Raw genomic sequence first — 144,179 nt, 5'->3', positions numbered from 1 at the left:
GTATGTTGTTGTCTGCTTGGTCAAAAATCAGTTGGTCATAACTACATGGTTTTATTTCTGGGTTTTCTATTCTGTTCCATTGGTCTGTGTTTCTGCTTGTACACCAGTATCATGCTGTTTAAGTTACTATAGCCTTGTACTATAATTTGAAGTCAGGTAACATGATGCCTCCTTATTTGTTCTTTTTGCCCAAGATTGCTTTGGCTATTTGGGCTCTTTTTTTGTTTCCACATGAAGCTTAGGATTATTTTTTTCTGGCTCTGTGAAATATGATCTAGGTATTCTGGTGGGAATTGCACTGAATCTGTAAATCACTTTGGGCAGCATGGACATTTTAATGATGTTGATTTTTCTAATCCATGAGCATGAAATATTTTTCCATTTGTTTGTGTCATCTCTGATTTCTTTCATCATTGTTTTGTAGTTCTCCTTGCAGAGATTTTTCACCTCCTTGGTTGAGTATATTCCTAGGTATTTTATTTATTTATTTATTTATTTTGAAGCTGTTATAAATGATATTGAGCTCTTGATTTGACTCTCACCTTGACTAATATATTTGTTAGTATGTAGAAGTGCTATTGATTTATGTACATTGATTTTGTAACCTGAGACTTTGATGAATATATTTATCAATTCTAGGAGTCTTTTGGTGGGTTCTTTAGGGTTTTCTAAATATAAGATTATATCATCGGCAAACAGGGATAGTTTGACCTCCTCTTTCCTGATTTGGATGCTCTTTATTTTTTTCTCTTGCCTTATTGCTCTGGCTAGGACTTCTGGTACTATTAATATATTAAGTAGAAGTGGTGACAGTGGGCACCCTTGTCTTGTTCGGATTCTTAGGGGGATGCTTTTAATTTTTCCCTATTCAGTATGGTGTTGGCTGTGTGTTTGTCATATACAGCACTTATAATTATGATGTATGTTCCTTTTATGCCCAGTTTTTTGAGAATTTTTATCATGAAAATGTGCTGGATTTTATTGAATGTTTTTTCTGCATCTATTGAGATGATCATATCATCTTTGTTTTTAACTTCTGTTTATATGGTGAACCACATTTTTGCTTGTCTGAAAAAGACTTTATTTCTCTTTCATATACAAAGGATAACTTTGCTGAGTATAACATTCTTGGCTGATAGTGTTTTTTTTTTTTTTTCCTTTTAGCACTTGAATTATATCATCCAATTCTCTCCTGGCCTGTAAAGTTTCTGCTGAGAAATTCACTGTTAGTCTGATGGGGATTCCCTCATACGTGACTAGATCCTTTCTTTCACTGTTTTTAGAATTCTCTCTGTCTTTTGACAGTTTGACTATAATGTGCCATGAATAAGACCTTTCTGGGTTGTATCTATTTGGGAATCTGTGAACTTCCTATATCTGGATGTCTAAATCTCTTGCTAAACTTGGAAAGTTTTCAGCCATTATTTTATTAAACAGGTTTTCTATGCCTTTGTGCTTCTCTTCACCTTCCAGAACACCCAAAATTAGAACATTTGGTCTCTTTATAATGTCCATGTGTCACATAGGCCTTCTTCCTTCTTTTTTATTCTTTTTTCTTTTTCTTTTTTTCTACTGGATTATTTCAAAAGTCCTCTCTTTAAGCTCTAAAATTCTTTCTTTTGTTTGATGTAGTCTATTATTGAAGCTCTTGATTGTATTTTTATTCATCCATTCTATTCTTCAGTTTCAGGATTTCTGTTTGGTTCTTTTATAATGTCTATCTCTTTGGTGAATTTCTCATTTATATTCTGAATTGTTTTTCTGATTTCTTTGTATTGTTTGCCTATATTATCTTCCATCTCATGGAGCGTCTTTAATATTATTTTGAATTCTTTTTCAGGAATTTTATAAATTTCTTTTTAATAGGAATTGGCTGCTGGAGAATTATTGTGTTCCTTAAGAAGTGTTATATTTCCTTGCTTTTTCATGTTTCTTATGTCCTTATGTTGATATTTGTGCATTTGGTGTAATGGTTGCTTCCTTCAGTTTTTTGGATTGGCTTTCATAGGGGAAGTCTTTTTCCTGACTATGTATCTATGGTGTTGGTTGAGTATGGCACTTTGGGTTTGATTCTGGGTGTGTGCAGTAGTGTAGTCTTTGTATTATTTGTTTGGGTATAAATTGTGTCAGTGGTATCTGTGATTTCTTCAGTGGCTTAGGCTGTGGTTGTTAGTGGAAGATTTGGTAAGGCTTTTCTGGAGACACAGATGCTAGGTGAGCCAGTCCTTGAGTCCCAGTGGTGGCAGTGGAAGGATGAGTGTGCCTGTCCTGGGCTCCTGGGTAGCATTTGTAGGCACCAGTTTCAGTGGATTCAGTGGGCTATTTTTGGGCCTCCAGGTGGCTTGCTTGGGTGCCAGCAGTGGTAGTGGTGGGCTTGACAATTGGGCTGGTACTTGGGCTCCTGGGCAATATGCATGGTGTGGGTAATGGCATTAGTGGTGGCTTTCACAGCTTCAGCCTTGGCCCAGAGCCCACTCTCTTAGTCTCCCTTATTCCAACTGTCTTCCTCATGCCCTTCCAATCTCTATATTTTAGTTTGAGCCTTTAATCCATTTATATTTAATGTAATAACTAGTACAGTAGAACTTATATCTGCCACTTTGCTATATGTTTTTAATATGTCTTATACCTTTTTGTTCCTTTTTCCCTCCATTCCTGCTTTCTTTTGTGTCAACTATTTTCTAGTGTACCATTTTAATTTCATTGTCACTTCTTTGTGTGTATAAATATATATATAGTTTCCCATTATATTCTTAGTAGTTTCCTGAGAATTACTATTAACATGTTAAATTTTGACAATCTAGTTCAGATTAATACCAATTTAATTTCAATAGCATACAAAAACTTTATAACTCTGTTTTCCCTTCTTTGTGCTATTTTCATCCACAATGCATCTTTATACATGGTGTGCCTATCAATATAGATTTAAAATTATTGTTTTATGAAGTTCTCTTTTAAATCAGATAGGAGAAAAAAAGCAAATCACAACTAAAAATTTATTCATTTTTTAATTCTTACCTATGTAGTTGCCTTGACTAGTGCTCATTTTTTCTTCCTGTGTATTTTTACCATCTCGTGTTCTTTAATTTCACCCTGAAAGATTCCCTGTAGTATTTCTTGTAGCACAGGTTTCAAGTTCATATATTCTTTTCCATTTATTTCCTTCAGAAATAAGGAGACCATGTAACCACATAAGTAGTTATGAAAATTATTAGGAATGACTGATAAAATGATAAAACAATAATTATTCTTATTACAAATATATTTCACATTCTTTGGAAATACTGTAGTTCTTTTATTTTGAACCAGCTTTAAATGTTCTCTCGTTTTTAAATCTTCTAAAAATTATTTTTCTGGGCTGGGCATGGTGGCTCACATCTATAATCCTAGCACTCTGGGAGGCCGACGCAGGGGGATCACTTGAGCTCAGGAGTTTGAGACCAGCCTGAGCAAGACCAATAGTCTGTCTCTACTAAAAATAGAACAATTAGCCAGGTGCAGTGGTGGGCACCTTATAGTCCCAGCTACTCAGGAGGCTGAGGCAGGAGGATAACTTGAACCCAGGAATTTGAGATTGCAGTGAGCTATGATGATTCCACTGCACTCTAGCCCAGGCAACAAGAGCAAGACTCTGTCTCAAAAAACAAAACAAAACAAAAAACCCTTTTTTTCTGTAACAGTGATGGAAAAACTCTTCCTGAATGTAGCAATACAAATTAAATTATGTAGAACACTTTGGTCTTAAATTATGAAATAAATTCTTTGTGAAATCAAATCCGGATCTGTAAACAATGTTGTTTGTTTAAAAAAACTGAACAAATAATGGAAAGTTTGGATAAAAGCACAGAGCATAATTCTTGAATATTGAGTGTAAGATTGTCTTTCATAACTCCTTTAAAGTGTTTTATACATATTCATTTAAACCTCACATGTGTTCATCTACAGATCATTTATCCACAAATGTCTGCCTTTAGATCATTTGCCCCAGAGATAGGAGATTCAGTGGAAAATATAACTAGTGGAATCTTGAATCATAGTTTTCTAACAGAAACAAATGTTAGAATAGCCTTTGAAAAATCTTGGAATAGCCTTGGATTTTAGAAGGAACTGACAGGCATTTGTCCAGTACCATATGCAGTTACCCATGGACAAAGAATAATCTAAAATAGCTTTTGGCACATGGTAAGTGTGTTTAGTGGCCTTGTGTCATAGAAACATGTCCCTTCACAGTGTGCAGTAATCCCACATTATTTCTAACCTCGTCCATCACAGGCACTCATGATTCTTTAGCCAGGTAGGCAGGGAGGCTAGTCCGCTCCTTAGGTCACTGAAGAATTGACTGCCGTCATAACACATCTGTTGGTATCATTGGGACCAAGCATATGTTGCTGATCTTACTCATGAACAGAACATTGCACAAAGCCATTCTTGGGAGTTTCTTCTCAGTACGACTCATCAGGATATTTTGGCAGAAATTTAGTGGCTATCTGTGAGGTCTGGCCACTAATGCTCCATCTTCTTGCTCAGGCACAATATTTTCTCTTAGCCAAATAAAGAAATTTCTTCTATAAAGAGTCCTTCAGCTGAGCCTTTGGAAAATTAAGTGCCTAGGTAAGTGCCCTCCACAGGGGGAAGCTGGTGTGGATCTGGTTAATTTCTTAACTCTGAGGAATCCATTTAGAAAACTGTCAGCCAACTCAAATTGTAGAAACAATTACGCTAAGCTATTGTGGTTTCTACCCATAGTTCTCGGAGCTTGAACTCAAGTCTTTTCTGTCTCGAATGTGATGCATTTGAACAAGGAAGAGAAAAATGCCCCTTTTCGATTAATCCTGACACTTTATGAAAGTCGTTCTAAAATATGATTTTTCGGGGAAACTGTGTTGATACAGGAGTTGCTTTTCTCAGGGTCTCTCCATCTGACAGGTTATCTGAGGGCTAGTTTATTTATTTCTTCCACTAGGTGGCAGGACTTTTAAGCAATATTGCAAATGTGTCCCAGAAAGTCCTCTTGGAACAAAGAAGTTAGAATTGTCAACATTTGATACAGGTCAAGGAGTTTAGCTTTCTTATGCTTCTGCATTTCTATGAATACCTTGCGCCACATTCCTCCCCATATTGCAGTTTATTTTTCCAGGCAAACAATGCATTAAGAATGTGCTTTAGCTTTTGGCATCATGTATCAATTACAGAAGTGATTTTAATAACAGATCTTTGACCGAAACATCTGGAGTTTCTTGTTTTCAGGAGGAAAGAGGGGTGTACTCTAGACTTTGAAATGACAAAGGGTAGACTCTTCCGTTTCCGTCTAAAATGGTCAGGGAGGAAGATGGATTGTTGGTGTAGGTGAGAGGAGGTTAGAGTGTTTGGCACCAAATAGAATGAAAATACATAAAAAGAAATAAAAGGATTGATATTAAGAGGTGGCAAATTACAAGTGTAGGAGAAAGTCAATCGCTTCTATGAATTAGGATCTTGTGGCTATTCGGGTCTGAATTATGTTTTGCTAAGTTTTCATTACTGAGTAATGGCCTTTTTGGCTCATGATTCAATGTGAGTGGCATTTGGGGTGATCCTGGATAATTGAGAAATTAGTCAAGATGCTTTTGAAATCATGTCATCAAATACAAGTGGAAAATATTTCCCCAGCTATCTGAAAATAAACTGGTGAAAAACGAAAAGGTCAAATTGCCATAAACCCTTTTGGGTTTTGTTATGGGCAGTTGTGAATAGCATCACTCACTCTCAGATAACTGGAGCTTGAGTTACATGAAATAAGCCTTTGGAATTAAGTTAATGGGTGGTCTTTACTTTAGTTTGTTACTCTGGCACTTGGGTACCAATACTTAATATTCATGATTAAATCCAAGGAGAAAAATGTTTGAAATTACAACCTCCTCTTGTGTTTGGAGAAGAATCTCATTTCAGCCAAACTTTTTATTTAACCAACATGTTTTACCTTCCTTAATGGAGAAGGGGTAGAGTTCCAAGTACTATTAAATGTTTACCTTTGGTTCACTTGCTGTAGAATGTGACAGGTTTGCAGATATGTTTCCAACACAAAGACAAGGAACCTGTGTCTCTCTCGCTCTTTCTCGCTTGCTCTCTCTCTCAACACAAAATCTCACAAGAGCCTATAGTGCAGATACAGCTGCTGTTGGAAAAGTTCAGGCACAGAAATTCCCCAGACATGTAATCTATTGTCTCCTTGGCCACTCCTGTGAATGTCTGGCTTTCACAGACAGGTGCTCTTATTTATAAACACCTCCTATGAAGACAGCCAAAAGTGCAAGGTGTTCCTGTCAGGGTGAGTGATGGGTGCAGCGTGAAGGAGTAAATGGGTGGGATGGTGGTGAGTTGAAACCCGAGCTGTTCTAATCCCTTAGAGCAGGACACCTGGAAGCTCCGCCTGCTCCTCCTGCTCCTCCTGCCTCTTCCCCCTCACAGCCCCTGGTGTTCCCAGATACGGGGGGGGGGGGGGGGGGGGGGGGGGGTAGAGAGAAGTAAACAAATAGTGTGTTTATTGAATGGGGGATGGGTTGAAGGGATGTTTGGGGGGTTTAATCCCAGCCAGGGAACTTCAAAAAGCCTCTCCTGACTGAAAACAAAGCTACCAGGGGTGGTTCTTTGATTTCAACTTTGGTGGCCTTTGCACTCTAGGAGTGCTTTTGACCCACTGCCCTGCTGGCCATGCTCCTCCTTCCTGTCTCTTTTGCTCCTTGAAACTCTCTGGGTTGAGGCCAGGGTGTGGAAGGGAAATATTATTTGAAAAGAATGACCAGTGTGAGGACTTCTCAGCCTGGTGTGTAATCCCTTCCGTGACTTTTGAAACATTGGTTGTATCTTTCACATGGACGATCATACCCTACTCAATTGTAAAATAAGAATATTCTTTTCTCTCTTATTTTGAATTTATGTTAGAACTCGTCAAATCCAATAGTTTGTGCTTGACTGTTTAAATAAAGTGTGGTGCTTACATGACTCTGTATGCACTCTGTCTTGAGTAAGGAAACTCAACTTAGATACCACTAATAAGCTAAATCTTTTCTAAGAGGCAAAGCACTGTATAAATACACTCCCATGTTGTAAAGGAAAGCCTTTGAAATTAGACACATTGGTTTAAATTTCTGTTCCAATATTTATTATATATGTGACGTTAGACAAGTCATTAAACTTCTTTGTGCCTAGTTTTCTACCTCTGTAAAAAGGGGATATTAATATCTTTTCTTTAGCACTGTGATGATTAGATAAGTCAATAGATGTTAAACATGGAGTATTCAATCTGATGCAGAGTGTGGACTCAATGTATGCTAGCTACTTCTTTCTACAATCCACGGTGGAATTTGTTTCAAAATAAGGATTGGCCATGAAGTGATGCTTCCAAAACATTATCTTCTTGGTTAATTTTTAATCACTGTGGAAAAAGTTTCTCAGGATGCATTTGAGTTTTCTGCTGATGGCACTCTCTCCTGGAAGAAACCCTGGGTAGAGAAAATAGCAGTTAAAGACAAGGTTTGGTGAATGGGAAAAAATAAAAACCTGAATGATGTTCTAATCAAGAAGATTTTTTTCCCCCAGTAATAGAACTTTTTTTTCCTCATTAATACTCATCTCTAGAGAAAAAAAATATGCCTTTCTCCACACATAACAGCCACTTTTGAAGATATTGATGCACTTCTGCCTGTTTTATATAAATCTAATTTCAGGGATAATAAAATCAAAATATGAGAGCTGGAAGAGACTATTCTTATTTTGTTTTATTTTTAAAATTGGTATATAATAGATGTACATATTTGGGGGATACATGTGATAATTTAATACATTTGTGTAATTTGTAAAGACCAAATCAGTATAATTGGGGTATCTGTTACCTTGAATATTTATCTTTCCTTTATGCTAGAAACATTCAAATTATTCACTTCCAGCTATTTTGAAATATACAATAGATTATTGTAAACTATAGTCACCCTACTTATCTATCAAACACTAGGTCTTATTGCTTCCATCAAACTGTGTATTTGAACCATTAATCGACTTCTCTTCATTCCTCCTCCCCCCTACACTTCCCAGCCTCTGGTAACCATCTATCTACTTTCTATCTTCATGGGATCTACATTTTTAGCTCCCATATATGAATGAGGATGTGTGAAATTTGTCTTTCCATGCCTGGCTTATTTCACTTAGTATAATGTTCTCCAATTCCATCCATGTTGCTGCAAATGAGAGGATTTCATCATTTTTATGGCTGAATAATATTCCATTGTGTATATGTACCGTATTTTCTTTATTCACTCTCCCATAGATGGACACATGTTGATTCCATATATTGGCCATGGTGAATAGTGCTGCGATAAACATGGGAGTGCAGCTGTCGCTTTGATACTGATTTCTTTTCTTTTGGATATATATTCAGCAACGGAATTTTTGGATAATATGGTGTTTTTATTTTTAGTTTTTTGAGGAACCTCCATACCGTTTTCCATAGTGGTCGTACTAACTTACATTCCCACAGTCTATGAGGGACCTTTCTCCACATTCTTGTCAGGCTCTGTTATTCCCTGGACTATCATTATTATTAAAAAAGTATGTTGAAGGACCCAGAAAAAGTTTAAGATGACAAAGATGACACACAATGAGCTCATGGCAGAGCAGTGATTAAATACGAAGTGTCTTTATGGGATCAACCTAAGTGTTCATCCACAGATGAATGAATAAAGAAAATGTGGTATAGATACATGATGGAATACCATTCAACCTTTAAAAAGAAAGAAATTTTGCCATTTGTGACAACATAAATGGAATTGGAGAGCATTATGCTAAGTGAAATAAACCAGGCACAGAAAGACAAATACTGCATGTTCTCCCGTAAATATGGAATCTAAACAATGGAACTCATAGCAGCAGAGAGTAGAATGGTGGTTACAGAGGCTGGGAGGTGGGAAGAATGGGGAGATGATGGTCAAAGGGTACAAAGCCTCTTAAACAGGAAAAGTTTTTTTTTTTTCTTTAAGATCTATTGCACGGCATGGTGATTATAAAAATGCATCGTACATTTTGAAATCACTAAAGGAGTAAATTTCAAAAGCTCTCATCACAAATAACTATTTTAGGTAATAGATGTATTAATTAGTTGATTTAATTATTCCACACTGCATTTGTGGATTATAGCATCACTTTGTACCTCATAATAATATATAACTGTAATTCGTCCATTTACAATTAAAAAATAATAAAAATAAATCACACTGTACACCTTAGAAAAATTCAAGTGTCTTGACTTTTAATCCAAAGCTCCATATTTCAGAAAGCGTGTTTCATTGAAAGTTATTCTTTCTTTATTTTTTTCCTCTCAGTGAGTAGACAGTTGGGAGCCAACATTAGGAAGGTGGGCTCTTTTCCTTGTTCTCAAGTAATCCTCTACTGATTTGGAAGAGAGGAAGCAGGTGGATTCAAGTTGGAACGAAGGAAAGATTAAAGAACATCCTTGCCAGGCTGCGATTCCCACAGCCGTTTCTTCTTGGGGGAGATACCAGAATACTGAATCTTGAGTCTTGTCATTTTTTCCCACCAATTAAAGACAGGCACAGACTGACGGATTTGGAGAGTAATTAATTAAAATAATTTGTGGGACATCAGAAGATATATTTCTTAAATTTGCACAGGTATAAGGAAACATGTCTTATGTGGATTTGTTTTAATTATTGCATGAAACTAAATCATAGTGAGATTTCTCAGGCTCTATAAGTATGGATTAAAAGTTAACAAACCATCTCTGGGCCAGATCTCTCTAACCTGTGTTCTGCATCTTGTTCCAAGAGCAGTGTTTGCTGCCAACCATACCGGATGGGACATCTGTAGCAAGGACTGGAACTGAGAATTTTGCCCTGAGTTTGAAGGTGTTATTTTTCCCAAGGTTTGATTTGCCTGGCATTCTTTGCTTGGCATTTTTTCCTCTTCCTTTGCAAGGAAAGGGAGAAACGAGGAGCGTTAGTTGCTGACGAAGTCAAGAGGGCACTGAGGCTCGCTGGGTTTATTACTTTTGGCATATGAACGGTGTGATGTGGTTTTACTTCCTATTTGCAGAGCCTTTCTAGAAACCTGGGCTCTGTTCTTCAGTGAGTCCTCCTTGTCTGCTTATATAGTTTAAAAAAGAGAAAGTCCAAAAGAAGGAGAGGAATTTTAAGAAGCAGATTCTTGAAGACAACAGGGGCCCTCAAGAGAGAGCAGCGGAATCAGAGGGCATAGGGCAGAAGACAATCATTAACGTGTAAAAATTGCCTTTCTGTCCAGTGTAGACTTTGTAGAATTTGCATGTGTCTCTCCTACAGCCCAATGTAGACAATAATGGCAGTAATAACAACAGCAGCAATTACAAACGGCATGTGTGTGGTACTTCCAGTTGCTTGCACACATTATTATGTTTAAATAAAGAAGGTATGGAACACAAAACAAACTTTTTGAGTATTCACATTAGTTTTAACGTGGTTTTTCCCCAGAGCGTTGGCCCCAGGATGATGGCCCAGTTTGGCACAAGGAGGAGACAGTGGGCCTGGCATTAGTATCTGGTTTTGAGCTTAGCTCAGTCATGAAAGACTTGAATGAGGCACGAGCTCCCAGGCCTCAGTTCTTCTCATCTTTAATAAGATGAAATTATATTAGATGATCTCTAAGAATCCTCCTAGCTCTAATATTCTAATTCTATGATCCATTTCCCTGGATGGGGATAAATTTTCATTTTAAACAAAGCACCCTTTGAATGTTGAAAGGCTCACTCCACTCTTTGAGAAAGTCCCTTATTGCAGCCAGTAGTTTGTTCAGAGGTGTACACCTAGTTTACAAAACCATTATCTTTTCAAGCATGCAGCTAGCTAAGAAAATACTGCTTTCATCACCACCATTTCTATTTGAAATGGAAAATTCTCCCTGGGAAGATTTAAATGGCTGTGCGTATTGCATGCATTGTGTAACTACCTCACAGTGTAACAAGTCTAACCAAAACAAGAATCATTTAGGAGATGCTGTAAGCCAAGTCTTCCTAAATGTAATTGTAAGATAGGAATATCTTTAATCTGCACACATAAATACTTGTTATGTTATTTCAAAAGAAGTTTCTACATGGCAAACACAGGAAAATGAAGAGCGAGTGTGCAGACAGAGAAGGACGGGCTAGCTGTGTTTCAGCCATGATCCCATGTGACTGTGTGTGTGTGTGTGTGTGTGTGTGCGCGTGCGTGCATGTGTGTGAGAATTAGGGAAGGTGACAATGATCGAAAGAACAAGTGTATTCAGAAGGTTATAAAATGAAATGATAGGAATCTCGCTTCTTTAACTTGTGACTGATTCTTCTACACACTTGTTTCTTTTACACACACCTTAAAAGGAGATCTTAAAACCAACAAGGCAAACTTCAAGTGGCATGGGAGAGAGAGGAAAAAAATCCAATGAGAATATTGTCTTTAGTAGAATATCAGTTTCTGGCCTTTGGTTTTCTAGATGTATTTTTCCTTAGTTTCAAGAAAGATTTTTAGCTTGTCATCAGGAGTTATATTCTCTTCCCATGCCCACTATCTGCTTTTGTTTGAGTTTGGTAGTTTTTTATTATTCATTCTAAGGATGCTGTTTCATAAACAAAACTTTTTAAAATAAGCTTTTTATTTTGGAGTAGTTTTAGAATTATAGAAAAGTTTTGTGGATATTATAGAGAGTTCCTAAATCACCCTCACCCTGTTTTCTCAGTGTTAACATCTGCACTACCACGGTACATTGGTCAAAAATAAGAAACCAATATTGATATATCACTATTAACTAAACTCCAGACTTTGTACAGGTTTTACCTGTTTTTCCATTCATATCCTTTTTCTGTTCCAGGATCCAATCCAATCGCACATTGCATTTGCCCACTATTTTATGCAGGCAAACAGAAAGGTCTGAGAAAAGACACACGAATGCCTTTAAGAGGCATCGCCTCTGGATGTTCCTCGCTGTCGCAGAGGTAGTGCTGTGCAGTGGTTAGCTGGACCTGCTTTGCTGGCCGTGCATTGACTGCCCCCACGCAGCTTTGGCTGCTTCTCCCAGATAATGCTGTTTGCAAGCCTCTACCCGTGCACTCCTCAGGCCGTTCTGTAATCTCACTCTCAGATGCTGGAACTCATTTAGCATCAAACCTACATCCAGGGTGGAGAAGAAATGCCTCAGATCCACGCAATGTCATTTGCATCACATAGGTTTGGTGGTGTTGGATAAAACAGTCTTGTTGGCCTTTGTTTGCAGCTAGACAAGCTATAAGCCCCATGGGGTGAGGGGCTGTTTTGGTCACTCCCATCTTTCCAGGCACCCCTGGAGCCTGACCGGTGGTAGGCTCTCAGTAAATATTTGCTGCATGAATGAATGTGTGAAACAGTGAGAAGCTGCAGAGCTGCAGGAACACCAGCAGAGACAGGGAACACCATGGTTGGCAGAGGAAAGGCCTTTGGCCCTCTCGGTCCCCACCCAGGTGGCCTTGGCAGAGACGGGAAGGAATCCTCTCCCGACGGGGCAGCTCAGGGTTCTTCAGCTGTTCTTAGTTGGAAGCCTCACTTCACTACATCACACCTGGCTCTATTTCAGAGATTAATGAACAGCATCTTGTCAGGTTTAATATATTGCTCTTGGGGAGTTTACTTTGACGATGTAATCATAAATCCCCTGAGCTGCGAATTACACCTTAAGGACTTAAATGAAGTTCTAGTGAGAACTAAAGAAACAGGAATCACCGTAAAATGTAAAAAGTGCCAGTTTTGAGAGAAAACTGTAAATTTTCTAGGACATTAGGTTTCAAAAGAAGGATTACACACAGACTAAACAAAGTAGAAGTCATAAAAATTTAAAGACACCACAAAACATAACAAAAATAAGATCCTTTTTAGTTATGACAGAATTCTAAAAGGAAACTTACACCAAATTATGCCACCCAAGCAGAGCCATTAATTAACCTAATGAGAAAATATGTTCCATTTCCATGGCCAAAGCATGTCAGGAAGCCTTTGACATTTTAAAATTGGAAAGAAAGAAAGAAGGAAGGAAAAGAAAGAAAAAAAGAAAAGAAAGAAAGGCAATTGCATCATTCTCAAAAGTTTTAAATGTTAACTTATCAGTTCAGGAACTCTGAGGTACTTTTGATAATATCCTCAATGACTCCCTGGGGAAAATTTTGTAATTGTTGCATGAATAAAAATGTGGATTAAAACAGTATTGGGAAAATAAGTCGGAGTTAAGGGAACCATCAGGAAACTAAGGATGAGAATCTTAATATAAGCTTCGCTATTGACCTTGGGCAGAATTTCACAAGATGAACTTGAGCAATGAGGAGAAATCAAGCAGGGACCTCCCTTCACATTCCCCTAAAGCTACATTGTCCCAAATAAAGACTAAAGCAAAACATGGAGATATAAAATTTGTATTCTGAAACAAAACTGTAACAATTTTTTTTTTTTTTTTTTTTACTCAACCCTAGGCATGGCATTTAAAAGTCAATCCTCTTTCTGTTTCCTAGTAATTCTATTGATTCCATGACTAATGCTTACATTGCAACCAAAGTCGTTTCCTCTCTGGGTTGTCATCCTCCTGCCTCCCTTCTCCCTGAGCCCCCCTCAACACCCCAAATCTCCCTGCCGGCTCTTAGTGAGCCCTGAACTTAGTTATGAGATCAGAGTGACACCTGGGCAATTCACACACGCTTTCTTTTTTCCTCCTGAGAAGTGGAGATAATAATATTTCCCATATATTTCACAGAAGTTGTTTCAAGGATTAGTGAGGTCATAGGGGCAGAGTGCTTTGAGGCCGTCAGATGAAAAGGGTTATAGTAGTCTAACATGTTATTAGTCAGCGTTATTCAAATTGCTGCACGGTCTTGTACTAGCATAGTTATGGTCGAGAAGGTATTAGTCAGGGGGTTATGTATTTCTCCCCAAGATTACTCTTAAAACTGAAATTGCAAAGTGGTCCCAGTTGTGAAAGTTGAAACCAGAGTAGGTATGAAGGCTCTAGGCCTGGTTCACTGGCGTCCCAGGTGGTGGTATGTGGCCTGGACAGGCTCCAGGTCCCACCTTCTCTGGTGACCTGGGGGGTAACCTGCCGTTTTGCACTTTCAGAGGTGATAGACAGTTAACAGGGGCCTGGCAGTCCCAGAAATTTTGCCTCAAGGTCTGAGGTCAGAGATGTTTTTCTAGCTTGCACTGGGAAGGTATTCTAGTTCTTACTCGCCTTATTGATCCTGCCAATCATTTCAGGACGTTATCCATTTGACTTACACCATTTGAGTAGAAGAAATGGGCGCTTGAGTCCACCATTTTCTAGTCAGAGACAATACGGAGCTTCCTGTTACGTCCCTGCAAGGATACAGCCACAAGGCCACTGAAAATGCTCAAAGGTGTGCTTAGACTTCAAGAGCTCCAGTTCCTCTTGGACTGGGATCTATACCTGTACATTAAGAGACCAGCTTTCAGGATTTTAGACTTGCCCAAAGATCATATTATTGGACTAGATCTTTAAAAGAGGATTGAAGGGATGAATCTTTTTAAGTGTGAAAAGATGTTGAGGATTTTTATATAGAAATTATATCTTAATGATGAAGATTAAACATTTTGAAATGGATTTAAACTCTAAACTTTTCTTTCTTTCTTTCTTTCTTTCTTTCTTTCTTTCTTTCTTTCTTTCTTTCTTTCTTTCTTTCTTTCTTTCTTTCTTTCTTTTCTTATTTTTTTGAGATATAGTCTTGTTCTATTGCCTGGGTAGCATGCAGTGGCATCATCATAGCTCACTGCAACCTCAAATGTCTGGGCTCAAGTGATCCTCCTGCCTCAGCCTCCTGAGTAGCTGGGACTATAGGTGTGCACCTCCACGCCTGGCTAATTTTTTCTATTTTTAGTTGCCAGGCTAATTTTTTCTATTTTTAATAGGGATGGGGTCTTACTCTTGCTCAGGCTGGTCTTGAACTCCTGACCTCAAGTGATCCTCCTGCCTTGGCCTCCCAGAGAGCTAGGATTACAGGCGTGAGCCACTGCGCCTGGACAGTTTTTTGATTTTTTTAAGAGACGAGGTCTCTCTGTCACCCAGGTTAGAGTGCAGTGGTACAATCATAGCTTACTATAGGCTCAAACTCCTAGGCTCAAGCAATCCTCCTGCTTCAGCCTCCTAAGTAGTTAAGACTACAGATGTGTGCCACCACACCCAATGAATTTTTAATTTTTTTGTAGAGATGGAGTCTCTGTGTTTCCCAGGCTAGTCTTGAACTTCTGGCCTCAAGGGATCCTACTGCCTCGTCTTCCCAAAGCATTGGGATTACAGGTGTGAGCCGCTGTACCTGGCCACTCTAAACTTTAGAGTTATGTTAGGTACATCAAACTTCCTGATTCTACAGCTGTTAGTTACTAGATCAAAGTCTGGAGACAGTGGCTGAACTTCTTTAGTTCACTTGGGTGAGTAAATCTTGATAGTGACTTGGTTCTCAAACTTCAGCATCCAGCAGTGAGAATCTCCTGGAGGGCCCGCTAAAACACAGATGGCTGGGCTTCACCTTTAGAATTTCCAAACCAGCAGGTCTGGAGTGGGGCCTGAGAATTTGCATTTATTAACAAGTTCCCAGGTAGGGCTAAGGCTGCTGGTCCAGGGACCATAATTTGAGAACCGCTATGCTAGGAGCATGGGCTGTAGAATCTCAAGTCAAGACTAGACTTTTATTACACAAAGTATGATCTTGGACTGGGGTGTTGACATCCACTGGAAGCTTGTTAGCAATGCAGTCTTGGGCCCCATTCCAGACCTCCTGTATCTGAGTCTGCATTTACCGAGACTACCCAGGTGATTGGCATGCACAGGACCATTCTAGAGGTCCCTGTGTGTTTGTTCTTAGCCAGCAACCTGTGAATTTTCTGGATTCTCACAGGATGGGGAGCTCCCCGAGCCACATAGTTTTCTATTTGAACATAGCTCTAATTGAACGTGGCCAAGGAGCCCCCTGAGAATCAGCTTAGCACAAGGTAGTGTAGGGTTTTACTCATCTCTCACTCATTGCTCATCAAAGAGTAAACTGAGACCTATACAAATGGCCAATGAACAAAATCAAATGGCTTAAGAACAATGGCAAGCCTGCTTTTACCACAGGAACGAAAGGCACAGGAGAGACTCCGGTGCTTCTGTAATCGTGGACAGTGTGACTCCTTTTGAGCCAGAATCCCATGAACCAGATGGAGCCCATGGGTGTCCACATTGTGGTCCTATTGTGCAATTCTATACAGCAGAGATGTCAGTGCTGCTCTCAGCAGGGCTGGCTGCAGCTCTGTGTTTGTGGAGCCAGGTGTTCAACATCAAATAACACTGCCCTGGACCCAGCAATCCAGAGAAAAATGTAAATGAAACTTAAACAGTTATGATAAGAACCAGTCGGCCACCCGTCCACCCTCTCCCAAGTCATCCCCCATCTCTCCCTCCCTTCTTTGCTCACAGTGCTGAAATTCCTGGGAGCGTCTTTAGAATTGCAAATGCTGTTTTTTGTTGTTTTTTGTTTTTTTTTTTAAATAGACTACACAAATCTCAGAAACCAGGGCAGATTTATTGAAGGCTCTGGACACAAGACTGCACCTAGAAGGACCCATCAAGATACACAGTTAAGGACAGAGTTTGAAGATTATGGTTTACTAAATGTGCAGATTTTTCTATTACATCAGACATTTGGTGTGTCTCTCATTGTTTTGCATTCTTCTAGCAAGTCATTAATTTGACAAGTATATGCTCAGTATAAGGTTCTGTGTGCAAGTATAAAAATGAAGCTTCTTGGAGGAAAAATAGGTGTGAACTTAAAAAAACAAAACAAGGATGCAAGGTTGGGAGAGTTCAGGACCAGATGTCTTGGTGGCCAGGAAATAGGACGCCAGTCTCTGAGGTGTAGGATGCATGGGAACAGTGTGTGAATGGGAAGTGGTGACTGGGGTTGTGGCTGTACTTTCTCTTGATGTCACTCCTTTCCAGCTTCCAATGGACACTGAAGCCCCTTGTTTGGACTAGTGATCATACACCAAGAGAATTGTGGACTGGATGAGGAACCTTCAAACCAAAGCAGCCAGAGTAATGGGTATGGACTGGTGTTACTGGCTTTAAACCACCCAAGGACTTTCCAGTGTGCTTAAAATGAAACCCAAACTCCTTTTCATTCCTACAAGACCATGCATAATTGTCTCCTGCCTATATCTCCCACTTCGTTCTTTCCTTTGCTCCCAATACTTGAGCCACTGTGGCATCCACAACCAGTCATCTTTTATCTCCAGGTCTTGGTTCTGCTTCTGCCTGGGTGTCCTTTCCCAAACTCCTACGCCCTTCTCCTGCAGTGGGATTTCTGTGGTCTCCCTGTTTCAAGTAGCTCTCACTCCCAGTTGCTGTCTCTGTCATCATCCTGCTCATTTCCTCCTTAACTGTCCTATTTATCAATAACTCTAGAACTTAGTGAGTTAAAGCAAAAGCAATCATTTTATTATATCTTGCAGTTTCTCTGGGATAGGAATTGAGGAAAAGTTTGACCGGGTGGCCACTGCTCAGGGTCTGTCATGCCGTCACAGTTAGGACGTGACTGGAGCTGAAACAACACAAGGCTGTGGTCAGGGCAGGCTAGACATGACTGTCCCTGCATGTGGTCTCATGGTCTCTCCACTGGGGCTAGCTTTAGCTTTTTCACAGCATAAAGGCCTCAGGGTAATTCAGCTGCTTAGTTGGTGGCTGAAGTCTTCATCAGCCAAGTGTTTCTGTGAGCGAGGTGGAAGTTGCATCATCTTTTATGACTTAGCCTTGAAAGTCACTCAGCATCATTTCTACTTTTTATTGGCCTATATTCAAGGGTGGAGGAATAAGACTGCATGTCCTGATGGGGGATGACTCTAGGAAACACATGGGATGGGAGATCCTGTTGCTCCCAACCTTAAAAAATATTATCTGCCACAATGTCACTTATTGCAACATGTAAGTATAGTGTTTATTGTTAATTGCTCTAATATGTCTCTCTCCTTAGAACATATGTTCTCTGAGGGCTAGAGCGTTGTATGTCTTCATTGGTCCTATACCACAAGCCCAAACTGAGGGTGCAATCGTTGTTTAGCTGAACGTTGAATGAATGCTCAAAGGCCAGGATACATTCATGAATCAACTCAACTCTTTTATGGAGCTCCAACACATCATTTTGAAATAGTCTTTCCTCCTTGATGCACCCATTTTCCAAAGCATGTAACAATAACTACACAGAAGCACTAAGAAGTCTTCCCTGCCCCTTCTTCCTTTTAAGCTGACATTTCTCCAATGTTGTTCAGTTTTTATTTGAAAGACACAGACATTCTGAAACTCTTCCTCTGCTCCTTAGCCTTTTTGCCCTGGAAGCCCACGAGCCAGATCCACTTCTTAGAGACGAAACCTCTGCTAATAAGCACCTGCCTTTCCTCCACTCTTCTGCCCAATGTAGTTTTTCCAGCAAGCACTCCAAGTTCTCCAATACACAACAGTGAATATGTCGAGGAATGCCCTGCTACAGACACCTAATTCATGGCATATATTGGATCACATTTTACCTTGTCAGATAGAGTCATAGTGAAGCATTTGGCCACTGATTAGGTTGCATATAAATTTTCAGGTCTGGGTAAGGAAGTATTTTCTGAGAATTTGGGGGCTTCCTTTAAGTTTTTTCCTCAATGAACTCAGCTCTCTATTACATATGTCTAAAGTGTTTTGTTAAGTTGCTTAGAAAGGCATTTGGGGATGGTGGAATTGAGGTTGAATAGGTCTAGACAAAGTTCTCCAGGTGGACTTTTAAAAAATTCTACTTGGGGATCTCATGAACCTCTCTTAAGGATGCTGTGAAAAAGACATTTTGATAAAAGAATGGTAATGACATGTCTTGACATAATGGCTTTTAGATGAGGATTTCTTACAAATGTTAGCATTGCTATTTTTTTTTTCCGTAAAGAACATAGAAACAAATTGAATCACAAAGTAAGTCTGGCAGTACAAGGTAATGATTTTGAGAAGCTACATATTTCTGTTTTGTTTCTACGTCAATATTCACATGTACCTTTTTATTAGGGAATTTAACTTTATAGAAAATTAACTGAATACGTTTTGTTTGGAGCAGTATGGCAATGCCATACTGTTATTGGCCCAGGCTACCTGCCTGCAAATAAACCTTTCTGAACCTGGGTACAGGCATACCTTGTTTTGCTGTGCTTTGCTGTATTGAGCTTCACAGATATTTTTTTACAAAATTGAAGGTTTGTGGCAACCCAGTGTCAAACAAGTCCATCAGCACCCTTTTCCAATAGCATGTCTCACTTTGTGTCTCTGTGTCACATTTTGGTAATTCGTGCAATATTTCATATTTTTCATTATTATTGTATCTTTTATGGTGATTTGTGATCAGTGATCTTTGATGACTCCTATAATTATTTTGAGGCAAGATCCTCTACCAGCAAAAAGATTATGTCTCACTGAAGGCTCAGATGATCATTAGCATTTTTTTAGCAATAAAATGCTTTTAATTGAGGTACGTACTTTTTTAGACATAATACTATTGCATACTTAGTAGACTACATAGTATAAACATAACTTTTATATGAACTTGGAAGCCAAAGAATTTGCATGATTTGTTTTATTGTGATTTTGCTTTATTGCTGTGGTCTGGAGCCAAACCTGCAATATCTTTGAGGTATGGCTGCATATATTTTGGTTGCGCTGCTTCTGCTTCTAGGGAAGTAGCTCATAAACACCATAGCCAAAGGAATAGCAGAAATATTAAATTGGAGCTAAATAGACAGGTTGAATTAGGAGCTTATGATACCAGTAGAGATGGTGGGAAGATACTGCTTGTCTACCCCAGGAGTCCAGCAGACCTGAGTACGGTGTATGGAATCTTAACAACCTCCAGGGTGACAAGTGATGATGGGTTCATTGAATGGACTAAATGAAAATCTCACCTGGAATCTTAATTATGAACCAAGTGAGATTTTACCTTTCTCTCTTGACCCAGGCCCCAAACCTATTAGCCTTAGATAAATAACCAAAGTGGACTGAATTTAAAGCAAAAATTTTTCTTTGCCTGGTAAGTACTTTTAGACACTAATAGTGTTATCTTTCCATGTCTAGATTGTTTCTCTTCCCAGAGTCTAAGCATTTTGAGAATGAAGAAGCTACCGTCTACGACTTTGTTTTCCCAATAGGGCCTAGACTACTCTCAAACAACAATCCACCAATGAATTGATGTTAATATATAGTTATGGAAGACTAGTCTAGGCCCCATTGGGTTTTACTGTGTAAATTGAAACAGAGAAAGTATAAGAAGGAAACCTCTAATTTTCTTCCTCTCCCCCTCCCTCCTCTCCTGCCTCCCTTTCTCTCTCTCTTCCTTCATTCCCTTTCTTTGCTTTTCCTCCTTCTTCTTTCCCTTTCTCCTTTCTTCTTTTATTTTCTTTCATTGTAGAAATATAGGGTTGTGTTTATTTGGCTCTGGTTTCTCCCCAAAAAACTTTGGTAATCAAACTTCATTTTTTCTCTTTACATTTGTAGTAACCATAGCACATGGATAAGAGTGGTTTGTTTGTTTGTTTGTTTTTAAATCTAATATTGTAGAGGGGATAGTCATTTAGAGCAAGCACATCAATATGAGATCCTAAGCCAAACCAAGTAGAAGTGAAATACTTTCAAGCAAGCTTCTAAGAAGCCAACAGAAACAAATCAAGCAATTTCTTACCATGAAACAAGGAAATACGGAGGCCAGTCTTCACATATATCCATGACGGGTGAGGGAATGTTGAAAGTAGGTGAAAAATGTGAGTTCCTGTCCAGAATGTTATTGCAATGCTTTGTGAGATGAGTGCAATAGACCCGCCACAGGACTTCTGCACTTTGCGTTCAGCATGCCTTTGAAAAGCTCTGAGGATTTTGTTTTTACCAAAGTTGGTAACACAGTGAGTCTGGCTAGATAATGAGCAAGTTTACCAACAAAAGCATGACTGCATTGTCTTGTACTAAACTCGTCACCAGAAAGAAATGTTTGAAAACAAGATAAGAATAAATATTATCATTAACTTGGTGGTAAATACAACTCATTGTGAGAGGCAACAATACCTAGAAATTTAGAGTAATTACATAATTGTGATCTTAATTAGTTTTCTTTTTAATGGAGGAACAAATTTAAATAAACTTCAAATCTCCCTTCCCCTTTTCTCCTTACCAGAAACAATCAATATTGTCTATTATACCAAGAGGATAGGAAGCCATTTTGGTCTGTCGGACTTATAATGAATTGTATTTGTATCCATGGAATGCATTTTTAAAACAATTTCACTGTATTATCTCATTTGATGTTTGCAAAAATATGGCAGCTATCTTTATATCCATTTTTTCAAATAGGAAATAAATCACAGATTCATTTCTTCCATTCATTTCTTCCAAATGTTGATCCTCCAATCTCTCTTAAATGTGAGATATTAGAATGCCAGTAATTAGTGACTACCGAGACTCTGACTCAGTTTCCACTACTGGTCCAGGACCTTGTACCATGGCATCTCTAGTTCAAATTACCTTGGGCCTCAAACTATAAACACAGATTAATTTATAAAGTCAAAATTAATTCATAGTCCAGCACATGATCTTGAATTACATTCTGAGGTCAAAGGAATGTAAAATTGCCATGTTGGCCCATCCACCCCAGTATTCTCTTACTGAGTCACTTTCTCTGGAAATATGCTCTCTTTGAAGCCACCCTTAAAATTCAGGTGTACTTCAGCTTCACTATAGGTTTAGGGTTTTTCCTCTCGCATGTGTCTACAGGAGAAAGAAGATGATATTTTGCTTATTCCTGTAATTCCTTATTCTGACAGTTTGGTGATCACTTTTGAAAAAGTTTGCATGATAAATAGCATTGCCTAAAATTTTGCTTCTCAGAGAGAGATCTGTGGAGCAGCTGCATTGGAATCACCTGATCACTTATTAGAAATGCAGGTTCTCGAGCTCCACTCCATACTTAGTGAATCATAAACTGCATTTTTACAAGATCCCTAGATAACTGATAAGAAAGGACATTAAAGTTTGAGAAGCACTGGGCTAAAAAAACCAGAGCACTAGTTAATGGAGCTAGGGATTGGGGATGTGGGTCCCACATGGCACCCGAGGTTAAGGAAACAGACACATGCTTTCAGAGAATCCCTGTTCTGGTGTTTTGGTTGGTGATGCCTGGTAGTCAAGGTTTTTGGCACTAGAGGGTGTAACACTGGGCTGCATAGCTAAGTGAGTGAGCCCTCCCACCAGGAAACAAGTGGGCATCTTGAAATGGTCTGCTTGTTAAATGTTCGTTTGGTCTTTCGTGTTAAATTCACTCTAGTTACCAAATAATGATTGGCATTTATTTGGCATGAACTATATGCCAAACACTGTGCCACATTCTTTACATAATCACCTTATTTTATCCTCAGAGGTGCTATTGTCCTACTCTAAAGATGAAGATACCAATAAGTACTACTCAGCCATAAAAAGGAATGAAATAATGCCTTTTGCAGCAACTTGGATAGAAGTGGAGAAGGTTACCCTGAGCAAAGTATCCCAGGAATGGATGGAAAAACAAACACCACATGGTCTCACTAATAACTGGGTGCTAAACGATGGGTATGCATAGTCATATGGTGGCGTAAAGGACATTGGAAACTAAGAAGGGGAGAGGTGGGGGATGAGGGATTAAAAACATACTGATCGGGGACAATGTACACTACTCTGGTGAAGGGCACACTGAAAGTCCTGACTTCAGCATTATTCAATTTATGTATGTAACAAATACACTGTACCTCCTTAATATCTTGAAATTAAAAAAATAAAAAAGAGGAAAAAATCTGGGCTTAGGGAGGTGAGGATATATGTTTCTGGTAACACAGGAGGGAAGGGACAGGAAGTGGCAGAGTGTGGATCCGACCAGGTCTGGTGCACTGTGACCCAGTGCTCTGATCCTCCATTCTGTGCTGCCTTCCCTTCACTCCTCTCAGCAGCCCCCCAGTGCAGGCTGATGGAGGTAAACACTGTGACTCCATTAAACAAAGTAGAAGAACAAAGAAGTTAAAATTTTGTACTTTTTGATGCACTTTCTTTGTAAGGCAGGCGAGCATAGTGATTAAGTGCACAGGCTCTAGAGCTAGTCTGTCCAATCCAGGAGCCAAGCCACTAGCCACGTGTGGCTACTGAGCACTTGGAATGTGGCCACTGGGACGGAAAAACTGAATGTTTAAGCATTCTAATTTTAATTAGTTTAACTTTAAAAAGTGATGCTAAATTCAGTCATTAGAAAGCTTTTAAGTATGTTTGCAACAACTTGGGTATGTGAATCTGCTTTCTTAACTGCGAATTTTATGCAAACTAAATATAGATCAAATATTTTACATGAAAAATTTGCATCTGAATTGAGATATGCTATAAATGTAGAATATATACTGGTTTTCAAAGACTTAATATAAAAATGTAAAATATTTTATTAATAGTTTTTATGTTGATTATATGTTGAAATGATAATATTCTTGGTACATTGAGTTACATAAAATGTATCATTAGAATTAGTTTTGCTTGTTTCTCTTTACTTTTTTAATGTGGCTATAGTGGCTACTAGAAAGTTTAAAATGATGTATGTGGCTCACATAATATTTCTGTTGGACAATTCTGCTCCTGAGCCAGATTACCTGGGTTCAAATCCTCACTCTACCACTTACTAGCTGTGGGACTCTGTGTCCCATTTCTTCATCCATAAAATGGCATAAGAGTACCTACCTCATGTAGTTGTTGAGAAGGTTAAATGACTTAATATATATAAGAATAACTCATTGGGAGATAATTCTTCATGGGCCTTTGTGCTTCTGCATATCTTGTAAACAGAAGCACGGACTGTCTTTGTTCTGATCTAGCTTTTCAAGTGTGCTTGGATAGCAAACGGCCTTGGGAGGGAGAGAGAGCTTTTCCCTCTGATGCAAAAATCAGGTAGGTTTGCCTATTGTCGATTATAAAAGATTTGGAATTCCTAACTGAACATACTGCCTGTGCACAAATCACCTGGCCCTTTCTGTCACCATGTGAAAATTGGGGCTCAGGGAACTAGTTATTGGTTATGGCTATTGCTGTGAGAAATAAACTGTCCTTGGTTTCTGACCTAGGAGTTTCAGGTCTTCTGCCAGCATCCATGAAATTATGGCAGGCTGACTTGTTAGCTTCTAAGTAGAGTGAAATCTCAGACCCTTCACAATTCTTGACAGTTCTTAGAATAGATGCCTGGCACACAGCACCGTGTGTTAGCTATTACCACTGTTATACATGCTACCTATTTCTGTACAGTTTAGCTGAATCACTACTGTCATCTATCTGTTATGTGCACTTCCACTGAGGGAGACATCTTTTCTTCACTTTTTCTTTGGACCTGGACGTTCCCCTTGGCTCTTTATTGGTTATGCCTTCTGGCTATTTCAGGTTGCAGGTGGTGAAACTGTTAGGGACAAATCTTATAGATCAAGGTAATGAATTTGATTATCTTTCTCTCAATAGTGTTTCTTACTCCTCCAAAATTCTTCTGTTCTGGGAGAATTTTATAGAACTAATCTAAAGGCATGGGGTAGCAGTCTCACGCCCCTGGTTCCTCTGTCTGTACTTCCTCTAATTGAGGAGAGGGTGGCACAAGAAAAGCATCAGCTCCCCTTTCTTCTGCCCACCAGCAAGTCTACTGTGTACACAGTGTTATTTCTTCACTTGCATGTACTCAGAGATGTGCACACACGATCACAGTGCAGTTTCCACACATGCATAATGGACTTTGACTACACTATGAAACTATACCTGGAGTTAAGAATTTTACCTGGTTTGGCCAAAGACCAATGTAAAATTTTCAGAGCAAAGAGTATGTACATACTATCTGCAATAAACTACAGGATCAAAAGAGAACAAATTTAAAAGGAATATGAAACATTTCAGTATGAAATGTTTGAATTGAACTGAACTGTCTGAATTGCTTTTAGCTCTAATTTTTGAAGTAGCCAATATTAATAAGAAACTTTTATTTTTATATTGGAAACATATTTAAATTTAATTAAAATTACATAAAATTAAGCATTCAGTCCCTTAGTTGCACCAGCCGCATTTCAAGGGTTCAATAGCCACATGTAGCTAGCTAGTGGCTACTATATTGGACAGAGCGGATATAGAACATTTTCATCATCACAGATGGTTCTACAGGGCAGTCCTGTTCTAAAAAGTACATGAAAGTTCAGATCAGGTAGTATGTATTGTTCTTTAACAAACAACACTCAATCTGTTTCCATAGAATTTTGACATAATTCCAGATACGCTTACAACTATAAATAACATGATTATACCTTGTTTTCAGGTATAATTTTATAATAAAATTATAAAACCTTATTTCTGAAAATTCAATGCACACTGACAACACCAAATGCTGGTGAGAATGTGGAGCTCTCAGTCCTTGCTGGTGGGAATGCAAAATGGTACAGCCACTTTGGAAGACAGTCTGGCAGGTTTTTACAAGACTTAAACATACCCTTACTATACAATCCAGCAATTGAGCTCCTTGGTATTTACCCAAAGGAGTTAAAAACTTATATCCACACAAAAATATGCACATGGTTGGTTAGAGCAGCTTTATTCATAATTGCCAAAACTTGGAAGCAACCAAGATGTCTTTCAGTAGGTGAATGAATAAACTGTGCTACATCCAGACAATTATTATTTGGTGCTAAAAAGAAATGAACTATCAAAAGACCTGGGGGAAACTTAAATGGCTATTACTAAGTAAAAGAAGCCAGTCTGAAAAGGCTATAACTCTGTATGATTCCAACTATATGACATTTTAGAAAAGACAGAACTATGGAGACAGTTAAAGATCAGTGGTTGCCAGGGCTTGGGTGGAGGGAGGGATGACTTGGCAGAGCACAGATTTTTAGGGCAGTGAAACTATTCTGTATAATACTGTAATAGTGGGTACATGTCATTATAGATTTATCACCACCCATAGGATATACAGCACTAAGAGTGAACCCTAAGGTAAACTATGGACTTTGGGTGATTACTATGTGCTAATGCAGGTTCCTCACCTGTAACAAATGTACCACCTGATGTGGGATGGTAATGATGGGAGAGGCTACTCATATGTGGGGGCAGAGGATATATATGATATCTCTGTACTTTCTGCTCAATTTTGCTGTGAACCTAAAATTGCTCTAAAAAGTAAAGTCTATTTATAAAAAATAATTAGTGGGAAAAAAATTCAATATTAACACAGAAGTTCATTTTCCAGTTTTTCAGGGTCTATACCTTCACTGAAATATATTTATTCATAGTGATCATTTCCTTTTAAAATTTCTTTGTCTTAGGAATCTTTCACAGTTTTCTGTTATTACTATGTATTATATTGGCACAATTTACACAGCTTAAAACTTATATATGTTATATTTATAGTGCATATTGCTTTAGCAACCTAGTTTTAGTTTGAACAGATAGATGGATTCCAACATACATGGAAATATTGTACTTGTTTGTGTGATTATAATGCTGTCACGGAAAATATTAACAAGAACAGCAGCTGTAGTAACAACAAAAAGCAGCCCAGCATCATGAAGATGACTGACTGCCATACACAAATATCTCATTGCTGTCGTGTGTATTCTACTCCACTAAGCTCACGCCTGGAATGAAGATTTAGGCCATATCATTGTTTCCTTTTTGAAGGAAGAAGGCCATGCTTCCATGAAGTGTTTTCCAGTATTACTATTCTGTCCTTGAAGTCGAAACAGCCCATAAACCATGGATTAGATCCTGCTCCTCGAAGTGTGGCCCATGTACCAGCAGTGCGAGCACAACCTCAGGGTTTGTTAGGGATCATCTGAGCTCCACTCCAGACCTCCTGGATCAGAATCTGTATTTTAGCAAAGTCCCCAAGTGACTGGAGGCACACTGAAGTTTGACAAGCACTGCATCAATGAAAACGAGAACTTGGTAAGTCTGATGACATTTCTGAGGCATGGTGACATGGTTGAATTGTGTCCCTTCCCCCTTTCCCTGCCTCCAGTTCCTATGTTGAAGTGCAAACCCCTAGTACTTCAGAATGGGACCTTATTTGAAGAGAGGGCCTTTTTACAGAGAGAATCTGGTTAAAACCGGGTCATTATGGTGGGCCTTCATCCAATATGACTGGTGTCCTCATAAGAAGGGGAAATTTGGACCTAGACACATGTAGAGGGAAGGTGATGTGAAGAGACACCAGGAGGAGATGCCTGGTGCATGTCCTTCCCTCACAGCCCTCAGAGGGAGCTGGCCCTGCCAATACCTAGCCTCCAGGCCTGTGAGGCAATACAATTCTGTTGCTTAAGACACCCAGTGTGTGGTGCTTTGCTGTGTCTCACATTTTAAGCACAAGGAAGCTGAGTCCCAGTGCAGTGGGAGATGTACCCGCAGCACCTGGCTAATTAGTTGGAGACAAAGGCCCAGGATGCACACACCTCACAGCCCCAGCCCGGCGTCCTGTCCAGTACACCTGGCATGCGTGGCTTTGGGTAGCTGTAGATCACAGAACAGAGTGTCTATGATAAGCAAAATTGCTTTACATGAAGCACATGGATTTTGCATCAAGGAGTTTTAATTATAAGGCTATAAATATGTCAAAGGGATCTGACAACATCTTATTAAATTACAAGAGTGAGCTCAAGTAGTTTCTGATGCTGGCATAGTCCCAAGAAGAATGAGTTTTATAGTCGGGAGCTCCCCAGCCTTCTCCCTCTTCACCCTGCCTACTCCTTTCCCCATTTAAATTGTTTGTTTATTTTCGTCATAGAAGATATTGTGTAAAAATCAAATATAAGTCAAATTACAAAAATGCAGATGAAATATTTCATCCAAATTGTTTTTCTTCCTTTTATCCTCTCATTTCTTTGAATGATGGTAGTAATTAATCCCCAGAGACTTCTTTGGAACTCCAAATAGAAAAAAAACTATTTTTTTTTCTGATGAGGTATTAAGTATGGCTGGTATTTTAAATTGCACTTCCATTGGAAATAGTATATTAGTCTCAATTTTTTTAAAAAAAGTAAGTATAAAGGAACAATTTCATAGACATAACCGTCACATTAACTGTCAGACTCCCAGGGACACTGGCAGTTGAGAGTTGTGATAGCACAAATGTGAGCTATGAGGATTCTCAGTGACAACTTTCCATTGGTAGCTGCCTTAGAAATTTAAAGGTTGCATATCAGGTTTTGAAGTGGGATCCTTCTAACTTCTCACTTCATTGTGATCACAATCACATGGGATCCAAGATAATAGTTTCTTAATGTGCCCTCCTAAAGATCTCATCTTGTCCCTTTGTAGTTTGACTGTATCACCTCTCTTCTCACCTGTGTCTAAGTCACTGTTATTAATATACCTATCAACCAGGATCTGAAGGTGGGAATTTAAAGCAGGGGACTGATTACACTGGGGATGATAGTGAAGGAATCCAGAGGGCTGAGAAGCAGCAACCAAGCACTTCCATCGCTAGACTGTATGTGTGCGATACTATTTTCTTCAAGTACATGGGAACTCTTCTAGATCTGTCATGGACTCAAAAAGTAGAAGACACACCCACAGGAAACAAAGAGGGTGACCACAGGCTGAGCCACGGGGATGGCTAAGTGCTGGGAGGGCAGAGCACGAATGAGAACTCTGGTGCTTCTAGGGCCACTGTGGGAATCAGTGGCCCTTCATGGTGGACCCTTCATGGGTCCACTGGCCCTAGAGGACCCTTCATGGTGTCACTTTGCCTGACTTAAAACTTCTAGGAAGCAATCTCAGCTCAGGGACACATTGTGAATAAGCACCTGGTAACACATTTTATTCTTTTAGAAACGCTAACCTCTTGCAGAGGAGAGAGAGAGCTTTTCCTTTCAATGAGTCAGAGATGTATTTATCCAGGAAGAAAGGGGCCTTAGATGAAAGCATTTTGCTCTTCTAAAGAATATTGGTAGGTTTTATATTCATATTCAAAACAGCAGATCAGATCTTATACAAATACCCTTGGTAGGGTTTACTGGAAGTAAAATGGCAAGGTCAGCAAAGTCTGGGGTACCTGCAGTCACCTTTTTTCCTGTTCCCCTTCTTACATGGGCACTAAATCTTCCTAACTGCTCTTCTTCCTTCTTCACTTATTCTTACTTGAAAGGATCAGAGTTAAGTCATTTACAACTTAGAACAAATTTAAATCAATGTAACCTCTTAACTGCTGTCTAGTCTATCTACATAAGGAAAATGGTCCTTAACATTAGCATATATTTTGGAAGAAAATTTTAAAATTAGAACTCCAATAATGACAATAGACAAGAATTACATTGAAGTTGTTTGGGCATGGAATATTTAGAAATTAGTGTTTATATAATCAGTCTGAATATTTTGAAATTTTTTTAAAATTCTGAAATAAAAAAGAATTGTAAAATAGCACATGTACATCAAGTCATAAGATAAAGTTTAATACATTTGATCACGTTAAAAGACAACAAAACACAGCCAATCTAACCAAATTTCAGGCATGCATTTACATAAATATATTAAATTAAGAAAAGAAATTATACACTTAAACATCCTTTTCACCTAAATTCATTAAATCCACAGATCAACAATAAAACCAATTCTCTGCATTTACCACTTCAAGATACAATTGTTCTATTTTAAAGATAACACAAATACACTTGTTAGAATTTATATGCATTATACATATATTATATATTACATAGATAGTGTGTATACATATGTAGTGTTTGTACAGATAGATAAATATATATACATGGGTGTGTGCACACGTACAGATACACACAGATGTACTTTAGGCCATCTGTACCATTACTGCTGAATTCTAATGTTGAGCTGAATCGGAGCTGTTGGATGTGACTATTGTCTTTTGCTTCAAACATGTTCATCATACCCATTGGACTCAATGCCTCCTAGTAAATGCCCTTATCTTTTCTACAGCATGTAATCATGGTAGGCACTTCAATAAATATTTGTTGAATTAATAAATGAATAGATGGCTGAATACTAGAAGATTGACCACGGAGAACTGCATATTATAATAATTTGGCTAAATAAATCAGATTAGTTCAAATTCAGAGGGATTATCTGAGCCAATGACTTTGTGTGTTACTTTTTGGAAGGACATTTATAGCAATATCAACTAGTGCAGATATTAACCTTGCTCCCTTTCACTTGTACCTGCTTTTACTACTAGTTCCTGTAGCCTTCTGCCTCTTATTAACAGAAACCCAAGCATGGATTAGTTCTGCTAGGTTCTGTGAGTAAGGCTCTGGACAAACTGTCCTAATTTTCAACCACCTAAGGAAAATGAACAACTTAAGGAACCAAAACATGTTTAGAAGAATGATAAAGTTAATCACTCTTTAAAACTGGACAAAATCACAGAAAGACACAGAGTTTTCATTTCAGTATTATTCTATGCTTATTAATTATAACGATTCGATGATTTTTTTCATTGTAATTCGATGGGTTTCCTTAAAATAAATAGTCTACTGTTACATGTCCTGGGAAATAAAATTCCAAAAATCTCATAGTACCTCAGTTATCATTTATCTTGTTACTATACGGTTCTTGGTGAAATGTATGTCCAAACATACCCCGTGAATGTAATGAGATATGGGAAATCTCTGATTTCTCATAAGGTTGTCAATTTGGTTTCTCAATATTAGTATCATGAAAGGGGCTTCTATTTTATATGAAATCTTAATTTATTCTAAAAAAGTTATATCTCAGATTTTAAGAATAAGAGGTAAGGAAACGTGTAACATACATTTTGGGCATAGACCGTACCAAACCTGATCACACCTTGTTCCTATGAATGGAGACTATCAACTCATTATTTTTTAGTGGAAAAACAAGTGTACAAGAATTAGTTCCTAACTGTGAAGACAAAGCTTATTATATATTTAGCCATTATGAATTTCCCATCACTGTTAATGTTCAGTTCTTTCTATACTATGTGCTAAAATATGTTTATTTTAACTTATAGTCAATTGAGAAACTCACCATACATTTATATTAACTTGCCTGAATATGCATAAATGTACTTTGGATTTAAGTAATTTAAGTAATACATAATTTACATATGAAAAAAATGCCCAAGAAACCCTGAATGAAAGATGATGTCTGTCTTTGTGATGGGCGAGAGATAACGTTAGAATTAATGTTGAGTTGATACCATTTTCTTTTTCTTTTTTCTTTTTTTTTGGTTACTATATAGTCTGGCTAAGAAAATAATAACAGGTTTTAAACATAAGACTTTATATTGAGGGAAGGGACCCATTATTTATTTTTTATTTTGTCAATTGACATATATGCCCTACACAAATGATATGGGAAAGCAAAGTAAATGATGGGTGTACCTTGTACCTCATATTCAATGAGGAATTTAAGAAAAGTGCTCATCTCCTAAATGAACAAACCTCTCCATAGCAGCTGGCAAAATAATCCCTGTGACTGAGAAGAAAACAGCTCTACAACACTCCCTTATAATCCCACGAATTCATCTTACTCTACTAAAATGTTATTTTAAGGCAATTTCCAAAAGTTATTCAAAGAAGATAGGTAAGAGAAAGAAGGGTTGAAGTTGGCTACAATTAGTGTTTGGCAGCTTCCATGATCATGTTTTTAATATCGAAATGCTTCTATTCATAGGTTTCCTACCCTCCTTGACATCATATTAATTATTGGAAGTGTGAACAATTTGTGTTGGTGTGACAAAGAAAAAGAAGGTAAGATAGTAAATGTATATTTATTTTTAGGTATTCTAAAGAGGAACTTTCTGATGGCTTTGCCAGCATTCTGAGAGTAATAAGAAAAATGTACATTTTCTGGCCATGGGACTTTGCTCTGAGTTCTCTGCAAGTTCAAATCTCATCCTGGGAGTGGGGAAAAGAAGAGTCTGAAGTCTCTAATGAGGAACTACTTCTTATTTTTCCTCATAGATTTGAAATAACCTTCTTCAAAACAGACTTCAAAGAGATGGCTGTTGCTTAGGTAGGCAATAGCTACAAACTTTCCCTACTGTTAGTGCAAGCTCTTGACGGGTTATTCGCCATGTCTTTCCAGTATCTATGCTGGAACAGCTGAATTGGAGCATCTGGACTGGTGGTCATTTATGCTTTTTGTTATTTCTTTCAACCATTATAATAGATCAGTTTAGTATGCTATTTGTCTCCTGTTCTTGAGGATATAGAATTTGAGCAAATGTGACACCAGGAGGGGGTATTTTTCAGAAAAATAAAGAAAAAGATTGTAATTAGAAAAATCAATAGCAACCTACCCCAGGACACCATGATGGGTATACTGAAGACGTGTCTGTTTAGTCAAAACCAATAGAAAACAGAGGAGAAGGAAGAGGGAGGGGCTAAAAGGAAATAGAAAATATATTAAAGAAAGAGAAATATAAAGGGAGGAGGGGAGAGGGTAGGACATAGACATCATAGTTGACATTTTATAGAGATGCTCAAGCTAATTTGTTAATCAGTCAACTACAACTGCCCATGGTATACCTTATTTTGCCTCTTAAAAAACCTGGGCTTGGCTTCTCTTTTATGTTTCAAAACTAAGAGACTTAACAGAATCTTAGACTAATAAAAGTTTCATGTGTACTTTGAAAGACCCCAGATATAGCATCTCACCTCATATTTTACACTTAGTAGGCTTGTATATTTTATGATTCTGAGATAAAAACGAGATCAAAAGCAAATGGATTAAAAATTGTTAGTACATTATTATGTAATTATTTTCAAAGAAATAAATAGGGAATAAATAACTGCTCTGAGGCATGTAAATGACAGAATAATCTTCTGTTGAGGTTGTATGTATGGTATCTGTTGTACGTGTAGGTTTCTTGGCTGTTTATGAGCTAGCTCATCAATTTGGGAAAACTTCTGAGTATTCTTGGTGATAAAATAAAAGATATGTTTTTACAATAGTTACATGGAAATAAAATTCCAAGAAGAAATGGCATAGATGGAAGCATAGATTTTTGCCATCACTCGAGTTTCTGAAATCTTTCCTCTCTTTCACTTTAATGCTCTGCCAATTCAGTTTTCTTCTCATTATCTTAAATGAGAAAACAAGGTTCTATGAACTAGGACAGGAGTGTGACAGAAACAGTGGCAGAAAGATTTTTCTAACTATTTAAAACTACCATTGCATCATTTCACATTCAACTGATGCCCAAAGCTTAAGCTTGAGAATGAACAAGGGAATAAAAATATACCTTTTTCTAGTTCTTTATTTCATCTTTCTCTTACCCATCAGTGTTCTTACCAAGGACATTTTTCTTCCATTTTAGATTGTGTGCTTTATGAACTGAGTAGATGTTGCCTTTCATGTGATGGAACAATAACTTTTGCCGAGCTAATACTTCTTAACCAACTCCTACCTGCCTCTCGTCATGAATCACTGAAGATAATTCCACAGTCACGCATTTAAAACATCTATTTGAAAGAAAAGGTCAAAGAGATTTTTTTGCATTGACCACTTAGTTTAAAATATGTAGCCATCAATTAGCCAGTGCTATCTACTTTTCTCTTAAGAACAGAAAGAAAGGACTCCAATGACTTTATTTTCTTTGCTTGGGTTTAATATCCATGGATCTTGCTATCTTCTTTTGAGAAGAACTTGGTCTTTTATTCTAACGACTCACAATAGAAAAGGCAATGACACCTGGGGCACATATGTTTTTCTAAGTCACTTGAGACTCTTTCACTTGGGAAAAAAGCTGCATAAAAAATCTGAGTCTGGTCAATTTAATATAGCTATTTTTAAATAATAGAACTAATGGCAATAGAACACCTTTTTTTCTTTTGGAGAAGAGTTGGAGAGATTAAACATATAAGAAGAAACTCCTGATATTTAAGATTTTGCTGAATATATAGCAGCATCCTTATTGTTTTCAGTGAAACTAGGAACGGGAGAATGTGTAATAAAACTGCACGATTTGACAGATTTAGACAGCTGGCTCCCTCACAAGAAGTTCACATTTTGTTAATGTCACCCACGTTGAATAAGGGACTATTAGATGGTAAGGTCCATTTACAAAAATGGTTGTCAGGACATTTTTTTTTTTAATTGTAAAACTTTCTGTGATGGAATTCAGTAAAAGGGCTATGAAGAGAAAGCAATGGAGACAAAAGATTGCTATTAACCTACAGATGCAGGCTACTGCATGGTTCATTGCAAGATTTGTCACACTGTTGGGCCAATGAAGTGTTAGTGTGACTAGAAGGGACCACCCCTTTTCTGGGGTAAGAGGGCAATTTGGTCTCCATGCTCATTTAATCCTGAGACTTCTTTGAATAGACTGTCAATTGAATCTAAATTGTGCAAAATTATGCATGCACTTTTTAATGCAGGCTATTGTTCACTAAGCACTGAACCAAGATTTCTCAACCCATTTCCATTTGGCATGAGGTCACTTGAAACTTAAGTAATCATATATGGAAGACAAGAGCAGTGTACTTAACCAATCTTTCTACATTGTGGTTTCTATATAAATGCTCACTGGACTTTAATTGCAAATCTCTCACTTTAAAACAATAGAGAAATACTAGCTACAAGACTTTTTTTTTTTTTTTTTAATTGGGGCTCATATTCCTAAAGGTAAGGAGCAGGTTGGGAAAGTCAGCTGGTGCTGCATAATCTATACTGCTCTACAATTTAGATTTCAGAGGATTGGATGTTTACAGAAGGAGGACAGCTATAGTGGGTATGCACTTGTCATGAGTAGATGTGTTTTTTTTCAGTAGTGCAAAGAGGCCTTATAATTTTGTTAAAATCCAAACATGGAGAGCTGGCCTCAAAAACCTTTAAGAAAAATGTCTACTAAACTTTTTGCAGTTTTAAGTTAGAATATGTCATTTCTTTAAAAACCTGAACAGAACATTTACAGAAAATTTATTGATACATTAACCAAAGAGTAATTTCATTGAGTTCGGAAGGAACATATACATTAAAAGTCATATTTGGCAAGAATTATTATATTAAAAATTTGTACAAGTGACAGTTTACATAGCCAAGATTTATTAAAAACGAGTGAGCTCTTCTCCAATGAGGTTCGATTCAGTGGAAATCTGCAACATTCTAATCACATGTACTCTGACAGTCTTGCTATGGTGAAAAGCACTTTTACAAATGTTTAATGCTGGAATTTTATAAGGATTGGCTGTTTTCTTGCTTTTTCATCCGTCGTTAATGATTACATGTTGGCACAAGGATACATTGCTAGATTAGATCCACAGCACATTAAAGACTGTTTGCTTTCTCACTCCCCTTCTTTCCAATTAAGATGGTGAAAAATGTAACTTTAGTATTTTACAGGACAGGGTAAAGGTGTTTCATCTAGGTGATGTCTATATTATAAAAATAAAATAAAAAATATAAATATGTAACACAAACCCAGTGCCTATTGTTAAATAAAATATACAATAAAAGCAGACCTTTTAGGAAGATTGACTTTTAAAATATGCTGTTATGATTTAATTATAAAACATTTGAAAACAATCTTGAGATTAAGCTGAAGTAACCAGATTTCTCTGCCAATAAAAAGGTAAGTGCGTAACATTCTGTAATCGGATACACTGATAAAAATGAAGATTACAATTTTATATCAAGTTGCTCACTTCGAAATTCATCAGGGAGTTCTGAAACATTCTCTCATAGTATAGTCCTTTAATATAAAAATATTGCCTTTTTTATTAGATCCATCAGATTGCACAGTAATGTGTCAAAACTCCATTAAAGTTGACTTTCATGATTACAGATAGAAAATTCCTGGGAAGCCCAATAATCTCTTCTGGTGACATAAAAATTCCGTTATCAATTTACAATGGAATTTCTGTGTAAATTACTCTGTACAAGGAAGCATATATATTTAAAACCCATCTGTTATGCAACCACGCGTATAGGGGTTATGAGTGTGTGTACGTGCATATGTGAACAAACGTGCCAACATACACACACAGGATTTCCACATTTCTGGAAATTATTTTTAAATTAATGAAAGAAAATGAAATCACAGGAGTGTGTAGCAGGATAACAGTCTTTCTTTTTAATGACAGGATAAAAAATAAATGCCCATTGGAAAGGAATATTCAAACAGTCCCAGAAACTATACAATGTAACTTGTTAGATCCAGCAAATAAGATGTCATGTCAATGATCTGATCAAGAATACCTGCCCTGGTCACTCTGCGGATGTTTCTGTCCACTTGTTCACACTGAGGACCAAGATATCCTTTTTTACAGAGGCACTTGTTTGGTCTAACACAGACACCTCCATGACGACATGCTGGCTCACATTTTGCTGGATGGAAAAAAAAAAGGGCAATAACATCACACTCTCGTTCTGCATGTTTCTGTACGTCAGAAACAACACCAAGTATGGGACCCACAAGTATTTGCTGAATAAGGGAAGGGAGGGAAAGAAGGAGGAAGATGGCCACAAAATGGCCTGAAAGATAAATATATCAGTAGGAAAACAGGCTTTCACACCCACCGTTATTTGAGAGCCAGAACGCAGCAGAGAATGAGAGACATTTCTAGAGAAGCAGAGATCGTGGGAAACAACTGTGATCCTTTGCAGGATCAACTCTATTCAAAATAAAGATTCTAGACCTTGCAATGTCGGCCCCCCCAGGGGCATTTCCACAGGGGGCCTTCCAAGGCCTAAGTTCCCAATCCTTCAAGGTAGGACCTCAGCACAGGAGGGGCCCGGCCAGGGAGGGTGGGACAGTGGCTTAAGAATCGCCAGTGCAACATAAAGGAATGGTCAGTTTGGGATTTTGGTTAGGTGGAATATCCACTGTATAAACTCCCTTGGATTCCTCTTCCCCTTGTTTCCAGGGGGCACACAGCACATGCTTTGCTCTCTGATTACACTTTGAGGTCTGTTTTTGGAGTCAGTGCAATTGGCCACTGAAGGGTATTCCGAGCAGTCCTTTTCAGGGTTGCTCTACAGCGCAGAATTTCTTTGTTAAACAATGTCTACCACTACGATATACATAGGGAATGTAAAGACTTGCTGATAAAATGAGATGGAGACATAAACTTCGGTGTGTAAATTAATCATCATTTACTGATAAGATAAATCTGAGAAGTGCAGCCACTGTAGTTGGAATCAAATTCCTTGAATGCATTTCCTTATGCTTTGAGGGGACAGGGTCATTTTAATCTTTTCAAAGACATTAATCAAAACCTAGGGGTCTGTGGCTAACACATGGGAAAGAATAAGAAGAAAATAAACAGACTGTTTTCTCTTTTAAATTTGTGGGAGATGAGTATACTATGTAGGTATATCAATAAAGTTCTCGCTTGTACCAAAAATATACTGAATAGCTGGGCATGGTGGCATGAGTCTGTGGTCCCAGCTGCTTGAGAGGCTGAGACGACAGGATGGCTTGAGCCCAGGAGTTCAGGTCTAGCTTGGGAAACATAGCGAGATCTTGTCTCTTAAAAAAGACTAAATTAAAATTGTTAAAATCCCAAATAGATTGCTTTTATAAAATGGTTTGGCTTATCTTATATATTCAAACTATTTAAAATTTATTCAGTAGAAAGATTAAAGTATTTTACTAAAATAAAACTTCACATTAACTCAAAGAATATCTATTTTCATTTATATTATTCACATATTTTTATTAATATTATTACTATTAAGCTATGTATAATGCCACTTGTGCTCCAAATACTTTGCCCTCAGTTTAGACATATAGTCACTAGAAGGCACTCAATCAATATTGGTTAACTGATGACTTGAGGTGACGTAAGCAGTTAGGAAAAGTACAAAGTAGGGAATACAACAGAATGGACACTATATAAAAGAAACTGCAGTCATCAAAAGACGCAGAGGGATGACATGTTATTAGGAATTTGAATTTATACATTTGAACACATTCTTATTTTTTTGATCAGCTAAACAAAAAAGGGAGACAGAGTGGGGTCAACAAAATGTAAGCATTTGTTTTAAATGGTGTAATTACTTAATTTCTGTGGAGCTTTAATTTTGATAGCTCTTTCTTAGATAGGCAACCTTAGTATTAATCAATCCACAATGTTATGAATGCTGAGGCAATTTAAGCTTAAAATGTATACTGTATATGTGACTTTAAATGTTGGTTATTTTTGTTGGCCAATATATAAAGTAGACAAGGTCTGCTTATGATTTTTTGAAACAAGTAAATCTTTAGAATAAACAAAAAAGATAGCATTCATGAATGAAGAATAATATTACATATTAACTTGAGACTAATTTTCAGTGGCAAGAGGTATTTTAATGTTTGAAATAGCAGAGATCAAAATTTTTTCTAGGTGTTCTGTACATGCTGGTTGTTAAATATGCATTTTCAACATGTACACCTTAAACTCTAGGTTTCTAAATTTATCTGATTTTCTTACTTCACACCAAGTAGAACTTAAACATCACTGTGCATAATCGATGAAATCTCAAGTTAAAGGATAGAATAACCCTGGAATAAATCTCTGCTCTCTCGGAGCAGCTGCACATCTAGCTGATGGTTCACAAGGGAGTGGCAAAAAGAATTAAAAAATCTCATAATATGCTTCTAGATAATTGCGTTTCCCCTTTTACTTAATAACACCCACTGAAAAGCCCTGTTTTTAGTGTGCTGTAGCAAGAAAGCAAGTAGTAAAGCTAGAGATGGCATTTACAGGGTGCCTGGAAAATGCTAGCACGTGGAGAGGAGCCTTGCAAACACCAAGTCATTGGCGAGTGTGAAATCTCAGAACCCGACACCGATACTGAGAGCTCCACAGAGATGATCTGGTTGTGCTGTCTCATCTTTTACTTTGTGAAAGGATTCAATCATTTAGATGTTTTTTAATGTTTATGACTAACTCACATCATTTACATCAAGAAAATGAGAAAGATTTCATTTACAAGTTCAGAAACAGATGAGCATTAATATTACTGTAAATGGCTAAACACTCCTGAACACTAGCTAATTCTAGAAGAAACAGCTAATGTGGAGTTCTTGAGTACCTGAGGACGGCCCCAACGCCAGTCTTTGCTAGTGAAAAGGGAAACACTAACCGATTCTGCAGAAGTCCCCCTCCCAGCCGGGACTGCAGCAGCACTGTCCCGTGGGGGTGCAGTAGCCGTTCCGACACAGCCTGGAGCACTCCGACGTCAGCGTCTGCGCAGGGTGCACAGCGGCTCTGCACTCCTCAGGCATTAAAGGTCTGCGTCAAAATACAATAGTTGACAGTGTATTTTGGTTCAAAATCAATATTGGAATGACATCTAGCAATTTGGTAGCTTACAAAGCGTGTCTCTTTCTTTCTAAAGAGACCTTTCTTTTAAATGATTCAGATTTATAGCTTTCTCACTCTTGCCCAGGCTAGAGTGCCGTGGCGTCAGCCTAGCTCACAGCAACCTCCAACTCCTGGTCTCAAGCGATCCTCCTGCCTCAGCCTCCGGAGTAGCTGGGACTACAGGCATGCCCCACCATGCCCGGCTATTTTTTCTATATATTTTTAGTTGTCCGGCTAATTTCTTTCTATTTTTAATAGAGATGGGCCCTCGCTCTTGCTCAGGCTGATCTGGAACTCCTGAGCTCAAACGATCCACCCGCCTTGGCCTCCCAGAGTGCTAGGATTACAGGCGTGAGCCACGGAGCCCAGCCTATAGCTTTCTAAGAATAGAAAATACATACAAGTGAGGAACCAAACTAACCAGTTTTGAACCAAAGTGAACATAGTAGACATTCTAAGAAACTTTGTCATGATCAAAACTCATTGATGAAAAATGAAAGTTTAATTATATTGACATTTTATATTTAATAGCTAAGAATTTCTGGCAATTGCAATGTTTAAAATAAAGATGCATAGATGTTTTAAAACTTTTTCCCACAGATCTACAACAGTTTTTAGGAATGGTATCTGAAATAGTTTGACTTGTTAGTGACACGGTTGGCAACATCACCGGGCTAAAGGTATTCCTTAAAGTGAACACTTGCAGCCTAAAAATTGGGAATCAATTTTTCTTTCAATTTTACATTTCTTTTGTGATAATATTTTCAGACTGATTTTTCTTGAAAGGTCATCATAACATGTGGATATATGTAGACTAGTCAAAGTTTAAACTCTTTATGCAAAGAAAGATCCATATATATGTAACGGAGATTTTATGTATCTACTTTTAATTTGATTTTGTCTTGCTAGGAAGAAAAAGAACTCTAGTAGTAGCAAACAGAAATATCTCATTTGCAACAGAAAAAGTCACAGATTTTGTTTTAATTGTTCTACAACTGCCATGATTTATAGAGGAAACCAAGATGCCTTCAGAAGATTTTTTTAATGGTTATTACTGTTTCTGAAGTAAGATGTCATTCAAACTGGATCAGGCTATGAATCGTAGTCACAACTACAATTGCCTAATCTTTCGAAAAAATTGTGCAGTGGCACTTTCCTATCAGTCACTGTTACCTATGCCACAGTATGGTGAGAAGGCTCTTTTCAGTTAAGGAATGCAAACAAATGTTTTCATCAGCAGTCAAATCACCAGTGTTAGGATGGCCAAAGCAATTGGACTCCTTAAGTACCATAACAAAGAAGGTGATCATTATAGGTCAAAACCAACACAAGAGATAACCACCTCATGGAGCTTTCTGAGACAAGCAAATAAATATGCCCTGTAGACTCAGTTTTCTTGAGATAGGTTACCTTGTGATGTCCCTATGGCAATATGAACAGTGATAATAGTTTGGGGCCTGATCTCAGGCTGTTTCTGCAATGACTCTTAAAAATGGGTAGTGACATCTCTTCCCAATGAAAATCCCACTCTACATGTTAGTTCTGCAATTAACATGACAATTTAGAAACTCCCTTAACTATATGCAACCTCTTATTCAAATCTATTAGAGAAATGGTCAATTTAGGTGAAAGGTCCTTAAAGCATTCCATGGACTGAGCATATATGCATTCAGAAAACATTAACAAATATTTCCCATGTGTTCCCCAAGGCAGTCTTTCTGGGAGTCAGGATGAGGTGGGTAAGGCAGAGAAAATGTTAAATGATTATGCCAAGAAAAGTAAGGGCATTATCTTCATCATCATCTTTTTGTTGAATACCTCAGGTCTGCTCTATGTCTTTCACATTTAAAATCCTTATTTTGTTTGTTAGACAATGGTGGCATTTTTGACCACCAGAAGAGCAGTGGCCATGAAGTTCTTCTGATTTTTTTGAGACAGAGTCTCGCTTTGTTGCCCAGGCTAGAGTGAGTACCGTGATGTCAGCCTAGCTCACAGCAACCTCAAACTCCTGGGCTCAAGAGATCCTCCTGCCTCAGCCTCCCGAGTACCTGGGACTACAGGCATGTGCCACCATGCCCGGCTAATTTTTTGTTTCTATTTTTAGTTGACTGGCTAATTCTTTTCCTATTTTTAGTAGAGATGGGCCCTCGCTCTTGCTCAGGCTGGTCTCAAACTCCTGACCTCAAGCGATCCTCCTGCCTTGGCCTCCCGGAATTCTAGGATTACAGGCGTGAGCCACCGTGCCTGGCCAAGAATATGGAATTTTAAAAGGGCATTTGTTTCCTGTCTATGCTATTGGATAAGATATTAGGAAAATATGGCCTATTAGGGGGAAGGATATCACTAAAATCTAATTGCTATACTTTCATAGCGTAAACATAACACTAAAAACACACTCACTGTGTTTCTCTCTATTGCCTAAATTAACTTGTCTTATAAAATTCTTCTATGATGTAGTTAAATTTATTTTAAAAGATGCATTTTTATACTAACTATAATATGATAGTAAATAAACAAAAGGTGAAGAAGTCAAGGTAAGCATGAGATAAAGAGATAGGATTGTTCTCTCCTCCAGTTGGGCATTAAGTCAACACATTAAAATTTATTTTTCTAGTAATACATCTGGTAAAATCTGACAAGGATTTTTGGTGACCCCAACCATATCCCTCCAATCACACTTTGCTATGGTGACATTTGCCCTTCTATGGAAAAGAACAGGGTCCCTTTACATGGAGTAAAGAGAAAAGAAAAGGGAATAAAACAGTACATTTGAACTTTATTATTACTGTAATGTTGAAATAGACCATCTTACGTATACATAAATATTACATATATACACCTAGATGGGATCTAAAAAATTTAGAGTATATATTTGTGATAAATTCATTTTTATTCTTATTTTTATTGGACTGGAAAATTGAGTGTTTTAATGTATGGTCTAATAAGGATCATTTAAATAGTCTTGTTCTTCTTTTAAACAATTACTTGTTAAACTTTTGGACCCTTAGTTCTACTGAATGAAGTCAGAAGTAGCTTTCAAAACAGAAAACGTACCCAAGAGGGTGTTTAGGTTTGTAATAAAATGTATATCGAGCCCATTTGTTGACAGCTATCCCCAATAGCTCTCGAAGTTAATTTAAATCAGAAAAACATTATTTCCTAATCCCTTCACACATGAGAAATAATGAAACACTAAGGGGCTAGTGTAGAAAACTGCCCAACATTCTTTAATATATAAAGCGTTGTTTTCAGAAATGTAAGACATTTTCTTAGAAACCTACTTTGGCTGGCTTTGTGTAATTGTATCAAGAGTCAGATACTTTTTTGAAAAAAGGGAAAAGCTGAGAAGCATTAAGTAATTTATAACACACATATGTGATGACTTTTTGTGAATAGCTAAGGCCAATAGCGAATGTCTCTGGGTAGTGAGATTATGGATGGTTTTAATTTAATGATATTTAATTTAATAAATGAACACATAAATCAATAAATGGGAAGTCCTCTGTGACTTTGTAGGGAGGTACAGGGATATATCCTATCCGAGCAGGCCTGCCCTTCAGAGTGAGCACAGCAGAAATCTATTCTGTCTTTTAAAAAAGTAAAGGGGCTCATTCTGAAATTTTTGTTAGGCGTCCAGATTTTAAACTCAATTCATTATAACACAAGATCACTCACAGATCATCAGTAATACTCTTATATAAAATCCTGACCCGTTGGAGCTTTTAAAAGATGTAGTAATTTTGTAACCTCTCTTGGACAGCAATCTGCTTGCTGGGGTATGGTGATATACAAACTGTCTTACCCCCTTACGCATAGTCACGTTGGAATACATGGAAAAGTGTTCCCTGGCGACCATAACATTTAAAAAACTACTTTTCCTCCATGCTTTTCCCCATTCTCACGAATTAGGAAAAACTGATATGTCTAAATCCTCATTCCTCATAGTGTAATCCCAGAAGAGCAACACCTGGATTACGTGGGAGTTTATTAGAAATGTGGAAGCTCAGGTCCTACCTACTGACTTGGAATCTGCACTTTAACAAGTCTGCCAGGTGATTCACATGCATATGCAAGTTTGAGAGGCAGGGTTCTCAATTAGGACCATTTCCCAGCCAGGAGCAATTAATGTGGCCAGTAATTAGCGAGTTCGGGAGCTTCCGAGTACAGAATGCTCTGAAATCTTAAGATTGGGTGGAGTCTTCGTATGCCACAGCAGATTCTACGGTTTAATGAATTCCCTCACTCTGTAAGTAGTTTGACACACGGCGATCATCCTTAACCACTCATTATTTGTAATGCCAACACTCAGCACTTTTACCTAAAAAGGGGTAAGGAAGGGGAAATTTTCTCAGGATGGGATATAGATTTTACTGTTTCCCATTTATACAGCTTGGTGCATAAACACTAGTATAGTAGTTGCTGCATCATCTTTTTTATTACTTATTTCAGTGCTTTTCCCCAACATCAATACACAAATTAATGTTTTTCCCCCTCCGAATTGGCAGTTCACTGAAGTTTTCCTAGTCATGTTAGTACTTCTCTCTTCAGTGTCAGTTTCCTCATGAGTAGTAGAGTTCTGGATTCCAACAGATTTATAGCACATTTGACGACTATACACAGCCATTCTGCGTTAGCTTTAAAAATGATAATACAGTATACAAATTCAATTTGGCTGTGAGGAATCTTATACCTTTATAATACAATCATATACCAGGTAGAAGAACAGAGCAAATGGAATCTATTCCTGTGTAACCGAGCAATATTGATCTTGTTGGGACTTCATGGCAGTATTGATGGCAATACACATGTCCTAACAGTATTTTTCAAGTACTGTTTGAGGTATACCAAGAAACTGAATGTTTTAAGAGTAATTGCTTTTATTTCATTCTTATGGAATGCCTTGCTTGACATTGTATCATACGTAGGCTGCAGAAATATACTTTTATATATTCCTGCGTAACCCTGATATTGTAATAAAGAGAAAGAAAACTTTAAATTCAAGAATAACTCTGAATTTATGTACATTGTGTATCATATTAGCATTTTTCTATTTATAGTGTCTGTTTCTAAAATTCTAATTTAGGATGAGTAAAGCCAATGTTCTATCTTATTTCTGTCTGGAAATTTTTGTTCTGAAACATGCTGAAAAAATGGGGCTGGGCCTCAGCATTCTTTTTTGTGACTCATGTTGTCTTCCTTTTGAGGTCTTTTGAGATTTAAAAGTCTCATTCCTCACCTGTCCCTCACACGCTCACTAAGAAGTAGTGTTGACCGGCTTTCACAAAGTTAGGGATCAAGTTGGCTCTAAACTCAAAGGAGACAGAAGCAGTACTAACTTGGTGAATTGAGCTACAGGTTTGACTGTTGCCTGCTAATAACATTATCAGAAATTTCAAAAATACTTGTTTAATTTTGTTCTATGGTTAAAGATGAAACCATAATAAAAGCTAATAATGAAGCCACTTACATTTTTCAGTAACTTTCATATTTTAACATTTTCCTCATGACAGAGGGCTGGCTTTGTTATTCTTAAATTTAAAAGATCAGAAAATGTATCAAGCAATTAAATGGCTTTCACACAGCTAGTTACAGAGAGTTCTGGAACTCTTTCCTAGCCCAGTATTCTTTCCACTCAACTGGTCCTCTTACTTTAGGAAAAAGGTAGCAAGGTACCCACATCTCAGGTCCTATTAATCTCACTATCCAAACATCAACAGCAGTTTAACTCAATGTATATATTTCCATAGGAAAATCAAGATGTGAAAAGCTATATAATTTCTTAAAGGGAAAACCAAGGAGAAATGATTAATGAAACTAAATGATAATGTTACCCACATTTAGATAAAAAGACAAGGTCCAGTTTTATCAATTTGCCTTAGGTATTTTTTGTATTATATTTGCAATGTCTTAATTTCAGAAAGTGGTCCACTATAATTACTACCGGTGAATATAGAAACATAGGGGTTTCTACTGTAATTCAATGTACATGTTCCTGAAAAATCTTGTATTCCACAAAACTGCATGCTAAAATAATGGAGCTGATATGGACTGAATGTTTGTGTCCTCTCCAAATTCATATGTTGAGGCCCTAACCCCCCATGTGATAGTATTATGAGGTGGGGCCTTTGGGAGGTAATCAGATTTAGATAAAGTCAGGAGGGTAGAACTTCCATGATGGGTAGAGCTTTCATACCCATATAAGAAGAGTGCCCAGAGAGCTTGCTCTTCCTCTCTTTCCATCATGTAAAGATACCGTGAGAAGGTGGACATCTGCAAGCCAGGAAGTGAGCCTTCCCCAAGAATCTACCATGCTGGTGCCCTGATCTTGGATTTCCTCCAAAACTGTAGAAATAAATGTCTATTATTTAAGCCACCTGGGTATTTTGTTATAGCAACCTAAGCTAAGACAAAAATTTACGGAAAAAATTGGGTTGGGCAGATCCTTCAAGATCTGTGCAACTTTGTAACTAAAGGACTAATGAAAACAAAAGTTGGTACATTGGGAGATAGTTTGGGCAACCCAGTGAGCAGCCCAGCAGTAGACAGAAGCTGCCTTAGGGGAGATTAGAAACACGCAAAAACAAAATGGTGATGGAAGTGGAGCTCTGAAAGGAGGAAGTTCAACCTGCAGAGAGCCATGGCAAGGCTGGGGCGTGCCTCTTGGAGGAGGGAAACCTGGTGTAGGCACTTATTTTTCATTAGACCACTCAGCTCAGAAGGCTTTTTGCCAGAGTAACAGGCTAAAGGCATGTTCCTTTCCTTATAATTCTAGCTACACTTGCCTGAAAAGCTACGTAACTTTCATGTTATGCAGATATCATTCTCTTTTATATATGAGCTCATTAGTGTTAAAGAAAATCATACTGTAGCAGAACAGACTTGCATGGGAAGCCGAATTATGGTGAGTTTTACCTAACTCAGTACTTTCTGGACCATTAATCTGTCAATTTATAATGTACAATGCTCTGGCATAGTTTTTTTTTCCTAAAGTATTATTTATCTCAGATGGTATTTCTTACATTTTTGATAATGTGTGCAATCTTCTGATTTAAAGCAAAAATAAGCTCCTTAGGGGACAGGACAAAGTTCTCATTCATTTTCTCCCTCCATAGTATGTAACACAATATCTCGAACACAGGAGACATGCAAAAAATACTTGTAGAATGATCAAATCAGGAATCTTGGATTATATCTGCACTTATTCTGATAGGATACACACATAAAAATTGAAAAATTAGGGCACAGTCAGAAAGCCAATGCCATTGCTTCCTAATGTAAAGAAGGAAATATATTCTTTTCAGAGTTTTATGTCTAAAATCAATTTTTAAACTTAAAAACTTAATTCATAAACCATACCTGATAAAATGTTAGATATTAAATATTGCTATGTAACTTAATACAACTAGTGATTTTTTTCCTGAATTTATACATTTTTATAGAGAAAAAATTAACTCAGGATAGTGACAACCAATATTAACAAATAGAATAAATAAATAACACTTTGATAACAACATAATCCAAAAGACTTAAAGAATGTAGTATTAGGACAGGCGTGGTGGCTCACGCCTATAATCCTAGCACTCTGGGAGGCCGAGGCGGGTGGATCGCTCGAGGTCAGGAGTTCGAGACCAGCCTGAGCAAGAGTGAGACCCCGTCTCTACTAAAAATAGAAAGAAATTATCTGGACAACTAAAATAGAAAAAATTAGCCGGGCATGGTGGCGCATGCCTGTGGTCCCAGCTACTCGGGAGGCTGAGGCAGGAAGATTGCTTGAGCCCAGGAGTTTGAGGTTGCTGTGAGCTAGGCTGATGCCACTGCACTCTAGCCAGGGCAACAGAGTGAGACTCTGTCTCAAAAAAAAAAAAAAAAAAAAGAATGCAGTATTATTCTTTTAGAAGTCACCTAAAAATAAATTCTTATCCCCTTCTTTCCACTTATAAAACCATAGATCTACCAGTGTTTTAACTTCATATCATATGAAGGTAGAAATTTTAAATATCACTAAATGCTTTAAAGGAGAAGAAAATTTGAAATAAGTTTCTGTCCCATAAAAGAGCACGAAAATGTCAGTTTAAATTCTTGAAGACGATTAGGGTGACATATTTCCAAATTTGGATGTTCATACATCATTCATTTGCCAATGTTGACAAAAATTAGTCATTTAAGTAACATTTTTTTTAATTCAACTAAAATCAATTAGTAACAAAATGATGCTAAGATGCAGTTTTTTCTTTATAAGCTACACCTTCCTCTAGAAAACATCTTTTCAGAAAAATTGCACGACTGTTTTAGACATATCTAATGCAACAGTAAATCTGCCTTTATCCCAGATATGCAATTATCTGATGATATATTGCTTTACAATTAAAGTACAAGATATTCCAAAGGTCTAATAAGATCAGACTTCTAGCATTGTCCCAGAAGGTGGTGGTGGTGGTGGTGGACATGAAGATTAAAAAGAAAATGCTTTTAAGAGTTTTTGACTCAATAAATATCTCATTTTTAAGAATATATTCTTTATTATTCATATTCTCCATTTTATATCTTTTTTAATGAATGCCAATGCGAAATGGTAATTCAATCAAGTTTTCGCAGCAATCGGTACAATTACTAGAGGAGCTGATATCCCAATATTCAAAATTGATAGGTTGACTATACTTAGTACAAAGCAGAAAATTCCTTTGAATGATGTAATCATATGTCACATCACCAGGAAGTAGGATATACATATAAGAAGACTTGTATATGTCCTCACCATAAAAAAATGATAAGTATGTGAGGTGATGGATATGTTTATTAGCTTGATTTAATCATTTCACGACACAAACTTATCAAAACATCTCGTTGCACACTATAAATATATGTAATTCTTATTTGTCAATTATACCTTAATAAAGCTGGAGAAAAAAATAAAGAGTTTAGATTCATTTTAATGGCTGTGGGAAATTACTAATAGTGAAGGATTTAAAGGGGAGAAATAGAATTAGTTTTGTGTTTTACAAATCTGTCAGCATTTTGAATCAAGGCATATGATTATTTTCAAAAATGAGACATAAACATTTTAAAATAACATGGCCACATAAAGTTTTTTTCACAACTTATTATGTAATATTTATATTTATTCTGAAACAGGTGATGGCTCTATGTAACATTGCATGTTACCCGAGTATGTTTAAGTGTGCTTGTATATACACACACATATGCAAATCTTGCTAAAGTATGAATAAAATTCTAGTTATACTCAGGACATTACCATATATTATTTATGCATGCTCATCCGTTCACTAGAAATTTTGACTTTGATCTTGCCCAATTCTTTTGTAATATATCTTTACAATTTCAGATGCTATATGACAGCTTAGGAAGGATTTGTTGGTTGAAAAGGCATTGTGCACCACAACATGAAATATAGTATACTAAGATTAAAATGTGAGCAGGCAGATAAATGTGTATCTATTTTTGGTTATTAGATACGTAGCATAATAAGAACATCAAAAATGTGGGAAATGCTTCCTTGTCTCTTAGACTTCAAATCCACCATGCTGAATGGATTTTTATAGGGCATATACTTGTTCATGACCTCTAGTGTTAAGAAATTCTGTCATGTTTGAAAACTGGTCCCTCGTGGAGCCTGTATCCCTGTTAATAGCTGAAAGGTCAATGGAGCTGCTAAACAGTTTGTATTACTGTCAGGGTGGCCATGAAAACACCACCTGCTGCAAGAGGACTTGGCAGCTGGGTCAACAGGCACTGTGGGAATTTATCAACTTAGGGGGGCCACTTGCATAAAACTTTGACTGATGAATTGGGGCTAGACTGGCTTATTGGGCTAAAGCTGCTCTATTATGTATGACTTTCTTTAGGATGGCAGAGCTGCCTGCTGGCTCCCTGAGACATATGCGAAGGATAAACAGAACCGATTTCCCCTTATGAAGTGATTTTTTTTGAAAAAAAAAGCACTCTTTGGCCTCCAGTGTAATAAGGAGTGGGATGAAGATAGCAAGGAAAAAATAAACAAAGAGCAGTAAGTGGGGCCGTGGGGGGGAGGACCACAAAGGGCAGTTTTTGATATTGGTCACAGAGGAGTTTGGGGATACAAATTTCTGTAAAATGACCTCTCAAGCCTGGAATTTGCATTGTTAATTTATAGACCTCCTCAGGGAATGGTCTGTGTGACTTGGTTGGGTAACAGATAAGCGATATGTTAAAATATAGTAAGACTGGGCACATGGTAATTAAATCAACATGATTAAGAATAGTTTTGTTTTACAAATTTCTAGAGCAATAAACCCTGGAACCACCTCAAAATCAAAAAAAGGTCATTTGGTTTAAGTTCATCTGAAATAAAATTAAAGAATTTTGTCCATAGTGTGTAAAAACTTGTGCTCCATGAAAATGAAACTTGGAAGTTACATAACTGTGTCAGAATTTTTTAATTTCCACCCCCAGGAGCATTGGCTTAATTCTAGAAAGATTTAGTAAACAGCAAGTGTCCAGTGCCCAAGGCATTACTTGGACATTTGAAAACTAGGTACTAGGAGTTCTCTGAAGCTCCATGGACATCTTTATGCCAATTTTGGAACTAAGAGAACCTTAAAAGTTGAGAGCTCAACTGAAAATCATCCTGAATTGTGTACAATGAATACCAACAATACTAAAGAATTTAGTATGTTTAAAATATATTATTTAATTACCTGTGCAGCCCCCTGTGGCAATGAGGCAGGGGCAGAATGATCATCTGTATTTTTTTGATGGGCAAAGGGGTACAGCAGGGTGAAGTAGCCTACACAGGGCCTCACATGAAGAAAGATTCAGAGACCAGACCGATTGACTTCCTGTTGGACCATCTGAAACTTAGTCTTGACTAGTTGCAGATGGCACTGCTAAGTGAAACTAAAATTATTGCTCGGATATTGTGCTCAGTATATCTCAATCTGTTTTCCAGAACTGCTAGCTGAAGGAACCTTCCCTGCAGCCCCACCCCCTGCTAGCCAGGGCATGCTGAACTCAGCACCAGAGAATTTTGGGGACGCTGCGAGTTGGCTGAGCCATCGGGGTGACTGCTGTTGACTTGATCCTAAAGCCACTCTGCCGAGAGATGCGACTGCTCCATCCCTGAAGATATTCCTGAAGTAAGTTCAATATTCTAACATGGAGGCAAAATTCACTCCTTTTCTGCTGCCCTAGGGAAGTTTTTTTTTTTTTTCCTAAATAACTCCTGAGTTCTAGGTATTTTCTTTCTTTTTTCATGATAAATAATGGTATTTTATATTTATAACAGGTTATCTCACCATCCTTTTCTGAGAAGGCTGCTCACTGTAAATGATTTGAGACTTACATAAATGATTATGTAACTGCCAGCCTTAGATCAAATGGTCCTTACAGACTGAGGTGGTAATGCTGGGACCTCATCTGCTTTTGCCAAAATGACTTAAGAGACATTGCGTATGGTTTCCAAACTCCCTCACCTTGTGTGTGTGTGTGTGTGTGTGTGTAGGGAAAACATAAAAAAAAACCCATAAATCTTATGGTAAGAATGTAACTTTTATGACACATAATATAGAATATTAAAAGTTTGTGTTTTTATAATCTGGTGTTTTTCCCTTCTAGGGCCATAAATCAATTGATATTTGAAAGTTATTCTGAAAACATTATTTTAGCAAGTCTGGGGGCTTCTCCACAAGAATACAATTAAACTCAGAGTCTGTGTTAGATTTTTGATATAACAAAAAGTCTACATATTGTTTTTTTAGTTGATAAGGTTCTTTCTTCAAATTCTGCCTCAAAAGTTTTGCTGTGATGCAGAGATCCTGAACACTACTATGCTAGTAATTAGCTCGTGTTTCCAAAATAATCCCGTTCACGTACTTAAGTGTCTGCTTATATAGAACTTCAACTCATCAAGGAAGAAATACTATAATAATAAACGTTGACATTCAAATCAAAACAGCATGAGGCTCCCAACAAATGTTTATGAAAACATTTGCTTTCTTATAGTCAGTTTAATTTTGAAATTTATGCCTATGCCTGTGTATAAGGACAGTGTTTTTGGGACTCTGTTACTTCCCCCACCTTCTGAAAAACAAACACACATCCTAACCCAGGCCCCCCACACGACATGACTCACCAGAAACAGGCACCATAATGAGAAGTCAGGCCTTCAGGTATATCACTCTGAGACCACCCTACATGAGGAGCCCTAAGATCACAAAGCCAAGGTCCCTTATGGCAACCCTGGTAATTAGACACTAATAATAGACTGGAGGTGTAAAATTCACCTCAACTCACCCACAGACTAAACAATCTGGAGGAAGAGAGAAAGATTTTTTGAGAAGAGAGAATTCATTACAATACTACTAAGGAAGCTTGCGAAAGTATATCCACTTTGACAACATAATGGAGTAACAATGACTACTTTTGAAACTAATTGCATTAGATCTGAGTGAAATCCCTACACTTCATTAGGAATCATTAGAACGCTGCTGTTTTATGAATTAACATTAGTTTGATTTTTATTCTTAATGTTGCCAACTTCAACAATCACCTAAGTGTCTGATATTTTATGTTTTCATTTGTTTCTTTGCTTTTCTCAAAGAGGACATTGATTTCACACTCAAGGAGGAAGAAAAATTACTACAGTGTATAGATGGCTGTTGCTCCTATTGTGAAAGAAAATGTATACCAGTTAAACAGAAAAAGAATGCAATCAGCATGCGATGTATGTGATGTGATACTGTCCAGAGATCATTTAGAATTGATTATTCTTCTTTTTGTTGTGCAGGGGCCAACGTCAACCTATATTTCTCTTAGGAAAGAATGTTTTGTGGTATAGAAAAGGCACAAGAATCTCCATTTTGTTAGTGGCTTTCTCAGGAAAATATACACAATTTACAACTTACAAATAGTATTTTTCAAAGGGGACTAAATCAATGCCTTTAGTAAACTTTTTAGATTGTTAGAATTCATTCTTTTGAAAGAGGCTTGAAATTTAGGAATTTAAATTTGCAAATTGGCTCATGAAAATAGTTAATGTAGTAGGAATTTAAAATTTGCAGCATGGTATAGCTAAAGAATAACTACTACTAGTGTTCAATAATAGTCCTATCTGTGAGGATACTTAGGTTTTACTAGTTAGTTGTTTCTAAACTGATGACTAATGTCTGCTTGACAGCATTTAATTTCAGCAGCTTCTGATAGCTCAGGTTTTATCCATGAAATTAACAACTGACTAATGATAATTCAAGATGATTGGAAAGTGTGTGTGTGTAGACATTGTGAGGGGTGGGTGGATGGGAGCAGGGGGTGAGATAAACATATTCTTTCAAGGATTAAAACATAGAAATCTTCCTTTCTCAGAGGCAAATAACAAAACACTTCTTTAGTTTTCGTTTGTTTAGTCACAGCAGTCTTCATGAGAGCTGTGAGCTTTCAGATAGATTTGAAATGAGGCTCAGATGTTGAACTGCCAAAATATCTTATCCTGATTACCCAACACAAATCATACCAAGCAGCTCTAAGGTCTGCAAGGATGTTTCTCGTTTTCTCAACAATAAGGAGGGTTTATTGCTTCCAACACCAGAGCCTGTGCCTCTGCCTCCCATGTCAGGGTCCTTCTCTGGCTTTGAACTGAGGACCCTGATTCCATACGTATAATGCTGCTCTGTGATGACAAGAGGAACGACACGAATGAGCTTTTAAAGTTCGGCAGAGTCAAGTCTAGTCCTTGTAGATTGGTGTAAAGGGTCCTCAGGACAGCCCACAGCCTATGAAAGGGCGGACATGTTCGTCTGGGCTGATGGCAAATTGTAACTTCTCTATCGCTAATTTGAATGAACTCGAATAAGAACATTACTTGACTTAAAGAAATTGAAAGAATTCTCACCTTTTGGGATCTATGATTTTGTAGAGTTTTCCATTGTGACTCTGAGTCATACTTTTACTGCTTGATAAAATGTAAACTTCACCTGTTGAAGAGAGAAATAACAAGTAAATTCACAGCATTATGAGACCTTACTTCCTATTGCCCATCAGATATTCCATTAATATGTCGGTATCTCTCTCCATCCATCTGCAGGAAAATCACTTGCCCGAAGATTATGGGCAAGTCCCACACGTCTGCGTTCACAGCACGTGCAGAATGTAGCCAGATCCCCATCACTTCCTTCCACGTCCCGCTGCTGTCCCAGTGCAGGCAGCTACTGTCTCTCACCTGGCCTCTGGCCACAGCCTTTTCTACCTGAGCTCCCTGTTTCTACTCTTGTTCTTCTATGTTTATTCTTAACGTACCAGCCACGATTCTTTTCAGGGGAGTTAGATCATGTACGTTGGCTCACTCTCACCTGGCCTCTGGCCACAGCCTTTTCTACCTGAGCTCCCTGTTTCAACTCTTGTTCTTCTATGTTTATTCTTTAATGTACCAGCCACGATTCTTTTCAGGGGAGTTAGATCATGTAGGTTGGCTCACACTCCTTTGTTTCAACACTCCCCAATAGCTTCTCATCTCTCTCAGAGCACATGCAAGTCCCGACAGTTGCCAGGAGGCCCCCCTTACTGCTCTAGCAGACCTCATTGGCAACATTCTGCCTCCTTGCTCCCTTCTCTCTGGCCTCACTGGCCCCTTGACTTGACACACGTGAGGCAGCTTCCTGTCCCAGGCTCCTGTCTCAGGTTCTTGCTGTCTCGGGCTCTGCCCAAGTCCTGTCTCAGGCTTCTGTCCTCTGTAGGTCTCCACTAGGTTCCCTTTTCCTCTCCTTCCAGTCTGTGCTTAGCTATCACCTTTCCTGCCTGGACTATTTAAAACTGCACCCTCCCCAATGCCCAACAATCCCTCTTCACTACTGGATTCTTCTTCAAAGAACTTATTGCCCATTTACATACAATATTTTCTTAAAAAAACATTGTCTCCCTCCATTACAATATACATTTCATGACATTAGTTTAGACTTTTTGTCTCTTTATCTGCTGCTGTATCCCCAACTGTTAGAACAGAGCTTTGCACAGAGTAGGCGCTCAATAAATATTTGTAGAATGAGTGTCGAATGGACAAGTTTTAACTTGATTGATTTTTGTGCCAGAATGAAAGTCTTTGGTTACCAAGTGGTTACTGTTAATTGATAACATTACAGAGGATGTAAGTGAGAAAAGGTATCCTTCTGGTTCCTTTGAGTAGGATAGGAGAATACCAAGGAAAAAATTAATGTTATAATGCTTTCAATTCTGAAACAAGAAAAGAACAGACTGGACTTCTGTTCTTTAAATTGTTACAGTCCTGTGGCTCTGAAATGTTTTACATGTTTCAGGAGTCTTGTCTTGAGTCTCATTAATCTAAGTGAATGGCATGGAACTATTTCTGGTGAATTCTCCATTTGATGTATGAAAACCAAATCTGGACTTTTAGAGAAAATATTCTGAATTAGATGGGAAACATATACTCTCTATTTATGCCTAGAAATTCATCTCTGAAGCTAAAAGGAGCATAGTAGACTTGGTTTGTTTGAATATTATTCTTTAAATGGAGTCATTATGAAAGCTACATTTATCCCCATAATTTAAAATTAGTAGAGAGTAAAATTTTAACTTGCTGATTGATCACATTCCAATTTCAACTTCTTTTTGCTTGTCAAGCAGCATACATTTTGATAAACATATCAAGAAATACATGTTATCCCATAGATTTTCAGTGAGATGATAATTTCTGTTCTGTTAGAAAGATCTACAACTCTATCTTGCACAAATTTCATCCCCCAATGGGCAAAAAAGTAAAAAAATTAGAAAATAGAAGATAAGGTGAGTTTCAAATTCCAAGATTTTTTAAATTTATTCCAAGAGACATGGATAAATGTAAAGGATTTTAGATAAAGAATATAAACAAATTATTCAGATGTATAACAAAAAATATCAGTAAACATTGAAAAAATTCTCTTTGGGGGACTGAAAAATTCTCTTTTTCCTGCCTCCCATTTTTCTGCTTTATTATTCTAATATTTCTACTGTGGGACTAAGATATAAACAGCCCCAGGGAAAGGTTACTGGAAAAGAATATGTAATTGGACCCTCTTTAATCTCTCCAGTAGATCATCTTTGCTATAGGTTACGTTTCCAACAAATGGAGGATGAGATTGTTACATTCACTCTTCAGGGCAGAACAAAGTCTCTTGAGCAAGGAAGTGAGAATGGAACTCAACAGAAATAGTTCATACGATACCTAATTCATCTTCTCCAAATCCCAAGATGTGGCCGGAAAAGTAGCCTCTACAGGAACCACTAGTGCCGAGACACAGTGGTTTTTCTTGCCATTGCTTGGTCACAGGACTTTGCTGGAGAGTTAAGAAATTCCTACAACAAAAACATACCATAAACCTACAGTGAAAACATGCTTTCACTTAAAGACAACAGTAAAATGTTTAAAATAAAATTCACAGTAAATGACTGGTGTGCAATAGACCTTGATTCTAAAGGGAAAAATAATATAGCCCATAATGTGTGTGAGTACTGTGAAATTCTCATATGCAGAGAAAGTGCTTAAAGATAATACTTTGTTTTGAGGAGGCACTAAAAGTACCTGAGTATGAGAAAAGCCCTCCCCTTCATCCAGGGAATAATACTTCCTGTCCAGGACTAGACTCCATGTTGTGCTATTAATCAGAGAGAGGGATAGGGGAAGAGAAGGGGTCAGTAAACTTTTCTAGTTCCTTGGAGTGATCAATCATATCAGCTCTGCCATATGCCTGAATGCCAGCAACTTGGGAAACAAGATTCTTAATTTGGATTCCATCACAGAATTTCCCATAATTATCCACAATGTGGCCTTGGAAATTTAGGCTAAAATTTAATTTTGTAGCATTCCTACCTATAGAGACAAATTATGTTCTGTTGCTCACAGTACTGTAAATTTGGCAAAAAAAATAAAAAATCTTTAGCCTTCGAAGATAATTTTGTTTGAAAGTTCATACAACTCAGGTAAAACAGTTTTCAAATTATTCATTGTCTTGGTAAATTTATGTTGGGGATGAAGGAAAGAGCCTAACTAATATGAAAAGTCCATCCATCAGAAGACTTCTCTGCCTACCCTTACAAATTATTTTTATGAACTTGAGCAAGCCTGTTAAAAAAAAGGATCTTTTTAAAAGTTATTCAATTAAGCCACTATATGTAGTGGAACTAAAAGTAAATAATAATATTAATGTGTGTCCCAGATCTGAAGCCCGAAGGGAGACAATTATTTGACTATTTTGTAGCTGTCTGCCAACGGATCAATGGATATGTCATTTGGTATATGAAATTGTGCTATCACAAAACCTACCCATTACGATCTCCGAATACATAGCTTCCATAGAGTCTTTCAGACTGGCAGCCTCGGTAAACAAATCCACCAACCAAAGGACCATTACTGAATGGCTTGAATTCTAAAAGTGATGGCTCACTTTCTGGAAAGAAATATAGCATTAGATCAAATGAAACATATTTTCATAAAGTAAAAGTTATATAGGCCAAGCAACAATTATTACAGTAATTTAACTCTGAAATGTGCTCATGATGGACAAGGTGGGTTTTTGCTATACATATTTAGTGAAAATAATGAATCTTTGCTTAAATAGTATCAAAATTTAAAGGACTTCCATGGACAGCTTAATGAAATCAGAATGCTCTGCCAATGCTTGCTGTTGTTATAATTGCCAAGACATACCAAGTTTTTAATAAAATTAGAATTTGGGTATTTTGGAAATCATGGTTATTTATTTTAGAACCAAAATACTTTAAAAAAAACACCTAACTTTTTAAGTATTAAATTTTTTGTAGAAATGCTTCTGCATATATTTAGTAAATTGGGACAGACCTCTGTCAAAATATATAAAATGTTTAAAAGTCCACACTAATGAAAACAAAAGCATAGTACATAAAAGGTCTTTAAAACCACATTCATTATATATTTAAAAACACTGTAACTAAGTCAAATAGTCAAATAATATCTTCTTTAAAATATTTTAATAGTCTTGTTTATAGAGTTGTGTGGTATATTCCAATAATTCCTTTTAAATTATGAGTTACGAGTTAAATTAGAGTTATGTCTCTCTATCTTTCTATGCATGCCATTGCATGCATATGGATGTATATGTATGTTCATTGCAATGGAAAGTCTCCATAGCCAGTTATAAATTAATCTGAAAATAACCTTTTATATATTTAGCGTCCAATAAGTCACTGTCAACAGGCAGTATTTGTTGCAAAAGCTTCTGTGGAAAGACAGTAATTTTAAAGCCCTCTTCCATTTCCATGTGATTATGGTGAATATGAAATTATAAAAATGTGGAAAAAATAAGAGAAGTTTTAAATAAGCAGCACACTGAGAGGCAGGATAATTGCATGATTAAGGTCACAAACTCTGGCATCAGGTTGCTAGGGTTCAAATCCAGGCTCTGCAACTTATGTTTTGTGATACTCAACCTTTCTGTGCCTCAGTTTTCTCCTCTGTGCAATGTGGCCAACGATAGTGCCTATCACATAGAACTGTTCCTCGAATGAAATAAGTAAAGTTTATAATGTGCTTACTATGGGGCCTGGCATGTATTAAGCACTGTAGATATGTTTTTAAATATGCAAATGTAGGGCTATTAATATTGTAATCAGTTTTAGCTGAACCTTAATTAATGTGATTGTAGAATTTGATCTACAGATACAGCCCAAATTCCATCCAGCTAGTGGACTCATTAGATTTTTTTTCAAAGCACATTACTTTTTGGTTTGGCTCTTATAAAATGCACACACACACAAATACCTCAAAAAAAAAGTAAAATAACTGAATACCACATGAACTAACACAGCTGTTTCATTCCTAGTGTTAAATAAATATCTGCATTGAATGAGTAAATAGAAGAAGGAATCAATTTAATAATCTTAATCTACTATGTTTCCTGAATCATAATAATATTTGATATATTGCTTCTCTCAAAAGGAATAAATACTAAAATATTGAAAAATACTAAATGTTTTAAATTTCATTATTATTTCTATAGTCTCTCTAAATACCCTAGTAATCATGTTATTAAAAATACTGTTTAAACCTCCCATTCCCATGACTTGTTTTTACAAGTTGATTACTTTGTTTTCTCCAAAATCAACACTTCTTTAAAAATTACATTCTTATTTGAAACACTTATAATTTTCCTAATTGCTGAGACTAGTAGGTTGGGTATTGAGAGATGTCTTACCTTTAACATTTGTTTTTTTCTCTGTATATAAGGTGTTAGGAAAAGTTTTTCCTTATTGTGTTAAAAATAGAAGTTATTCATCTTGATTCTCTAATGAGCAAAGTATAAGCTGAGGTTAACTTTTGAAGGTCCATTAAATTTTTTGGACCTACCTGAGAACTGTTCTACCCATGGTAATCAGATAGAATCCTCAGGGCTTGTAAGAGTTAGTGGACCTTTAAAAAGTGAGCAATTTATTCCCTCATCACTGGTAGGCCAGTGTTTTTATGCTTTCCCAAATGCTCATTTTTTTCAGAAATCCTTTTCTCTTCAATCACTAAACATACTAACAGAAAACCCAAACTAAAGCAAAATCAGCAAATTATGTCCTACATACCATAATCTTTTCCCTTTATTATCTGTAGGATTCTGGCTGACGATCTGTTTTTTCCATTAGAGTCTGAACAAAGTATCGTTAAATTGATGTTTATATCCGTGGGATGTCGATCCACAGCACATCTGCATAACAGAAGGGGGACACACATTAATTCCTACGGGGTATCTTCCAGGCTCAGACTGGAGTTTCCTGACATGGGGAGAAACCCTTTGTGGGCTGGCGAGGATCCTATGGGCAATTTACTTTGGGTTTTCTAGAAACCGCTGAATGAAACAGTCCCACGTGTTTCTTTACTTTGTCGAAGCTTAAGGATCTCTGGAGTGTATTTCTTAATTTCTCTTGTTATCTCTTTTTATTACGAATGTGAACACTGTCTTAAAACATTTGTTAGTCTGTTGTTAAGAATATTAAATGCATAATCATTGGTAAGGCATTATGAGTAAGAATCAGGGCCATCATCAATTCATTTGCGCCACATGATATAATATTAGCTATAGTATTAGTTTGTGTTTCTTACATGAAATCGCTACATTCTAAAGCTTAGGCTGCTTTAACAAAGCGAAATATGTGTTCCAATTCAGAGGATTTAGTAAAGCTGGTCCCCACAAACATCGGGGTCTTGTACGTTGACTTTGTCTTTATGTTCTCTACCCCTAATCTGGAGGCTATAGTATCTCTGTGACTTAAGCCACTGACTGTAAACTCCATTAGGGCAGGTACTACTTCCAACTTCATCACCATCTTTCTGACATCTGGCTCAAAGCCAGGAATATAAGAAAGGCTCGAGTCCCCACCCGTTGGCTCACGCCTGAAATCCTACCACTCTGGGAGGCTGAGGCGGGAGGATTGCTTGAGCTCAGGAGTTCAAGACCAGCCTGAGCGAGAGCAAGACCGGTCTCTATTAAAAATATAAAGAAATTAGCTGGACAACTAAAAATATATAGAAAAAATTAGCTGGGCATGGAGGCGCATGCCTGTAGTCCCAGCTACTCAGGAGGCTGAGGCAGGAGGATCGCTTGAGCCCAGGAGTTTGAGGTTGCAGTGAGCTAGGCTGACACCACCGCACTCTAGCCCAGGCAACAGAGTGAGACTCTGTCTCAAAAAAGACAAAACAAAACAAAACAAAAGGCTCGATATTGGTTGAGTATTTGTTATTGAGGGACTGGGCTTGGGGAGTTTGAGTTGGAGGAAGAATAAAGTTAAATATTACAGTTTTTGAAGTTCTCAAAAATGTGGAAAACAGGTTTGTATCGGTTTTATGTTTCTCAACCTTGGCACTATTGACACTTTGGCCCAGATAATTCTTTGTTGTGGGGGGGCTGCTCTGTGAACTGTAGGATGTTTATCAACATCTCTGGCCTCTACACACTAAATCTGCCATCCCCCACCCCTGGGCTGTGGACTGGTACCTGTCCATGGCTTGTTAGGAAACCAGGCCGCACAGTACGAGGTGAGTGGCGGGCCAGCAAAGCTTCATCTGTATTTACAGTCACTCACCACCTGAGCTCTGCCTCCTGTCAGATCAGCCAGGGCATTAGATTCTCACAGGACCGTGAACCCTACTGTAAACTTCGTGTTCCGGGGATCTAGGTTGTATTCCAGGGATCTAGGTTGCGCACTTCTTACAAGAATCTAATGCCTGACTGACTGTCTGAGGTGCAGCTGAGGTGGTGATGCTAGTGCTGGGGAGCGGCTGTAAATACAGGTTACCATTACAGAGAGGTTTGACTGCGCAATAAATGTAATGCCCTTGAATCATCCCCAAACCATCACCCCCCCCAAGTCCTTGGAAAAATTGTCTTCCATGACACTGGTCCCTGGTGCCAAAAAGATTGGGGACCAGTGCTGCACTAAATGACAGTAGCACTATCCCCACAACCCCACTCCCCAACTGCCCCAGTTGTGAAAACCAGAATGTTTCCAGACGTTGCCAAATATCCACTGGGGGCAAAATCACCCCATTGAGAATCACTGTTCCAGGCCAACAAATACATTAATTACTTAAAAACAAAACCAAATCATGGGGGCTACTTAATACATTTAAAAAATAAAAACACTTGAGAGTATGGGTCTCTTGGGTCTTATGAGACGTAAGAGTCATGTAGCAATTATTACAAAACAAAACAAACAAAACACAAAGCAAAAACTGTTGGCCTCAAGTGATTCCATTCATGATAGGGAAACCATAAGCCTGACCTGCCAAAGATGGGTTAGTTGTTCTGTGACAACAGTCCCTTTATTGTCCTCTTTAGTTCAATGATTCACAGAGCACAATGCCTGGCAGGGATCATGACAGAGACCCGCTGTGACTTAAGGTGGAACTAAATCCACAGGGGGGGAGAAAATTTTCCTGTAATTGCCTTTCTTCTGAAGATGGAGAAACTATGACAAAAAGAGGTTTGACTTGTTTCCAACAAGAAACAGCAAATCTGGAAAAAATGCCAGGTTTCCCAAAGGTGGAGTTGCTGGGGGCCATGAGTGCTGGCTGAATACCAGGTCCACTGAGAACTGCTTGACGCTTCTAACCTTCAGTCTGTCATGGGAAAATGGGGCCGGACAGCGAAACTATCTGTATGACACTACGATGGTGGATACACGTCATTACCCAGTTGTCTAGATCCACAGTATATACCACACTACGGATGATGGGTGATCACGGTGTGTCAATGTCGGGTCATCAGTTGTAACAAATGTCCTCCCCTGTGGGGGATGATGATAATGGGAGAGGCCATGCATGTGTGGAGGTTGGAGTTATATCAAAAATGTCTCCATTTTGCCGTGAATCTACAACTGCCCTAAAAAATAGTTTATTTTTAAAAGGGGAGGGGGCCTGATGCTGAGCACTGCTGAGCACTGCTGAGAGGCATCAAGGAGATAATATACACAAGACACTTAGTTCAGCACCCAGCAGCAAAGAGCTTAATAAAAGTTAGCTTTTCTTTTAGCCAACAATTAATATAATTTCCTTTCTGCTTTATTAACTCCTCTTCTGTTTAAAATGCCCTCGGAGGAAAGTGGAATATAAACACCAACTTTTCCTGCAGCCCTCTGCCCCCAGAGGAGGTCAGACCCCACAGCACAGGCATCTTGACACACGTACGGTCTGCAAAGCGCCTCATCCCGTGTTTTTGCATGGAGGTTCAGGGCCCCCAGGAAAGTTTCGAGAAAGCTCCAGTGGGATTGTGGCGATTCAGGCTGCCTGACTTCAAAGTGCTCCTTTGTGGTGGTATCTGTGAGTTTTGAGCTATAGGAATGGAATGTGACAGTTTCCTCCACATCCTGAACCCACCTTAAGTATTCCCTGTCGCACAGATTTTAAGATCTGCTGAGATGCCAAAAAGGAAATGAACTGTAGACTGGGGCTTTGATGGAGGGGAGATGAAGGGCATGAGGAATTATAAAAATAAAAAGTTTGAGAAATACTCACCTTGCACATAGTGAACACTCAATAAACATTAAATAGCAATAATAACTTAGCTAGTAAATGAATGAATGTGGCCAGATATTCCTTAGTATGAACAATAGACCATAGATTGAAATTGCTATGCTTCATAGCATTTTTTAAAGTGTATCCCAAATTTCTCACCCTACATACTTCTTAGTTTTCCTTTCTTTTGGTTCATTATAGTATAGCAAGAAGGCAATATAAGTTCCTTTAGTATTTGTAATTTTTTTCTTGTGGGAAAAAAAGTTAACCCTTAGCTCAACTCCTTGCAAATTAACACTGCATCATCTTACATTAAATGGAGCTATGTTAATAAGAACTGTAATTTATTTAAAACCTACCCCAGGCCAAACACAATATTTGGTGCTTTACTTATAGATTTTTATTTAACAATTGTAGCATCTTTGCAAGGTAGTTATTATCACCCTCATTTAATATGTAAGGAACTTAAGATTTTGAGGGATTTAAGAAGACAGATCAAAAGGTTTATCACTCTAGATTGTTCAGATTGAAGTCTCAGTTATTACGCTAGTCCAACACTGTTTGTTGGATAATAACCCCTACAAACTTTCAGGTGAATTTTTTCTTTTGTCCTTTTCCTTGTCCAAGCTGCCTCCTCAATCTAGTTCTCACTTTAATAGAAGAAAGAGTGCTAAATACTCCCTTGGATAACGACCTAGTATGATTTTAGAGGCACAGCCTTGGATACCACCTTTGGCTGCTCTATGCCTGGACATCCTCTTTTTTGTTCCAACTCCCAAATCCCCACCTGGCTTTAGAGCAGGTGAGGAGACAGACTTGGGTTCTTACCTGCCTGGATCATGGAGTCCGTGAGCAAACACTTCAGGGGGCTGGTTGGTACTGTTGAAGTGTGGGTTGCTCCTTGGTATGGAATAAGGCACATTACACATGTCTGTGTCCACATCCAGCCGTAGTACTGAGCCTGTGAAATCACTGAGAAATTGGAGGATGGCATAAGCTCTTTCCATTTTGGTTATGCAGTTCACCTAAACTAAATGTGGGGAGGGTGCTCTATGGATAAAAGAATCATTCCCTTATTTGAAACAAAATTATTAAACTTCCAAATGGCAAATGGTGGGAAGTGAAACCTAGGGGCAGTTTAGTTACAGACAAGTGACTGAACCAAGACCCAGCCTGATGGTGCCCAAGGACTGCGGCATCTGTAGTAGTACACTGCTTTTTTGTATCTGTTGTCTTTACTTTTTGGCAATCTATGTACTTTACGTCCCCCAAGAAGCTCTGCTGGCCCATTTTGCAGTGTTGAGAGGCACCATGAAGCACGAGGGGCCGCTGCCTCTCAGTGCCGTGTGTAATGGAGGCGGCCCCACAGCACAGAACTACACAGCAGTAATTCGTTTATTACAAAATGAAGTATTACATCAGCATATTACTGAATTCCTCTTCATTTCATAAATGCAGACATTGACCATAAAAGTTAAATATTTAACCAATTCAAAGGTGGTTTCTAACTCACTGGCTTGGATCTTTCCTCCTGGCCCTGAAAACATTTTAACACCACGAGGAACCTGTTTACTGTTAGTCTTTTACCTTAAGCCATCCATTTCTTCCATATCATCCAGGGTGATCATCCCATCGCCAAGGATGATGTACAAAAAGCCGTCAGGGCCGAAGAGCAGCTGTCCTCCCAGATGCTTTCTGTGGAGTTCTGCAACTTCCAGAAATACTCTGGCTGTTCTCAAGTCAACTTGATGGGGGTTTTTCCTACAATGTGGGGAGAAAACAATACCATGATTATTAAAGATATAAGGTGAATCCATGGGAAAGTAAATAGTATACAAATAGGGATGCAAACAGCTGGCAAGAAAACAAGGAAATATATAGTTGAAATGAAGCTAATAAAAATTACTAAAAAAGTACATTATTTTCTAAGTTTCCGGAATAGTATTTAAGTTGAAAGATAATTGAGAAAAAGTGCCAAAGACATAATTTTTTTCCACTTTCTTTTAAAGACACATATAGGGTTTTAAGCAAAGTGGAGATTATGATTTAATTATTGCCACTTCATGGCTAATCATTTGTAACTTCTAAATAAAACGCTTATGGAGAGATGATGAGAGAATAAGATTTAAAAATTTTATGCTGTGATGCATTTTAGTGATACCTGGATACTGTGTATTCCACAACCCTAAGAATGTGGTCATGAGGCCCAATAGCCCACCGTTCTTGGTTGGTGGTATAAGACACATACAGCTTTCCATTTTTCTTATAATTGGGATGGAATGCAAGGCTTAGCAGTCCTCTTTCATCTCCTCCCTGCAATCAAATGAAAAACACAAAGAATTGTGAAGTTAATTATGTTCTTTATTGTGTTTCAACTGGAACCCCAAAAGAGTCTCTTTCTTTCTTTTGGATAATCTTTGCCCAACCTCTTTTCTTTTCTTCCTTGCCTATTGCACAAAAAAGGATTATAAAACATTTCACTTTGTGGAACTCTTTAAGGGTTAGAACAAGACAATTGTCTTGTGTGGTTATCTATGCACAAGAGTCTTATACCACTTTTGTCAAGTGATTTGTGTATGTAATCTTGGGACTCGAGGAAGACAAGTTTAAGTGCTGTGAAGAATTCTTTCCTGGGTTACTAGGTTGCTTGTAGTTCATAGGAGACAAATAAAAAGGTTCATAATCAACAGTCACTTCTAATTCAAGTCTCCAAAACCTAAAACACAGTGTGGGCTGCCAACTCCCACTGTCTTGGCAATATGTTTAGAAAACAGTTAAATTGCTTGTGTAATATGTAAACCTTTGCTTTACCCTGGAGGCATCTACATCAGTTGTCACGACGATGGTGGTCTGTTCATCATAGCTAGGTAATAGGCAGCCTTGGCCCATCTATACAGAAATGAGGCATTTTTATTCGGACCCCTTCGCTGCACAGGGCTTTTCTTTACAGAAGGATGAAGAAGTGGGAGGAGGGCTAAAGGCCAAGGCTGAGGTAGGGGTGGGAGAAATACTAGAGAGGAAAGGGGACACTAGGAAATAAAAGAAAAATCCCAAACAACTTTCTTTTGTTATTATATGAATGTCAAGGATTGTATACATTAGGCATGCCAAATGCTATAACAATTAAAACGTCATCATGTTCTTAAAGAGAAAGGCATTTTATCTTTATTTTCTGTTAATTCAGATCATTGAAATTCAATATGGTCTTAGCTTTTGTTTTATCCCACGAGTAGTCTAGGAATTTCTATAATGAAATCAAAGTATCTAAAATTTTCTAGATGTGAGCCTTAAAGTTCATATACTAGTAAGCCAGGGGACACTTCTCTGCCGTCTGATGTGTTACCCACAGTGGTGAAAAATGTGACATAGAAATTGAATGCTGCAAGTGCCCACAGCTCATTGCCTTATTTATTCCATTAAACATCACATCTCCTGTGTTAAAAAGCATGAGATGTTATTCCTTCTGATTGTCAGAGGAGAAAATGTCTTTAATACTGCAGCTTCACAAGGTCATGCTCAGCCAATGGAAACACTCTCATGTCTTTGTCGCACAGAACAGCATGTGTTACTAGCAAAGCATAGACCTGTCTGTAGTTCTTATTCTACATAGATTTCAGAATTTAAAGTTCTAGGCATAAAAGTTCACTTTTCATAAAAATTATTTGATTTGTTCCTGGCCTAGAGAAAACTATTTTTTACATATACACCATCCAAAGTAGAAACCTCCAAACTTCAAGAGTGTATAAATAATAAAGTGGTTGCAAATAACCCAGAACTATCAAATCATTACTCAAGTGTCAAAAAAGTTATACTTTTTGCACATCACAATATGTGTAATTTTAATTTTAATCATAAGGGAAAGACTCTAATGACTGATTTGTGAATGAGTCTCTGTTTTTCAGATTTTCTTGATGTGATGATTTTAATGTTGACTTGCTGTTGCTGTTTTTCTTCTTATATCTTTGTTAAATAAAAATCTCTTCGTTTTGTTATGAGACATTGGAAGCTGGGATGTGTAGCTAAGATTCGATTGTAGAGAAGCCACTGCACATTTAAACCTCCTTGATGGATTGTATAAGGAGGCCCAGGGGTGGGATTTAGTTTGTGATTAATTCCTCTCTCCAATATATTTCCCTCTAAAGCTGTGAGTGCAGGTTAAGTACTGCACGGCCGCTTCACAAATGTTTGTGTTTCACTATAAGAAGCTTTTGTTGAAAGTAGTTCTTTGTAGTCTTTAATCAAATCATCAGAAATACAATTTGAATTGGATAGCAACATGGTTTAAAACTGTGTTGGTTGCTTTTCAGGAATTAGGAATGTAGAATTAATGCATTGTAGAAAGACAGATGGGAAAAGAGATTTAAACAAATCCACTAGGGATAGAAGATAATTGTTCACTTTAGAGATACACCAGCACATGAATGACATCAGAGGCATGGGTGACATTTACCAAAGTGCCAAACATGGAAACAGAATGAGATGTGAATGACTGAGAAATAAATCAAAAAAGCTATTTAAAAAATGTCAGTAATTCTGATTTTTCAGGTTATTGGATTTACATTTGATTAATCATTACACATGATCTCTTTTTTTTTAGTCAATTTCCAGATGCAAAGTAGTGTTCAGGTTGGTTTAGAAACGACTACTTTTGGGTCATTTCAGAGAAACATTCGCTTTTCATAACTACATTGATGAAGAAATTTAATGTATTATGTAAATATCCTAGATTGTCTCTCAAATGCAGCTTTTAAAATTATATAACAGGATTCCTAAATGTTCAGAGATTAGGAAAGACAGATATACTCCTGGTGTGCCAGAAGATTAAATTATTGATAGGCTGACACTTCACATGAATCAGCCTTCAGAGTTATGTTTAATCAAAATCTGTTACTGGCAAATCATGATTTAACTCTCAAATGCAAACCTACCTTTGAAGCCTGGGTCATTCCTTTTTCATTGTCTATATGGAGGAATGTGTTGATTGGTCACTGAAAGGTTAAGTTTGGACCAAGGTCAGTTAGACCTACACTGTCAGAGACAACACCACCAGCCTTAAGGCTCCCAGGCTCTTAAAGGGCTTTAACTATAGTCTTCAACAGGACATGGTCCCAGCCTAAGAGCCTGCACATTGGTGCAGGGAGCCAGAATTGGCCAGCAGACCAGACCTCCCAGGCTCCTGTTCTTCCTTTCCATTATCTGAGTCCCTTTTATACCAGCTCTGACTGTCTCTTAGTCTGAGCCCCAATCCCAAAGGCTCCCTTCTCTTCACTGTTTCAAAACCTGATAACCCAGCTTTACAGGCTCAGCAGAAAGAATCAATAAAGCCCTTGTGCCAATGCGACTAACTCTTCTTTTTACTCCTTCCCACCCTTTCCCCTCATTATGGGTGGCTCGATGGCTCAGAGGGGATGGAATGAAAAGCAGGCGCTCCTTCCAGAAACGTCAATTATTGAACTGAGTCTAGGGAGCATCTGGGGAGAATGAGTCTCTAGTGATTAGTGGAGCCAAGCTGGCTAAAAAAAAAAGGAGAAAAACACAGGAACAGAATGGCAAATGAAAGACTCATGGTCCAGGGAGACACGGCTTTCAAGAAGACACTGACTTCTAACACTATACTTTTGAAAACTGTTAACCGTTAATCAAAATATTTATCCTCACCTTTGTGAAAAGCACCTTTGTGCAAACCTAAATATTTGTCCAAATATTCACGTTATACTTTTTACTTCATTATTAATACAGAACACTTTGTATGCATAATGTGCTTCTGGGAATGGCATTGCTAGAACAAAACTGAAGGCCAAATGTGCAACAAGTAATTTACAAACAAGACTTATAAGACTTTAGGGTTTCCTCTGTTTGGGTAATGCTTTTTTTTTTTTTTTAACTGGGTGGAGCCTCACCCAAGCATCGTAGGCTACCATGAGAGCCACACTTGCCCTTTGCTTAGCTCTTCCCATACTGCACCAACTTCTGGACAGCCCCACAGCAAGCACAAATGACTGCTCAAATTCCGGCTGTTGAACAATTGGAAAATAATGTCCCTATACACTGTAGAACCTTGAGATTGACCCTTGTTTCAGGGTGAATCAAATAACCCTCCTCAGGCACTTATAATAAGTATTTAACTGTGTGCCATTCTAGTTGCCACTCAGTTCTTAGGAGCAATTTCACAGGGTCCACAGAAAATAGACAAAACCCCCAAATGACTTTACTATAAGTACAAGATGAGACCTAGTCCTGTAACTTTGGGATAAACTCTTCCCTGGTGAGATCAAAGCTCTGAGCAATTGACTAAGAATATTTCTCTTCTTTGAATAATAAAATATCCATTTGAAAAAGCTAAGTAATCATTAAGTGATTATAACAGAAAGTATTTTTTTTTCTTTTTTAAGAGAAATTGTGGTGCACAGTCTTTCATAGTGATATTCTTTTAAAGACAACATTTTCTTCATACTTTCAAAATGCTTAAAGTTAATTTTTTTTGATTTCTGTTTTTGTTTCAAATTTGCCTTAGTCTCTCTCCTTCAGGGAATGCTGACTTGTATGTTTTAGGAAACAGGACTGAGCAGCACTGAACTGGAAGCATTATTATTCATTTTTGCACAGTTTTTCACAGTGACCTTTTGGCAAGTGACTGACTTCAAGTTTAGTAGTCCGTAACACGGCCCTATGGGCTTAAGAAAGCAGTGAAACATATTAAAGCAAATAACATGATACTTTGTTGAAGATATTATTTGTTGCTGCCTTAGCAAAACATTTTTTTATTTAACATCTTATTCAACAAATATTTATTGAGTACCTATTATGTGTCAGGCACGATATTTGGCCTTAGGAATAAGAATAAATCCCTGCCCTCAAGGAGTTTATATATGGAAATAGATAACAAGTATAGTTGAGTTCTCACCATACTTCTTCATGGTGTGGAATTTTGGGGAGGTTAAACAGTGCTACACTACTAGAAGTGTGCATTGCCAAGGAACAAGTGTTAACGAGAGTAAATACATATTCTTGGTAACTTTGGACACAAAGGTTAGTTCATATATTAGTCCCTGAGGTTTCTCTACCCTTAAACTTGGAAAGGAAAAGAAAAAAAGCTTGGTCACATGAAACTTTAATTACATGAAGAAATAGGTAGAGTTTCTACAAATCGTAAGACAATCTTATAATTTATTTTATGTACATGACACAGGCACACAGGTATGAATGAAGGATTCTAGTAAAATCGCTGGTCTCTTAATACTGAAGGAATTTCTAAGAATTAACCTAAGAACACAGTGGTGGTATTTTTAATTCTCTATAAAGTATATATTTTTACTACAAGGCAGGTTTTCACATTTCCTTTATTAATTTCTTTTGACATTTCGCTGGTACGCATCGTGAAAGGAAAAAGAGGACTAACGTGGGCTCCTCCTTGTGCAAACCTAAACTTTCTCTTAGACTGGAACCATTTGCTGTCCAGAAATGGGAAAACAGGTTTGTTTGAGGACGGTTAGTTCAAACACAATTCCAGATTGTATTAGTTTTCTATTGCTGCTGTAAAAATTTACCACAAATGTTGTGGCTTGAAACAACACCAATTTGTTATCTTAGTTGGTAGGTTAGAGTCCAACATGGGTCTCACAGGCTAAAATAAATGTGTCAGGAGAGCTGAGTTCCCTTCTGAAGGCCCTAAGAGACAGCCATTTTTTTTTTCCTTTTCCAGTTTATAGAAGCCACCTGCATTCCCCAGTTTGTGTCACCTTTCTTCCATTTTCAGACCAGCAATGGTGGGTTAAGTCCTCCTCATATCACATCCCTCTGACCTCCTGTCTCCCTCTTCCACTTTTAGAACTTGTGATTACATTGAGCCCACCAAAATAACCTGGGATAGTCTCCCTGTGTGCTGTTCAGCAATCTTAATTCCCCCTTACTGTGGAAGGTAACATATTCACAAATTCTAGGGATAAGGACGAGGCCATCTTTCCACAGGGGGCATTATTTGCCTGCTACATGGTTATTTTAATCTGTCTTTTTAAAAAAAGCATCCTAAGCATTTATGACTTGTACCTTCTTGGCCATGCCCTCCTGTGAGCACCAAAAGAGGAGACCAGTGAAGTTCATCCAGAAGTTCACAAGGAGACACCTAAGGGAAGCTCTCACAGCAAGCTCTTTCTCATGGCTGTCAGCATTGAAAGCATAACCAGCATTCTTCAGAAGGAGGTGAAAGCACCCTTCAGGAGGTGGCGGAGGAGGGGAAGATCATTGATAAAATGTGGGTATGTGACACTTTTATATATGAATGCAATTAAGACCAAAACTCCCATGTTAATCGCATGGGTATTTGGGATACAAAGAAGGTAAAATTAAATGTGCACAAACCATTTCTATGACCTGGAGGACAATCTTTGCATTTTAAGCTCATTAAGACTGCATTATTTTGCTTTGCTTATATGTTGTTTGTAAGTTGTATTGATTTCTTTGCAACTCCTTCAAAAAGATAAGAAGCATTGCTTTTCAATGGTTCCCAAAGCCTGGTTTGGTCTCAAAAGAGGACCCAATCCCTTGGGGACCTGAGTGAGCTTATGGGAGGAGCTGCATGATTTGGTTCTGTGGTATAATAAAAAATATGATTGTTCTCTGTGTCTAGTTCCTGGCACAGATCTCCTAAACCTCTTGGAATTTCCTGAGTGATAGGACTGTCTTTTTTTATTCATAAGGAACCCCTTTAATCACACCTGAGTTTATGAGCTAACTCTTGGTGAGCCCCTAGATAGCTTCAAGACGGGGGCTGGTAGCCAAAGGAACCAACCACGTGATGAGAGAATTAGAACTTTCAGCCCACCCCAGGGAGGGAGAGAAGCTGGAGGTTGAGTTCAGTCACCAATGGCCAGCAATTTAATCAATCACATCTATTAATATGTAATGAAACCTCCATAAAAGCTCTCAACAATGGAGTTCAGAGAGGGTGGCACCTCATGGAGGGCATGGGAGCTCTGCACGGTCCCTCTCCCCAACATCTAGCCTTGTGTATCTCTTCCATTTGGCTGTTCCTCAGTTGTTTCCTTTGTAATAAACCAGTAACAGTAAATATTTTCCTGTGTCCTGAGTCATTCTAGTGAATTATTGAGCCTGAAGGGGGTTCTGGGAACCCTTGAATTTGTAGTTAGCTGGGCAGAAATGTGGGTTAACCGGTGCACCCTATTTGTGGCTGGTGTCTGAAGTAGCAAACAGTCTTGTGAGACTGAACCCTTAATCTGTGGTGCTGGAGCTAAATCTCGATAGTTAGTGTCAGAATTGAATTGAATTGTACTATTGGACATGCAGTTGGTGTGGGTGAATTGATTGATGTGAGAAAAAAACTCTCTCATCTGGTGTCACAAAACACCCCAGAAAGAATCTGAAAGGTTACATAGCCCATTCTCCTTTCTAGAGAGGAGGAGATCATGATTAAGTCTACCAAAGAAGTCAAAGAATACTTGGTGTAATTCGGTATGTCTTTCTTTCATTTATACATATCTTACTCTTAAAAATTTTTTTCCTAAACTTAAGTTTGGGAAAGACATAAAACAACTTGTGTCATTTTTTTAATTCACTCTTTAGGCTTCTTCTTTTTTTTTTTTTTTTTTACCTTCACTGTTCTCTGATGATGAAACCAGTCACAATATGTTCAGGACCTATCACTTCTAGTACTAATTCTCCCCCTTTCCTTACAATCTCCTCTACTTTTCAAATTTGGCTCTTCTTTTAATTACTACAAATTACTACAATTCACTGAATGCTAACACTCAACTTGTCTCTTCTTCTGCTTAATCGTGTTTACTCCCTGTTTCATTTCTCTGAGAAAGTATGATGATGCTTTGCTTAACAATGAGGATATGTTCTAAGAAATGCATCATTAGACGATTTTGTCGTCGGGTGAATATCATAGAGTGCGCTTACACAAACCTAGATGGCATAGCCTACTACGCACCTGGGCTCCATGGTGTAGCCTATTGCTCCCACACTACAAACCTGTGCAGCATGTTACTGTACTGAATACTGCAGGCAATTGTAGCACAATGGTAGGCATTTGTGTATCTAAACATAGAAAAGGTACAGTAAAAATACAGTATTATAACCTTATGGGACCACTATGGTATACGTGGTCTGTCATTGACTGAAACGTCCTTTTCGGCTTGTGACTGTATATACAATTTTCAAATGCTGGTGGTACACTAGCTCACCTCCACCACACTCCATCACACCTGACAAAGAAATCTGTCCCACTTCAGATGAAGTTGAAGAGCTGCTAGAAGATACGCAGCAATTCAGAAGTTTTAGAAAGTGTCTCATGGGGTATATAATCTCTGCTATGTAGCAACTGGTACATGTTCAAATCTGTGTTTAGGATTGTACATTTTATCTTCTGAAGGTAGCAAGTGCAAACACAGACTAGAAAAGTAGAAATAGGAGAATAAGACATATTCCACATGGAGACCAGCTACCTGAAAGTCACAAGAATTTTTTCCACCTCTTTATTCAAACAGATAAAATAACTCAGTCACACTAGGTTTAAGTTACAGCCTATTCAGAGCAAAGATATTAGAAGGGGCTATTTTCTAGAATTTCCATCTTCATAGTTCCTTCTTATTCCATTTACTAATGTTCTTTTGAAATTTCCAACTATGGGGGGAAATGTATATACATACTCAGTTATACATTTAAAACTATTATATTAACAACATTTTATGTGCATATGTATATGACTTGTTTTATATAAAATATATTTGTCAAATGGAATTCAATTTATTTTGTCCATATTTCCATTTCCTCCCTAGACTTTCTACTTACTTGAACTGTGACATTTGATACATTATGGCATATTAGATATTAGATTGACTTGTGCCTTTTACCTTGTCCTGGCAGCAGTCAACTGCTTTGAAAAATTTAATATGTGCACCCAAAGAATCTAATATAATAACAGAGAACGTCTTGAACACTAGGGACTAGCTGGTTCAATATGTGTCAAATGCTTATAATATCCGTAGTATTCCAAAGTTCAGTTTTCTAAAACATCTTTTTATTTGAAGACAAATGCTTCATATAAAATTAAACTGTGTGAAACAAAAAGCATAAACTCTTCTCAAAAACAAAATTCTAGCACCAAACACTTTTTTGATGAAAAAAATTTATGGAAATGTTGGCAATGCTCAGAGAAAGCAAAGCTCTTATTCTGTGCAGTTAGGCTAATTGAAAATAAACTAACAAAAGCTTAACAAAAACTACAAGAATATTCATGGGAATGGAAAATAAACAGAAATGACAATAAGAAAAAACTTTGTAACTTCACTAACCTTTTCTATTATAACCTACAGGTTTAATACTTGCTGGACCTTAGATTTTAAAAAGTATACATTTCTAAACTGTAAAAGGGTAAAATACTGACCAACTACATTGTTAGACACAACAAAATGTCAGAAATGTAAATTAGGAACTAGAACAATTCTCTATGGACTATAAACTTCTTGAAGGCAGGGACCACAGCTTGGTGTTTCTGGTGTCTGACATTGAACTTCACCTACAGTGGAGCCACTGACTGTACCTTCTGGTACATAATACAAATAGCATGTATTGAGCTTTTACTCTGTGCCAGAGACTGTTCTAAGTAATTTGCAAGCATCATTCTGTTTGAACTTTATAACAACTCTAGAGTTTAATACTCTTTTATTATTATCCTTATTTTCTGTATAAGAAAACAGAGACATAGAGAGAGGTCTTGAGTAACTTGCCCAAAATGTACAACTAAAACTGGCAAAGCAGGAATTGTCTGCGATCGGAAGACAAATAATGTAAACTATTGTGTTAAACTGGCCCCACCAAATATTTCCTAAATGAAGAAACGAACAAATGAAGAATAGATGTATTCCCTTATCAGCAACCATTGTTCATAAACTGAGGCTGTTTTGAAACAGTCTTACTTAGGTTTCTGAAGTTCTATAGTGGAATAAAATGCAGCTTATCTTTCAGTTATTTTAACTTATAGATGTTATTTTAGCTTAACGTGGGATATAATGAAGTGTTTTGCTCAGTTATTTTAACACAAAGGTTAATTTAGGTTTTAAGGCAGTGTTACGCTGGTAAACGGACCCTCTGGGAAAAAATAAGTCCTGATTTGTGTAAATTTCTGTGGTGTAAATATTCTCACCATGGCCAATTTCCAACTGGCAACTTGATGCTATTTATCGTGGTGTTGTTAAGAGATGCGCACAATCCGCCCTCGTAAACCCATGACCAGCGTGGAATACTTCTACTTCCCTGCAGACTTCTGTTATTTTCTCCTTCCATTATTGTTGCACTTTTTTTTCCTCGTGTTTTAAAATTTTATCATATTTGTCCCTTTCAATGTTTCACAATCTTTTTGTGAATTAAGCAAGGGTTTAAAATAACTAAATCAAATAATCTGTTAAACATGAGGGATGAGGTACTTCTTACTGGATTTTTAGATGTAGCATACATAAAAATCAATATACCTATACTACAAAAAGAAAAAAGAAAAGAAAAGAAAAGAAAAGAAAAGAAAAGAAGAGAAAAGACCAGAATATTCAAAGATCTTTTTATGAAGTTTACTTGGTCATTTAACAGGGAGAGAGGCAAATGAAAACTCATTGGTAAATATCTTGACACCATCTCATAGCGTTGCTCACATAATCAAAGAAGATAGTGAATGTAAAATCACTTTATGAACTCAAAGTGGTATTTGAATTGAAGATACAGCTATTACAGCAGACGAGAGGTAAGAATGATCCTCACATTTAATTGTCCTATAAAATAATAAGATTTTGAAGAAGGGAATGTGATTTTGAATTAGAGAATGTGAAGCCCTGCATTTTAATCAGATGAGGAATGCATGTAAATTATGGACAGGAAGTATTATCTTGCTGCCTGCCATCCAAAGAACTTTTGGACTTCAGAAAATTGCAGGCATGAAAAGGCACATTTATACTTATATTTAGCACCAGGCTTACCACATACTTTTGATAAAGATCTGTGTATATCTTTTCAGGAGATTTAGGTGGTATGTTTTACCACTGGTTTATTAATGAATGATTTGCAAGGCTTGAGGAAATCTGAATTTTTATTCTAGAGTTAAAATATACATGTTAGACCATTGTAGGAATATAATTTTTTTAGTTGAAAAAATACAGAGAGTGCTTGTATACTCCAAAGTTAAACATAAAGCAATTTATTTAGTAAACAAAGACAAGGATGAGAGAAGCAAATAAGCCCTAACATTTGTGTGTTCTCTAATAATACTGATGGCAAACCACAATGATATTCTCTCTACCAAAAGCAAACCCTATGTAAAAATGCACTTTCAAGTTTTATAATAGAAAAATGTGCATTTTTCATAGGACAACCAGCTGTGAAAATTACATCACAAGAATATTGACTAATTTTACACATATTTATCTAAACAAAAAAATGATACTGAATTTGGATTCAAATTTAGAGAATTACAAACTAAGGAAGAATATAAGATTATTTAAAGAATGCATGAGAGTATGCATATCCATCAAAAATATGTATCTCCATAGATTAGATGATACCACAAAATAAAGAAAACATTATTTGTTTATGTTTGGAGAGATTCAATTCTTCTCTCACTCTCTTACAGACATTTTTCTTTGGACCATTCTTAAAGCATAAATAGTTTGTAAAAATTATTAAATTGACAAATATTGGATAAATCTTGTTAGAAAAGCAAACAATTCCTTTGGGATAAGGAGAACAATTTAGAAAACACACTAACTTCTTCAGACCTTCTAATAACTTATTTTACTTAATGTAGTAAGAAGTAAGTATCCTTGTATTGTCTTGTGATTTGGGAAATATGTTTCTTAGAATGACTTGGTTTATAATAAAGACAAAGATTTCTTCATACTTCATTAATAATGATCTCACAAACATAAAGACTATTAACTTTTACAAAAAAATAGTTAATTTTATGTAGTTATTGGAATATTAGATTTTTATATGGAAAACTAATGAAATGCACTTACATGGTTTCATTTACCATTTTTAAAGCTAAAATCTCTGAAGCATAAAGTCTGACCATTAATTTTAAACATTGAAATCAGGAATATAAAGTAAGTTTCTTTGATAGATTCATGTGATTTATGCCTTTGTAGTTTGAAAAATCTTTTTTTCCCTCCTGTCAGAAAATGGGATATGCAGGGCCTTTTTAACAAAAGAAAAAAAATCACAATATTAAGGATAAATGCTTAAGTCTAGCAAAGGGTACAAAATTGTTCTTAATGAATTTGACCTCTTGCTTTTACAAAGTTTGTTTTTTATGATGTGTGGCTAATATGGTGGTCATGCAGCTAAAAGCATTATCTTCACATCATCATATAGAAATATAACACTGGTATACTTGAGTTTCCTAGTCATGTTTCACTACTCTTGGCCATTATATATTTCCTATTGTTACTCTAAATAAGAACTCAAATTGACTTATATGAGAGCAAATGCTAAGCAATTAAGTAAGATTATTGCTTTGAAAAGGAACCTTGAAAAAAACCCCAACAGTTTAGACCACCAAGGAGCACTAATAAATTTAAGGAAATATGAGGTTTCCTCCATGTGACTTCTTTTGAAAAGTTATGCAATAGATTGCTGGAACTTCAAGGTCATATAAAAATTATGGCACTTTTAAAATTATTTTCTGAGTAGAGTTTGTATTTACATGATTTATATGCCAATTAAACTTGCAATTTACTCAAGTAGCAAAATGAAAATATTTGAATCTTTGATATTTTCATTAAGCACTATTTTACAAAGTGATCAAATGCATGATTCTAGCAACGCAGCAACAATAAAAGACTGAAATGTGATCAATCCGAATATTCATTTTTACATTAAAAAATCATTCTTATTCCAAAATATCGTTAGTTACAAATCAACATTTAGAAAATAAATATTTGCTATGTCTCAGATATCTAAATTAAGCAACTCTTTTTGATATTTGATATTTGACATTTTTATATTAATTCTGAATAAAGGCAATTAACATGTTTCTGAATAAATGCATCACTAGTATTAAATTATGTAATAATTTAAAATATAAAATTTCGCAGTTCAGTGTTTTCTATAATCAGGAAAGTATGATGCTATTCCATTAAGGTGGAACAAGTTTGGGAACTATATACTACAGGTGTCTGAAAAATCTCGATGAAGTCCAGATTAAAGAGAGGAAAGTGTTTATAACATCAGAATAGGATTTATACAGAAAGTCGAAAGGGAGGGCTTGGGTTTCTTAAGCTAGAAAAAGAAAAAAACTCTGAGGAGTACGAATAACCTTTCTTAAGTACATGAGGATTTATTTTAAGAAGGACAGTGTCTGGCTGTTCACCTTTTCCATGGAAATTTCACCAGAAAGACAGTTTTCAATGGAAAGAAGCTCTGTTTCCTATAATTTTTAATATAATAGAACATTAAGTATCTAAGGATAATATAATTTTGGACCAAAAGGTAGAATTTAGGGGAATTTCTGAGATTAAAATTGCATGAGACTGTGTTCTTGGTTACCTGAAGGAAGAACAAAACAGTGAAAGACTGACCAGTTTTCTAATATGTTCATAATTCCACACATGTGGCAATTTGGACAGAACTGATGGCAAATTCATGGTTCTCATTCTAATTCCCAGAATCAACATGCAGAGATAAGTTCCTGGTTCTACATCACAGGGCAAATGAAGTGTTTATGGTGGTTCCACTTTCCTGACTGCCAGCACCCGCTCTCTTCAACACCTATGACGCCATTGGCGCCATTGCCACCATTGCCATTTCCCCTCACTCGCTACACAGCTCTTACCCTCAGGTGCCAGCACTTCACTCAGTTATCAAGGTGCAAATATGGTAAGCCAGTTGCTTCGTGTCACTGTCAATCAAATCCTACTCATTCATAGCGCCGTGGTTAAGTGTGTGGGCCCAGGGGTTTAGGCTTCCTTGGTTTGCAACGTGGCCCCTCCATTTGCTAGCTCTTTGACTTTGGGAAAGTTATGTCTCTGTGCCTGTTTTATTACCTTCAAAATGGGGGCATTTCCTACCTCATAGCTTGTTGTGTGGTAGTGCATAGGAAGACTGTAGAATGGTCCCTGACACACAGTTGGTGCTCAATAAGAGTCAGCCATTATTACCAAATGCTATGGCCTGGGCTACTGTTTTCCAGTTGGGGAAAGAGACTTTGCACCAGTGAGGCTACCAATAAACATGGAATTCAATTTTGGAGAGGACTATAAAAGAAAGGAATAGGGTATTATGGGAAAGAATCTCAGGGGAATCGAATATATACTAGGGGGTCAGAGAAGGCCTGGCTAAAGACATTTGAGTTGAGACTTGAAGGATGCGAAGGAACCAGAGAGGGAAGAATGTTCCAGGGGAAGAAAGAACAGCATCTCCCAGAGAGACACTTTATGGGTATTGAGTATGATTCTTTGGGAAAAGAGAAATGTAAGGGAGGAGTACAAAATATGTGTGCTCCCCCATTCCTTCTCTCTACTTGTGAAGAATTTTTGGTATCTGAAGGCACATGTAAATATGGTGAAAAGAATGTGGGTTCCCTAACACGAGAGCTGGGTTTGAATCCTTGCTTTGTGACTTATAGGCTGTTTGACTTTGAGGAAATAATTTAACACCCCTGGGCTTCAGTTTCTATTTTATAGGCATTATAGCTTCTACTTCATAAGGTGCTTTTTGTAAAGTGAAAAATGCGTAAAATAAAAATTTTAAGTTACTATCATTCGGCTGGCATATATTGTTGCTCACAAATCAGCTCTTTTCGCCCTCATGGTGGAGACGATTGGGTAGTGGGCATGAGCTTACTGTTCATGTAGATGACAGTAGGTGACAGGTGCACCATCCTTAACTGTTCTGAAGGATTGAGAGTTTAATATTATACCCAGGGAAGAATAATCATTTATTCATTCATCAAATTACTCTCTCAGAGTTATCACCCCAAGCCAAGGTGCCACCCTTGAAATGTATAATATGGTGAGCTCCAGCAGAAATGATAATTCAATTATTCTTCCTGAGTACTTTTTCCATTTTAATAGGAAAAAACGTTTTTTCCATTTTGATGGTTTTAGGTGAAAAACTATAATTGGATAAAAGGCTGGATTTTTTTCCCCCTCATTTGATGGCATGCGTAACAAAGTGATTTTAGGGTGAGAGCCTTAGAAGGGGCATTGCTGATGGCACTTAGCCATCTCAATTGGTGGCATTTGCATTAAAGCTGCTGCTTTTACTGGAAGGCTGGAATTATTTGAAATCAAATGTAGAAAACCTAATTTTAAAAGGCATCTCCCTTTTTATATATGAAATCTAAATTTACATAGACTTAAGTATATAAATAAACAAAGATACTTATGTTTCTATATATATATTATGTGTAAATATTAAAAAGAAAATATAAACACAAACATTAGCAAAAACTACACAGGTATTTCAAGAATCATTAAATGGTTAAAAAAACAAAATTCCAGTAGCAACAATCCATCAGTCTAATTTTGTACACAAATATCAGCAATATCAACAAATTGCCAGACACAAAACATATCTATAAGCCTGAATAGCAGGGATCAGGGACTCAAATGTGGAAATTACCTATCAAAATCGGTATGGATCATATAATACTTTCTTAAAGATTTCTGTCTTACATTTATAAGCAAAATTTAAGGCCATGTTGATGTTAATATTAGAAATCCAGGTACCTGGAGGCCCACATTTCACTGTAAAAATGATAAAGGAAGTTTTTTTCCCATTGGAAAATCAGCAATCTCCCCATTGTTGTGATGAACGGTATGTCACAGATAAATGTACGATTGCCTGGGAGCCCCTCATATACCATGAAATATTATTTTGTATATACTACACATCATTCCAAAACAGCCTAGAAGCAGGAATATGGCCTAAGATAGAACTGCCCTATTAATGCTGGAGTGACTTTGGCATCCATTGCTTTTGAGCTGGTTAAAACACAGATAAAGCTAAGTTTTCTTTGAATCAAGTAATTTCCCGATAGAAATCTAAATGGAGGCTAAAAAATATATATATCATGGACAGGGTAAAGGATGGTTCATTATTCTTCTTTGGCTGTGAGAGTTGTTTTGTTTCCACTGGTCATGTCTGAGGATAATAACACTGGTTCATTCTTCACATAGATTTGCAAACAAACAAATCTGATCATTTTACTTTGCTTCCTTAAGATAATAACAAAACAAAATTTTTGGACTGTCATCACCTATAAAATAATTCAAAATAATTTAGCAGGAACCACGAGACCCTTCACAACATGGCCCTAACCTCTTTTTTTCCAGCATCCACTTCTGCATTCTAGTTCATATTCTTGTCTTTCCAACTATAGTCAACTTTGATGCTCCCTTGAGTTTCATATCCTGATGCCTTTGCATTTGGTTGTTCCCTCTGCTTAGAAGACTGATCCCATATAGCGTATAGAAAAGAACTCATTGATCTTTTATGATCCAGCTCCAGCTCTTTTGCAAAGTCCTCCCTGACTCCAGAGTTCAGCATGCCTTTCTCTTTTCTTCCTAGCACTTTCCCCGTACTGCAAGGACACCATACCACTATCATACCACTTCATGTTGATTGTACACACCAGTCTCCCTACCCCATGAAGAGAGAATCTTAAACAGAAATCAAGTTCTATTGCTCTTTGATTGTATCCCAGCATTTAGCCCAATGGCCGACACCTCTAGGCATTCAAATATTCATTGCATGGGTGAATAAAAGATTCTAAGACCTATATCTTCATTTCATGTATTATGTATATCTTTACCCAATGTTCTTCTCTTTTAAAACAAAATTTTATTAAATAAGTACTTTAAAAAGATGTACCTAGAAAAGATACTAGAGTCAAGCTCTAGTAAAAATAGAAGGTTAACCACTTCCGCTTGCTATTAGTGTAACAGAACAAAGAAGCATCTTGCTAAAATACATAATAAACAGTTAGAAAAAATCTTCCTCTCATAGTGACAAGCAATGGTCTATAAAGTATAAGCCTAAAATTATTTTTTGAGTTGTAGACTAATTCAAGCAGTAGTTCAGACAAAAAAATCAAAGGTAACTATTTCCCATTCTGAGTTTTAAGAAATTTTATGCTTTACCACCATGCTCTTTCTCATAAAAAATGTCTAAAAGAGAACTAATGGTAGCATAGTAGTCCTGGAATCACTTCCTAGGATTAATGTCACTAGAAAACATCAGGCAAAGTGTTAAGGGATAACACCAGACAATTTGTTTTTCTTTATAACTACTTGTCTAGAGCTTCAGAGCAAACACAGTAATAAAAATCAGTCATCATTATGATGTAATTCTCATAATTTCCTTCGAAATAAGCCAGCAAGTACAAAAAATATTTATAATGCACGACATCATCTATGTGCCTTTCCATTGCTCAAACTTTGGATTATATGTAGTGAGATTTCCTGTTTGTTATAAAGAACACCTTCTGAGTGAAATAAAATACGTTAATAAAAGCCTCTGAAGTCAAACTGTCTTTTAAAATCACATATGCGCAGGTGTAGTTTAATCACTATGGACTGAAACAATTGTATGACCTAATCTAACAACTTATGAAAAGATATTTTCATTTTTGCAACCCAGACTCTTTTGAAGGTATTTATCCATCACTGAAATGTTTGCAGTATCTAAAACAAGCTCCAAATGTTATCTGCCTACTGGTATGGCATGGCCTCTAGATGACATTTATAACACCAAACTTGAAGAAATGAGTAATTCAATGACATTTATAGTTAATAGGTTTTGGTGCTCCCACTTTAAAACCATAAAATGTCAATGGCTTTCATGCAGACACAGGAAAATTGAGAAGTTTTGTATGAGAGTAAACTCTCATCCCTTCCTTTCTTGCATATAACTTCTTACACGACACATTTCCTCATTTATCCTATTCTGCAACTGTTTTGTCTGGCAGAGTTAATTAATGTCTATAAATTTACATAGCTTCTGTGATATTTAACATGCTTCTCATGACATATGTCTTTTAAAGGATGAAATGGACTAGGAAAAGGAAGAAAAGAACATTAGCTTTCTTCAAATACATTAGAAGGCATAACTCTTCTCCACAGGTTCTAATTTTTAGACTCCCAGTTTATTTTCGCAGGAAAATCAAGCTTCCCATTCATCCAGGATGGGAAAAGTCTCACCTGTGCTCAGAATTATGCATTTTCACCTGTTGGCTGCCTGGCACTTCAAAAACAGAATTTCTAATTAATTCTATAGAAGGACACTACTCTGTCAACCAGCCCCAAGCTGGGGCTCTTCTAGCAAGCCACACTTAACTTCCTTTACAATGCATATTGCTGGGCAAGGCCAAATCAACATAGCTTCTTTTTCTGCTTCAGTAGCTATTCCAAGATTGGCCTGTGCTTGGGAACCAAGCTGACTGGAGCAGGACCACGATCTGTATCTAACTTTGTATTAGTTTATCATGTGATGCTCATAGAAGACAGCAGAGTTGGAAATCAGTGGTGATACTGGAGCAAAATTTCTTACAATGTGTTCATAAGGTATATTTAGGATGGTTTTGGATTGATTTTGCATAATTATTTGAGTCAGACATACAGGAATTCAAATCCTGATTCTGCCAGTTACTAGATATATATTAGATATATATTATAGGGAAGATTACTTAACTTTTCTGAACATGAGTTTCCTTATCTGTAAAAAAGGATCATCATACCTAGATTATAGGACCATTACAAGGATTAAATGGATATATTTTGTAAAGCCTCTGAAACGTGGTGGAACTTCAAAAAGGTAGATCCCCTTCTCTACCAAGTTAAAAGGTGTATGCAAATAGAGTGTAAGGTATCAAATTTAGCTTTGATAATACTGAGATGCCCTATAGGCCAATAGCAAATAGTTGCCAAAAAGTTATTAGGCACCTGAAACATCTTAGCACTCACTAGACCAAATGACTTTTATGGCTTTGTGGTGGGGAAGTGGTGCTATTGATGGTGTGAGGAATGAAGACACTGAAACATCAGCTTCATCTCTGGCAACTCTACACAGAACCAAAGAATTGAAAGGTGCTGGCTTCCTCTTTCCCATGTAAATCTCACTGAACTATGAGCACAACTAATGAACTTTCTTGATTCCTTTCGTAGGAGACTGAAATAGCCTCTGTGAGGTTGGTAGACATTAAGCAGGGGCACAGCATTAAGCTCTGTACCAGCCTAGAATTAATGCATTAATGTGTACTCTGAAACAAAGGTATGTGAAGGAATGGCAGTATGAAAGCTGGATTTGCAGATACTATGTTCAGCCCTTGCTTTGTCTGACCAGCACCATCTGTGGGATCATACCTTATACTGAGGGGCAGTCCTTGTTCTCTACTCCAAAGTGCTCTAATTTATATGAAAACAATGTTTATTGCAATGTAGCTTCTGTGCAGACCACATGGAGACATTATTATTAGGACATCACACAATTATTGCATAGATGGCTGATGCTAGACAGATCAACAGGTAAACAGGATTACCTGCTACATTATGAAGTTGTAACCAATGATAAGTAGACTGGTTGAACATAACAATCATGTTGAGTGACAAAGTTATGGTATGTTACCATGAAATAAATCACCCTTTCCCTGAAGAAGACTTGATCATTTATTCTAAGTCAGTCTGTCATACAGCCCAAGGAATAAAGAGCAATGCCTTGAACAGCAGTGATAAGGAAAGAAATACAGGGTAAGCATGTTTCTTTTAAGTGTTTAGCTTTTTCATACATGTTCTCAAAACCTTTTTGTCCTTGTGAGTGTTGAGCCCAGATTAGGGTCCTACAAGAAAACTCTGACAACTGTAGAAGCTGCTTTGCAAAGAAAGCTGTAGCATTATGCCGAGATGGTAAATGGTTCTACATTCTCACTCCTTTTTTCCCTTCTATCTACTCAGAGTCCTTTATGTCTTTAATAACTTTTTAATAGTCTACATTAAGTCTATAACTTAATGGTCTAAGTTGTTAGTAGAAATTTTATTTTTAAGCACAATTTAATTTGATAAACAGAGAGCAAATGTCTTCTCCATAATTTTAGAAACATTTCCTATTTTTTTCAATATTTTTAACATATCTTTAATCTCCCATTTCTTTTCCATTCTAATTCCAACAACATCTTTAATCCCAAGACACCCTACTCTTTTAAAAGATACTAACTTAATAGTACACAGGATCACAGATAAACTACTGTCTTTCAAGCAGCCTTTACTCTTGAACCACTTTTATGTATTTCTACTGATTTTTTAAAATCTTAGCAACATTTCCCCAAAGACTGCTTCTCACTAATTTCCTGGCTCTTAAAAAAATTCTTCTTCTTTAAGTTTGGTGTCATAATAATACTTCTTAGAGCCTCCAGGGAGGATACTGAACTTAATTATATTATGGCCACTGTAATTTGGTGGGTCAGCCACACTTACTTCCTTAACCAATTCATATGCTACTCAAGGCTAAACCAAGAGTAACCTCTCTTTATGCTTCAGTAACAAGCTGTTCCAAGAAAGCAGTTGTTTATAGTATTGAGAAACTGTTCCTCCAAGCCACATCCCAGTGTAATGTTCAGTTGGCAAAAAAGAAGGTTGTATGTTGTTCAACAGGGAAATCTGCCTCATTGGACCACCCAAGAGGGCAGCAAAAATAAGTCACCTAGTAAAGGTGGTCTTTATACAAAGGTCAAACAGAACTTTACTGGAAACTTTGGGTGGACTGGAAAGTCCTGGCTTAATATAGTGAACTGCATAATTTAAAATGTGTTCAAGTTTTACTATAAGTAAAGCTTATTGCAAGATCAATGCATGCCTGATTATGCTTTTTAAAAAATGATTAAAAAGGATAAAATGAAACAAGGTGGTTTGTGCAAGATATTGCTTCCTAATTCTGACACAACCCTAGATCAACCCCTTTCTTAACCCTGTTTTTTTCCTTCTTCTTTTATTAGTAATTGTCTACAGTGATAGCCACCTGCTTTTCTTGATGGAAAGGAGGAGAAGGTACTATGGAAGTAGAAGAGCAAAAGGGGGAGGCTTGGCCATCATGTTGCTTCTCTCAGGCACAAGACACTAAATCCAAGTTCACTGAAATTCCTCAATTTTTAAAATGTTTTGTTTTGGGTCATTTTGTTGCCATCATAAAGGTCATTTTGATGTCTGTTTACGATGAGTAGTTATTTAATGACTGGACATGGTTTAGCTAGAGAAAGTTTGTAATTTTAAAATCTATAAAAATTAGAGTGACCGTATCCTACTTTGCTGGACAAAATTCTGGTCTAGGTTCTAGTAAAACTACTCAGAGATTTTTTAATTTTTAAAATTGTCCCAGATTGGATGATAAATTAAATGAACAACCTTACTTTAATATATACTTCAACTACTGAGCTTGGGCAGAGGAGAAAAATTCTACAAGTATACATCTGGATAAACGTTTCAGTTTTGTACAGCAAATGGTGCTCAAGGCTGACATGCAGGAAAATAACATTAGCATGGTGCCTCTTCTTTATGGCCCACATGAAGAGGTAATGTCAGTGTAAGGTGGTTAGTGTTACAGTAACAGATGCAACTCAGGAAGAGTGCTCTTGGGTCTCGTATAGTGCACAAGGTTGCAGTTATGCAGTACATAGACAATGTTGCACTGATAATGGTTGAGAGCAACAGTATATCCAGGGGGCCAAGATAATGGAGTGGGATTTGAGATATGTATAAAAGATCCAGGCATGCTAATGACTGGTGGAAATCCTACACAAGTCATTTAGAGTTGAAAGTTACAGAATATAATCAAAAGCAACGAATGCCACTATCTTTTCCCTAATTCTATATATGGAACCCTTAAACATCATCCTTGATAATGATGTCCCCCCAAATTCAAAGCCCTAGGAAATATAAACCATAAAAAATTAGGATCCTCTCAGATAGAACTAAAATGTATATTTAGAGAAATATGCTTAACTTTTTTCAGGACATCTCTAATTTTGTTAAAATATCTTAGTATGAATGATATTCTACTGTCTTCAAAGATTTAAGGCAGCACAACTTCTCAGAGAGGAATGCATTGAGAAAATCACCAACTGACTGTCCAAATATGTGGTCAGCAAACTTTTTCATAAAGGACTGGATAGCAAATATTTATGGCTTTGTGGGCTACATAGTCGCTATGACAACTACTCAACCCTGCTGTTTTAACACAAAAGTAGCCACAGATAAGACATAATCAAATGGTGTGGCTGTGTTCCAATAAATCTTTATTAAAATAGGCAGTGGGCCAGATTCTATTCATAGTTTGTCAACCCCTAATCTAAGTCATTACCACAGAGTTTATCTTAATTATATTTTACTCTGGTCCATAAGCTACATAATATCTATATATGTGGAAGCAGTTTGTATACTGTAATGTATTATAAGTTTTAAAATTAATTATTTGGCCATTACCTTAAATTTAATTTCCAATCATCAACCAATGATCTTTTGTTAATTCCTTAACATTCCTAAAGCAAACGAAAAATGTAATTAGCTGAAAATTTTTTTAACCATGGCTCAACTTTTATATTTAATAACTCCTCATAAATACACCACACTTACTCATTATTTCTTATATAAAAATGAAGATGAAAGTATGTAGCATAGCTCTGGTTGTTTATCCTAAGTGAGGACTGAGATTAAGAAAATACTTTATCTCAACTCAATCTGATCCAAGTTTATTTATTTTAAAAAGACAATGAGAAACATTAGATTGCATATCAATAGTTTAAGCAAATGAATAAGGTTTAAAATTTATTTAACAAGAACATAAAATCCAATGACCTGACAATGGAGCTTTACTCCAGAAGTTACTACTTTAATGTGGGCCAGATTATAAAACCAGTGCCCAAATCTTCCCAGGTTTTGTCTTTCTTTCTTTCTCTGCTTATAGCTGTCTATCTTTCCTCTCTAAACCCAAAAATTCCCAAGCTTTCTCCACATCAAAACCTGCATTTTAAGAATAGCTAAAATTTGTTTTCTCTAAACTAAAAAGACTGGTAAGAATAACAGCTTTCTCAGGGACATTTGCATTTTAACAGAGATCAAGCTAATAAAAATTTGGCTGGTGATCTTTAAAAAATACATTTCACACATCCTCCCATCTGTAAATGCAATTTTAACTTGTTCTTAATGTTTTCATGTCATCGTTTAAAAAATTGATCTCATCTGTATTTTGTTTCACACACAGAGGTAGGGTCTTCCTGAAAATAACTCCAATCATCAACAGCAGTAATGCTGTTGTTTCAGTCTCCTTTCTCTCTCTCTTTCAAAAGACTTGATTTCTTAGAACAGTTTCAGGTTCACAGGAAAATTGGGCAGAAAATACAGATTTCCCATATACCTCAGCCCCGTGGAATTCTTTTTTTAACTTTGATATTTGGTAGTGCTATGAAAGAAATGAACCTAACCCAGGGTAATTGGGTTGGCAAAAAGTGGTGTCATGTAGACCTTCACTTGGTTTTCATGGGAAAACAGTGTATTTCCTTTAGTTAAGAGCATCTGAACAACTAACAAGTATTATCATCCTGCAATGAGTCTGTCAATTGTGCTATCTGGCTTTCAGAGTCTGTTGTGAAGTTTTTGCTGTCCTTCAAGTCTGCTGCGTTCTACCCTGCTAGCAGTTTCCATTTCTCAGTAAATTAGGCTCTAGAGCACCTTCTATATGCCCCACGTTTCCAACCATTCTCACTTGGAAACGTGAACATTCTGGGAAAACGAACAGCAAAACATCAGGCTTGTTAAATAATAAAGATTAATTTTTACAAACAATTCAACATCAGTATGGCTCTGTGTGGCTAGCCAACCTCAGACAAATTATTTTGCCTTTCCGGGATCTGGTTTCCTAAACTGTAGAATGAAAGAGCTAGCTTAAGTGATTCTACTTTCAAAAGTTTTATGATTTTATAACTAAAGCACATGGCACTTGGCGAAAGCTATTTTCTTTGAAGCTCAGAAGCCAAGTTTGCTTAATTTTGCTGTCCTAACTCAGTCCCCAGAATCAGAGACTGAAATCTGATTGCTACATAAATGAGATGCTAAAGCATGATGCTGTGAGATAAGAGGTCCATGCTCTCTTACAGGCAATTTTGAAATCTAAAAAGCTTTGAAAAGCAAAAGCTTTTTTATAAAGTAGTGTCAATTTATTTGTCAGCAAAACTAGACCTGAATTGTTGTGAAACAATTTATAGGCTTTATTTGTTCCTCTTTGGCTGAGAATTCACATTTTTCTGCAGATGTATTAATACATTTGATTATCTGAGACCTCACCATGACTGTCAGATAATATATAATATATGAACCATGTTGACTTAATGCAAACCTTAAAATCCCTGAATTCTGAAACTTATCCAGTCTCAAAGGGTTTCATGTAAAGGATGGTGTGGGATGGTGACTGAACCTGATATATTTGTAGTGATGACCTAAATACTACAATAGTTCATATTTTACATCTAAGAATAAGTTGTTTTCACATTTTTTATGATACCTTCATGTATATTCTTTGAAAATTGGCAATTTCCATGCATCTTTTAAATTATTAGTTAATTAAAATATTCGGTTAATGAGAAGTTCCCATTCCCTGTTAGGGATAAATGGAAATTTTATGCATTTTATTATTTTGTAGGTCAATGTTGGAAACAAGGAGACAGCCTCATACCATGTAAGTGAACAAATAAATAGAAAGACATTTGAACCTGCTTAGAAAGTAATCTTCGACACAAGTCCAAAAGCCCTCATTCCTTCCATCTGTTTCTCTTCCTAGTACTATAAATCTCTACCTGAATGTTTACAATTAGTTTGTTGTAATCATTCAACATGTAAAGAGAGAATTTCTGGACTTTTCCTAGTTCCTCTGTCTCAATTAGAAGTCCAATAAACGTGTGCTCAATGAATGAATCCATCAAAGAATGGCAAATGTACAGCCACATCTCCTATGTGGATCCTAACCATATTATTAATATTTTTGCAGATCTACAGAAGCACAATAAAACATTTAGTAAGTTCCTACACAGAGACCTTTGGAAAACAGATTATTCCTCTGAGTTGAATTCTATAAATCTGTCAGCTTTTCGATGAAAGTAGCTTTATAAGCATCTTCTGGTAACAATCCTCTAGCTGGGTCCCACCCAGAATTTCCATGGGTAAAAAGCCAGTTTCAAAGAAAAATGTCTTCTCATCATTTGATGTAATCAAGTGGCAGAATGAACAGCATGACAAGGGGTCAAGGTGGTGAAACAAAGAAGAAAGGTCAAGTTTTTCAAGCTTTTTACATAAACAAACACTGGTTTTAGGAAGCATGGATATGACAGCCAATGGTATGATATAAGCTAAGGAAAACAAGTAACTTTTTAAGTAAAGCATTATAGCTACACAGGCATGCTTTAGGCAGAAAAGACTAAACATATGTCTTACATAGTACTGCTGCTATTTAAAATTCATACATATAAGACCTAGTTTTTTTTTCATTAAAAAGAAATTAATTTCTTATTTTTGAATGCCTATTGTATACAGTTAACATTAATTTCAAGAACACATTTAAATGTGACAAAGACTGTCAATGAGGAAAAAAAATGACTAATTAAAAAATTTCCCTGACTGTTAGAAATAAAAGCACACACATTCTTGGATAGAGTCTGGATTTGTGCTTTTCAAACTTTCTCTTGTTTTCATTTAAGTGAATAAACAAGAACAGATTTTATTATTCATATTACATACCTAGCAAAGGCATACTAACAGACTCATGAGAACATTCAGAAATGTCCTGCATATTTCAAAGGGTAAGAAATACTGACAATATTATACTTTAAGTAGTCTACAGCACATTAATCATACTATTATTATGACTAAGGACAAATTAGAACATGTCATACTTGTTTACCAAAGTTAATTAAATTGTACATAATGGTGCTCAACTTCACTGGAAAGAAAATGTGAACCTTATAGAGCACTAGGGTACAAAACATTCCAAAATTATATGTTACAAAAGTACAAAACCTTATAGTCAGATGTTTCATATTCTCAATTTAAGCATTTTGGAGGGAGTTCCCTATATATTTCTGTTATTCTTGCAGGTTTGGATGCAAACTCTACAGTGAGTCACTAATGATTAATGAATGTAAGTGAAATAGAAATTTTATGAAAGTCTTTCAAAATAAAGATAAGACTATGGGTTGTATAGATGTGTTACTTACAACGTCTCCACCACCCCTTTTTGCGGAGATGAGCCATAATCTGCAACTTAAAAGTTATTAAGTCAGTCTTTTTGATCTCATTGCTTCTGACAATTCAGCAATGCTTCCTAAGGCATATTGTATTGGTACATCAAGTGTGTTTATCTGGGTCTATATGTCTTAAAAAACAAAGCAGATATAAATAAGCAAGAAATAAGTACTGTGTGACCATTAAGAAAACACCTCCTAATTAGCTATAGGGGTGGTTCCCAAACTTTTTGGCACCAGGGACCGGCTTCATGGAAGACAATCCTTTCACTGACTGGTGGGGAAGGAGGGACGTGCCGGGATGACCCAAGCGTGCCACATTCATTGTGCAGTCAAACCTCTCTGCCACTGATAGATAATCTGCAGTTGCAGCCGCTCCCCAGCGCCCCAGCTCCACCCCAGATCACCGGGCACCAGTCTCTGGCAATGAGCAGGCGACCTACATCCCGCGCATGCGTAGTCCACAGTAGGGTTGCCTCTCCTAAGGGAATCCAGTGCGCCGCTGATCGGACAGGTGGAGGAGCTCACGGTGATGCCAGCGATGGGGAGCGCCTGCAAACACAGATGCAGCCCCGCTTGCCCGCCCTCTGCCCACTTCCTGCAGGCCCATTTTCTTCCCTGCCAGGCCAGGGTTTGGGGACCAAGAGCTACAGTGTACTAAGTGAAAGTGAAAGCCTTCGTTGATTTCCATTACAACCCTTGGATGCCCTTAAAATATGTCATAGAGGAAAGTCCAGTACTAAGAAGCATGGAGCGGAAGGAAGGCAGATTGAATATTAAGAATCTGGGACTCTGACTCGAGTGGTCTTATTTGCTCAGTAAGTAGTGATGTCTGTTGTTAAGCTTGCCCAGCATCCACGCCCTCCTCCTCTGGAAACACCACCTCGATTTCCCTTCCACATTTGCAGTCAGTGCTTTGGACTCTGTCCCTGACTCCAGAGAAGGGCACATGATCCAGGCTGGCCAATTAGCACATGTTCTGGGTCCCATGAGGAACTCCAGGGTGGGTGTGGGGCCCAAGCCAGGGGCATCCGTTAGGAGACTGCTGTGGGCAGTCAGGCTAAAGCAGCTCATTCTCCTGGATTTGCTGAGCTGCTGAGATTAAGTCTGGAGCTGCTACAATCTGTGCCATGGGGAGAAAGCCTGCACAAGAATGATGCCAACACAGGAGAAAGTAAAGTTGTTTTGTTTTTTGATTATGCCCATCTGAGTTGAGTTTCTGTTTTTCTTAGGATCTTCTCCCCTTGCATCCTTTTTTTCAATTTTTTTAGATTCAGTTCTTAAGCTGCCTTGCCTTCCCAGACAAGGGAAAGCTCCCAAATCCTGTACCAGGGGAAGTAGGGCTGTCATAGCAGCTAAGGTGACATTTGCTTTAAGAAGCCAACAGGTTACACAGGGACCTACCACATCACTGGGTGGCTGGCCATAACTGTCCTTGCTGTCTAGCACAGAAAGAAACTCAGAATCTCCAGCTGAGGATATAAGACACTTTATAGGTCCCCTTTCTGGTCTCAGTTTACATGTTTAGCCTTGTCTCAATCCCTTCATGATGTTTCCCAAATGACAGACTCTTTCTTCCTTTCTGCCCATGTCCTTTAAGCATTATTTCCTCTGCAAGGCGCAGCCACCCTCAGATGGTTGGAGTCACCAGTTCTTTCCTCTGGCATCTCCCAGACTTTGGTTATACTTTGATTATAGCATGTACCAGGCCACCTATAGTTTTTTCTGTTTCTATTTCCTCTCCTTCATTAGACTTGAGTTTCTCATATCCTTGTTGCTTTTCCTGCCCACCATCCATTTCTCTTCTTCTGGTCAGAGCATTCTGATTACTCTGTGGGAAACTACTTTCTATATTCCAGATTCTATGTTTTCAGTTGGGTTCCAGACCTGGCTCTAGAGGCGGGTCCTGGTCAGTGCATATGACATATTAAAGTGTCTCTTGGTCCAAGTTTAGCGGTAATTGAATAGCAAATCTCCAGAGAGTGATAATAAGGAACGTACTGTTATGGGTAAAACCATCAAGATACTTTCACATGAAATTTTGGACAAAATAAAAACCCACATACAAACAAACAAAAATGTACACCTAGCCGTATCTAAGCAGACATGTACATGATGACAAACACTATTGACAATACTAAAATAAGCAAACAGCTTAAGAAGATTGGTATAGTGGTGCCTTGATGCATCACCTATTTTATTTTATTATTGTTTCCAAGTTTTTTTCAGAATTGTGAGTTTGGTTGCCATTTTCTCAAGTAAGTAAATCTTAGGGTTATCAATAAGTTATGTCTACATTCTGCTTTACTATTATTCTCTCTCCCAGATCCAAAGACAAACGATTCATGGGAGGGAGAAGAGGAGATTTTAAGTAGAATTTTTAGAAGCTCATGCCTGTGTACTCCCAACAGTAGTGTCACCAATTTAATATTTTCCCCATCATTTAAAGATTGTTTTTAGTCTGTTGACAACTTTTTCAGCATTGGGTTTCTCTCCTGGGTGGCATTTAAGCTATATTTAAAACTTACACCTTGTTTACATATACTCTTGAGCCAGAACCTTTGGTTTATAGGAAAGAATTTAACTGGTCTCTTTCCTTCCCACTGAAAAATTACTGAAGTTACACTAATTGCTTCTACAACTGCTTATTGCTGATCTCCTTGAAAGGACTGATATCAAATGCAAAGCTTAGATTGCCTAGCTTTGCTTATGCTACAATCTGAAATATAAACCAAAGAGATTATAGAAATATTCTACATTTAGTCTATGCATTCATATACCTAAACATTCTGATTAAAAATGAGGTGTGTAATTTTTCAGAAAATCATCTTTAGTAATACTTCACAGAGCCACACAGTGTTTTATACATATATATGCATACTGACATATATATTTTTTAACCATATAATACACTTATAGACAATAAAACTGAGCCACAAAATATTTTTCTTTAAAAAAGAATTAAAAATACTGGCCCATTCAATGTCAACCTAAACTAATGGGAAATTAATGATCCCTTTGTATTTTATAACCTATAAAAATTATTTCCTAATGTTTTCACTCTAATATAGTCAAATAAGGATATATTTTTTCATTCAACACTGAATCTAAATTCTTATGTTTGATAATTTTGATGTACATTATTCTCCCCAGAAAGAATCATATAAACTTTCTTATAATAGATACAACATAAACAATTGACAGGATTTATTTTTAATAACTATTTTGTGAAAAAAATAAATGTATTCTGATGTGATATCTGCATTCATCTCTAATGGTTGTTATAAATATTCAAATGCTGTAATAAATTCCAATGATCAAAATTAGAGGGATTAAATGTTCTTGCAGTGTTTTCCAAATGTCACCCAAGACAGTCATGATTCAACTAGGAATCTGTTTTGAACTCATTTTTATTTCAACTCATTAAATATGTGGTTATTTAAAATTAAATTGTAGAAACAAAATGTTTACTAGTATGCTTCATCTGGAGGATAAACAACAAATTTGTGGTTAACACTGTGTTCTGGGTACAGGAGAGGCTCTTTTAATATGGTAGCCAACAATGCAACTAACTGCCTCCCAGAAATGTAGAATTAGAAATGCAAAGGTTAGATAAAGTTAAAGGTCATCTCCCTACAGGCAAGAGGGGGCCAGCTCCCTACCAAGTGTCTAGCAGACCTGCTTCCTTAGGGCACATCATAAAAGTAATTTACTGACAACTCACCTTACCAGGGGTCATTTGGGGCCTCAAGTCTTCTGGAATTCACTTTTAAGAAGCATGATTAAGTGAGGACAACTATCGGCCCTAAAGTATTTATGCTGAGAACAAATGTCTGTCAGAATTAAATTCTTTGTGTGTGGTGGTTTCAGACTTAAGAAGATGTGTGCCCTGATGAAAAGCACGTATATTCTATTCACCAAATTAAATCTTAGGATGAATATTGGCTAATTGATTTATTAGGTTTTAAAAAAATATCCCAGAAATCCAAATAGACAACACAGCCCAATAAAAAGGAGAATGTATTTACCAAGTCAGTTATATCCTTTTCAATCTTTTCTAGTCTAGTTTTTTCTCACAGTGGAGGAAAAAATGCTTTGACATTATTTAAAAGAAAAGTGAAGATGCCATTTAAATTTAAGCATACAACTTTAAAAAAATTCATAGGAAAAGTTATTTCCCGATTAAAACAAATCTCCTGCTTTTAGGTTTTATTTTGATCATTTTGGCATAAAATATTTGGTTTAACATGAAGTAGAGATGACTTTTGCACATTAAAAAAAAACTGCTAAAAGTGAAAATATGTGTGTATTGAACAAAATTAAAACAGATTATTTGACACTGTGTGTGGGATAAAGCTCTAATCTACACAGTGCATGGAAACGAAGCTGGTACTTTCAATTGCACAGCACACGTCTTGGTAATAATAGGGGAGGAGGCATACAATTTCAAGGAACACCCACAATGAAAATTATTCTTTCCAAACAGAGAATTGTTTTGGAATAAGTTAGGTTAATTGGCACCATGGGATTTCTCTCAAGGAAACACAGAGCACTGAAATCCTTACAAGTAAAAATGATCAAGCAGTACCCTCTTTCCCTTTCCAATTTTTCACATCTAATTTACTCTATCCACAACCAAATTAACTTCTGTAGATTCAGATTCAGGCAGAAAAAGGGACAGTTCTTTGCCAGCTTAACATACAGCCTGAAAGATTGATTTGTTAAATGATGTTATTTGTTCAATGCTACCAACAAAGAAGAAACCCACTGCAGATATTTGGGAATATTCTACTTTTGAGAGTAAACTATGGGTACTTTATTAGGAAGGTCATTATTTTATAATTTAAAAAGTTAGAAAGTCCCTGCAACAACCTTTCCATGTCCACCTTATTATTATTTTTATATTGCATTATCATATTAATCCTCTCTGACTCAGGATACATAGATTTTGACCTTTTATATGCTAAATCCAAGTATAATTATCCTTTTAAAAATTAATCATCTGACTTCCTTTCCCTCTTTAAATGTTCATTTCCCTAGGAGGAACACACACGTGTGTGTATATATATCATTCAAATAGTCTTTGGTTGTGGTTACCATTTTCATGAATTACCATTTATTAATACAACTGACGTAGATTGAACCCTCTTCTTCACATTACCACAACTGATATTTTCCTGTAATTTACAACCTCTCACCAGAACCCATTAAATATGCTATGTTGCTAATGTACTGAGTTTCAAAATTTGCACTTCAAAACTATGCAAAAGAAGGTATAAATCTGGTAGAAACACCATTTGTAGAAATGCTTATGTTTAATGGGGAAGATTTCTAAATATCCCTCCAGGTATCAACCCATTGAAAGCTAGAAGTGAAAGGAAACTCAGGTATTAATAAACCTCTCATTTTACAGGTGAAAAATTGAGGCTCGAGTGGTAAAATGACTGTCTCATGGGCACAAAGCACATTCACAGCAGAGCTGGAACTAAAAATGAAGTATTCCACCCTACATCCCTGCTTTCACTCTTGACTCTCCAAGTCTACTTTTGGCATGTCTGCTATTGATCTGGTTTAAAAACATTAGGTCAGATCATGTCACTCTTCTGTTCAAAATGCTCTGACGATTCCCTATTTCACACAGTGTAAACATGAGGAAGACCTTAGTAGAAACTGTGCATTTTCTGTCCCCACCAACACACAGAAGCTCAACTCTGCAATCTCATCTCCTATGACTACTCTCCTCTTCCTTCCCTCAGCTCCAGTCTCCTCCAGCATGCTGTCCACTTCAAGGTCAGGGTATATCTTCACTTTCAAACCCAGGTTTGAAAGTTAACCCTGCACATTCGAGACATTATCTTGTCACTAACTGAAACCTGAAGTCTCACGATGCATACTGAGTTACTGCAGCTTCTAAAAGTGTAACTGGAGCAGTGACGACCAAATAGAGAGATAAGTGCACCTATTTGTCCATGTGGTCAGGTACCCACATGGACTGTACATTGGGGGATGGCAACTGGGTTTCAGTATCATTATAGAGAGAAAAATCAAAATAAAGCAAAGTAATTCCCACACTCTCTGAGCCTGGGCAAGAGTGGAGTCATCCCAGGCCTGATCACACTGACCACGTCTCTTTAACATAATTCTCTTGGAAATAGTTGGAAACTTGCACTGTTTTCCATTTCATAGAATTTTAGAACAAGAACGGTCTTAAGGTCTTATTTACTCTAGTCCTCTGCCTTCAAAGATGAGGACGTGGAGATTCCAGAAGATTAAGCAGATTGCTCCAAGTCACACCGCCACTTCCTGGCAAAACTGGTGCCATCATAGTGCCAGTGGCTGAGTGCAACAGCCATGCAGTGAGTAGTTCTCAGACCCCCAGCTGAGGTGGGGTACTAAAGAATTCGACCTACTAGAGATCAAAGGTGCTGACAATTGATGCTATTGCCATAAGTTTCTCTTAGTAGTACCTCTAATAATTCTTCCCGAGGGAAGAAGCTTACCTAGTCACGTGCAGAAGACTTTTGTTGTTTTTGTTTGCCTGTTTGCCCAGCAGTTTTATACATATTAACATTTAATCAAAGCCAGAATCTTAAAAAGCAAAAACAAAAACCTCCTTGGACAAGGAGATATTGTCTATAGGTCACAATTAAGGAACTTAGGCAATTAAGGAACTATGCCAACTATGGGGTAAAGCGCTTCGGTGGAGTAAGCGCCATCACTCCAAGTCACAGAAGTCTAAATAAAGATCAGCCTCAGAGTGATGTACATAGAAACCTCAGGTGTAAATACACTATTAACATCATGGGGTCATCTGATCTTCCAAATCCCTGGAGATTTAAACAGAGGCTTTAATGGTGACACAGGGAAAAGTCACAGACAAGGTAAGAGAATGAGCTCCCTGGCTTTTTCAACCCCAGGTCACAGGCTTGAGTCCTGCTTAGGGTAGTAATTGATAACTTATGACAGATGTTTGGTGACCTGTGCGTAAAGGGAAGTCAGTTCAAGTTTTGTTTCACTTTTCCTGAACAGGTGTGTTCACATCCCTCCACAAAGTTGTTTGCACTGGCGGGGGTATCATGACCAAATCTTTCCTAGAAAGCCTAAGAATTTAATGGGAATTAAATTCAGTTATCTTCTTATCCTCTTAAGAGCAGCACTTTTCCAATTTTTTTCCAACCTCAAGCATCTTTCATTCACACACACAGTCTTTTTTTTTTTTTTTTTTTAATAAGGAATTCTTCTGAACAGTTTCAAACTGTTGGCCAAGGGTTCTTGTGGAACAGATGTGCTTTCCCTATCTAGAAATATCCTGAGGACAGATGCCACTTGATTTAAGTTTGTGATCCTTTTGGATCAAAGGTGCTTTAGGATAAGAGGCTGGTTTAGAAATAGCTTACTAGAATTAAACAAGTAAATAATTTAGCTATTCTTAAAGAGAAAGTCAGAACATTCGATATTTGAATATTTGAAGGGAATATTCTTTTCTCAAGAATTTTGTGGCCACATATAAAACTTTAAGATTCTTTTTCATAATGTTTTATTTTTGTGTTAACCTCAGTTCACTGGATTTAGTTCTATAATTACATTAAATAACTTCAACTGCAAGCAATGATGGAATTAGTTTAGATCAAATTCATTGACATTCTCTTTTTTAGTTCTTGTCCTACTATGTAGAGATATGATAGAGTAATTAGCATGTATTTTATCTTAAACAAATTATTATTTTTTATAGATTTTCTGTGATTTGAAGTTAAGGCCTGAAGAACTGCATAGATATTTGAAATGAGCGAATGAATGGACTTTAAATATAGTAAAATGGAAATTCATTAGATGAGGGATTTAAATTTTACCTCCCTTTTGATGGTAATTCCTAAGCATATGCATTGTCACCTGGTATCCCAAAGTCACACTAGGATAGAAAATTATGTGATTTAGGAAAAAAATAGGTGATTACACATTATAGGATAGTCTTAATAAATGGCATCTTATTTTTCAAAGCATATTTTGACTGAAAAGTCCAAAGATGATTTTAATTTCTAGCCAATGATCTGGTTTTTAAAACACTTTTGAAATGTTCCCAGTTCTGGTCACTCTGATATAATGATAGTTCAATATAACCACAGACTTTAATTAAATGCCCATTGATGAATACTACCAACAAATACATTAAAATATATTGTGGTAACTGATGACAGATTTGTTATATATATTTATTATGTATCAATATTATATGTTATGTAAAATAAATATATATCTATTTATTATATAAATCTAAAGACGAAAGAAGTCTGTTAAAAGCAATATGCTACATAAACAAACTTCCAAAGTTGGTCATGGAAAAGTATATATATATACCAAAGAGCAAATTTGCTTACAGATCTAGAAGACTTTCTAGAAAATACTGAGTTAATGAGATAGGAAGATGATCTATTATGGCCTGAGGTCTGCGAGGGAGGTAACTGAGGCCATTCCATGTATATATTCTTACACCTCATCTTCTACACACATTTCCCTGAGTTTACTGATGTTGACTGTTGCTGGTGTTTAACTTTAAAACCTTTCTTCTCTGACTTCATGGTATGTTTTACTGATCTGCCTTTTTAAAAAAAAATAATAATTTCTTGAGTGATACATGACATTACATGTTAATTTTAAAGCCGCTTTACCCAACTGCCCCCCCTCAACTCCTGACATTCTAAATCTGTGCTTTGAGCAAAAGTTGCTAGTGGGCAAAACTATGCACCTTCTTAGTTTTCAGTCCCAGTATATTTCCTTTGCAAATCCTACAATTTATTAACTCTATGGCAGATTGACGCAAACCATGTTCCAAAATAAACACACACAAAAAAGACCTACATTACTATAATATCCAGGTTGAGAAAAACTAGTACGAAAGCAAGGGGATTCTGATGAAAGGTTGCTGTAGCACGTGTGGGTCAGCGGCTTTGTGCTTAGTCATCGTTAGGCATGTGCTCTGCAAGCTCCAGAGCCGGGTGTTGCCTATTGACGTGGGGAGCAATACTATACACCTCATGTCAAAAGGCGGTGCTGTAAAAAGAAGGCGTTGTTTTTCTCTAGTGACACATTTAAACAAAAACCAATGTATTCTAGGTTAATCTTTTTGAGGTAAAGAAAACCCCCACACGTGCATCAATACAACTTTGTTTCCATGGAGTTGCCATATAATTGTGAAGCCAGTGCTAACATGATCACAAATTTTCCCTAAGTTAACATTCAAACCCACTTTAAGAGGGACTGTTCAGATACCAGGGAGTTAACAGTGGTCACTAGAGCTTGTGAGTTGTTCTGGGGGCTGGGCATGCTTTCCTTCCTCCCTTCCTTTTCATGTTAGTGTGACAGATGGATGGTAGCAGCTAATGCTTCCAAAGCACTTCACGCTAACATGAGATAGTGCATGCACAGTGTTAGGTGCACCTTTTATTATCTCTATTCGACAGATAAGAAACTAAGCCTAGGCAGGTATAATAACTTGCCCAGGGCCCAGCAACCAGTACATAATGGTTGCTGCAGTGACCACCACACACTCTAGATCCTCAGCCCTCAGCTTCCTCGCTGAGCGTGCTAACACCAACCACGTGCTCCAGTCTTTCCTCATACAGGGCACTGCTCATCAAAGGTATATAGCAGCATATATTAATAACAGCCACCACTGTGGCTGAGAACACAGTGCTAGGCAATCTGCATTTAAAATCTGTCTCTGGTACTTCCTAGCTGTGTTATCTCGAGCAGTTTACTTCTAGGTCTCAGTCTCTTCATCTGTGAAATGAGATATTAACACCTACTTCACAGGGATTAGAGGTAATCAGTGTAATGACTTAGCAAAGGAAGTGCTGAAAAAATGGTGGCTATGATTAATATGAAAGAAGCTCAGAGTATCCCTGCTAACAACATGGCTTGCTTGAAGACTGTAGTATAGTAGTGGACTGTATTGCACACTTGAAATTTGCTAAGAGGGTGGATCGCTTAAGCGCTCTCACCACACACACACACACACACACACACACACACACACACACACACAGACTATAGTACTGGGAAAGAAAAGCAATTATCTTTCAAAGGGAATGCTACTCTTTGTCACTTAGAGTTAGTTTTGTGATGTTTGATATTTTCCTTTCATGAGGCAATATAACAATGACAACTGATACCACCAACAGATTTTCTCTCTTCTCTTTTTAGTCAGAGATTGTCTGTAGGACGCGGTGGACCCCATGTTCAGAGAGATGCTTTTTAAAGACGGCAGAAACTTTTCCTAGGGTCCAGATTTCTTGGTTTTCTACTTCTTTTAAATAATTACTGTACGATTTCTCAGATTTATAGCCTCTATTTCCTTTGCCCTTCAAGTCTTAGGTAAATATAAAGACATTAATGTAAAAACTTTCCTCACCTCAGCTGTGACTTATGGGACCTACAGTGTAGGAGAAGGCAGGCTTTTCTCTACTCAACTGGAGGGACACTGCATCTGCCACTCCAGTTTCTGCTTCAGGAAAGAACATGATGGAAAATAATTTATAATTAAACTGGCTTAAACTGGCATAAATCACATATACACACACTTATATTTATTAGAAGGTTTTATCAATAGAATAGCAAATTCCAAAATATCAAAAGACTGCCAGAAATGAAAACTAACTTAACTAGACAGAAAATTACACCAAGATTATTTCACATTACTAAGGGACTTTTTCTTTTATGAAAAGTAATTTTTCTCTATGAGAGTTCATAGTTGATTTAAAGTGAGATTAAACTTACAAAAAATTGAAAACAATGTTCTTCAGAGAATACAGAGCATTTTGATATAAGATGTCAGCATCGCTCAATAAAATAGAGTTGGGTTCAAAGCCATGTCATTACTACCTTGATATTAACAATAACTGCAGTTAAAAATTTTACCTGCAGATCTACATTTTGTTTACATTTTGACTGCATGGTTTGGAATCAGAATTTTAAACTAGAAAAGAAGAAAGTGCTTAAAAGATTTTATTTTGGAGAAGACAATTTCGACCACATTTCAAATGAATTTACTTAATGTTTATTTCTACCACTATAGCAACTTTCTTTTAGGTGAAATTTAATGACTTCTAAGCTGCAATTCGATAGGTCAAAAAGTTTTAAAATGTTCAGTATAAAAAAAATTTCATAATGGTGATTCTTCTATTGTAATATTTAACAAATAAAATTTATTGCTTTCTTTCAATTACTACAAGCTTTCTTCTAACCTAAAGCATACTTAAAAGCAGAATTTTAACAATTTTTCTGAGGAAGCATTTGATACATGGCTCAATTATCACCATATGGATTTGTGTGTGTGTGTGTGTGTGTGTGTGTGTGTGTGTATGTGGGTACATATATGCATGCTATGTTTCCAATACTACTTTTGAAAAATAACTTTCTTCTCAATCTGCTTTGCCTCATTTCACTCAAGCTTAGATACACTAACATTTCATGGGCTACCCTAAGATTGTAAGCCAAAGACAGAGAAAAACATGAAAGGTTAGGTCTCTGACAAAGTCCAGAAAAATAGAACATTGGCCCCGGTGGGTTGATGAGCACTTGGATTTCACTAAACTTTCGATGCTCATAATCCTGCGTGTGATTTACAAGCATGTGAAACCAGAGGCTGCCCCGACGGGCCTTGCCCTGGTGGACCCTGCGTCCTCCTCCGCATGCTCCTGTGACTCCCGGGCACCGGACCGCTGTCTCTCGAGAGCCCCACCTCAATGGGCTCAGTCACCCGGACAATTAGCAGCTTTCAGCCTTACGTCCTCTCCTCCCCTGCTAAAAAGACTGCTTCGAAAAGCATCTTTTGAAATGAGGATCCAAGTAGATAGAGAGGGACAGGAGTCCAGTGACACTTGTTCCAGTGATAGACAAGCCTTTCAGCTTTGTCTGCTGCACGCTGCCAGCCGATGGCTGCTGAGGGTGTGAAACTCTCCATTCTCCGACTGCTCGCGAGAACTAGGTGGCCGAGAACGGCACTTGCTAGTTTCCTCGAGGGGCCACCCTGTGGGTGACAGGTGCAGGCTTGTCCTTCCTTCTGCACTCATGCAAAGCTAAGGCTGACTTTCGTATCCTTGGTGGTCAGGGGTGCTTTGGTGAGATTACACTAAAGTACCTTTGGGTGTCCTTGCAAATGTTAACATAGTTTACAGATATAATCGCAAACCACAGATTTTAGGAACAGGAAAAATAACGATTTTGCCAACTAGCGGGTCACCAGATTCCAAAATGGAGCAAAAACAGGAAAAAATTAATGGGTAAAGCAATTTTCCAGTTAGAATTAACTACTGAGATTTCTAAATACCATTTTTGAAAACTTTATATCAAGCGTCTTACATGCTGCCAGAGTTAACTCATCTCTTCGCTCAAATTGGACAAGTAATAAATATGTAGGAACTAAGTAAATGACAAAAGGTATAGAGCAAATGACTACTGGTGTCCAGCCATTTGCTCTCAGGAATAGGACGTGGGTGTACACTGAGAACATTTGTCTCATTCCATGTGTAACTAACCCAGAGGCTTGGCTCAGTCTAGATCAATAGTTTTCAAATTGGCTACACATTTAAATTACCTGGGAAAGCTTTCAAAACATGTCAATACCTGGGTCCCAACTCCAGATATTCTGATTTCATTTGGGTATCAGAATCTTTTGAAAGCTCCCAGGTGATGGTATTGTACAGCCATTCTTGAGAACCACTGGGCTGTCATTTCTGAGGACTTTAGAAAGATGAAACTGGTTCTAATACTTGCCAGAAGCTCTGATTCAGAATTTAGATATAAACTCAATTTCAAGATTTCAAATCACCTTGTATCTTAAAAAAGTTCTTTTCCCTTGAAGATAGCACAATTTGTGTAATTTTCCCCTTTGGAATGAAACAAGAACACCACCACAACACAACAATAACAACAACACACGTGTACACACACATACACAAAATGAAGATTTTAAAGTTTGCTCATCAATTTGATGTCTGGGCTATTCTTCATAGTTTCTAAGTATTAGCGATTAGCTTGTAGAACACACTATCATTAAAGACCTATCAAATCACTACCTATTTTTAAAACATATTTCTGACTTAAGTCTTTAATTTCAACTCTACAATTTATTTCCTGCTGCAAAAAGAAGTCAATTCTGTAGCTTATGCTTTGCATTTTTTGCAGATTAACTTTTGCCCCATAAACTGTAGACAGTTTAGCCCCTGGGGTACTACAGCCTCCTACAATTTAAGCAGCACAATCTTGGTGTTTAAAAACAAGGCATCATATTTTTAGCTTCAGTTGGGGCCCATCTAGGGAAGAGTTGTCCAAGTCTCTTTGCTGATTGGCTCTTTGCTGATGGTGTGCCTTTCAAGCAGTTGTAAGAATCAGGCTTAGTAGAAGTTTAAAGAGATTAATCAGCCAAGCCCATGTCCTTGCCACAAAAAAAGGTCAGCCTTTCCCATGTGACAGAAATCACTGTCAATTCTTAATGACAACTAGCAGAATTTCAGATTTCCTTATAGCCAGTACTAGTTTTTAGATACTCTTATAAATCAGGAGTTTCTCTTTATATCTGATTTAATTTATTCCTACTGGTCATTAATTAATGTCATTGTGAGGGGGTCTCCACTGTGGTTTGTATCATTTTCATTTCAAACGTGGAGGTTGGGGTTAGTATGTATTAATTCTGTGATTTTAGCATTGCAATTGATGCTTTGGTCTGTTAAACTGCTTTATGCTTTCTTTTAGGATTTTAAAGCTGAAAAAATAGAGAAGAGTTGATACGTATAATAATTTATAAAAATTCTTATTGCATTATTTATGCAAAATGATTGACAAACACAGAATACTGCCATGAACACATTAACTACTCATATATCAAAGAAGCCTGAAAAAATTACTTGAAATAACTGAAAATGTTTTCACTTCATAAGTCTCTGAAGGGCAGACTATGAAAATCAGTGATGTCATCAACTCATGAATGTGTTGGCATGTGTCCCATTATACAGTAGCATCTTCCTACGCCTCCCATTGGGAAGTTGCACAGAGACTGAGGTCAGAGCCCCCTGCAGCGTTACCTACTTGAGGTAAGAAGAATGTGGTCTCATTATTCACTATACACACACAGATATCTATGTGAGGTATTTCTCTCTTATTGACATTATTGGTGCCAAACACTAAAAGCATTTAAAATATTGCACTTTAAAATCTGTCATATCAGTTCACTAGAATAACGGATTTTGAAATTTACTTTAAGCCCCAGAAGCCCTGGAGTTCTTTTGGAAGGAGGGGTGCAAATTTGCAAGAGCTCCTAGAGACCTGCAGAACACACATATTGCAGAACTGTGGCACTGTGGCATCCTTGCTTGTACAATTTTATTGTGTGATGAAATATCTCCATGTCAGAATGGAATATCTCAATGAATATCTCATTCAATAGCTACATGAAGGCTATAAATTGAAATAGAGGGACTTTGAAGGAACCCTAATACAAAAGGTAGTTGTTCCTTAGGCAGTTAAATCAAAGTAGAAGCAAGAATGTCAATTTTTTAGTTCTTACAAAAACATTTTTACACTTTTTACATCTACATTTTGTCATACATATCTTTTTAATTCCAACATTTTTACTCAAAAAATATTTGAAAACTATATTCTCTCAAATATTTGAAAATATAGTTCAAAACAAATTGGCAATATGCATTATGGTGTACAGCCTTCAACTCAGTAATGCTCTTTCTATGAATGATATTAAGGAAGTCATCCATAAATAATATGTATGAGAATGATAATGTTATTTACAATAGAAAGACAAGACTGGAGTCATCCTAAGTGTATCATAATAAGGAAATGAAGCACCCAAAGTGATAAAAACTAAGTATTTGAGAAAAGTTTCCAAATCTGGGAAAGTCTTCATGACATGTTGTTAAAGTAAAAAAAAGAAGGCTAAAATGATGTATGTATGATTTGATTTCAGTTTTATTTTAGAGTTGTTTAGGAAAATAGGTAAAAGAAAACATGCTCTTACTGTGTTTTCATGCTTATTAATATGGACCTGTTTTACTTTTGTAGTAACGAAAAATCCATTTACTTTTAATATAAAAACTAGAAGAAAGTATATAAAAATATTAATAGTGTTTTTTAAATTGATGGAATTACAGATGATGATTTTAAAAATGTTTCCCTCAATTTTTTTCTTTTATGGAAAGCATATTTAACTTTCATGGAAAGAAAAACTACACTGCTAGTGAGTCATGCATTTGTTGCTGCATCTTTATTCTTTGCTCATTAGTACCACTTGCAGTGAGCTATCAGGACACATTTCAGAATGCATTTATTGAATACTGACGTGAAAACTCAAATGCATTATTTTAAAAGAAATTTTTGATTATGTGCTCTGAATTCTAATGAAAGTTTTATTGAAAGAAAGCTGAAACTGCTGAGTTAAAAAGATTTTCCAAATGATCTGTGTCTTGGTGCCAAAGTCCTTTTCCTTGAAAGGTTTCCTTCTCTTATGCAGTATGTCTCGGTGACACTGTTACATCATGAGCTTGAGGATGGGTGATCCAAACAATATAGCATTACCTATATTCTAATTAATTTATTCTATATATTTTTTTTACTTGGTTGTTACTGAATAGGTATCAGGAATATATCTATATTTTTTCTGACTTGTTTCTTCTGGTTTGGTGTTCTTACCTTTGAGTAGAGTACAACAAAGCAAGAAGGAGTTCATTTCTACATGAGCAGAAGAGTATAAATTCTCCCTCAGTTTTGTTCTAGTTAAGAAATGAAAAGGATAACCAGCTCTTCCCAAATCATATCGTTGCTTTGTTTCATTCTAAAATTGTCATGAGCTGTTAAATATCTCTTAATTTTAGAATGCCACAATTTGCTTTATAGCTTAGTACTGCTAATATTGTATTGTGTTACTCTTGTGAAACAAAATAGACAATAATTTTATTTATATGTCTAGATTATTTAACATGAGAATTTAAATTAGAGAAGTGAGAAAGCAATAATATGCTTATCTATTATATAGATGGCTAATTATAGATAAAAATATTTGACTTACCTGTAAAAACATTGCACAAAAAGTCGTAGTATAAGTAGCATTTTTTATGACACAGACTCAAAAACAATATGGTCAAAGAATGATTTGCAATTGCCAAATAACCAAAAGACCTCTTTGTTTCTACTAGCAAATGCTGATGTACAATCCTAAATATTACGCCCATTAAACAATATTTAAACAAATCCTTTATAAAGATAAGTTATTTTAAATATCCAAATTACATATGGAAAGCATGTCAAAATATCAAGCTGATTGCATTGCTCAATAGCAAATAACATATAAATTTAATGTCATTGTCCCAATTCAGTTGTCATATTATTGTTCCCTTATCTTCTCTTTCAATATTCTTTCTTTTATTACAAAGAAATACCTTCAGTGAAGAAGATTACGCTAAAATAAAATTAACATAGCCAGAGCAAAAATAAATAAAATTTAAAAGCCAACCTTTATTCCACTTTGAACAAGTTTGTGAATGTCCAAATAAGGCTCCTTGAAAATTTCTCCTTCAGGGGTAAGTATCTTCACGTAACCTTCTTTTTCCAGAATGAAGAGACGGTGCGAGCCATCCCCACTATGCAGGGCACCAACAGGCTGTCGCAGCCCACTCACAACCTCCTGAATACAGAAGCAGTTGTGTTTGTGCTTTCTAGACAAATGAAAGAAAACCAGTAAGCTTTTCTCGAGATGGAGGAGGTAAGGGATGCACGGAGCATCCTTTTCAAGATATATTTCCTCTAGGAATCAAAGGTTGTGAGAATCATGAAGTGCTGCTAACCTAAGGGTCACAATATAATTCTTTTAAATGATTCTTTTAATTCTTTTCAGTGGAAAACAACAAAACAGCCTTCTCTCAGAATCTAAATGAGAGAATCAAAACATGTATGTATTTTAAAATTTCATAAGCTCATTATCTCATCGTTCAGTGACTATAATTAAAATTAGCTTTTGCTCACAATAATTAAACCTCACAGAAAGGCACACAGAGAGAAAGTTCTAAGATCTATTGGTAAAAATCTGATATGCTAATAATAATTGTGCTGAATATTTCCACAGTGCCATGAGCTAACAACTGTCATAAAATTCAGGTCTAAAACCATACCCATAAAATTCACATGAGTCATAGAGAAGCCAAGCTCATAATATAAGATTAGTAGTCTAAGTATTAAAAGCATTTAAGCTATGATTTTAGAGAAGCAAACTACCAAAAAGAAAAAAATAAAGCATCCGGAGGAGAGAGATGCTGAACCTAAGCACAGACAGTTGATTCACTGTCAAAACCACAAGATTTGTCAGTTGGGTTTTTTTTTTAAAGATTAAAGAGCATTTATCTTTATGAACCTGCTGATCTCTTCCACTTTGTCATATTCTTCCATCTGGTCCAAGTAGTTAGATGCTGGTCCTCTGACTTGTTTTCTTGGAAAATCTGGAAAGCACAAACCACCATCTTTTCTTGCATAGTAAAAGCAGAACTCATCAGCAGTTGTTTGAAGGAAACCTTTAAAAAATATAAAAAGACGCATTAGAAACACTTAGTGTCAAGTAAAATCACCTCATTTAACAGATACAATATGGGGACAGAGAGTTTTTAGAAATGATATGAATATTCTAGGAAAAAATTAGACTAAAATAAAGAGAACAACAACAACAACAACAACAACAACAACAACAAAACGGGGGGGGGGTGGATTCCCATTTGTTTCTAACCAAAATCTAAGAATTGAAGTTAAAGGTGAAATAATATTGTGCTGAGTATTTTAAAAGGCTCTTATGAAATACACATAATACAAACCCAGCATTGATCTTGATGTTTTTTAAACTTCCCCAGTTATTATATGTTACACATGTCAGCTTATCTCATCACCATTCAGCATTTTTTCCCACAATATTAAATAACTTATTCAGAAGAACAAATTAGAATCAAGAAAGAGATAGACCATCAGGTGCCAGTTTGGCTCATTTTACAATTCTTATCATATTGCTACTCACATATGATTACATAACAAATCTAATGAACAACACAAGGTCATTATACGCCTTAATAAATAACTGACTCACTGTGCAATGATCAAGCAATGAATTGATGCTGATAACAGAGCCTCCATTTTCAAATATGTCAATATCTTTTTCCTGTACCTCACTTACAGGAAAAAATGGTTATTTTGTCATACAAAAATTATATTCAAAATATCCCTTCAATCTTCTAGCAGAAAAGCTGACATACCACTGAGCCAAAACAAAAATACAAAATCAACGTAGTTAATTGGATCCAAAAGCAAGATGTGTTTTCTTTTCTTATATATTAAGAATGTTATCAGATAAAAACAGGTAACTTTGAAGAAGAAAGAAAAGAACTTTATGACTAAGAAGACTTTTGATATTACTTTTAAAATTTTGGTTAATAAGGTGTTGGCTTTTGGGGGCATATTAAGAAGATTCATGTCTACATTCTGATGACTTCTGCCTTGTATAAGGTCTCATACCTTTAATTATATTTAAAGTTTTGATTTTTATGTAACAAATTAGACCATTATACCCCTATCAGTTTCATGATAAAGGCAGTGGGTAACTTAGCAGAAGCTGAGAAGCTGCATAACAAATTCAGGTTTCGCAAGGATTTCTAAGAACAAGAATTTGGGGTCAGCCAAGTGAGGCTTATCAATGGGGCATAAAAGATACTCAAAGTTTATTTTCTGTGTACTTGACCTTGGACCCCTCAAACTAAAAAACTTATCTTAGAATGAGAGTGTGCGAAATGGTTAAAGCTTGATGGACATTTTGGCCTAACTTTTGGGAGAAATGTATAACCCTTAAATTTCTGAGAGACACTCTTCAAAGCCAATATCTAACAAGCCACTGGGAAAGATTTGTCTTTGGGAACCAGGCAAGTAAGAGTAGAATCCTTGGGAGTGTGTATGTGTGACAGTGTGTGTGTGTGTGTGTGTGTGTGTGTGTGTGTGTGTATGTGTGTGTGTGTCTGTGGTGGGGGCACAGAAAAAAAGGAGGCATAGCAGCTGGGAAGGGTGCTCCATGGGAGGGGCAAGGCAACTGGAAAAAATTCAGGGATTAGAAATTGCGGAGGGGAATGAAGGTCGCAGCAACAGTTACTCATCTTCAGCAATTCACCATTTAAAATAGACTATTTTTCTCCTCCATTCTTTCATGGCTAAGATTCAGATGAAAATTGCCTAATAGTGTTAAACAGGATTAAACCAATTGAACTAATTGTGTGCAGACATTTCACACTACAGTAACCTACTGCTGAGAAGATGAGGTCTAAGAGTGATAAAAATCATTGTGATTAAAGGTATAAAAAAAGAAGCAAGACCAATAGATGCCCACTGATATGCTCCATAGAGTGCATTCTGCCATCTTTTAGAGAACAGCAAAGCATCTACCCTGCTCATTCCGGCAGAAGAGAAGACCTGCAGAGTTGAGCAAAGGGCTCCTGTGTTTGTTGAATGTAATTTTGGCATTTTTAGAAGTCTTAAAAATGTACTTCCCTAAGTAAATTCACAACTGGAGAATAATATTATAATTGATAAATCTCTAGTGTGTGCTCACTAAATTGCTTCTTAATTACTTTTCTCATTTTGGGGAAAATAAGCAGACCATGACTAATTCTTAATTAAAATCTCTAGATAGTGGCTACCTTTAAGGTATATGCATAGTATAAAGAGATTATGCTTTCTTAAAGGCAAGAAGGCAAAGTAAAGCATTAGATCATTTATATATTTATTTCTTCATGTATTGGCCAATAGGGAAAAAAATGAAGATATCTCTGGAATTATTTTCCTCTCCCAATCCCTTTCCGCATTTGCCTTCTTCTAACAAAATACATCCTTTAGGGTACGTTTTCCTTTGATTTGTAGAAAGATGAAGCTATTAATGAGGACAGTCAAATACGTTGATTAGTTTCTTATAAAAAGAATCGCAAAGTATAATAGCTGTTTTCCACAATTTTGAACTTCTGAAAAAATACACATCACTAAATAGACTTAAGACGGGAAAACTATCACAAGTTTGCTTTTATAGCAATTTCCCCAAAATTAGTGTTTTAGAATTCTAAAGACACTTCTGTGCTGGGGGCAGGGGCTGAGGGGAGGATTACCATCTTATTCATCGTACTTTAGGAAATGGTAACCTACGTGCCAAGGACCAGTCTAAGTAACTAATCGATTAACCTAAGTTACTCAAAAAGCGTGTCATTACAGCTCACTTTTGGAAAGTATTTAGAATGATTATTAGCACTTGACATATGCAGGGACAGCCCCACTGCTTGTCGCTAAAGCCTTCCAGAATCTCTGGAAAGCACCCTTGCTGCTCCATCCACCTCTAGAGTGGAGCTCTCATCTGGTTATCTTTCAAGGCAGCCTGGGTGGCCACCAAAAGCACTTGACATCTTGATGCACTTCAGCAGTTTTACATATATACAAACTTTGTAGAAAAATAAATTTGTCATTCGTTACCACATATGTTGATTTGGGGAGTGAGGTGCTTGCAGTTCTGTCTCTGAGCTGTTTGCTGTGCCCTTTCAGTGGACACAGCTTTTATTTTATTGTTTTTAGAAGCTAGAATGATGTCAAATATATAAAGACCCCTACAGATGAGTCCCCAAATCTAGCATGTTTTATTTAGCTAAAGTAGATAATGGTAAGTGCTGATATCACTTTCAATTTATAGTCCAGAAGGCAAATGTTCAAGACTTGAAGTTTGCAGCAAACCTTTATGGTATCTAATCTGTTGTCGCTTCTCTGTAGGCCATTTAGGCAACCATGACCTATTCCACTTTGCTTTGGGGAATGGGATAAGAGGAAGAAACAGCTGGTTTAAGAAAAGTCTTAGAAACATGGCTGTAGTTTACAAAGACAATAATAATATTTTCACATTGAATGGGTTTAGATACATGTTCTGCTATACTCAAGGGAGAAAGCAACCCTAGTCAAAATGTTTTCTTAGGTTACTAAGAGAGTTCTACTAAAAATACAAAAATCTACACTTTTCTGGCTCAGAAAAAAAAAGGAAAATATGCACAGCAGTTAAAAAAAAAAGTTCTCTCAGTGCATCCTACAGTTCTTAAAGCTTGTCTTTTTCTGAAATACCATTTTGTTTTATAAACTGTGAACTTCAGTAGATTTGTTTGTATGTGACTTTGCCTAACTAAACAAAATCTGTCTCATTAAATTCTTTTCTTCCTCTATGTTGACTCTTCCAACTAAAGCAACAACCACCAAAGCTGACAAACTTTTGATGATAAAGGTAATCAATACCCAAACATCTATGTTTATTGGAGCCCCAAAGATGATAGTGACCGGGTATACTGATGACATTGTATGTATAAGAACTTCCATAGCTCTCCTATCACCTTCTCATTGTACAACTTTGGTTAAAGCATTTAACTTCTCCTGGGGCTCAGCTTTTCTCATCTGTCAAATGAGGAAGACTCCACTGTTCTTATCTACCTCACAGGATTTCTGAGGAGCAAATTAGTCTTTATACCTGAATGTGCTTTATAAGGTATTACTTTTTTGGATTCCTAATCATTTTTTATCTTAATGACAAAAATTGGACATGCTCCAGTTATGTATCAGCTATGTAGAAGAGGAGGCTGCCTTGATATTGACGCTGGTAGGTGAAGAAGACACCAACAAGAAATTTGTACTGATAATCCAAAGTGTGTAAAGATTAACAATTGTATTGTCAGCTTAATAAGAAAGGTAAAACATTTCAACAAAGCCAATATACTGTCTTTAAAGCGAAATTACGATACTCCTTGTAGTAGCAATAAAAAGTATGAATTTGGAAAGATTAACTATGAGGTAAAATAGGTATTTTGAAAGATGAGATAAAGTTTACAACTCTTGGAAATAAGCATTTAGGATCAGGTATCTTGTAAGGATATTTTGCAATGGTTTATTTAACATATATGCGTTTTTTTTACCTGGAATATGGGTTCGGCAGGTATAAAAGAATTCTTTGCAATAGTCTTTGCAGAGCAGGGGAAGGACTAGGTCTCTTTCCAAGACATCTCTCTCAGGTGAGTGGAACAGGCTTTGCGAATGTGGAGAGCAAAGTGCACACTTGATTTCCTCCAGTAACTTCCCACATTCAGTGTTGTTGGTAACAGAAAATATCTGAAAGCCACAGATCAGAAACAAACATCTTTTTAGTTATGTGAAGTCAGGTTTGTTTATTTACTTGCAATCATGAAAGTAGATAAGTCCAATTTAATTTAGTCAATGAAGTTTTTCTGAAAAGAATTATTGTGTCACAATACAGAATGCTTTTATAAGGACACAAGGACAGTCTCTGGGGCTGGGCTGGGAGAACAAAGGGCAGGGATGCGTAAAAGTGCTTCTCACCCTTGCAAATCAAAGCCTATTAATCTGTCTTTCAGGTGTGAAAACTTAAAAGACAACTAGATTTAGATTTTTTAACCCTTTTCACTTTATTCTGCCTCAAACTATATACTGAATGATACTTACCTTTAAAATTCCAAATACCTTTATCCAACTGCATGCAAAGCAGAATCATTTAAGACATGGCTTATGTGTATCTTAGGTAAAAATCTATTTCATTCCTGAAATTTCTAATATGATTTTCTCAAAAATGTAATTGAATTGCACTGTTAAAATTTCAATTAATTTTCAATCTACAGGCTGTATAGGGAAAGTTTTTTAAAATGGGGAAATACCCGCCTTTCATGTTCTATAAAAATAATATTCGAAGTGGAATCAAACGGGCTTAAGACCAATTTTTATTATTCATTATATCTTAGCCAGGAAAAACTTTCTAACTAGTTCCTCAGGTATGTTATATGCATGAATAAACACAAGAGTTTGATGAAAGTGCTTTTGTATAGTACGCAGTGAATTTTAATGAAAAAAGGTATACTTTTATCATTATTTTTACAATGATATGTTTTTTATTTCAATGAGACCAATTTGGAAATTATCAATACATTGAGGTTAATAATTAATAGAATAGGTCTTGGTGTCTGGTAGTTATTTTAAAAACTGACTTCAGAAGCTCCTTTAATAAATATCTGCACAATATTTGAGACATGAAATGTAATGCTGTCTAAATCAAGCATTGATTTTTCATATTAAAAAACACCATGAGATTGAATTTTATACCTTTTCCCAATTTATCTAACTATATTTATATTGAATTATTTCTTTAGAACTATGAACTAAAATTAATATTTTTAAGCTCTAGATCATTTCAAGCAAATATTTCATTCACAAGTTGAGGTTCTAATTTGAGTAAATTGTATGGCCTCTATTTTTTGGTATAATGATATTCTAGGTGATCACAAAAATTTGGACCTGAAAGAGTAAAGTAACTAAAAAAAAATCATTGAATACAAGCATGCTGAAATTTTTATATGAAGTACTTAAAAGTCCCATAGAAGTTATCCTATTTTGGAAAAAAAATATATATGCTGCCTTGTAACTATCTACAATATTCAGAAAAGTTATTATTAACCACAGTTATATTTACATTTTTATCAATTTATTTAAATGACAATTGCCTAAATGGTTAAAGTTTTCTAAAAGAAAACATACACCAGACACTTGAATTTGCATTCCAAGAATGTTTTAAATGTCTTTTATTGTCCACACTCTGGCAGACCTCACCAGATCTATTCAATATTAATAGTGTTCAACTTTGTTCTGTTTGTTTATCATATAGCAGTCCCCTAAGAACAAAACAACTGCAGGATGCTGAAGCCACCTCTTTTGCTGGCTGGAAAAAGTGGAATGTAATTACCTTTGGTTTTATGGAGAATATGCATGCTTCCATTTTTTATAGCTGAAATAAAATGATTCCCATGTACTCTCCCAGCTGCTATCCAGGAAGAGACTGATTTTAGCGCCTAAAGAACTTTGTCTTTTACAATTTTTGGAATGCATTCTGGCCACAAGTTCTCTCATCAAAAGTTTCAGAAATAGGATTCAATAAATTATCTGAAATCAAGCATAATATTATTCTTTTTAAAGTTTCATGCTGTTCCAGCCCAGCAGGATGGTAACATTTTGCTCTGTGTGAGGTCTGCAGTGTAAATACCTATTTGAAGATAGATAGAGCCATCATTCTGACTTTGGTTTCAATGAACCAATAGTCTTACTGAAGTCAATTAAACTGACTCAGCCAAAGCTGCAACACTGTTTTAGACAGATGAGGATGGGTGTGTGTAGGGTAATGTTTTCCTCTTTTTTGCTTATGGGTCTGTGTCTGCAAAGGTCCTTAACTTTATGGCCGACAATGCCATCAATCTTGAGAAGAAATTTAAGCTAATTTCCTGTTTCAATTTTTAAAAGCTATATATGAAACCATCAAATTAATTAATCTAAATATACTTCAGAAATCATGTAAAACTTCGAAACATTATTACAGCATGCCTAGGAATGATTGTGGCTGTTGCTGACTAATCTATAACATCTGGCAGGTCATCCTTTAATCTTTAGCCACATGAAAGTAAAATCCATAGAAGAAAGGTAAGATAAATAGGGCATACACAGGAAAGCGTGGCCTACAACTATAGCTTATCAACAAATAGTAAAAGGGGTGACAGAGACCTTCTGTATTTCTCTTTATTTATCAAGTAACTAAACAAAGAGGGCAAAAAGGCACCCACATGGGTTCGATGAGGGGACAAAAGGAGAAAATACATGACAGTATATTAAGATGTCGCCTACCGATCACTCTGTACACAAGAAGTTATTTCTAAAAATCATATGCCTACAAGGTTGTTCAGCTGTTGGGTAGAACACATGCCTCTCTGGACTATAGTGCTGGATTATGTCATTAAAGAGTTCAGTTTCAATTTTAGGCTAATATGTAAATAGATCATTGTACTAAGGCAGCTGTTAAAGGGACCCCAGGATGAGTTATTTGTTTAGTTGGATGTGTTCAACAATAGCCTTTGTCCCTGAAAGAGCCAGAGCAAACAAATGATTGTAAAAGGGCACACTTGAAAACAATTACTTTTCACCCATTCCTTGACAGCTTTGGCTGTGAAACCACCCAAGGTAGAGAGAGCTTCTATGCCTCTGTGGCTACAAGTTAAGTTTTAGAAACGGGGGTATTTCAGCTGGTTGCAGATTCAATTTGGCTAATGGGAATTAGATCCCTTTAGCATGCTGTATTTAAAAGCTGCAATAATATTGCTAAGATAATACGACTTCCTAAATTTTGGCAGTACTTATAACGGTAGTTAACAATCTCATTACAATACATAACGTTATTAAAGTATACAAAAAGAATGTAAAAGCATAATACCATGGATAAAGAATTTAACTCCATGCTAGTTCATTAAACAAAATTTGTTAGTCTAGAAACAGGATTTAATTACATAGCTGAGCATGCTCAATATTCCTACCTAGTTGGCTACTATCTATCTAAGAAATTTCTTCACTTAGGAAAAAGCTACTACTGTAGTTTCTTGAAAAGTTACAGAAATCTTTCTGGGGAAAATTTTTTTTCTTTCCTAAACAAAAAAGGGCTCTTTCAAATAGCAATCATCTCTCCTGTATACACATTATGAAATAAGACCCTAACATATATTATAATCCAGGAAGGCTTACGGGAAAAAGGGAAACACTGAAGTTTATTATAAAATAACATGTTTTAAAAACTATTAAAACTTGAGAACTAACATAGGTCAAGAATGCATATGCATAGCTATATCAAATCTCTGTTTTGAACAATTTGAGTATTGTTAGTTTATAAACCACTTGTAATGGAACCAGCAAAGTCTAGTGTACCAAACTTAATTCAAACACATTTTCCAAATGAGTAGGGGTTTGTTGGAGATTGGAAGCACGTAAAACAGAAAGGAATGTGGATAAAATGTGGCAGATTGCTTCTTAAAGAATGATTTCTTTAAAAAAAATTATATAACTTCTCTTAAGGGTTATAACTCCCCTCAGTCCCGTCCCCACTCCCCTTCTCCCCACTATTTAGTTAAGAACAAAGTTTTCATTCCACATATTCCTGGAAGAGTTCAGTATTGCAGGAGTCTCTAGATCATCCGGATATTCATAGTATACATTGCATATAGGCAGATTTAATGGCAAATATTTCTAAACTTTTCTCTGAATTTCCTGGTTCTTTAGGGCTCCCGGTCAAACTCTTAAGGTGATCTGAATGTAGCTATTTTGGAACTTAATTCAATTACAACACAGCAGCTTAATGATATTGTTTTGAATAAAATGCTGGAATATCTGTTCCCTGAATCTCAGACTACTGCTGCATATGGTAAGAATAAAGAGAGAGTTGCAGCTGAAAACCTGCAGCAAGACAGTTCTCACTCATCTGGGAATAGAAGGAGTTGGACAAATGCTCCCTCAAAAGGCATGAACATTTGGACAGAGCTGGGGACTGAAAGAGAATGATGTTCTCTAGTTTCACCCATTAGTGAACCAACTAACAAATACAATGGTGTTGTTGTTATTCTTTTGCCATAAGCAACAGGACTCTGTGTGTGGGCAGCAGTTTAGTGGGGAGGAGGATAAGTCGACCCCTTTTTGTCCTATTGATTTTTTCCTATTTGCATGACTTGAGCAAATTAAATGATGCAATATGGCTTTTTGTTACAAAACAAAGTGAGAGATACCACCCAGACACATATGTTGATTCGTAGGAGCTGTTTACATGAGAATAGAGTGAAATCTACCGTGAACTGAGCATAAAAATTAGATTCAGCCTGGGTATTTTTTTTTTTTTTATGCCTGGGCCAGCAAGACTGAAGCACAAGTTTTCCAAGAGTCTCTCAGACCTTGACAACTGCAGTGCTGTAACAGAGGAATTCTTAATTAAACCTAAAATGGGGAAAGGGAGGGGGAGCAAAGACACCTGATTGTTTATTTCACGTGCAGTGATTGTTAATGACGTGATCCAGCAGCCTTTCCTTGGAGTACAGTAGATAGCGCACATCACTGCATCCCATGGCAAGAACGATATTGCGACCAAAAATAAGCTTGTCTTTACAGTCAACCAACACTATTTTCGTATTTAGATTTATTAACGCAAGGAAAATGCAAATGCCATTACTCTTAAAATAAATTTTTAGAGATCTTCCAAGACACCTAACTACGTCTGAGAGCCTGCATTTATAACGTTACAAAATGAGAATCATCTAAGTTTTATGTGATAAATACGCCCCAGCAAAATCTTTCTCCAGATTTTCAGGTTCTTAACCAGAGTACTAGGAGTTCCTTTCCGCTGGTTTAACTAATGTAATGCAAGACACCCCCCTCTGACGGGGCTGGGGATCATAAACCAACCATGCTTCAACATCCTTTACAATTCAATCCTCTCTCTAACCGAGCACGTGGAGAAAACGGGACAAATCTTTTTACCCTAGAAAAATAAACCGGAAACCACAGCCACCTTAACTTACAGTTTCACTGCAGTCAATGCCAGATTCGACCCAAAACACACTGTTAATCGCGATTCTTTTAAAATATTTACCCAGCCCAGGATGCGGGTACCACAGAAGCGTCTCTTTTCTGAGACAGGCAAGTTTGCACAGCATCCGGATCGCGGACTCTGGGGGCGGGAGAGCCATCTGCACGCCCCAGAGAAACCCACAACGGAATCATGTTAACGCTTTAGAAAAGTTATCAAAAGGACTCCTCGAACAAGTTTTGCCTTTCTTACAACTCCCAGCATTGCCAGAGCCACAGGGAACCCCACCCCGCCAGTACGCCAAGTACGCATCCGTGAGGCCGGTGTGTGCCTACCTTGTTCTCCAGGCGTCCCAGCCCTGGACTGTCACTCCGCAGGCAGCAGGACAGCCGAGGGTAGAAGCCTCCGCACAGCATCTCTCCCCCACTCAGCAGCTCCAGCTGGGACATCATCCGCCTGTCTCTCCTTTTCAGGCGCTTCGGGGGGCTCCCATTCAGGCACCTTCTCCTCCTCACTCCGCTCCCTTCGCCTCTTTCCCCAAACTTAGCATCTCCTTCAAAGAAGCCCAGAGCCACGGCCAGCAGCAGCAGCAGCTTGAAGGAGAGCATCTTCAGCATCGTCTGCCCCGAGCGGCAGGGGCTGGGCGCGGGAGGACGGGGGGGAACGCCGCTGCCCAGCAGGGGCACTAGGGCGCAGCTCCGGGAGGAGGCTGCAGGGCTGCAGGGCACTCGAGAGGCAGAGGGAGCTGGTGGGGGCGAAAATATGTGGAGCGATGCAACTTTGCAAAAGATAGAAGACGAGGCGATGGGTCCAATGCCCGAGGGGAGCCCGAGGAGCGAGATGAAGTTGTGCGGGTGACACCGTTTGCGGTTGCGCCAGTGTCAGTTGGGTTAGGGGCTTTCTGCTGCAGATGGGAAGTGGGAGGAGGAGGAGAAGGAGTTGGAAGAGGAAGAAGAAGAGAAGACGGTCACAGAGGTTCGCTTGTCCGTGTAACGGGAGTTGTTTAGGTGGGACAGTAGCAGGAACCGAAATAGCGACGGCGGCGGCGGGGCAGGCGGAGGCAGGGCCAGCGCGGGGCTCTGGATGATGCTGAGGTCTCCTCTGCCGGCGGCTGCAGCTTCTCACACAGCCTCTCATGTTTCGCTCCCTCTTTTCTTCTTCTTTTTAACTAGCGCGCGGGGAGGTGCTGCCACCGCGCGCCCCTTGACGTCACCGCTTCTCGCGCGCCCCCGCCCGGGTGGGGGGAGGGGAGGGGGCGGCCCCGGCGCGAGCGCGGCCCCCGGGCCCGGCGGCGCCTTCGGAGCCAGCCTCGAGGGCGCGGAAGCCCGCGCGCCCGGGTGGGGGCGTCCAGGGCCCGGTCCCCGGCTGGCCTGGGGCGAGGGCGCAGCCGGGAGATTCCGGGGCTGCCGGGCGGTGGCCTCTCGCCGGCCCCTCTCTCCTCCCCGCGGGCTCTCCGCACTGCCCGGGCTACGGGCGGCCACGCCGAGGCTCCGAGAGAAAGTGAGTAAGAGTGGGCCGCGGGAGGCGGGAAGGGAGGGCGCCTTCCAGGGCCTCCCCCACCCCGGCCCCGGCCCGCCCCTCGCCCCCGGGGAGGAGGAACTCAGCGGGCTGGAGCCGCCGGGAGAGAGCTTTTCTGCGCCTTTCCCGGCCCGCGTAGACACCCTCTTCCGCCCCCAGTGACTTCCAATGTGAAGCTCAAGTTCTCAGAGTTCTTTCTTGGGGTCTGACTTAGAGAAGTGGGGACAACCCGGATGCTGCGGGTGGCTGAGGAGGCTGAGATGGTTTGGGGGCTCTTCCGACAAGGGACACCCATGCTCGCTGAAGGTCCTGCAAGCTACTGAAGTGGCACGGACGCGTGCGCGCGGCGTGGCGTGGGGTGTCGGGGAGCAGGCCGAGCCCGGGTCTGCCTCCCAAAGGGCTAGCCCTGCACGCCCCCTTCCGAGGGCCCCACCTGTGCCTCGCGGCTCAGCCCCGCCCAGCTGGTGCGGCCTGGGAGCGCTGGTTCCCCGGCCCCGGGCGGGCGGAGAGAAGCAGCTGATCGCGGAATCCGCGTTCAGTTGAAATCACACACACACGCACGCACGCGCGCGCAATTCCTGGGGGGAGATTCCTGGGGGTGTCAAAACAGGCGTTAGTTCTGGAGGAAGGATTAGTTGCAGATTTGTGGGCGTCCACGAGCGCTGTGCCCTGTTTGTCCCTGTGTATACAAATAAATTAACCTCTCCCCTAGCTCGACAAAGTCTGCGTAAAAAAAGTGTTTCTAAACAGATGTCTGCGTTATCAAGAGCAGTGACTTGACGTTTACCGTATCCCAGCAACTTGGCATCAGGATGAGTTTCTACGTGGTTGCACGCAAAATGTGCCTTTTGCCCACTTAGGTATTTAACAGGGGAGCTGATTTCCTGGTATATGGGCTTTGATGAGAAAATAAAGTTTTTCTACTTTGGCAATGGAAGAATGTTCATCATATTTGGATTTGCTTCACTTCTTGGACACGGATTTCGCCAACCTAATATGAAAGTTGGTGATGGTTGAGATGGGTAGCTGATTAAACTAATTACTTTTAAAGTGGTCACAGCGGCTAGGTAAGGCTGTCCCTTTCACTTGAGCCCGCATTTTCTAGTGGAGTTAGACTTTTCCCAAAAGAGGTGACCGACTGTAATAACTGAAAAGAATCTGCTGAGATATTCCAATCAGACTGCAGCTAAAGGTAGGGCCCTGATGACATACTTAACATTTCTCCGAAGGACTGTTGGGTATATACACATGACTTCTGCATACGTGTGATTGTAAATGCTACTTTGGATCCCATAGGCTGTTTTATCTGACATTCTTCCTGCTTTAAGGACTTTTGCTATCAAGTAAATCAGAGAGCTCTAAGAACTTTAAGACATTAAACTCTCTCATTTAATAGAGATGAATCCTATCAAAGTTAAATCACTTGCACACATTCATCTAATTAGGTAGTTTAAAAACCAGGACCTAGGAACCCAATTTAGGGTAATTTCCACTATTCAAGACTTTATTCCCAAATGCTAGTTTTATGTTTCTTTTCCAAAATAAAAATCCTTCTAAAATCGTATATCAGTGGTTTGGGCTCTCACTCTAAGTGATGAATTCATGTTAGTAGTATTGAAACAGGCCTTCCTTATGATTTGCACCTCAAGACTAAGGACGCTCAAAGGTAAATAATTTTAGTTTTAAAATATTAGGCATCTGTTATAACCTATGGCCCTATGTTTCAAGATACGGAGAGTTTATAAAAGATTACTGAAATAAGACATCCTTGTTCTTTCTTGATACATGGAAGCTAGAATTGATCCCATCTACTGTTTGTCATGAAAATCAATAAATCAGGTCACTTACAAGATAGCTGAGCTAAGTGTTACTGATGTAATTTCCAAATAGTCACTAAGCGGTGTTACACAAATGGACTAACTTCTGATTTCTTTCTTCCACAGGGAAAATTGCAAACCTCACCTACAACTAGACTGAGAGCATAATTTCTTAGGAATCAAGAATCAACACTGGGTTATTTCTTAAGATTAAACCTTGAAAGCCCACTTGGAGGCTGCAGCAGGGGAGCATAGCCATCTACACACTTGAGAATGAAAAATGATCTTCTTTCGTCAGGGAGGTCTCCTTCCTCAGCTAACCCACCGGAGTGGTGAGAAGAAGGGCCCCCTACCCAATCGAACTCACCTAGATGAATAAAATTGGCCCTTTTTAGCAAGGAATGGGAGCTGCACAAGGGTGGCCAGATCACATCTTCTGCTAACTCCACCACAGAGCAACTCTCTCCAGGACTACAACCTATGTTTGGGTCATGCCCTATACAAGGGCACCTGGAGTGGGAGGTGAAATCCTGCCCTGGCTTCACTCACCAAGCAGGGTGTATTGGTATGTGGCTATATTTACCTGAAGGATGTGGATCCTTTTTCTAATTTGCACCAAGACTTATTTGCACCTTGTATGGGCTAGTGCCAACTCTGACCAACCCACCCCCCTACCTGAGTCCTGTCTAGGGTATATGCCTTACTTTGGATGAAGTAGTGATTATCATGAACAAATTAGGCTTATGGTAAAAGATGAAATATTTGATGCAAATTGAAATTAATTTCATAGGTAAAGCCCAGAATCTTACCATGAATGTGAATTATGTATGTATGTATATGTGTGTGTATATATAGTTACATGGGTATGTATTTTTATGTATAAGAAGTTAGGATAATTTAAATTTGGTAAGTATTTAAAATAAAACTATTTTGAGTTTCGGAATCAGTTTTATATATGGACTTCTGGCCTTCACAATATATATACTATTTAATTCCATTTTAACAAATATATATTTTATTAAGTGCCAGGCACTGTGCTAAGCAATATGTATACAGTGATGAAAAATACTACCCTGCCCCTAGATAGTTAATAATCTAATAAGGAAGACAAATGATGAGGTCACAAGTAAACTTATAAATTAAAGTAAGGGCTATGAAAGAAATGCCAAGATGGAGACTAACAAGGCAAATCTATTTCAGTTTAAGTGACTGGAAAAAGCCTTTCTGGGGAAATGGTATTTCAACTGAGACCTGAGGATAAGTCAGGAGTACAAAGTGACTCCACCCTGCCATTTAAAGTATAGGAGTGTGTGGGTTCAAAATAGAATTTGGTACATTTGAGTGAAAGTGTAGAATAAAATAGATAACTGAGAAAGGAGATGCTAGAGGCCAAATTAATAATTTTTTAGTATAGACTCCCAGTAATGAAATTACTTATTTGTCATTTCCTTTTGTTTTTTACACGTGCCCTTTGTTCTTTCCTACCTTATCCTCATCCATCTTTGACTCTTTCTTTAAATCCTTGCTTAACACTCAGCCTCTTCTAGGAATTGTTCTAGTTTGAATGGGTCCTTCAGCCATTGCACCTCATCTAGTAAGCATGTAGGTAATATATTTATTTTTTATTTGTGTATCATTGATAACCATCTGAGAGTTTTTCATATGTGCGAATTGAATATCTGTGAGATTGCAAGCCCCACAAGGGCAGGAGGTGCATTTCCTTCTTTGGCCGCCCCAGCAAAGTCTAGTTCAGTCTCACGGTACAGCAACCAGCCTCTCAATAAAATGCTGCTGACTGGCCGATCTTGTTTGACTTGATGGTTTTTAAAGGTTTAAAATGGAGGAAATATTTGCATTATGAAAATTCTAAACTGTTAAATGGAAGGGAATACACAATTTAAAGTGCGCCATCATTAAGGCAGTTCAGGAGACCTTGCTACTAAAGTGTGATTCCACAGAGGAAGGGCAGCCAACAAAGCCAAAGAATAAATATATACCTTTTAAAAATTAAAGATTGGTTATAGTTGAAGTAAACTGACACAATTGTAGGGCTGCTTGTAGGAGTTTTTCTGCAGTTATTCAGTCTTTCTTTCAAAAGTCAGCACCTACTGTGTGCCAGGCCCTGCTCTAGGAACTATGGACACAGCAGTGAACAAAACTTCTCTTACGGAGCTTGTGTTCTAATGGAGAGAGATAGGTAAATGGATATGAAATATAACAGATGGCAAGGAGTGCCGCAGAAAAAAGGGAGCATGGGGAAAGAGTGCAGGGGTTGAGTGAAAGAATAATTTTCTGTCGTCAGGAAAGGTGTCTACTGAGGCAATATTTGGGCAGAGATTTGAAGCAGTGAGCCATGTACGTGCAGATACCTGCAAGCATAGAGAACAGGAAGTCAAAGTGTGTGAAGCAAGCGTGCTTGGTCAGTTCAAGGATTAGCAAAGAGGCCTACGTGGCTGTAGATAGTGATCTCCCTGTGTCTTCCCTCTGTGTGTCTGTGTCTGTGTCCAGATTTCTCCTTTTTAAGGACACCAGTCATTGGATTAGGGTATACCCTCATGACCTCATCTTGTCTTGATCATCTGCAAAGATCCTATTTGCAGATAAGGTCATATTCACAGGAACTGGGGGTTGGGACTTTACTATCTTTTGGGGGGACACAATTTAATCCATAACACAAGATAAGGGATCATTGCCGGGGTGATGCAGACAAGAACAGACTAAGAGGAAGGAGCAAGCCTCTTCTCTCTCCTTTTCCATCCTCCCTCTAGTACCATCCTCCCTCTAGTACCCTGTCTTACGTAGGATTTCCTATAAGCATAGGCTGAGACAGGGATTCTCGGGCAAGTGATTCATTAAAAGGTACTTTTATGAAAAGGAGAGTGAGGGAAGCAGAATATGGCCCGGGAAGGAAGCTATGTAAGGACAGAAACTGGAGTTAGGTTCAGCCTGATCCCACAGGGGCCTCTGGGGTGTGAACTGCACCACAGAATTGGTCCCAACTTGACACAAGGGTAGGGGGGTTGATTTTTTTTTAACCCATATATCAGTTGGTTATTATTTTCAGGTTGTCCCCTAAGGGGACATATACTCCCAGGTATGCAGGTCTCATTCTGCCAAGAACAATTCTCTTTAGAAAGGAGAGATGTGTACTGTTAGCAGCCTAACAAGCTTTAGTAGCCTATACTTTTCAAGGAATCTGTCCATTTCATCTATTGGCATAAATTTGTTCATAATACGGCCTTGTTATCCTTTTCTTTTATAGCATCTGTAATAATGCCACCCCTCTCGTTCCTGATATTGGTAATTTGTGTCTTCTTTCTTATTTCCTGATCAATCTGGCTGAAGGTTTATCAGTTTTATTGATTTTTTTGCAAAGAACCACTTGGTTTCATTTATTTCTCCTATTTTTTTCTGTCTTTTTAATTTAATTGATTTCTTCTCTGATCATTATTGTTTACTCGCTTCCACCTACTTTGAGTTTCATTTGCTCTGATTTTGCTGATTTCCTAAGATGGAACCTGAGGTCATTGATTTGGGACCTTTTTTTTTTACTAATGTAGGCATTTTCCCCTTAGTACTGATTTGGCCACATCCTACAAATGTTGAAATGCCATGCTTTCATTTTAATTCAATTCAAAGTACTTTATAATACCCTCTCTTGAATTCTTGTTTGACCCATGGGTTATTTAGAACTACGTTAATTAGTTTCCAAATACTAGGGGATTTTGGGGGGGAAGGGAGGAGACTTTTTGTTATTGATTTTAACTCAATTCCATTGTAGAAAGAGAGTATCCGCCTTATGAATTGAATTTTTTAAGTTTTTGAGATTGTTTTATGGGCAGAAAAATGGTCTATCTCAGTAAACATTCTATGTACAATTGAGGATGTATTCTGTCTGCTATTGTTGGATGGAGTGTTCTATAAATGCTGATTAGGTCAATTTGGTAGATAGTGTTGTTCAAGTTTTCTGTTTCCTTATTGATTTTCTGTCTACTTGTTCTAGCAATTATTGAAAGAGGGATACATACTGACATCTCTGAGTATGATATGGAATTTTCTGTTTCTTCTTGCAGATCTATTAATTTTTGTTTTGTATATTTGGAAGCTGTTATTGGGTGAATAAACATTTAGCATTGCCATCTTCCTAATGAATTGAACCTTTTGTCAATAGGAAACATCTTTCTCTGTCTCTAATGATAATTTGTGTTCTAAGATTTTCTCTGTTATGAGTATAAACCCTGTTTACTTTTGATTAGTGTTAACATGGTGTATATTTCCGCATTCTTTTACTTTTAATCTATTTCTGCCTATATATTTAAAGTCCATTTATTGTAGGCAGCATACTGGGTTTTGCTTATTTTTGCCTATGTGACTACCTATGCCTTCTAATTTAGGTGTTAAAACCCTTTATAATACATTTGATGTGATTATTGATGCAGTTGGGTTTAAAGTTCATCACCTTACTATTAGTTTTCTATTTGTCCTATCTATTTTCTATTTCCTTTTTCTCTTTTCCCTGCTTGTAGATTGAGTATTTTTATTATTGCATTTTATCTCTGTTATTAGCTTATTAGCTCTTATTCTTTTTTTAGTGGTTACTTTAGGATTTAACTTATCATATTGTATCTTAATAGTATACCACTTTATGTATAAAAACCTTAAAACAATATACTTCATTTCTCCTTCTTGGTCTTTGTACATATGCTCCACATTTTTTTTTTTTTTTTTGAGACAGAGTCTCACTTTGTTGCCCGGGGCTAGAGTGAGTGCCGTGGTGTCTGCCTAGCTCACAGCAACCTCAAACTCCTGGGCTTAAGCGATCCTACTGCCTCAGCCTCCCGAGTAGCTGGGACTACAGGTATGCGCCACCATGCCCGGCTAATTTTTTCTCTATATATTTTTAGTTGGCCAGATAATTTCTTTCTATTTTTAGTAGAGACAGGGTCTCTCTCTCAGGCTGGTCTCGAACTCCTGACCTCGAGCGATCCACCCGCCTCGGCCTCCCAGAGGGCTAGGATTACAGGCGTGAGCCACCACGCCCGGCCTACTCCACATATTTAATAAACTTCAGTGTGTATTGTTATTATTTTTTTCTTTAGTGAGATATTTATCTTTTAGAGGGATTTAAAAATAAAGATAAAAGTATTTTATATTTATCCACATACTTACCATTTCTGGTGCTCTTCATTCCTTAGTGTAGATCCAGATTTCTATCTGGTATGATTTTACTTGAAGAAGCATATGTTAACAGTTCTTGTAATAAAAATCTGCTGGTGATGATTTTATTTTCAGCCTTTGCATGTCTGAAAAAGTCTTTATTTTACCTTTATTTTTGAGAGACGTTTTGCTGGGTATAGAATTTTAGGTTGACAGTATTTTTCCCCCCCAGTACTTATAGATATTGCTCCATTGTCTTCTTAATTCCATTTTTCCAGGGAGAAATTACTCTCATTTTTATTTTGTTCCTCTGTATATAATGTGTCTTTTTTCTCTGATTGCTCTTCATATTTTTCCTTTATCAGTAGGTGTAAGCTATTTAACTCAAGTATATCTTGGTGTAGTTTCTGTCATGTTTCTTGTACTTGGGGTTTTTTGAGATTCTTGGATCTGTGGGTTTATAGATTTCATCAGATGTTTTTGGCCATTATGTCTTCATTTACCCTCCCCCACCTTTCAGGGAATCTGATTATATGTATATTAGGTCACTTGAAGGTGTCTTATGGGTCACTGAAGCTCTCTTCGTGTTTTTAATCTTTATTCTATTTCCTTTTAGATAGTTTTTATATCATTCAGTTCACTAATCATTAATTCTACAAGGTCTAATCTGCTATTTCTTTCATCCCAGGTTTTTTTTTTAATTTCAAACATTTAATTTTTATCTCTAAAAGTTTGTTTTGGGTCTTTTAAAATCTTTTCAGTCTGTCCTTTACCTGACCCATTTTTTTCTACATTCTTGCACATTCTTGAACATATGGAATACATAGTTTTAATGTTCTTGTGTACTGATTCTATCAAATGTGCCAGTTCAGGGACTGATTTCATTGATTTGTTTTTCCCCCTTTTATAGTTCCTATTTTCCTGCTTTTTTGCATGCTTGGTAATTTTTATTAGATTCTGTTACGTTCTAAGTGTTTGCATCCCCACAAAATTCGTATGTTGAAATCCTAACCTCCAATGATATTAGGATGTGGGACCTTTGGGAGATAATCAGGTCATAGAGTTGGAGCCTTCATACATGAGACTAGTGCTCTTACAAAAGAGACCCCAGAGAGCTCTCTCACTTTTTTTTCTGCCATGTGAGGGTAGGAGGGGAAGTTGGCTGTCTGCAACCTGGAAGAGGGCTCTTTCCAGAACCAGACTAGCACCCTGGTCTCAGACTTTCCAGCCTCCAGGGTGGTGAGAAATAAATGTTTGCTGTTTGAGCCACCCAGTCTTTGGTAATTTGTTCTAGCAGCCCAAACTGACTAAGACAGATTCCAAACATCATGATTTTTGCCTTGCTGGGTGCTTGGTATTATAGTCCTATAAATATTCTTGAGCTTTGCTCTGAAGTGCAGTTAAATCACTTGGCAACAGTTTGATCTTTTCAAGCTTGCTGTTAAACTTTGTTAAGTGAAACCAAAACCACCTTTAATCTAAGTCTAATTTTCTCCACAACTGAGGCAGTACTATTCTAGATACGCCTAAAAAATAAAATCAGTCACTACCTGATTTTCCTTGAATTAGAGGTTTCCCCCTCTGGCTATCTGCAACACCAGCTACTCTTAGACCTCTGTGAGCTCCACGGATCTGCTCCTTTCAAGTGGTTCTTCCTTTCCTTAGGTAATTTCCCAATATGCATGTTATATTATACTAAATTCCCAGCAAAAGAATTGAGAGTGATCCTCTGCGGATCTCCATAGCTCTTTCTCTGTGCTGCTGTCTCCTCTACTCCAGTGCCCATGGTATCCCTGAGCGCCATGTCTCTCTCCTCAATTCACAATGATTGTCTGGCTCTGTCTGGATTCCCCCTCCCTGCACTGCAGCCTGGAAAATCTTTCTGGGCAGTAAGCTAGGACAGTCACAGGGCTTGTTTGTTTTCTCTCTCTCAGGAATCAATGTCCTCTGCTTACTTACGTGATGCACAGTGCCTAAAAACTTTCTCCAGTTTTTTAGTTCCCATTGTTATAGTATTACAATATTAACTATATAGTCGTTTTAGGTGGAGTGATAAATCCAGCCACTCTTACTCCATCTTGGTTAGAAGCAGATGTCTTACAATATCTTTTTTTTCTGTGAAGGGGAAGATTTTTGATAACCAATTCAATTTCTTTCATAAATATAGGATATAACAAGCCCAGTCACCAGTTCAGTGGGTGATTTATTTTAAATTTTTTTGCTGTCAGCCTGTGTTCATGTCTTTCTCTCTCCATAGGCCTATTGCTTTATATAACATACATATTCACAAATTAGCCTCACAAGGTAGTTGGTGGGAATTTATGTCAGCCTCCATTTTTGTGCCTCATTATGAATAGGGATCCTAACTACATTTCCTCCTCTTAAATCAAGCCTTTTAGTTCTGTCCACCACCTTTTGTTTCCAGGGCTATGCTCATGCCTTCTTCCCTACTCTGCCATTACCCTGGGGAACTATGACTCTCAGAATGTTTTTTTTTCCTGTTGCTCCAACATCAACAGTTACTTCTTTCGTTTATGCTAGACAGTGTGTTAAATTTATTTAGAAAACACACAAAAACCCTTTCTACTTTTTTTTTTTTTTTTTGCCTAGAGGGTAACACCTGGCCGCTGTGTATTCTGAATAGAAGGAGAGGGAAACCAGCAGCAGACTTTCAATAAATGTTCCTGTTTTCAATCTTACCCTGAACTCTGCTGGGCATCACACCTGGCATGCTTGAGTCTATAACCCGTCAAAGTTCTGAAAGGCAGAATGGCTCCTTCCTTGGCTGCAGCCTCTGTATTTGTCCTGGACTGTGTCTTTTCGTAGCCTGCCTCATTGAACTCCACTCTTCCACTCATGTTCCACCTTCTAGAAAGGTGTTGAAATTGTCCATCCACTGATGAGCTCCTTGTTCTTTTTCACTGCTCTGTTTGCCCCTCCCTTTTTAAATAGGTATGCTTTAGCCCCCCCCTTATCCTTGGCGGATACATTCCAAGACCCCCAAGTGGATGCTCGAAATCGCAGATTGCCATCAATCAGAGAACATGTTTCTGTTTATGCCTTCCACCCATAAATGTGATGCTTTTTCCGTCTTAACTAAGCACTTATCATGCACTGTGGCTATAACTTTTACTGTTTGAAATGCGACAGCAAAACTAGCACAAATTTCTTTTGCTTTCTTCACAATTTCACAAATAAAAGATTTGTTCCTACTATGGATCTTAGCAACCTCAACATATGATTTTTTTTAATTTTCTTACTAAGTCAGGAACTTCACCTTTCACTTAAAAGAAGCACTTAAAGGTTTCTCTGTGACATATTCAAACTGCCAGCACCACTACTGTTGCATTTTAGGGCCATTATTAAGTAAAATAAGGGTTACTTGAACACAAGCACTCCACAATCTGATAACCCAGATGGCTACTAAGTGACTAATAGGTGGGTAGTGTCTACTGTGTGAATACACTGGACAAAAGGATGATTTATGTTCCAGGTGGGGTAGAACATGAGATTTTATCGTGCTACTCAGGATGGCATGCCATTTAAAACTTATAAATTGTTTATTTCTGATATTTTTCGTGTAATATTTTTGGACTGACGTTAATCACAGGTAAATGAAAATGTACAAAGAAAAACTGCAGATAAGGGGAGACTATTGCATTCTTATTTAATGGAATCCCAGGAACAAGAGGAAATAAATTCATGTCTTCAGTTTGTAGTCTTGAACTGGCACCACTTGCTATCTAGTTGCTAAAACTAAAGATTACATATTTTTTTCCTGAAATGTACATTTAATTGTTTAATTGACACTATTGACCAATTTCTTTCACTGAAACTGTGTCTTCTCTTGATTCTGTAACTCCAATCTTAACTGGTTTTCCCCTTATTTATCTGGACACAACTCCTCAGTCTTCACTTCCTCTCTACATCCCTTTACGTGTTTTTATGCCCCACCTTCCTGTGCTTGGCCGGCTTCTCTTGCTGGTGTGCCCACTGGACATTTCCACTTGGATATCCAGCTAATACTTTGAGCGCAGCACACCCTAAACTGCATTTGTCATCTTCACTTCGCAGGCACCTCTTGTCTCGATGGGCGATACTTCCACTCTTCTAATCACCAATCCAGAAATTTAGGAGTCATCTTCACATCTTTCCAATACCTCCTGAATATTGCATAAAATTATTCACTTCTTTCAATCCTCTCAGCTACTGCTTCTTTTATTTATCTATCACTTTAATTTTGTTATTATAGAAAATTTTTAACATAGAAAAATGCACCTTTCACTCAGTTTCAACAATTCCAACATTTGGCTAATCTTGTTTAATTTTATATTCCTCCCTTATTTCATCCTTCTACTGGATTATTTTAAAATAAGTTCCAGACGTTTTGTCATTTCATCTGGAAAAACACTTTTCTAAAAGGAAAAGATTTTTAAAAACATAGGCACAAAATCTTTATTATCATAAAAATAATGATTCCTTAATAATCTATTCTTAGGTCCAATAAGTAATATATTCATATGTGCAGTACATTTCCTTGTTTGTCTTATAAATTTTTGTTTTCATAATAGGTCAGTTCAAATCTGGAACTAAGCAAGATCCATACACTGCATTTGGTTGATACGATTTTATTGATTTTCCTTTAGAGAGGTTCTTCTTTTCTTTTTGTTTTTCTTTTCTATGCATTTACTGAAGAAATCAGGCCATTTGTCTTGTAGAATCTCTCACATTAAGGATTTATTTGATTGTATTCTCCTGGTGTCTTTAAACATGTTTCTCTATCTCTGCATTTTCTGTAAACTCTTATTTGGATCTAGAGGCTTGATTAGAACTTTTGCAAGAATATTACATGAATGGTTTCTACTGCGTCACATCAGGGAGCACATAATGTATGGCTGTTTCTCTTTTTGTGACATTAAATATTAAGATTTTTCAGTGGCTTTATACTATTATACTAATCCATCCATTTATAAAATTCCTATAACTGTTTGTCTGATGGTTTCAACAACTATTCATGAACACTGTCTAGGTCAATTATTTGTTAGGGGTCTATTATTTCTTATCAGCTTTGCTGCAACAACTTTTTAAGGTTTCTGTGCTTATTATTTCTTTTTCTCCACTCTACTCCATGATGTCCACTGCCACTAAATGAATTTTTGCATACCACCACACATTTCATATACTCCCCCTGCATAAAATTCTCCAATGGATTCTTGGTCAATTCAGAATAAAATCCAAATTTTATAGATAAACTGCATAAGAGCTTTTATTATCTGGTCCCTGCTGACCTAATATTCACTTTCCATTTATAAGTGCTTAAAATTTCCTGAAATAGACTTCTTCTTAAGGTAGAGAAGTTGCAAACTGTTGGTTAAACATTTATGGGAAATGAGAGATAAGTTAATGCACTGCTGATACACAGACAGATGGCATCAAGCTTCATTCCCATGACATTTTCTCTTAAAGTTACTATGTAGGTATAAATAACTATGGTTTAATTCACATGAAATATAATTGTAATTCTATAGTTGATTTATTTTGATTCCATTTATAGTAAATTTATTCATAATTCATTCTATTTTGCTATATAATTAATTCATTATAAAACAAATTTTAAAGACTATCTATTAATTATACTTTTTATACTTTACACATTATATTTATTTATGTAATTCAACTGAATAAAATTTTATTGCTGGATATAAAATCCATAAGAGCAGCTACACCGACTAGCAGATGGTATCTATATGAGTTTCCTTACAGATAGTTGGCCTTATTAAGTGTCTACAGTTGGTCCTTCATCTTGTCTGAATCATGATGAAATATTCTATCTGCAGCATTCACTGCTCTTGGCTACAGTTGTAGCCTCTGTGACCTGCCACTATCACCACATCCTCTTTTGTGCTGCCAGCCCTGCATCCTATATGTGTTTTTAAGTCTCCAAGACTTTGCTGATGCCCCATTGAAAATCCACGGCTCACTGATTTGCTCTCTGCCCATTGACTGGAGTTGATGCCAATGAGAGGGACTGAGTTGGGATGGAGATCGCTGGGCGTTTGCAACAGGAGTCTCTCTTATAGATTTCTCATGATGCCTGGAAGTTATGTCTGTTAGAATTACATCTTGTCAATTCAAACTCATTTAAAAGAAAGAAATGGGCTTATTTAGTGGTAGTGACTTAAAGTGTTATTTTTTATAGTTTGCTAGAATTTTTCTTTAGTAAATGTCAATTTCCTATAATACCTGAATCAGCTGCAGTGGTATAATTTGCTAATACATTTTCCTTTGATGAAATTGGAAGGGTGAGCTAATGGGACCAGAGGGTGTGCAGAAATGGTACTTAATTATAAAATAATGGAAAACAGTCTACATCATGAAATTACCTCATAAACAGAACGATCACAACTGAGATGATTCAGTAATTAATGATTACATCAATTAAATTAACTCATTTGTATCTCAACCCTGTGTAAATGATGTGAGAAAGTATAATACCTTAACTATGTAAACAATTAATAAAATATGGAAGACATTATAAATTCACAGAATTGAAAGCCCACACAGCTATAGAATTAATTACTTTTGGGTGCATTAAGTGTTTTGGAAACTAAACATTAATTTCCTGGCTTTGACTCACATCAAGACCACCTTGCAGGAAAGTTTAATTCCTCAATGAGTATCTATTTATCATTTACCTAAATGTTTGGCAACTAAGCCACAAAAACAAAATATGCAAATGAATACTTGCTAATGACTGAATGAAACATGCTCTATTTCTAGATGTTTTTAATTCAAGAATAACACAAAAATACTAAGACTTACTTATTCAAAATAGGCTACTTTAATCAAGATATCGAACCAATCCTCAATGATACTAAACTATGTATGATTTTGGCAATTTGACAATCTGTCAAAATACTTTTTTTAAAATATGAAAGATAAGTATAATACAAATCTCATTAGATCAAACCTAAATATGTGATCACTTAAATATTATTAAATAAACATTTAAAGCATTACTTATAAATAATTGTCTTGGAAAAATATTGTGTTAATAAAACCTTTATTACATAGTTTAAAATATGAATTTACTGTAGTCTTTTGGTTATGTGGTCTGGAAGGGGACAGATACATTTCTGAAAGAATGGATGTTCTGACAGACTAAAACAAAAAACTTAGCATGTAAATTTTTGGACCAAAGAAATTATTAAACCTAAGACAACGATATATCTGATTCAATAGAATGTGAGATAATTAAAAAATTATTTGTGTCATGCAGATCAAGATCACAAATTCTACGTTATTCTAAAAATTGTAAATTGCATATATCACTGTGTTTGCAAAATATGTGGTTTACTTATAGAGAAATTCTTCAGTTTTTGTGGGAAGTATGTCTAAATTTTATGTTCTTCCCAAGGGCATGAAGTTCTGCAAACATTTTCATTTATTAGTGGTTGTAAACACCTGGGCATTTTGTAGACATTACAGATATTTTTATATGCATAAATTCAGAATAAATTTTGGATATAAGAGAAAGCTTTTAACTTTAAAATCTATTTGTATTTCCTAAGACCAGAGGTTCCATGAGATTCAACCTTTTGGTGGTTTGGTTTGTTTACCTCACATAAAATGTGATTTTTCTACTTAAAATATCTGAAAAATATATTCTCAAATATCAACTAGTTCTTGAAATTTATTTGGATATTTATAAGTGTCAATTAACCTAAATATCAAGATTCCATGTCCTTTAAAACAGATAATATTTTTTCTTTTCGGTAAAGGGATGGAGAATTATATTGTGGGTTTTTTCTTGTGAGTATGAATCCAAAACATTTGAGCCAGACTTTATTTTCTTGTGAAAAATAACTCCATCCTAATCACCATATGTGCATTGTTTATTGCTTTTAAAGGATAGCTTAAGATGATTAATAAGCACCTGAGGAAGAATAGTTTTACTTTCATCTTGAAAAGGTGAGAGGCCCTGAGTGTGAGGCCAACCCAAAGCCAGCACTACATCTGGAGCTACAATGTGGTTCTGAAATAAAGTCTTCACTCACAGTCAGGAAAAGAATTTTTAAAAACGTGTTGATCTTGTGAGGTATGGATGTCGATTTAGTGTCTCCGCAGGGGAAAAGTGAGATCATATTTCTGAAATTCAGTGTTGCATTCTGTAAGTCTGTAATCAAGCCTTACCTCATTTCTTTTAAAACTGGGCTTTTCCGTTTTCTTCATCCCTGCTGGGACATAATGAATTTCTCAATTCCTTTTGCGTTACTTATATGGATGGATGGCGTTTTATTTTTAATAGGTGCTTCTAAGATCTTTTTCTCTTCGATTTCTTATGTGACATTTTCCTCCCTAGTCTCTGAATGCGTTTGATCAATTATTTTTGTGCAATAGAAGTTTCTCATGTGACAGGCTAGCAGAAAGAGCTGTATTTAAGCCTTTATTTTATGCTAGGTGCACTAGAAAATGTTCTGCATCTATTATCTCATTTAATCATCTTAGCAACCCTACAAGGAAATAAAATACATTTTATATATAAGAAACAAAAGCTCAGTGAAGTGAAGAAAATTTCCCACGGTCACATAGCTGGTAAGTCACAGAGCTATGTATAACACAGAAATGTCCAAAGGCCATGCTCAATCAGTTCACTAGGGTGCTTCCAAAAGAGCTGGGCTGTGATTATTTATTTTAAATACAGATGTCGTATTTTTGTGCTTGTTTTCTGATTATCAATCTAATACCACATGTTTCTGTATATGCCCTGCCAACAATTCTCTCAGCAGTACCTGTTTTTATCATGTGTCTTTAAAGTCTGAAGTTCATTGCATATATAACATCTTAGTCATTGCAGAACAGACAACAAAACATGATTCTCTAAGTTGTTCTCATTTCCACTAACCCCTTCCTTCCCTTTGCCTCATTCACCTACTACTTGGTCATCACCTTTGTCATCACCTCCAGTCTGACATTCCTCTCTCAGACTGCATCCTCTGCATTGGTTATATGTGCTTTGTAACAATATCATCACAAAGTTAGCAGCTTAAAACAAAACACATTCATGATGTCCCAGTTTCAATGAGTTGGAAGTGCAGGCTTGGCTTCAGTGTCTCTCAATGCTGCTATCAAATTGTTGGCTGGGGCGTCAGTCTCAGCTAAGGCTAGACGGAGTGAGGGAGGATCCCTTTCTAAGCTCGTGTGGTTGTTGGCAGCTTTCAGTTTCTTGCAGTCAGAAATATGGACTGAAAGCCTCTGTTTCTTGTTGAACAGAGATCAACTTTAGTTGCTTGTCACATGGCCCGGGACATAGGCCAGCTCACAATATGGCAGCTGGCTTCTTCAAACCAGCAATGGAGAAAGTCTTCTCTCAAGATAGCCTTTACGGTCTTACATAATGTAATCACAGGCACATAATCATGTACATCCCACACCTTTGCTGTATTCAGTTGGTTAGAAGCAAGTCACGGGTCGCTCCCACACTCAAGAGAATAGGATTCAACAAAAACGTGAACACCAGGAGGTGAGCGTCACAGCTGTCTGCCACATCCTCCTACACTTCAAGGCTTCCTGCTTATTTATTTCCAATATGCCTGTTCCACCTCACTTGGCACTCCAGGCCATTTGGTCCCTCTTCTCCCTCCTGATATATCAGTCTCCTCCTGTCTTCATATTTCTCCTTGTCCTCCTTAGATTAGATTCCTTGCTCCTGTATTTTGATTGCTGTTGTGCTAATACCCTGACTCCCTTGACCATTTGTATGTTGGCTGCATTGACCTGGAAAGCTCCAATTCTAGATAAACCCAATGATTCTCCTCCCCTGAATCTGAACTCAGATGGTACTACTGTAAATTCATGCTTACAAATTCAACTTGGCTCTCAACAGAGTTCAGCAACCTTACTGTGTTTTCCAATGCAGTTTGCTTTCCCACTTTCCATAATGATTCCAAACTTTATTCACTCCTGTCATATCTCCAAGCCTCTTTTCCATCTCTTTGTTATTAGTATGTGAACTTGCCTCCGATATTACACACATAAAAAAAAGCAACCATCGTATGGGATTTCTCTCAACTTCCTACCACCAAATTTACAGATCTTCCTGCATCTGCATCCATTCTTTCCTTTTTTCCTACTGTCACAAGACAAGGGGCTCTGTCTCCTGTAAAAAGCTATTTCTTACACCTGAATCTCATCCCTACTTTAACCTATAGTTTCAACCTCTTTCTCTTCACTGGCTCTGTCATATCAGCATTTAAGTATGTAAATATTTAAGCCATTTCTTGACCCCATGTCCCTCTGAGTAGCTGAGTTCTTAACTTTCTCTTCCTGTTCACAGCCTGACTTCTTGAAAGAGCTGTGTACACAAACTATCACTTTTACCTCACTTTCCACTGGCTTCTCCACCCACCCACTTCTGACTTCCAACTGCAATGCTCCACTGAAAACAGTTCCTATTAAGCTCACCAGTGGTTTCTACATCCAGTTACTATATTCAGATAGGACTGTTCCATCCTTATCTTACTTAACCACTCAGCAACTTTAGTAAAGTTGACTACTCTTTTCTTAAAATATTCTTTTTCCTTTTTGTTCATGTCAAGACACACTTCAGGTTCCCATTCTTCTGGCTGTTTCTTCTCAATCTTCTCAACTAGTGTTGTGATTCCCCTGGCTGCTATGCTCTGAATATCATTAGAGGCCATATTCTTTTTTTTTGTTTGTATATGAATTTTGACACTTAGGTAATATTTATTAATAAAATAAATACATTAATATAATAAAATATAACTAAAATATAGAATCACACATTCAGAGAGATAGTATTTATTGATTACTTAATAATTGTTCCTTGCAGGCAGATGCAGTGGCTCACACCTGTAATCCCAGCAACTCGGGAGGCTGAGGCATGAGGATCTCTTGAGGCCAGGAGTTTGAGACCAGCCTGGACAACATAGTGAGACCCTTTCCCTCGTAAAAAAAATTGTTCCTTATGGAATTGGGGGAAAACTATGAAAACCAGAGGAATCTAACTTTTAACTTTTGTTCATCAATTTATGGCAGTTTAAATCAGCTTTTATATTGTTACCTGAACCATCAGAGTCAATGTCAAAGGAATAAAGAGGAAAGTCATTAGGGCAGTTAAATTTTTTAAAATTGCATTGCAAACATGTAGAATAATTTTTAATGAATACTCATTTATAAAGAACCCTTAAAAAAAAAAAAAAAGATGCAGCTTACTCAAGTCCCAAGTGGGGCAAGTTCCATTTACTCTGAATGTGAGAAGCAAATGTGATGAGTAAAACCTTTCTATTTTCTCAAATGCTTTGTGTTATAAAAAACCCCTGCATGCTTTTTCCCTAAATGAAGTCCTCCCATAGGCATTTTAACAAAAATTTAATAAGCAAGTGCTTTCCTGGCCAAAAAAAAGAATTCTGTTATGCAAACAATGAAGAGAACCACAAAAGAAGATCCTGATTGCCTGCTGGACCAGTCTTCGCTCTCTTTTCCTGGATGGCTTGTCCATGCACAGAACTCCTTAGGAGTCAATGAGAGGAAATTAATGTGCACCCTGAGCAGAGAAAATTGAAATGTGCTGAATTAATATTTTGGATCATAAAAGTCACTCAAGGAGAATTCTTTCAATAGGGTGCCAACCACAGTTTGATCATATAATTCTTTTTTTTTTTTTTTTGAGACAGAGTCTCACTCTGTTGCCCGAGCTACAGTGCCATGGCATCAGCCTAGCTCATATAGCAACCTCAAACTCCTGGGCTCAAGCAATCCTCCTGCCTCAGCCTCCTGAGTAGCCAGGACTACAGGCATGTGCCACCGTGCCTGGATAAGTTTTTCTATATATTTTTAGTTGTCCAGCTAATTTCTTTCTATTTTTTTAGTAGAGACGAGGTCTCACTCTTGCTCAGGCTGGTCTCAAACTCCTGAGCTAAAGTGATCCTCCTGCCTTGGCCTCCCAGAGTGCTAGGATTACAGGTGTGAGCCACTGCACTCAGCCTGATCATATAATTCTTATGATAAGGTTTACCTTATTTTTTCCTTCTGAAAGGAAATTTTGTTTTTTCTCAGAAAGATTACTTGCACTGCTTAAACATCCCCAGAGTAAAAAGAGAGTGAGCTTACTTTACAAATAATTCTTAATTTTTTCTGATTGTAAAAGAAATACATTCTTATCATAGAAAATGTGGAAAATACAGAAAACACCAAAGGAAACAAAAATCCCAATAATCCTATTCTACTTCCCACCCTGAGATAAACATTAATAAAATTTTGGTATATTTTAAAAATGTATATTGTTTTGAAGCCAATAAAGTTGGTACCTACTATTGTTGAAAATTTATTTGGGTATATTTTATCTGAATAATGTATATTATAACTTTTAAGTAGCTAGATTAATTTTTTAAAACACATACTTCAACACCTCTGAAGAGAAACTGTCATTGTAATCTTGAAAATCTTGGAAAACTAGATGCTTACTCTACTGGTGCTGCCTTTGCTCACAGTATTTTAGTCTCATTTTTGGAATTGCCCTCAGAACAAGGTTATGAGCCGAAAGACAAAATCATCTTGTAATTTTATGACCTAAATGCTTTTTTTAAAACTTCTTTTTCTTCTTATTATTTTTTGTTTGTTTGTTTGCTTGCTTGATTGTTTTATTTTTCAGCCACTTTTACTTGGAGAAGCAAATCAGAGCTACTTGTAGATATTTTGTGGAAAACAAATGCCTTTGAGTAAATTATCGTGGTTTCTATAAGTGTATTTAGGGTCAGTTCAACCTCAAATATTTCTGCTAATGTGAAGTGACATGTTGCATAAATATTCCAAAATTGCATATTAGTCATTGGTTTCAAACTGTGCAATATATCTGTTCCTGTCACATTTTCTGAGGAGCAGCTCAGCAGTTACAACACTGACAAATTTAAAATTTAGTTTTCAGCAATTTCCTGGTGGAGACAACCCTTTCTTTTCACCCTAGTTTTTTCTCCTTTAGAGGTTAGTCCATTTGGAGCACAAATGTTGCAAGACTTCTTGAAAAGACTGAAGATGCAGGAGAGTGCATGAGCATGTCTTTGTTAGCAACCAGGAATGGCATACAGCTATGACAGCGAAATAACAAGTCTGGATGTGTATGGGTGAAAGTAAAATGTCTCTAGTTTTTAATCACACTATGTAGTAGTGACCAATGGATGTGATAGTGGGAGTCGGGAGTTTTAAACTTCAGCATTTTCTGCTCATTGAGAAGATAGGACTGATGGACGTAAAAGAGACTTAAGAGAAAAAGAGACTTAAAAAAAAAAAAAAAAAGAAGAAGCCATGAGTAAATTTAGCATTCGACACTTCTGACGACTGCTACCCTGAAGCTCCCCTTCTCCAGTGTCTGTGAATCACAGCATTCTAGTTCCTTCCTTTCATATTTCCCTGGTTACATCCAAATAGATTTTATTGCACAGATCAGGAATTCACTACCGATCTTCTTGAGGAGTGTGACCTCATTAATTATGTCTCTACCTGATGCAAAGTGCTATTACACGTTGATCTGTGTGCAGTTGAGTGTGGCAGCAGAAAGGGCAATGATTGTAAAGGACAGAAGACTGAAAACAGAGACTCCTACTTGGTTATTTGCTAACCCAACAGTTGGGAAGTGATTGCTTTCCTTAATAAGTAAGATTCCCTGAAACACTTCACAGTTATTAACAGAGAGATATTTCCACTTGAGGAAGAGTAGCTAGACCTGGCTAAGATTCACCTTTACCTAAGATGCCACAACCACAAAAGTTTCAAGGGCACAAATGTGGGCGCATGACTCGTTTTTGTTCTCTGTAACTCCACTGAGAGAGGAACAACACATTTAGATCAGATGTTGAAGGCTGGAGTTGGAGGAGGGAAAAAAGGGGACCTCCCCCCCCAAAACCTCCAAACATCAATCCAGAGGATAACATGAATTGAGATGGTAAGGCTGACAAAGTATTGTTTGCTCTCTGGGGCTGGTTGGCCCTGTCCCGTTTGATCTCCTGCCTAGCCACTTTGTGGTGGGCATGTTCTACACCAACAGGAGTCTCTATCCTTATCGAAGAAGAAGATGAAGTCAGTAAGACCCACAGGAATAAAAATTCCTTCTCCTGCATGCCTAAGCCAGACTTCTGCGCTCTTGCCTGGGGATCTGCCTCTAGCAATGCCCACACTCATTAAGGGGGATCACACCAACCCATGGCCTTGTCTAGTTTTCAACATTACACCTCTATCTAAACATAGTGCCATAATTCTACAACCCTGTAAAAGTGAAAATAGCAGAGAGGCTGCCTCATCACTGTGAGAAAGTCACACTTAAACTTGCTGAGACATTGGACCTCTATATATATTAATAAAATAGAGATGACAACACCGGTTTCTCGGATTGATTGGCAGGATTAAATGAAACTATGCCAGCCAAGATTTTGGAACTCTGATATATCACACTAATTTAAATCTCTCAACCCTTTATAAATTTCTCCTTACTATCAATTGGTGAACCTCACCAAGGTTTTGTCTCTTAAATTTGTATGTGTCTGTGGCTTCTCTTTGGAACTTGTTTGCCAGTTCCTTGAAGATATTTTATAACCTCTGTAACCTCACTCTGTATGACATGTAATAAACACTTGGCACAGAGTTGGCCACGATTTTCTCCATTCAACTTTGCCATTGTGTTGGGAAAGGACCTGTACTTGTAAATCGTAACTGCTGCTGCTTGAACTCTGCCGTGGCATCTGGAGAAATGATAATCAGCTGCCGCGCTTTGCTTTCCCCTTGACTATATGACTCAGTCCCATGTTGTCATCATCCCCATTAGTGGTCATTCCACATGACGCAAGGGGAAAGAGGGAAGTGAGACTCACCAAGACAACATAAAAGTAAAGATAACATAATAAATCAAGACTTCTGCTAAACCTACAAATGAAAAGTGGCAATTCTGAGAAACACAGAGGTTCAGTTTTTTTGCAATTTATTTCAAGTACTCCGTCAGCTTCCTCACTAATGTTTTATTCCTTCCAGAAGCTATTTTCTGAATGAAAAAGGGTGGAAGTACCAGGATGGTCTTGGTGAGTGATGGCTGTGGAGCCTGTTATGATAATGTCACTACTACGTGTTTGTCTTCTAGAATAGGCTTTGGAAATTATGATGCCATTTGTAAAGAATCTGCTAGTAATGCAAGAGTGTCATGTGTCGGGAAGGTCATCTTGTTTAAATTAGCAACACCCTGACGAAACTAAATTACTATATGAATGGAATTATTGCCAAGCACGAGTGTTTCTGGTTAATTTACACTTAACTCATTCAAAAGATATATCATTGAATTTCTTTATTAAATGAACTAAAAATCATCTATCAATGTAAACTTGGAAAGAATACTAACTAACACTCATGTGCTTTACCAAGGCTAAGTCTTCATTGTTTTCTTTTCCACAGAGTTCTTTAATATGCAAAGAGAAATCCAATCTTGGAGTCTCAAGTCACTTTCTAGAGAAGCCATTTTATTTAATTACTTTTAATTTTTTTCCTTGAACATTTTATGTTTTACCCACTTAATACTAACAACTGCTGCTTTCCATTTGATGCTTTCTAAGGATAATGGTGTTTTTTAAAATTTTAGTTTAAGTATTAGCATGAGTTTGTGATTCTGTCCTTTGTGCCATCACTTTTCTCACCATCATTGTGCTTCTCACATTGTTTTGCAATTTTGTGTTCCTTTTGTATCCCCTTCTACTAATGAAGGGGAGTGACCCTCTCTTATCCTTTTCATATGCTCCGTGGCTGGTATAGTCCCTGCCTCTTTTCACTGGAAACTTCCCTTACAAGTTAGAGGGAAGGGAAATATGCCAGCCTTCTTCAATGTCTGAATTGAGGTAAGAGGCTCAGGCTATGATTACAACCCTTCTATGATATGGGCCAACTATAGCTAAGAATTTGGAAGAAGGAGCTATGGAAATCTTTAGAAAGACTTGAAAAATGCCATCTTTTTACTTCATGATGAGGCACTCAGACAGCTCCTGGGAGAAGAGGTTGAAGGACCACAGAGTTCTTTCTATAGGCTTTGGGGTGAGGATGGGGGAATAGAAAGGCTTTGAATAATTGTACAGCTTGCAATAGCCCTAATCCCTTAGAATTCCACACTGCTACATACCCACCTTCTCCCCAGGGTTAGAAGCATCTGATTGGGCCACAGTTGATTGTGAGACAGGTGAGGGAAACATAAGGAAGGGAAATATAGCTAACCCAAGCTGGACCAATTCAATTCTCTATCATAGACATTTGAAATTTTGATTCAGTGGCAGCAGTAGGATGGAAGGGAGACGAGGTAATCTAGGGAGCTCGGGCAGCCATCTTCTGTGCACTGAGAAGCAGAGAACGCAGGCAGTCATGAGGAGAAAAATAATGAGGTTTTGAAGAGAAGGGAGATGAGAGACTGAGAGAACAAACACTTTCTGGGATTCTGAAAACTTTCCGGTTCCTGGTTTCAGCCCTTTAAGAGGCTCCACTACCCCTGGGTCCCACAAGACATGTCTGTCTCATTTCAATAAATTGTCTCTTTTGGATTAAGCTGTCTTAAACTTGTGTCTTGACTAAGAAAATTTGAAAGCATTTAGGGTCCCTACTTCTGCAGAACTAAAAGACTGGTGCCTAATCCTTCCTCATAGTTCTTTCTTTCTGTTGGTCTTTTATTCTGCATTCATTTAGCATTCATATAGTTAATCCGTAACATGCCAGTTTTACATTTATGGTCTAAAATGTTTTCAACCATGTCCTATTGCACTGGCGTTTTCTAGAGCACAGTGTTTTGTACACAATTCAGGTTCTTGGTGTTCCTAACAAGCTCATTAACTGCCCCAGGGGGCTGAAGTCTACTGTTGTCACCTTGAAGTCTCCTGTTAATCTGTAAGAAGGTGAAGCTTATCAGAATGGTGCAGCAGAAATGAGTTTGGAATCCTATTCCAAACCTTTCTCTTTCCTCAGAAAGGCCAGAGTTTGGGGATGGTCCTTGGCAGGACTGGATCCCAAGTTTTTCTGTCTATGCATTGAATAAAAGGAAATGATAAATGGTTACTTTTCAGTAAGGGTAAGCATAAATAAACAGAACCTAGGAATTAGTGTTGGGATGGTTTATTTAAGGTTTTTTTTTTTTTTTCTCTTAATTATCTGGAAGAAGAATAAAGTGAATGATGAGGTCTCCAGGTTTGCAGATGACACAAAATTCTTCTAGATAAGGGTGACAAGTTGCAACATTATAAATTTCAATTCCATATATTTTAGCATGGTAATACATTTTGGTGAAAAAAATATCTGTCTCAATCTTAAGGATCTCAGCTCAGAAGAGAAATCTAGAAATGTTTTATCCCAAATGGAATTTGGCATTTGGCGCTCTTCTACACTGGGGTTCAAATTTGCTTGTTTTTTATGTTAATAGCTAATAGTACGTTCTCACGCTATGCCAGGCAGTGTGCTAAGTGCCTTATATACATAATCCCATTTAATTGATAAAACAGTCTAGTGAGTT

General features: G+C 37.3%; 1 protein-coding gene and 1 long non-coding RNA gene across 4 annotated transcripts; one reads left to right on the top strand and one right to left on the bottom strand.

Annotated features, from left to right (window-relative positions):
- Positions 1-35,113: 35,113 nt before the first annotated feature.
- LOC123638455 (hedgehog interacting protein) lies at positions 35,114-119,442 on the bottom strand. Of its 3 annotated transcripts, none has more exons than XM_045552069.1 (14): positions 118,484-119,442; positions 112,675-112,867; positions 108,075-108,231; positions 107,181-107,382; positions 64,550-64,701; positions 63,976-64,149; positions 63,217-63,360; positions 58,962-59,083; positions 56,680-56,803; positions 55,582-55,712; positions 53,260-53,341; positions 39,157-39,305; positions 36,283-36,411; positions 35,114-35,459 (listed from the first exon to the last, which is right to left on the bottom strand). In XM_045552069.1, the coding sequence occupies exons 1-14, from the start codon at positions 118,763-118,765 to the stop codon at positions 35,449-35,451; spliced, it is 2,052 nt and encodes a 683-aa protein (XP_045408025.1). In that variant the 5' UTR covers positions 118,766-119,442; the 3' UTR covers positions 35,114-35,448. The 3 variants fall into 3 exon arrangements, with proteins under 3 accessions (XP_045408025.1, XP_045408026.1, XP_045408024.1); XM_045552070.1 differs by having other exon boundaries at positions 36,287-36,411; XM_045552068.1 differs by lacking the exon at positions 35,114-35,459 and having other exon boundaries at positions 36,135-36,411.
- A 30-nt stretch (positions 119,443-119,472) lies between these two features.
- LOC123638454 lies at positions 119,473-122,426 on the top strand. Its single transcript, XR_006735363.1, has 2 exons — positions 119,473-119,648; positions 121,610-122,426. It is a non-coding gene; the product is annotated as an uncharacterized LOC123638454 (long non-coding RNA).
- The last annotated feature ends 21,753 nt before the right edge of the window (positions 122,427-144,179 follow it).

Source organism: Lemur catta, chromosome 5 (genome assembly GCF_020740605.2).
Source record: "Lemur catta isolate mLemCat1 chromosome 5, mLemCat1.pri, whole genome shotgun sequence".
Taxonomy (NCBI): domain Eukaryota; kingdom Metazoa; phylum Chordata; class Mammalia; order Primates; family Lemuridae; genus Lemur; species Lemur catta.
Note: the sequence above shows the minus strand (reverse complement) of the source record. Positions and strands in the feature narration are given on the sequence as shown.

Bases quoted from the DNA above. Each gene is read 5' to 3' on its own strand.
- LOC123638455 (XM_045552068.1), bottom strand. From the start codon at position 118,765: ATGCTGAAGATGCTCTCCTTCAAGCTGCTGCTGCTGCTGGCCGTGGCT. The intron at 56,804-58,961 runs GTATGTAGGACA...ATTTCTTTCCAG, and splicing joins AATAAAGGGAAAAGATTATG to AAAGTGAGCCATCACTTTTA. The intron at 36,412-39,156 runs GTTAGTGTTTCC...TTTTCCATCCAG, and splicing joins GGGGGACTTCTGCAGAATCG to CAAAATGTGAGCCAGCATGT.